This window comes from Bacillus rossius, chromosome 15 (genome assembly GCF_032445375.1).
Source record: "Bacillus rossius redtenbacheri isolate Brsri chromosome 15, Brsri_v3, whole genome shotgun sequence".
NCBI lineage: Eukaryota > Metazoa > Arthropoda > Insecta > Phasmatodea > Bacillidae > Bacillus > Bacillus rossius.
In genome coordinates this window covers 6,676,858-6,821,036 of record NC_086342.1, presented here as the reverse complement: position 1 = coordinate 6,821,036, position 144,179 = coordinate 6,676,858, and the positions used below count along the sequence as shown (strand labels likewise).

Genomic DNA, 144,179 nt, shown 5'->3' with positions numbered 1-144,179 from the left:
GGGAAAATTTGGATTTTAAGGTGTAAAATAGTGCTATTTTAGCAGTTTTCGGTACTTAAATTTAAATCTTGTAATGGTAAAATTTTTATTAATTTTAATATGAAATTTGTTTGAGTGATGAATAAGAAATTAATTAAAGATTTGGTGCTAAAGGGGGGGGGGGGGGTTGAACCCCTAAAACCCCCCCTGGCTACGCCCCTGGTGTGAAGACAATCTTACTCGGCACGCTGCCTGAAGTCTTAAACTCCTCGACGTCCTGGATGAAGGCTTCCTCGAAGATCTCCTGCCGCTCCTTCAGCACCTGCTGCTGCTTCAGCTCGTGCTGGATGACTTTCTCAGAGTGCTCCTTCGCCATCGCCACTGGCGGCACACAGACAAGACAACTGCAGCCAAGCGAGCGACCACAAGGTCAGCAGGCCGAGGGTCGGACACGCACACAGAAACTGTCGATCCGGCGGCGCTGTGGGGTTCGGCACACCCCGTAGTGCGTGATCACATTCCTTCAGGTGGATTCCAGCCGCTGGCCTTGGCCTTGACCTTGACCGCCAGGTTGAACTACTACGCCGCCTGCGTTTCTAGTTAGCTTAAGAGTTTGCTGTCGCAGTCAGTTTTCATTTCAGTACAGTGTTACCTATTTTCCAGCATTTTCACATTTGGTATTCCTGTTAAAACTACACTGACATACGCTTAGTACATCCCCGACTCATGAAAATTTTAATACGAAATGTTTTCCCGCACAATATACAGTCTGCACTGTTGTCATTTCGATCATCGCAACTTAACCAACACTAGTCAGTCTGACAAAAAAAAAATAACGAATACATTTGTTTCACAAAACTTTCAAATTGCATATATACAATCGATTGTGATCAACTACAGACAGGCCTATTGATATTTGATTCTGCTTTAAATTAATTTAGAGTATATGTATCCCTTACGCTTAATAAACTTTAGTGAAAACTGATGTGGATTACTAACAGCAAATGGATTCATGATTAAAATACATTATGTTTTTAAGATATAAAGGTACCGCGGGGTGAAAAAAATTACTGCCAGAGTTTTGTACTTAGATTTTTGGCAATTATCCCTGGGGTTTCCAGGTTTTAAAGACACTTTTTTGATTCCCTGAGTTCCCCTATTCTCCAGTTTTTTTTTTCCTGTCCGCAGGAACCCCGAATTCAATCGGAGCTCCAGGATAGTTGCAAGCAGCAGTGAACGGGCGACAACGGGCACAAACCTCTGAGGGAGTCGAGCTCGTCGAGCTTCTTCACCTTGTAGAGCGCGAACTGGAACCTGTGCTCCAGCTGCTTCTCCTGCAGGTCCTGAGTCTCGATGACGTCCTCCAGGCTGACCAGCGCGCTCTCCACGTCCTCAAACAGTTCCTGCAGGGTGCCTGCAAGCCACCGCGCGTCCCTGCCGTCAAGCACCCCCCCCCCCCCCCCCCACCGGCGCACAGGGGTGTAGCCAGGGGGGGGGGGGGGTTAGGGGTTCAAACACACACCCCTCCCCTTAGCACCAAATCTTTAATTAATTTCTTACTCATCACTCAAACAAATTTCATATTAAAATTAATAAAAATTTTCACCATTACAATATTCAAATTTAAGTACCGAAAAACTGCTAAAATAGCACTATTTTACACCTTAAAATCCAAATTTTTCCCGGGGGAGGACCCCACGGAACACCCGCTTTAATACGGAGGGGGGGGAGGGGGGGGGCCATGCTTCTTAACACCCCCCCTCCCCTACACAAACCCTGGCTACGCTACTGCCGGCGCACGACAATTGGACGCGTAGTTATGCAAAAAGGAACTAACCCACAATGAAACCTATTCTGAGTTATTTTGAAGTTAAAAGTTAATCATGAATTGTAATTCTCGTATTAATAACATAATGTCGGGATATGATTTTAATGGTCTAGTATAAAAACTGATATGATAATGGCGACGACGGTACCATCAAACCCTGTACTATTTTAATTTATTTTCAAATAAAATACAACACAACTGTGGGTTGGTTCTGTTTTGCATAACTACGTCCACATGTGCTCATCAGTAAGTCGCATGTGTTCGCGCCAGCAGGCCCCACACGCTCCTGTCAGCCAACCAACACGCACTCTCGTCAATCGTCAGCAGGGGCGCAACAACAGGGGGGAGAAAGGTTATTTTGCCAACCCCCCCCCCCCCCCTCTGAAACCTTGAAGTGGGGGCAAACGGGAGCAAAGAAAGTGCTGTGTAATCAATTTTTAGATGATAAAACTGCTTAAATAGCACCATTTTCCACCTTGAAATACAAATTTTCCCAGGGGAGGACCCCCGGACACCCCCCCCCCCTTCAATAAGGGGGATCGATGATTCTTTATAAAAACGTATATTGCCCCCCCCCCCCCCCCCCCTTTTGGAAATTTAGTTGTTACGCCCCTGATCGTCAGTAAGCACCCACGGAAGACAGGGATTCAAGGTTTGACATCTCGTCAACGATGAGGTGATCACGGATGGATGGAACGGCGAAATGGAGCAGCAATGAAACGTATCAGCAAGAGAACCGGGAGTGCAAAAGGAAGATCCATCGGACTGCGGAAGGCAATCAAAAATGAATGAACAAATTTCTGTACGTTGAAATCCAAGTACTACATATTATGTTGGCCACCATTCATTAATATGCTTAATTATTAGCTCTATTGATATTTATCATCACACATACAAGTTACACACAAGAGCCAGATGTCCACAAAGGCACGAAGCACGCACACACACACACAAACACATCATATGTAATGCACACTACCTAAGTGGTTGGAAAGATAATTATGAATGAATAACTGAATGATTGAATGGCTGGGTGAATATATATGAATGTGCGAATGAATGATTGGATGTTTGAATGAATGAAAGAATGAATGATAAATGTAGGTTTGACGTCTTGTCGACATCAGGGGCGTAACCAGGGGGGAGGAGGGGTTTAGGGGTTCAACCCCCCCCCCCCCCCCTTCACACCAAATCTTTATTTAAATTTCTTATTCATCACTCAAACAAATTTTATACTAAAAATTAATAAAATTTTTACCATTACAATATTTAAATTTAAGTACCGAAAACTGCTAAAATAGCACTATTTTACACCTTAAAATCCTAATTTTCCCGGGGGAGGACTCCCGGACCGCCCGCATTAATAAGGAGGGGGGGGGGGGGGAAGGGGGCATGCTTCTTAACACCCCCCATAAACAAATCCTGGCTACGCCACTGGTCGACATAGAAGTCATTAGAGACGCATGAAAAAATAAGTGGGGAATCAGGAAGTGGCTAGACAAAACCCACTAGTTCATGGCAATGTCCAGCATATTTTGCTCGTGCAAAAAAATTTGAACCCAGATCCCCTGCACAGGAGGCGAGCGGTCTGACCACAGGGCCGTCGCGGCCCCGGGAAGGGGGGCAACTTCCGAGTGCGGGGCTAACCTAGCTGCTCCATGAGCTGCTGCACGCTGTTGAGAGTCTGGGGGACAGCCGCCAGGCACAAGCTCAGACGGCCGACGTCCTTCCACTGCTTCTCGAACCCTTGGTGCAGCCGGCCAATCAGCGCATCCACAATCTGCAGCACGCCACCACCCGTCGCTACAGCACACGCTTCTTAAAAAAAAAAAAAATCTATCTTCCAAAAAAATGTTTCTGCTATTTCTTGGTGCCAATGGATAGTTACGAAGATACGTTCACGGACAAGGCACGACACTGTAATTCAATCCAAACTTATGGCGTGTTTCATGAACTTTATTCATTTTTTTATATTTCAGCGAAGAGATGCGCAAAGCTTTATAAAAAGTCTCGAGGAAATCCGAAACGGAATCCCCATCTACTGTAAATATTAGTGATGGGTTAGATGCCAATTTTCTAGAATAAATAAAGTAATTTGGAGTTTTGATGTTGGTATCATTCAACGTCCCGCAGCGCGTAGCATGAGCCCACGGCGCGGCCGGGAACGGAACCAGAGCGTACTTCCGCCTCCTTGGCGTTCTCCTCCGCCTGCTGGTGCAACTGGCTCCACTCCGTCTGGTAGTGGTGCAGCAGCTCTGCCCCCGCGTTGTAGTTCACCGACGGGTCGCCCGCGGGCGGCTCCTCCTGACGCTCCCTCACCGACAAGCCTCTGAAACTGGGACGCGACTCACGCTACCAACAACAAATCATCATCATCGTCATCAGGGGCGTAGCCAGGGGGGGTTTTTAGGGGTTCAAACCCACCCCGCCCCCCCTTAGCACCAAATCTTTAATTAATTTCTTATTCATCACTCAAAACAATTTCATATTAAAATTAATAAAAATTTTACCACCATTGCAATATTTAAATTTAAGTACCGAAAACTGCTAAAATAGCACTATTTTACACCTTAAAATCCAAATTTTGCCGGGAAGGACCCCCAGACCACCCCGCTTTAATACGGGGGGGCTGGAGGGGGGGGGGAGAGGCATGCTTCTTAACACCTCCCAAACACAAATCCTGGCTACGCCACTGATCATCATCATGTTGAAATTACTGAAACAATTCTCAGCAATGTCTTTTCAGAATGTTAACTACACCTTGGGACATTGAAATCAAATCGGTTGGCCAAAAAAAAATAACCACAACTTGGTAGCTGTCGCTCTGGGAAAAATAAAGCAAACAAAAAGTTCCTATATTTTTATACTCACACTGTAAAATAAGCATTACTATTTTGCACTGCTTTACCGTTTTAATGGATGGTGAGGTATTTTTTAATGTAAATAACATAACCAACCGTTTGCAACATTACTTGTAATGTACCTAGTGTAACCTAACCAACTATTAAAACTGTAAACTACCAGAAAAGCATTTAACATATCGCCTGCAGTTTTTCAGTATTAAAAAAAAAAATTACACTACTGCATTTTGAGATTTTTATTTGCTTTAATTATGACATATTTATATTGATGATGGTAATGCCTAACATATTATTACAGCTTAGCTTTGTTGCCAAAAGGCCATTTGAAACATTTTGGCACACTATTGCATTTGGTGAAAATGCAATCAAGACCCACCCATGTATTAATTGTAGTATAATTACAAAAATGTGCATCGTTTAAAAGATTAACTATTTTATACATTTAACTCATTTTCTTACCTAGCCGTAATACCTTCCTGTACAGTTTGAAATTTATCTCGAATACTTTCAAACATCGTTTCTGCATTCGTTGAAACTAAAAATGTTAAATAAGAACCAATGTGTCCGCTGTAGAAAGCGAACCGTTTACGCTCCCCGAAATACCTATGTACTACTCTTTATTCTATGCCTGTGGGTTTGTATCAACGAGCATTTGTATGCACAAGGGCAACTTTGATCCTCCCAAAAGAGCGATGGACCAAACAACAACACCACCAAAGCCAAAGTTTTTTCTGTTTGTTTATATATACAAAATAATGTAACCTCAAAATATATAAACAACTGAGAAGCCAAAGAGCAAAGACAAATGTATTTTGTATTGTCACTTCCCAAACAGCTGTAAAATATCATAGAGCACTCTTTGATTAGAAAGCTGCATATTTTTGGTAACTTCAATCCGATATGCTAAAAATTTTCTTTCTTTTTCCAAATAAATCATTATAAAAAATTTAAATAGCTAATTTAAGGGATACTTTTTAACAAATTCGGACTTTTTAACAAATTCGGTATAACAAATTATTTTTTCCAGATGAAGCATATCTCAAACTTAATGGGACCATTATGTCCCAATTTCTAATTTTACCTTTTATTTCAAGAAAATTTACTACAGTTTTGTAATAGCTACCATCAGAAAGCACTAATCAAACTACATTGTATTAGGTTTTAATACAATTACTGAACCTAGATACAAAATAATACGTTCTCTTTAGATAATATTAACTATTGAAAAAAAAAAAGGTTTTTTTTTATTTTTTAATAAAAAATATTTATAAACAATTTCCAATATTCAAATTCTTCGTGTAATTTTACAGTTTAGATGTGTAAGTTTGTTATTTCATTGTTATTTAATTATAGTTAGCTGTGATCCACATTTAAAAAAAAGTTTGGAAATTTGTTGATACATCGTTTTCTACAAATTACATACTTAAAGGAAAATATACTTAGGCAGGAACCCTTTATACATTTGTCAACTCGTTTTTAGTTGCTTGCAGATGCTACAAAGTATTCTGTTAGTTGTCATGTCAGTTATTACACATGACTTCGAGAGGTTTGCCTCAGCTCTAGCAAATGTTAGACTCCACAGCGATTGGGTATGGTGGCCGCAGAATCCAGACAGTTTCCAGAAAAGAAACATGATTTTGTTGACTAATTACAATCGGTTGTTCCCCCGAACCATAGCGGCTGCACTCTGGAAGAACGGAAATGGCACCACCACTGTTAGGGACATTATTCCGGCCAGCAGGCTCGCCAAGTACGGAAACTACCCATACCACCCAGAAGATAGTGGCATGAAGCAAGGTGTATCGTCTCCAGAAACAATCACCATCTCAGATGAAGATTTACAACCATGGGCCTGGAAGGAAGTTGATGAAATGTTTAGAAGACTCACTTGGAGAGAGGAGCACAACATGTAAGTTTGTACATGGAATGACTAAGCTCATGAACTTGGGTCCAGAACTATATCTTTGTGCAAGACATTAGAGAAAATTTGTCTTAAGTAACGACCTTATATGTGTTATGAATTGATGGCATTTATTTAGAGAGGATAATTAATAAGATCAATGGGCAAAATTTTTAAAATTTGCTGTCTAAAATATTTAGTGTGGAAACTGGGAGAGGGTTTATGTAACTATAATCAAAATTTAAAAAATGATTACTACATTTTTGTAAAAATATTTGTGTATGTAAATTAAAATTTCTGTGTTATTTTACAAAAAATGTGAACTGCTTTTACACTGAAGTAAGTGTTCGGGAACATAAATATAATAAGGAATTTAACACAAAATAAAGCTTTTATTATGCACACTGATTTCATAGCCCTTTATGCTGAAATTCTTATTCGCTCAGCATATTTAATAAACTGATCTTAAAATAATTTTGAAATATAAAAAACATTATTTAAAACTGGGAAGTTGAACCTGCAACCTTGCAATCCAAATGCTTATATATATATATATATATATATATATATATATATATATATATATATATACACACACACACACACGCGTTCCCAAAGATACAACAATGAGAAAATATAGTTTGTATGCCTATATTTGCAACACAACCCTCTTTTCTTATGTGTACTATAAGATGGTAATAAGACTCGCATACAATAATACTTTAAAAATAAGGTGATTTAAAAAAAACAAAAGGGACTATTGAAACTTCAAGACTAAGGCAAATAAAAAATATACATATAATGCCAACTATTTTGTATAGAAAAGTAATATTGAGCTCATATAATTTTTACTTTATATCCTGGGGCTGCTAAAGGCTGTCGAGAAATGGTTATTGGGTGTATGGGCTGGAAGTTGTAGATTTGTTTGTTGGGGTTTCTCTTTTCGCTCCTCGTGAATTGCGGTGGTTACGAGCTAAATTACCTTGGTCAAAAATAGTTGTAAACTACTTTATTTGATGTCACACGAACACTTTAGAGACGCTTGTATGCAAAAAAATATATCTCAATGTTTTAATATAACATTAAAAGCATAAATATAATTTAAGGCATGTTTATGTGATTATTTACAAAACTGCTTTTATTTTTTTCCTTGGAAAAATGCTTCAATATCAATATTTTCTAAATCCAACATCCTAAATGGTATGTTAAATGTGTTCGTTTCTTTGTAAAAAATAAAGATGGCCTCGGGAATATTCGATCCCTGCTACTGCTTCCGGTACATAGAATGCAAAATATACTAAATGCCATAATGATACCCCGAATCGAGCAGTAACAATATAATTATCAAACAGGGCAGTCGCTCTATCTAACCTCCAATCTTGCTAACCTAACTACCGATGCTGCTGACTACTCTGTTCCCAAATGATTGAATACCCAGTAGCCTCGGCGGTGTCAGAAGAAATGGTAAGGCGACCTATGTCCAATGTCAGTACATCCCTTTTCCATTTCAAAATTCCATTGCATGATTTTCCCTGTTAAAATCTGATTATATTTTATAAAGAGTTTCACATAGGTAGCACGATTATTCCCAAAAAAAAATGTTGAATGACACTTCTTCCGAGATTATGGTTGGTTTGTCAACCAATATATACCAAATTGGTAATCATGAGTTGATATGTACCCTGCTGGAGATTCTATAAATACTAATAATTTATATAATTAACTCCATACAATTGTTGACTACATAATTTTTAATAAACTCATGATTTTTAAGATAGCAAATGTATTCTGTTTGAAATTTTTTATTACAATTTATCGTTGAATTTTTATGATTGGCTGAAGAGAGAGTAGCATTCAATGTAGTACAGCCCTAAAATAAAATTCTTGCTACAGCACTGATGTGGTACAGAAGGTGGGGGGGGGGACACACACATGGGAACACACTCATCTATGTATATGTATGGATGTGTGTGTGTATGTGTGTATGTATGTATGTATATATATATATATATATATATATATATATATATATATATATATATATATATATATATAAAGAGAAAGAGAAGGAAAGTTGTAAGATTGTGTGTATTTCAAGAAAATTCTTAATCACTTTAAACAGAAATATCAAATTATATAGGACGTATGCATTAAAATTGGCATAGGATTTAGTATAGTAGTATAGTTGTTTTATTGTCCAAGTCGACTACATAAATATACAATTATATTGTACATGTAGTATAGGACTCGTCAAGAATATTAAACATTATGAATACACATTTAAGTACAATCATATATACACATAAACAATAATAATAGTAAAAAACAAATAATGTACATCATATAATAATGATAATAATAATAATAATACTTTTTTTTTCATAGTTTTGCTTCCATAAAATCATTAATAGAATAAAAACTGAATTCCAACAGCAAATCTTAATTATTATTTTTTAATGCACAAATTTGGTTTCCTGATTTAAAATGTGGTGGAAGTTTGTTATAAAGATAGCAGAGTATCTCGGACTATTTGCAAAACATTTTGTACGATGTTGTAATATATGAAAATTATTTTTTGTTCTAGTAGGTATAATAATATGTAAATTGAAATTCTGCAGTTCATTCGACTGTGAATGTTCTTTAGGAAAACTTTCACTTGTGGTAGAATAATTAAACGGTTTTTGTTCTCTCCTTGCCTCTTACTCTCTCACTCTCTTCTTCACTCCCTCTCGCACACTCTTTCTCACTCATCCTCCCTTTTCCTGAGCCACTCTCTCACCTCTTTCTCATTTGGTATATAAGCGCAATTGCACTAAAGAGACACTCGTATACACATAACAATTAAATGTAATGGTGTTTTCAATGGCTGTACATTTCAGTGGAATGCTTAGTGGTAAATGGTGACCCGATCATTTATTGCGAAAGAAATTAAAGGCTTATTATATGATATTAACTCAGTACCGAATAGTCAAATATTTGAAATTGAGGTGAAAAATACTAATAATTAGTCGTATTGGCTCTTGCTTTAAATTCCTTTAAAAAAAACTGGAAAACTTACAATAAGTCTGAAACTGTTGCAAACATAGTTTTAGAATTACCACTTATCTGGAAAAGAACAAAATTACCATTTTATATTTTTCCAATTTTGTTATACAGGCCTCATTTTTTCATTATATATTAATACATTCTTATAAAAATGCTCATAAGCACAAGGCTAATGAAAAAAAATATGTGTTGTTATGATTATAGGTATCTCACTACCAGCTACAACTCAAATCTGTCAGCTCAGATAACAGCCAATGCTGGTTACAGTGAAAAACTAAATCAAAATGTAGAATCTTCCTCTTACAATCACCAAAAAGGTTAGTTAATGTAATCAAAACATTGCTGCAATTTTTTATGTATATTACTCAATTACTTGCTTTATTGTCTAGATTTGTTCGTTACCTACCACTACTCATTCTTCAGAATGTTATTGTATTTCTCACTGGTAAAATGACTATGGTTGCGAAGAAATCAAAACATTGACAGCAAAATCCATAATTTGCAACAATTATTTTATGATTTTTAACTGGGCACCTAAAACATATGAAAAATTAAAAACAATTTTTTATAATTAGAAAATTAAAAATTCTAGAACTTAGTCTTAAGACATATTAGGCCAGTATTCCAAGTCACAAAAATATGGGTTTAGGTGTTGTTGTACCCTAATCGTATTCCTAGTGCCTGATAGGACAAGGTCTGTCCCTTGTTTTTAGGCAGGGGCGCAACAACTAAATTTCCAAAGGGGGGGCAATATACCTTTTCATAAAGTATCATCGATCCCCCTATTGAAGCGGGGGGTTCGGGGGTCCTCCCTCAGGAAAATTTGTAATTCAAGGTGGAAAATGGTGCTATTTAAGCAGTTTTATTATCTAAAAATTGATTACACAGCACTTTCTTTGCCCCGTTTGCCCCCACTTCAAGGTTTCAGAGGGGGGGGCAAAATACCCTTGCCCCCCTGTTGTTGCGCCCCTGTTAGGGAACAGATTTTGGTGTCTGATCCATTGACGATCTGTTGCCCAAATTCTGTGCGTGTGCAGAGCTTACTTTTTCGTTGATTTTGTACAGATGGCGGACCCGCGTCTGGTACCTTACCATTAACTCCAATATAGTAATTTTTGTGATCATCGAGGGATGTGCCAAGCATGTTGGCGTGCAAAATGAATCTTTATGAATGCAAAACTATCCTGGAATACATTTTCTGCATTTTAATGGTCAGAACAAGAAATTATCGCAACTTTAAAATTACTTGGACAATTATTAGAAAAGCAGATATAGTTTGTGTGATGGTGCTTGTATCTTTAGTATTTTTGCCATTACAATTATATCAATGGTTGCGAACCGTCCGCTAGAATGCGTTCGAACAAGTTTCTAGCCTTTGACAGGAAACCATTTATTAAAACGGTTGCTAATTTGTTTCCACCCTGGGATTCTGTTTAGATACATAATGGAATACATCCCACGAGTAAGGTTATGGTTGTGTCCCAACAAGGCAGTGCTTATTCGCTACCTTAATCGAACATCTTAGAATACCACCCTTGGAGTCACAAAAATTTTATCAGCTTCTAGGATATGCTCAATTTTTATACAATTTGAAATATAATACAGTATTTCAACAAGTATGAATATGGTTTTCGTTTCAGGAACTTGCTTATTTGATTTTATATTTTTGCATATGCAATTATATATTTTTTTAAATATTTTTTATTTGATTTTACATTTTTCAATGTTCATGTCTACAACAAATACATACAAATATAAAAGAAAAGTATTTTTATTTTATTTTGCAGAAAAAGAGGCACTTCGGTATCAAGTGAATTCTCTAGAAGAGGAACACCTTTGTACTGTGGTGGGCTCAGTTACAGTGAGGAATATTTGGGCTAATTCAGCACCACTCGGTGCGGCAGTACCAGAAATCTGTCCTGTCAGTGTATTAGCGAAACCATTCTTTCCCAGCTACCTCAGCCTAGGGAACAATAGAGAATTGTTCCCGTACTTGCAAGTGATCGCCAGTCCGAATGCACCTATTCCAAAACCTGCCAATCAGCACTCTTTTTCAAGAATTGCTGCAGATGCGAACATACAGGTTACTGGAGGGCCAGCCAGGAGCTTGGTTAAGCCCAGGATACTCCAAAACATTGGTAACCCTGGTGTGCAACTCCGACCACATAATGGCATAGCCCAAAACACACCTGCATCACAACGACCCATAGAATTATATCAAGGAGTGGTATCACCATGCTGGACTGTCCCACCCAACCGCCAAAAGAACATCTCCAATATCTCTAGCCTGGTACGTATTTCCAATGGAAACCCATTCCCGATTCAAAATAACCCTGAAGAGAGGTCACCACCAGCAGATGGGTCAAGTTCACGTGATGATGCATTCCCTAGCCTTCCATCCAGCGAAGTCTTCCAGCACCAACTGCCTGACATGCATCAGGCCAATCATCTGAGACACAGCATTGCAGGGATAAACGTGCATTCCTCTGTGGCACAGTGGCTGTACTGTGCATGCCCAGAACGCTCTTGGGATTTCGACGACATTGGCACTTTAGCACTGAACTTTCAAGCTGTATCGCCCGCCAGTGAGGGCTTCCTACCTGCTCCACAGACCAGCACACCGTCCAAAGAATCTTCTCCTCGCCGTTTGTACTGCGATGTGCTCGCCAATAGGTCAGCCACGGTGGATACAGCAGACAGTTCGTACGATGAGCTGGAGCGTCAAGCTTTGGAGCAATACCAGCATCAAGACATGCACAGCTCTTCCGATGCTAGTACAGAGGACAAATTTAAGGTATTTAAGGACAAACTTATGACTAGAGACACGAAAATTTCATGTAATAAAATGGTAGCAATGTATACATGAATCATAATTACATATGCTTTATTTTGATGACTGGCCCTTAATTTTCTACATGCTCTGGAAATCTCTGGGCCAATTATAACTGGATAGATATAGTATGAAATAATAATTTTCAACTCATTCCAAAGTATGAAAAGGGTCTGTCCATAGCAGTGGAAAATTAAATATATGTAAAGGCTTGAATACTTACAAGACAGCTGAGTCCCACCTGTATCGAAAAGAGTGCATGGAATAATTATATTTCTACTTACTGCAAATCGTAATTCAACACATATACATTTGTATTACAGTTATATTTGTAGCATTCGCATGTGGTGCATTTAGGCTTTCAGCTGTAAAAGTTAACTATATCTACCAAAATAATTAAAATATTATGGTCAGATGTACCATATACAACTAAATACCTGTTTAACATTGTTTCAAGTCTTTTTCAATTAGTAGTCACTGAATGTCTTGGATGTTTTGTGCATAACCATGTGATGTCAAACCTAGTACCTTCAAGATTATAGTGGGCAAGAAACTTCTTGAAAACCTATTTGGTGCTCATAAATATGAGCTATTTTGAGGTGTAGGAATAGAACCTATGACCCTCATCTAATGACCGCAACATATTACTGGCCATGGCCACTGAGCACTCAACTAATCAAGTAATGATACATGAGTAGATGAGAGAGAATGGGAAGGAAAAAGTAGAGAGATAATACACACAACACATCTGGAAATACAGCAGAAGTAGTTGGTGGTGACAAATGCGGAAATATAAAGGACTACCCAACAGAGAGCTACTCCTGCAACCCAGACAGTTGCTTTCTGGGAAAGGAGATTTGGACAAACTTGCTAAAATTAAGGGGGTATAGGGCAATCATCGGGTAACCCATCAAACAGTTGCTCGCTAGGAAGATTGCTTGCCACCCATTGGGTAACCTGAAAAATTGGTGCTTGCGAAAAGGAAGAAAAGTTTACAACGTGCCAGACAGACATTTGCTCGAAAATGTTCGAGGGCTCACAACCCATCTGGCAGCCTGACAGACAGTTGTTTGCAATAAAGTTAGGAGATAAAGGATGAGAGAGTAGTGAGATAGTGACTAATATAAAAAGTGAGTGAGCTAGGAGACTGAGGCACACAGAGAGAATCTAGTGTTCTATATCACACTTTAATCACGACACTGTACCTGACAATACTGTACCTTCGAGTGACTTGGTCCTATTCTGTGCACAATGACCAGATGGGAAATCATTTGATTTCACTTCAGCCTCTATCGAGGATCGTCTTGAAATAGCGCTTAATCTCCCTAACCCATACAAACAGAGCACCTCAATCGTGCTTTTCTCTGTGCCTGTCTATGGCTAGCTAAGTTTCTTGGGCTCCAGTTGTCCAGAAATTCTCTCCTGGCTGGTAAGGTTGGTACTAATAGACTGAACTATGATTTTATATCTCATTCAGTGCAGTGCTTAGCATCTTGCTGTAAGTGTTAGATGATGCGATGAGATAAGTAATGTAGCAGGACCTCATCTGGTATTTCTGATTACACAATTATATTCACTGTGTTATTTTCTTGCCAATTTAATGTAGGTATCTTATTGGAAGCTATAGATCCATCATTTGGTGAACCTCCAAAGTGTCAATTTTCTGGAATTACGGGTATATCCCTATAGTTGGAAAAGCCGGTATGCTATATCTAATTGCACACATTCACTAGATGCTACATTTCTGGTGCCACCTTTTTTTGGAGTTACTTTGGTGGTGTGTAGACCAAAATCTTGCGGGCATGACACATCTCTATCGAGTCTTCTTCATACATATATCTATTGAATGATATGAGCAGTCTCCAAGCTTACCAACGGTCTATGTTTATGTTGCTTTCGTGCAACATTGTGATAGTTGTAGATGCCCTTTGCAGGTAAATTGTTGGAATTTAAATCTTTGGCTTATTATCGCCATACAGTAGCCATTTCGGCTGCCAGTCAATTGCTCACTATTTGCGCAGAACATTTTTGTATGTATTGTTAAAAGTGCTGGTTCACCATTTGAAACTGGCTGTATGGTGGAAATAGTTAAAGTGAGAGTAAATAGGTGGTTCAAGGTAGTGATGATAGAAAAAAACAGATGACAGAAAAAGTAAAAGAAGTGGATGTAGTATTCCCAACTCAACAGACAGTTACTTGCCGAAAAGAAGGGGGTGTAGAGTGCTCACAACCAATGGGGTGATCAGACATACAGATTCTTGCATAAAAGGAGAAAGGTTCATAACTTATTGCACAGCTAAACATACAGTTGCTCGGAAAGGTAGGAGTGCTTACAGCCCTATTGGGAGCCAGATAGAGAGTTGTATGTGAAAATGGAAAAGACAGTCGAAGATAAATATGTTAAGCATTAACCCTGCCACTTCCTACTTGCATGTCTGCAAACATCTATAATGTCAGCATGCAGATGTATTTTCTTACCTGCATCTTAGTGGTACATTTGTGCATCCATAGGAGCTAGAGCAGCAGGCCATAGAACAATACCACAGCAGTACGACACTGATCGACAGCAGTGAAAGCTGCAGTTATATGGGAGAAAGCATGCCGACGTGTGTTTGCGGGAGAGGCTGTCCAACCGCATATTGCAGTACACAGCGCGCCCGTGTCCACAAGAGCATGTCGTCTGAAGGTATTTAATAACAAACCTAAAACCATGAGCTCATCTTGTCGTGATGTTGTTGAAAAATAATATTTGTTCCTTAATTTCATTATAACTAAAAATACTAGATGAGTCAGTACAGTTACTGAAGATCATATTCAAATTTTGCAACATGTATTAGGTATCATGAGCCTTAATTATTTTTAAATTTAAAGACAGTTGTTTTCAAACTTAATATGATATTAAATCATTTTTTATAATTTTTTACCTGCCATAACAGCATTCGTTTCGTGGATAATGTAGTGATCTGGTCGTTCGGCACCAACTAGTGAGTTGATACGTGCGCTAGTACACGATTCTCTAAGGAAGGGTTCCTGGTCATGTGGTAAAGAGGCAGGGTTTAAAATCCTCGGCAAAAGGCCCCCTAGTTGTCAGCCACCCAGAACGTTATGCTACGTAATGGAATAGGAAAGTATGGCCGTGAATTATGTGTATTGCACTGACGGCCCTCTTACAAGATGCTGTTCCCGTGCATAGCCCGTTCCGAATGGGAGCTGATAGCTCGTCCCGGTGCACTAGGTTCGCTTGATAAGGCCTAGTCACTGAGGACCGGTAAGGCATGTAGTAACGTTACATGTGGCGGTCCACCGTGGCAGAGTCTGTCCATTCGCAGGCGCATGAAACACTTGTTGGTTTGCGATAGACTGGCCACGATGGGTGTCATATAAACTGATAGGTACCCGAAATTACCTAACACACTAATCTTGTTAACTAAAATTTATTTGTTCACCTTTTTTCGATACCTGTAAACAATTTAAAGAAAAGTATGAGAACATACAATAACTGCCAGTAATAATTAGGTTTATTTCACTAGTGCATACATTGTTTCCTCTATTATAGTGGTAAGCAATCCTAGAGTATTAAACATATATGTTTATCTGAGGAGGCAAAGTCTGATCTTTGAATTGTTTGGAAATTTGAGCAGCTCTCATAACTAATCCACTAGTTACTAACCATATACTTGGTTATGTGGTATCTTTCATTTCGTGTAGATACATAAATTGTTTCACTCGTTAACAGCCACTGTTCTACATCCTCTGTTACAACAGATGTCTGCGCTGCCAGCTGGCAACACGACGGGAAGAGTTCGACTGCGGCACTGGGGGTGGAGCCGGCGGACCCGAGAGTTGCAGACGCGGACAACAGGTGTGCTCAAGCTCGTATGTCACTTCGGGCCATGTTCGCTGCGGGAGGTGGGGACGGCGACCATTGAGTGTCCCTCCCCGCGACAACAGCAGCCCCAGGTACAGCTGCCTTGCCTTGCAGCAATATTGATTCTACATCCCACACAGCACACAAGTTCCAAACACATTTATTTATGTGATGTCGCAGCAATATTGCAATTTCGTAGAAGGTTAAGATGGCTTACACCCATCATCTAGCATTTTAACAAATACAGAAGCGTTGTTTAATTTTATGGCTCGACAAACCATACGACTTAACTTTTGTCTGTTGTAATGTCAACTGAAACTGCTGATATAAAATATGGTATAAACGATATTCCGGTATTTACATACTACATTATGATCGCAAATGCCTGATGATAACAATGTAGAAACTTTAGAAATGATATAATTTATGTTATTGAAATAGCATGGTTTTATGTAATGCCAGGATATGGTATTCTTCGATGCCATATTGCAACATCCAAAACATTGCAGAAATGGTGCTTGATCACATCTGATGAGTAAGTGTAGTAAAACAGTCACTCACATAATTTTCTTCTATTAGAACATTTCACTTCAGTCAATGTGTTTGGTGTCTTGCAAACATGATGCAGGCCAACAGCTGGAAAAGGTGCAGTTTTTTTTTAAAGAATACATATATCAAACCACGCATGATCCAATCCCTGACAAATAGTTTGAATACATGTTTTAAAATAGAGATGATGGCAAAATCTTGTAAGTTCAATATAGTATGACATGACCCCTTAATGCTGCATTTTTTATAATGTTTATGGAATATTGTCTGCAGTACGGAATGTCCCGTGCCCAAATGAGTATCATTTTACATAATTTCACAGATCACACGGGCAAACGATACAAGAAGAAGAAGAAAAAAACATTTATTCTGAAAACAGATTAGGCCTACAAGGCTCATGTGGTTGCAGTGAGATCAAAGGGAACCAGTATAATAAAAATGTGGCTCTGCATCAGTCGTGGAGATTTACAGTGTGGATGTAATAATGAGAAGGGATTGGTCTCACTTAGGAAATTTGCCTGAGATAGGACTTGTCACCTTCTTGTTTATTTCAGGATTAATTAACCCTGACAGCAAAATAGGCTTAAATCAAGTTAACTAGTTTACACATGCAGCAAGCCTGCAGGGACAAGCTTTCCGTGGCAGGCCTGCAAGCTTGCGGCAAAGAAGACTTGATTTAAGCATGATGTGTCAAGCTCACATGACAAGTTACAATTAAGTCATGTGGCAAGCTTACCGCAAGCTTAAATGCTATGTGGGAACTGAGGCACGGGGTTCCGGGTGATGTTGCTGGCCCATCGAGATCTCTGTTAAATGGGCGGCAGCTGTACCAGTCACACGTTCACGAGTTTGAGGTTCCTCATAGTGCCCTTGCAGTATATGCCGATGTCTCTCGCATAGTTTGCGGTTATAAAATCTAGATGTGGCTGAGCTGGTAAGTTAAAATAAAAGTTTACAGCTAGTTTGAAAGTGTTCCTTAGTTTTACAGCTTTTTGGAATATATTTGTTTGCACTGCAGCCCCTGGATCTCAAACGATTAAACCATCAATTAACTCACACAAGTGTTAAAGTTAAAATCACTCAAGGTACTGGCACAAAAGAGTGGACCAAATGGTAGGGTGTACATTCTGTTGAGCCAACCAAAATAAAAAAAAGGATTTAGTGAGAAATTTAGTACAGGCACTTAAATCAATTAATAAAGCACTTGATGGACTCCGTGTCGCGCACACGAACCCATTCCAATCGAGAGAGAAAAAAAAGTTCTGCTGGTGACAAATGAATGGTGATAATAAGACGATGATAATACATAATCAAACAAAGTCCTAAATTAATTACATTAATATAACAACAAGCCCATAAATGACAGGACCTGCTTGCAAGCATAACCTTCATGGGAGTGCAATGCACCATATGAGTGTTCCATTCAGCAGGGCGAACGTGCTCACATAACTTCCAGAGCTGACCCTTAGAGGCAGTGGCGGATACAGAAAAATCTCAAGGGGGGAGGGGGGGGGGCGCAGGTCTACCTCTTCCACACACTCCCTTGTCACGTCACCTTGGTAGCTTGGATGCAGCCAGAGATCTTTTTCCAAGGTCTGTCCGTTTCATTTACGTCTCGCCCGAATATTAAAGGTAAGTGTATGAATGTGTATTGTATAACATCGGCGGCCGGGTGCGCGCCCTCCCCTTGCCAAGAACCATGTTTGGTGCTGGGCTGCCCTGGTCAAGGGCCCCCTGCGCCCCCCCCCCCCCCCCCCCCTTATGAATCCGCCACTGCTTAGAGGCCAGCTTAAGAAGTCTTGCCAACTGAGGGATTGTATAAATGATGTACAGACTCAAGTTTACAGTTTGACTGAGAAGTAACTGTGTGTAAACTCACTGTAAGGCCGGGTTTATGAGCTACGCATGAAACACAAGAACGCAATATGCAAAAATACCCACTTACAAACTATGCAAGATGCAAAAATGCATCGGAAGCATCTGCCAGCTTTCAACTTTTTGCATTTCCGCCTTCCATATCTGAAGTTAAGTTTTCCGAAAAAAATTTAAAGATGCAGATGTCAAGAGCATAGAAGGCCACAATGTTGTTTTTATTATATTTATCTATTTCACTTGTTAAACTTTCGCACAGTGAAAGAAAATAACACTTGTAAGGTGGGTTTACGATTGAAAATTGAGAATTAGGATTAAAGAATTAGTTGTGGATTTGGTCTACATTCACATACTGAGCTTGATTTTGAAGTGTGAGTTCAGGGATTTAAATAAATTATTGTCATACTTCACCAAGCCTTATGAACTAAGTCTGTATGAACATCTTTATTTGGTTTTTCAATTAATTTTGGTTTATGATAGAATAGGTATATAACGGTTCTAACAATAATTTATTTTTAATGATTGTTTATATGATGGAATGAAATGATTCAAGGAATGATACAGCATTTTTTATTATAATATTTTGATAGTTGTTTATAATGTTATTTTGTTTTTATATAGGCATTCTGGACAGCCTGCTAATCTCCGACGGTCTGCTTCAAATTTCGAATGATGGATTTTCTACAAAATAAATAGTTTTTAATTAACATAATAAACATGGTGTAGCAGTAGTATAGTATACAAAAGTATTATATTCATAAGCAATAGTTAAAAATATTGCGGTTACCATTTAGATTACATCAATTACTAAAAAAAAAATTAAAAAGTTGTGTTTCTTTATGACTTGTTAATGTATAATTTGTGTGATACCAATTTAATTATTGTTGTATTATTACTGGCAAAAAATTATAATAAATATTTTGAGTGTAGCTTTTCCAAGAAATATGTACAGTGCCAATTGAAAATGATGAATGATTTTTATAACTTTTTATAAATAATTATACAATGTAAATAATAGAACTGTGTTGTTAGTTTAGTAATCGATGGCAACCAAAAATGTTTTAGTAAATTGAAATAAATAAGCTTGATCAAAATCTGATTTTATGTTATATATTTAAAAGAAATTTGGAAATAATGTAACTTACATGTTTGTATTTTAAGAAAATTAATCTAATATTCACATTTTATTTATAGGTCTTAGGAGACAATAATCTAAAGTTATCATGCACATATAACGCCCTTATATCAAACTTTTAATCAGAGTTTAAGGTTCCTTTATCGACAGATATATCTGGTAAACAACTGCAATGATATCGTCATAACAAATAAATAGCTTTCATTTTAAACATTTGATATCTGTGTACCTACGTCATATTCTTCTCTTTTTCGACTGTCTTGTTTCTCAACATTCTCTACATGAATCAGTTTATGTGCACCAAATTGGTTACCAAGTGGTTCGATGAATTTATTTGGATTGGAATCAAATTTGATTGTTATCGAATTAAAAAATTAGTGAGTGATATAATGATGACGTCGCTAAAAATGCGGGCAGCGACCGTTTTGATATTCAAGGCATCGGATCAACAAATTTAATGCCTCAATTTGTTAAAAGACTTTCGTTTCGACACCTTATCTATACTAAGTTGAATATAATTTTTCGTCTATAATTTATAGGCTAATTTCAATACAATCTCTGAATAAGGGGTCGTCCATTAATCTCGTGATGTTTTTTTAGCAAAATTTTAACCCCCCTCCCCCCTAGTGATTTGTGGTGAGGTTTAAGTCTACCCCCCCTCCCTCAATATCACGTGTTTTTTTTTTATACAAAATATTTTTAAAATTTCAGAATATTATCTTTAAATATAGGTATAATCTAATTTAATTCTGGAAAATTAAGCACAGTGATAAAAATGTCCAGACACACAATAAGGTTGCAGGTTTATTCTCACTGGCATAAAAATAATAAAGGAAAGGCTTATATGTGAAAAAACATATAACTTAATAATTACGCATGTATTCGGCGCCAAAATCACAGTGTTACTGGCGACTGGCAAGCCGAGCCGGGTGGTTCATGTTGCGGTGGGCGGGGATATTGTTGCCTGGCTATGGCGAGTCAAGGTCACGCGTCGCTTTTCGGTTTAGTAGAAATCGCGCGAAAAAATAAATACACGTGATATCTCTCTACACCCCCCTCCCCCCTTGTGATATTTCGTGATTTTTCCCGACCCCCCCCCCCCCCCCTTTTTAGAGCCTCACGTGATTAATGGACGATCCCTAAGTGTATTCGCGCATGAATATAATGCATATAATTAAGTTATATTTTACTGAATTGAAAAGTGCGTTGAGTTAATTGAGATATTTTCAAAACTCAAATATAAATTTAATTAAAATTATTCAAATTAATGAAAAAAAAAGTGTGTAGATATTAAGGATTTAATTTATTGATAGTCTAAAGTTACTTTCTTAATAAACATTTATATTGTTTCGAAAGTTGATTCAATTTATTTGTATTTAATTAATGTAGGAGAAAACTCTTTCTGAAACCAGTGAACTTCAACTATAGACTAATGCCTCCATGGATATGACTCGCGCGCCACCATTATTTTTCGGACCATAGGAAAGGGGAACTGTCATTTTACTGGTAATTATCCGATACGACACGCGTACCGCCTATTGTAGGCCTACGTTATCTCACCTAGACAGTAGCCTTCCTCTTATTTCAAAGCTCAAGTATGCAAAATTTCATGGCGATCGGATGACCGATGCGTTAACAATGAAATTGCAAAGTATCATCAAGAATGATTGAATTCTGTTTTAAGGGTTGACTTTATCGAAATCTCACATAGACAGTGACCTTCCTTGTGTTTCAGAATTAAAGTGTGCAATGTTTCATCGCAATCGGTTGAATGGTTAAGAAGGCATAAGGGACGAACAAACAAACACACATATATAAATATAAAGTAAAAAAAAAAAAAACAGAAAAATCCTATTCAAGAAGATTTAGAATATGATGGACTAGGAACATTCAACTTCTTCAACTACAAAATGGTCGCGATCATGACACGTGTGATATTACATCACTTTCAAGGGATTGAATCCAATTGGATTCAATCACTTTCAAGGGATTGAATCCAATTGGATTCTAGACGTAATTTGAAGTAAATATGCTATCGTGTGAAACAGCATTTTACCTAGCGGAAGGTGTGTGTTTGTTTCCTTCGTTTCGGTGGGTTTGGTACAATCTTATCCGCATTCGTATCTCTCCCCCTCCTCCTATTCGCCCAAACACTTACTACCCGTTGCTACTCGATGCTGCGTGATTAGTGCCGCTTGCAGCTGACACCCCGCAGGGCTCTCTATCTCCTCCTCCCCTCCCTCACAATTCCTTTAGCATCCGTGACATTCGTCACTGAAGTGCGCAGCTGCCAGCGACCTCTACACTACTTCAAACTTCCTGCCATCGACCGGCGGCGCGTGGAACAAGAGCCGCCCAAGCGCCGGGAGAGACGTCTGTGGCGCCTTTGAATATATATACTGTATAGAAGTCGCGAGTGGATAGGATTTACTTTACGTTTTTCAAAAGCGTATGATGAGCAGCTTGGGAACTTCACCGCTGCAGTGCGCTGCCGTAACGTCCTGTATCGTCTTAGTTGTTATTTACACGTTAGAGCGCAGCTCTGTCGCCCGCTGTCATTCCCCGCACCCCTCACCAATCATTCACTGCAGCTCAAGTTCGTTCAACGGGAGGGGGAAGGGGTGTTTGAAGAGTTCGACACTTGTCCAACAGGGACCACCACGAGTCAATGCCCTAGAGATGGTGGCGATTGCGGCGGTGAATTAACCAACTACCTCAAAACCGTATTAGAAATTTTAACCTGGGCTGGCGACTTCTATACAGTATATATATTCAAAGGTGGCGCGATCTCTCCGCAGTCCACTGCCCATCCCTCGACCCAACTCCGACGAAATCTACCATTACCTAGATCTTTCCCATACCCAAGGCCCATTACCACATCAGTGCTGCCTTGGAGGGCCGGCTGTCTCGGACACTTTTTTTTTCCCCTAACCTAACCAAAAACTAAGTGTTTTTGGAAGGGGTCCGGGTTAGAGGAGGGACCTATGTGCGTTTCAGGCCAAAGCCTATACGCCTAGTCATGCTGGGATCAGCCATGCAGGGAGAGGGTCGCATGCATCGTGTGCTACTATGAGGGGATTGGCCAGCCATGGCAGAAAATGGCGCCACTGCTAACTCCCCTCACTCATAAATCTAGACTACAACTAGAGATAAGTTGGGCCCAGGTAAAAACCTGTATAGACACAGGGTAAAATCCTGGGCAATGTCTTGCGGGGCGCGAGTTTGCAAGTGCAGGAGAATACAAGAGACAGAGGATGGTCTGGATCAGGGGCGCAACAACTAAATTTCCAAAGGGGGGGCAATATACCTTCTTATAAAGAATCATCGATCCCCCCTATTGAAGCAGGGGGTCCGGGGGTCCTCCCCCGGAAAAAAATTGTATTTCAAGGTGGAAAATGGTGCTATTTAAGCAGTTTTATTATCTAAAAATTGATTACACAGCACTTTATTTGCCCCCGTTTGCCCCCACTTCAAGGTTTCAGAAGGGGGGGGGGGGGCAAAATACCCTCCCCCCCTGTTGTTGCGCCCCTGGACGGATGAAGAGTTGGACAGAGTAAAAAAAAGAGTCTACCACAAGGGGGGGGGGGGGGTGTTGGGCACTTGGACTCGTGGTCCGTTTTGGGTCTTATCCAGGGCTGGATTTAGTGACCAGGGATGCAAGCGCCCCTGGTGATGAGTGGCCACTCACTCCGCTTGCTGTCTTTGCGTGATATGGCTCTGTGTAAAAAAGCGATGAGTAGGGTAAAAGTCGCGAGACTGATTCACAAGCACGCCAGACATTAAGCTGGGTTCAAAATTAAAATTAAATTAGCGAGTGCACAGCTGGCCATGCACACATCTGTGCACTCGACCTGAGATAAATCGATTAACAATTGATATCTTACTTTTAATTTCAGCCAATGAAGATTCAAGATGTATCCGACATATTTTGGTAGTGTTGTTAAATAACTTTATTAACTACCAAAAGATTATCCCGGGAAATCTGACTAGTAATACGTGGAATCAGTTATTCAACTTTTTATATATTTTTTCGTTAACCATTCTAACCACGAAACATTTATTTTATTTTATTAATACTATCATTAATTGCTAGTGAATTTTTATAAGTAATGACATTAATTAATTTTTAAAGCAGAATTTACACCTGAGCATTGTAATAACTTGAAATTTTCTTGCCACAGTATGAGTGATAAATATAAACAATTCTCTAGTTGAGCCAAAATGGGATCACACACTACTCTCATTGACTGTTGCGTCATACGTCCGTTAAAGAAATAAAATATATTAATTTCCCTCCTATGCATACGACCTCTCTCCCATCGACAACGATGCGGTCAAATATTGTGCGCACAACCTCCTGCTAAGCCCCTATCACACGATGAAAGTTTCCTTGGAAGGTACTCCATGCCAGCAGGGATGGATGGTTCAGCAGAAGTATTAGCAGAGCGCTGGCCGTTTTCGTGGAAGTTTATATAATCGGTCGTGTTCGAATTTCTGTGGATTTCGTAGTAGAAGGTGGAAATTTTATTCAATCAGAATGAAGTGTTAAGTGTTCCTCTAGTGTTAAAAAAAATTATTTAGAGTGATAGAATTTATTTTGATTATTGATTTGAAACTCTGTTAACGTGTGGTCTGTTGGAGCAGTTACAGCACTATGCGACAATAATGACAAACATCCGTGTTAATACAATACAGTAAGTACTATCAAATAATAATAAAAAAAAACAATTATTTCAAATTGTATCCAAAAATATACATTTATAGAAAGCAGGTTTTTTTTTAATTTGGGAAACTTGTTGCTGTTTGTGCATTGTCGAACTTTCAATATCAGGGTCAATGGAACTTATAATTCTATCGCGTACCACCTTCATCCCCCGGTTGACCCAGCGGACAAAGCGTACACAGCCTAGCTCTCTGTGTTGCCTTACCTCTAGGCAGCTACACGCGTGCAGGAACTCCTCGGGGTTTTTGGACTGAGCAGTCCATACGGGTCATTACCACAACGCCGAATGCCAAATTGACCGCAACGCCGACAGCTAGAAAACTGCTGTGTACCACAACGCCGAAAAATGTACCACAACCTAACCTAACCTAGGCTAGCCTAACCTTACCTTACCTAACCTAACCTTTTTGGCAGTCCTTCAATGACATTTTTCGGCGTTAATGTATTTCGGCGTTTTGGTATACAGCAGTTTTCTAGCTGTCAGCGTTGTAGTCAATTTGGCATTCGGCGTTATGGTTTTCGGCGTTATTGTACGTTCAGCGTTGTGATATTTCGGCGTTGTGATGCGTACCTGTGGTCTGATTACGAACACTCGCGGGGACTGGCGGTATTCTCCACGTTGCAGTGCGTGGCTAGCGGCGAGCACATCCGGTAGTGTATCGGGGGTGGTCAGTGGCGCAGTTCGTTGGGATGCGCGGGGAGACTTATCCGACAGCAGTGTTGCCAGATGTACCCGAATTCGGGCACATATGCCCAAGTTACTATGTATGTGCCTGCTGCCCGAGAAGATCCGCTTGGGTACGCAAATGTACCCGAATTCAGGAAAAAGAAAAAAAAACAATATTCACTTGGAATGGAAAACCAATTAGGGCGGAAAACAGTCTTTGCCCTGACCGTAACGTACTGACATTAAACACCCCTGCCTTTTTAAAACAGCCTCCGCTACTCTATATTCCAAAGGATCTCTGGAGAACCACAGGATTAAGTTGCAGTGGGGGCGCGGAAGACTACCATAATGGAAAACTACCATAATTGAACGTAGTTATGCAAAAAGGAATCAACCCACATGAAACCTTTTATGAGTATTTTGAAGTTAAAGTTAATTATAAATTGTAATTCTCCTATTGACAATATAATGTGGGTATAATTTTAATGGTCTAGTATAAAAACTTATATGATAATAGCAACGACGGTACAATCAACATTGTACTATTTTAATTTATTTTCAAATAAAATATAATAAAATTGTGGGTTGGTTCCTTTTTGCATAACTACGTCCAAATGTGGTATTCCGCCTGGCCTCTTCGAAAAAGGCGGAAAAGTACCATAACGGAAAACTGCCATAACGAGGCGGAATTCTGCCATATCTTCTTATACACTCCATGGAATGAGTACAGCAGCATTGCTCTCGAAGAAGTGTATAGAATACTCGGTAGGTAGCGCTGTTAACCCTCTAGCTGTTTCTCAGGTTAAATTTAAAGCCTACAGATAACGCTTCTGACTGTCATAATTGCAATCAGAAATCACCGCATATATCGCGCAGTAGTAGAAACAAATGTTTCAAAAAATGTGTTATAGGGAGCTGTACTGTATTCTTATTACGACGATTTGTAAAAAAAAAAAAAAAAAAAAAAAAAAAAAAAAAAAAATTGTAGTTTTCCATTATGGTACTTTTACGTCGCCTCCGTCAAAACTTAAAAGGACAAAGGGGTTTTCTTGTGTCATGTTTTCATTATCAGGATCAGGGTGATAGAACACAAAAAAAAAAAAACTCAGACATTAAGGTTTTAAATAACCATATTAAATTATTACAGTCTACAAAATGTATTTTTAAGATGCTGAAATGCGAGGAATATATTTTTGTGTAGTATAGAAGTCACAGGTCAAGCAGCACAGGCGCTCTACGAGCGATATTGGCTCGTACATCGAATGTTGGTAGGCTTTGCACAAGCTTGCAGTCTTTCGGAAATAAAAATTATTTTTTATAATAGGAAATAAAAAATAGACAAAACACGATTGATAAAGTTCATGCTAACTAATTGGTTACTTTGGTTTTTACAAAAATCTTAAAACAGAAACTAAAATGGTGTACCTATACAAAATATATATGTAGATTACAAAAGTTTAAAATAACTTTTTGCTTAAGTTTTTTTATCAATATGAATGTTTCTAGATTATTCAAAAAGAGTTATAATGTTTTACACATTTTATAGTTACTAATGGTTTTTAAAGTGTCACTAATTCTGTAATTGCAAATTGGAATTCTTAATCCAAACCGACAAAAATGGTAATAAAATGTATATAACAAAAAGTGCATCACTGATTGAACGTCTAATAAATAGAAAATGCAAATAGTTTATATGGGAATGTAGCATATTCAAAATAATTTAAATGCCTGAAATTTTTAAATATTAATTTATGAACTTTTTTCTACATACTTTCAATTCTATTCTAATTAAAATTAGTTTATGCAGAGAATGTTATAAATGTAATCAGACCTAAAGATCTTCATGTGTTGCTAATAGTATTACCTACATACATTCAACATAACTCGAAGGTCTTAAAAAAGGACACCACGTTTAATGTCATTACTTACTATGTGAAAATTATAATTAATTGAATTAGTTTTTTTTTTTTACTAAAGGTTATACAATATATGCTATCGTAATTCAGAGACGTTTGTTAACTTGAAAATCAGATCTGGACAGCTGAAATATCTTGTTTAATTTTTTCACAAACATATTTCTCAATTATATATTTTTTTCATCAGTATCTTTACTTGATCAATTCTGATTACAGTTGGAATATCATTTAATAAATATTAAATAGTGGTTTACATAAACTACTACTTTGCGGAACACTTAATACCATGAAATTACATTTGCAAATTTGACTGAAAAGATAAGATAATTAAACATATATATACCACGCATTGCTTGACGAGGCCTTAAAATTGATAATTTTTTAATCATAAGATTGTTGGAAAGTATCAAAGGCTTTGCTCATGTTGAAATAAATAGAATATTTTATTTATATCTGGATGTTATACTGTACATATACACGTATTATATATATATATATATATAATACGCGTGTGTGTTAAAGACGATCTTCCTGATTGAAAACTATGTGGTTTTTCAATAATAATTTTTTTAGGAATAAAATTCATGTGCCTATAAATATTTTTTCCTCGAAAACTTCTAAAATACTACATAAACATCACTGCCTGATACACACTTAATTCAAATATTTTATATACAAAAGCAAATATATATATATATATATGTTGGTTTGAGCTTTATTTATAACATGGTGGAATGATAATGCCACAGTTACCAAAAACTAAAACGCTTCAAAACTAAAAAAAATATTTTTGCAAAACTCGGTTCCCCCGGAGAAACCCCCGGAATGGCCACCGCATGGGGAGCCCAAGAAAAGAAACGAGCTCCCCATTTGGAAGCCACCTGGAAGGTTATTTTCTGTTCCACCCACCGTTTCTTTGGGAGCCTGACTTGTTACAACGGATTGTATTCCTACCAAAGTAAATGCCACCATTTTGTCTGGGCAATCCGCCTTGGAGGAGCCGGGGCGCGAACCCGGGTCCTACAAGTCACAAGGCAGGCGCTCTACCCCAGAACCAGAGTGGTAGAGCGGCTACCTGCAGTCTTATTAACACTGACATGATGTTATTCCTCGAGTTTACTGTAGTTTCGTGTGTCACTAACACGTGCAGTACGTGTTGTAACATCTAACCTCGGTAATGAACAAATTTATGTGTTCTTATGTTGTTCGTTCAGCATGAATTATGTAATTTCATAACAGGAAATATAATTTGTATAACTAGTCTGGCAATTTTTTAGTTGTTTTCCTGCAAACAAACTTACAGTCCCGCTGTACAATAATTATATAGAAATTAGACTTGTAAAAAAAATATGTAAGAGCTTGCACTGTCGATAGTAAAGATATTTTGAAATAATTTTGAAAAAAATAAAAAATAAATGAAATTAAAAGACTGTATTTAGTTAAAATATGTGTGTGCTTACAAGCATGAATTTATTGTAAAAAAAATATTTATTTGGTTTTAAAGCCACAGAAAAGTTAACTTTTTTTTTATATCACTTTTGGCTTTCTTTTGTTTTGTCATGCTTAATTTGCGTAGCTAATACTGGGAAGCTATTTAAACAACAGCTTGCAAATAGGCGTTTTAAAAATCCTGATGGTATGATCCTGTTGGCTTTATCCTGTAGTACATGATGCTTGCTACTTTAGTTCAGTACGTCGAAAGATCCTGAACACATGATCCTGACGGCTTGATCATATAGTACATGATAATGACGGCTTGATCATATGGTACATGATAATTCCTGTTTTAGTTCAGTACGTTAGAAGATCCTGCTCATAAAAGAAATTGCGAAATAAGAAAGAATTGATAGCTATTGTAGGTTGAAAAAAAATCCTTTTTATTAGACACGATTTTAATTCATTATTATACTTTTTTTATGTACAGGATCTTTCGACATACTGAATTAAAACAGCAAATCAAGCCAACAGGGTCATGCCATCAGGATCAAGGGATAAACTTTAATATATGAAACTGAAGAATTAGCGTACCTATTTATAATGTAGGATAAATTTTTTTTAATTGTTTTCGCAAATTTGTAGGGATTACGAAACCGTGCCTTCGGAGTACATTTTAGGGACGTGTGTAGTGTGTGAAAATCATGTTTTCAGATTTTTTTTTCTATCCGTTCTAAAAAGCCGCGACGTCCGGTAATTACCAATACCTTTTTTTACATGTGGTTGGACCAGTAGCATTAAACGTTTACGTAATTTCCGTCCGCCCCCCCCCCCCCCTTCCCCCCACAACAGCTCAGCGACGCATTTTTTTTTTTTTTTTTTTTAAATCTACGCATGGTCAATATTGCGTTTAATCTATAAAAATGTAATGTTATCGCGCTATTATGAGATTTAACGTAACAGTGTATAAGATATTTGTATTAAATTAGACAGCAATACTTTGTGTATGTACCTGAATAGAGAACTTGTTGTACCCGAAAGTACCCGAATGCAGACGTGAGTGCACCCGACACGTGTGGACTGCGGCTGGCAACACCGTCCTGCGCAGGGTGTCCACAAGGAAAAAACTTAGGCAAGAAAAAAGTACTAGATTTGAAAAAGAAAAAAAAGTACTAAATTATAATTTGTCATTGTTTTAACCATTTAGGAAGTTATCATGACATTGCAATGCTCTAACTTAAATATCACACCACACACACATACATTCCATAGTTTTTTTTTTTTAAATAATTACGCTTAATAATAAAACATATTGGAGTTACTTAACATTATTATATCAAAGAAAAAAGTACTAGATCTGAGCGTAAATGTACTAGACCACTAAAAAATCTTATGAAAGTACTAGATCTAGTACGAAAGTACTAACTGTGGCATGGGCGTCGCAAGGATATATTTTTTTTTTTGGGGGGGGGGGGGGGAACTTCAATTGATTTAGTTGTTGAGGAATATCCATCCCCTGGAAAATAACGAGGGGTCCGGGGGTCCTCCACCGGGAAAATTTCGGGTTTGAAGGTGCAGTAAGGTAATTTTTAGGCATTTTTCTTTCCTAAATATTCTAATTATAGTTGGTTGCAATATATAATTTTTTTTTATAAAAAATATTTTCAGAGAACAAATTTGTAAAAACACAGTGCTTACATTACCACGACTGGATTAAAGGCACCATGCGCAACATATGGGTTATATCACAGAAATCATATTTTTTAATATAACTACGAAACTAAATATATTATTGGAGGGGACTAAATTGAAGACTTTTGTTATTGGGGGGGAAGTGTCCCCCCCCCCCCCCCCCCCCCGGTTTGTGACGCCCATAACTGTGGACACCCTGGTCCTGCGTGTGATGGAGTCGCTGGAGGAGGAAAAAGAAAAGGGGTTATATGGGTAAAGGAGGAGGGGGGTACATATTCCCGGTGGTCCGCGGAGTCAGCATGTCCCCTGCGCGCCGCCGGAGGTCACGTGACGCGGCATGGACCCATGCTGCGTGCCTTCGTGCGGGCGGCGCGGCGCAGACCTGCACGCCTTCCCGTCGCTGGGTCGCCGTCATCCGCCTGCTGCGTGAGTTAGTGATGGGCAGAACGGTTCTTTTGACCGAACCGGTACTTTCGGATCAGTTCCGTGAAAGATTCGTTCAGAACGATTCGTTCATCTCGGTCATTTCGTTCTTTTCTGTGAATAGGATCTGGCTCTTTTATCAGGTGTCGTAACTCGTTCATCCTTTAGAGTATTGGCTACGTGTTTGCTTCCAGCCTCCCCTCGTTATCGCGTGACCCGATAACGAGAGGAGGCTGGATCGCGTGGGTGGTTATCTTTATCTACTCTGCATGGGTAAATGAAATTTCAAACGTCTAGTTGTATACTGACTGTTATAAAATTATTGACTGTTGATCGCTGCAAATGCTTCATGCAGTGATTCTATATAATACGGGAGCATTAAATCTAAGAATGTTAGGTACGAAAGTGATCTTTCTTAACTTTAATTTGTAATCGCACTATTATAGGCATTATAGCTAGTACTTGAACATTGCTTTTCGTAGCCAGTGAATCACAGTTGCGTATATGAAACAAGATTATTTATATTGTATTACTTTTTAAGTTACAAATATTAATATACAGGCTATTTACACTCTAGAGAGAGTAAAGTGTTTACATGTAGACCAACACATTTAGAGAAAAAAAGACAAAAATTGAATACTACTACTGCGATTCAGTATGAAGAGAGAAAAATGAAGTAGGTACATTAATTAACACCTAAATGGTAAGTGTGAACATTTGTAGTTACTTTCCCTGTTATTTTTAATTCATGTTTTTTTTCCCCCCAAATTTGTGTATGTGAATGTGAAAACGCAATTTTAAACCACTACTTAACAGTTGACATTTTCAGGTATAGATACTTTTCATGTTACCCTATTTTATTTGATCAGTTATCGTTTGCTCTTATGAACATGCTCACGCTGTGATTACTAATTCTTCAGACTCCTGACGTCATGAATCATTTCACGAACGAATCAGACCGGGCGCGTGGCCGGTTCTCTCATCTCGTTCTCTCGTTCTCTCCGCGTTTTCGTTCTTCCGAATCTTTCAAGGTACCGGCTCTCAAAGAGCCGGTTGGTTCTCTCGTTCTCTCCGCATTTTCGTTCTACCGAATCTTTCAAGGTACCGGCTCTCAAAGAGCCGGTTCTTTACATCGCGAACGAATCGCAAGATTTCGTTCTCTCAAAGATTCGTTCTTTTTGAACGAATCGTTAACGAACGACCCATCACTAGCGTGAGTGCCGCGGCATAGAGATCGCAACAGGGGGCCATAGAGATCACAACAGGGGCCATAGAGATCGCAACAGGGGCCATAGAGATCGCAACAGGGGCCATAGAGATCGCAACAGGGGCCATAGAGATCGCAACAGGGGGCATAGAGATCGCAACAGGGGGCATAGAGATCGCAACAGGAGGCATAGAGATCGCAACAGGACAGCGCCACGGAGTATGAGACGGATCTCCCCGTCGTGTATCTGATCTCTGGCCTCTGCTGCTTCCACGATGCACGGAAACGTAACAAATGACAACCGATGCGATGGCATGTCAAGGTTAAGAAATGTTATAATAATTATATATATGCTTCGAGATCGTAGGTAGCACGGGCAGAACTTACATATATAACAAAAAAAAAAAAAACGACAAATAAATAATAGAACCCTAGATATTCTTGTACTTGAAACGATATTTTAACGCGGCCATTGTCTGAAGTAGCTTGGCTTCTGGGTTGTAGCCGCGTCCAAGGCGATTACATCACATGACGTTTCGGTCGACGTTGCAGTCGCCATCATCGGGGTAGGGTTAGTTACCTACTGAGTTTTTATTACAAGTTCGTCACGTCGGTGATATATACGCCTTGGACGCGGCTGCAACTCAGAAGCCAAGATACTTCGATTTTTTTTTCTAAATGTATTTAGAACATAAACATGGCTACCACCGCAGCCAAATGCTCAGCTTCTGTTGGTCGCACGGAGCCACGTAAACGGAAGAGCTCAGCATTGCCGTCTCCGTTTGCTATTGAAGAATCTCTTTTCCGTGAGATCCGTCTCCGTTTCCGTAATCATTGTAGAAAGGGCCTAAGCGCGAGATACGTTACTGCATTGTTTTCTGGCTATTTCCCACTCCACGCCGCTGGATGTCATTACTATAATTAGCCCCACGGACTTTAAACTCACATTGTACAAAAAACGTAGGTACAATCCACGTCGCTGACATCACTTGTCTCAAGTATTTCTTAACCGATCACTTGTCTCAAGTATTTCTTAACCGTTTCCCCATATTGTCGCTATTACAATGTTTGCTACCAGGAACCGGTCCAATATCATTCATATTTAATTTATTTATTAATTTGTATTCTGTCTCTGTTAAGAAAAAAAGTACATTTTTACTATTTGTTTTATTCCGTGGATCCCACGTGAAGTCAAGGCTCCGGGATATAGAACATGTCAAGTTATAGACGTTTAAAAAATACGTGACATACGTAAAAAAAAATTTTTAAAAATTACAGACATGTTAATTTTCATGTTCATGCAAAATTACTGTACAGTAGATACATGATAATGGTACTGTTAATTTTAGGTAGCTATTTTTATTACAATAAATTTATCACTTTAGACAATAAAACGAGGCAGTTACTATATCATAAGATGTCAGGGCAACAAAACAGCAGTTCTATTTCTCTATTTTCTATCAAATTAAATAATTCCTTCAGAGTGTAGGGATTTCATAACACTGTCTGCACCTACAAAAACTAATTACTTTGGCCTTAAATTTTTCGAACTAACATTTTTTGAAACACATGTACATTTATCTGGGGGGAAATTAGGTCAGTTGTTTTATTTTACTTTGATTTACGAACTTACAAGATTTAACAAACAAAATATTTTTTATGTTTGAAAAAATTAATTATTTTTATTTGTTTTATGACGAGTTTCTACCTCAGTGAATAGAAATAATATCTTAATTGGCTGTACAGTTACAGAAACATAAACTTGATTTATTTATCATTGGCGGTATAGGACTTCCAAGGACCCCCTTAAATGTTACTTTTTTGACGTGACAACGTCTAATAAATCGATGAACGCCGGCTGCACGCACGAAAAAGTGTCCCGTAAAGCACATTGCCCCGTTACGCTGTGTCCCGTTACGCTCATTGTACGCTTGCGCCGCATCTATCTCTCTTCCACTCGATTGGAACAACCATCGATTTGAATTTTTCGAGGCACATTAAACTTGAAACACTCCCATTCGTTTCCTACTTTTCCTATCATCGTCCTATCCTTAACAGAATAACACAGATTGGAAGAAGTTAAATAGCAAACATGTATAAAAGTTATAGTTAAAATAATCTCTTCGTTAAAGTAATAAACATATTTGAATTAATGAGTGCAAATAAAAGTAAATTTATCAATTAAACTGTAGATTTCATTTCACTCCTTCTTTGTATCCATACAAAATAGTGATAATTCAATAAAAATGATTCAAGTTTATTCATAAACGTATGCAATAATTTCATCAATGTTTTGTTATGACGTTGTCACGTTAAACTATCGTCCGTAAACCGACTTTACAGACAACAATTTTTTTCTAATTGATTTTTGAAGTGAAACTACTTCACAGTCGGGTTGGGTAGGTCGCGGTGTTGACTCAGAGAGAGAAATTAAAGGTGCAACGCTAAAGGTGGAGAAGTGGGAGTCATGAGTAAAGCCGGACTCAACAATGATCCGTCAAGTCTGCCTGTCAATCACGTGATTTTCAGCCAATCAGAATTCCCGGAAAATTACAACCACCCGTCCGTCAAAACCCTGCAATTGTTCTTAACTTTCGACGTAAGGAGGGATGAAATTATAACCTCAAAAATGTTTGCAAGAACTTGCATTTATATTACTTTTTTTATTCGTTTGTTTAGCCGCTTCCTTAACATGTTTTTAACTTAACATTTGTATATGTTTAAAGAATTTGTATTTAAAACGAAAATTGATTGAAACAAAGACGTCTTGTTAATAACGTATGGTAAATGGAAATATATTGTTACTAACTTATGTGGGGAGAACTAGGTTCGTAAGATATAGTCCAATTAAGTTTTATTACAGTTTTAATAATTACTAATATTTACATCTATAAATAAAAAAAATAAATTGACGTGCGTTAGTCTTGCAAAAACTCGAAAATGGCTCGACCAATTTTAATTTTTTTTTTATTCGTCTCAATACCAGAGTGGTTCAGAAAAAAAAGGAGGAAAACCCAAATGAATAGCCGAAAAATAAAAAAAGGAAAAAAAAAAAGACATTGACAATTTTTTATGAGAATTTTCACTTCGGATTACTTTCAATAAATGGCGTTCGTGGCAGGCCTATCGTTTCACAGCTGCGCCATGAATATCTGTTATTCATTCCGTGCGGTTGTGTGAAATCTATTACATAAAAAAAAATCGTAAAACAAAGGTAATGGATTTTGAGAATAGATTTGGTTAAAGCGAATTTAATTACACTTTGAGAACATTCATTTGGATCAGTGGCGGATACAGAGGTTCACCTCGGAGGGGGCACTCTAGGATTTCAGAACAGCCAGAGAAAAAATGTCTTAAAATAACTAAATTTGTATTTAATCTACTCACACTACACATATCATCCAACCACCAGATTTTATGATTCTACAAGAAATTCATTAATTATTATATTAAAATATTTTATTGGTTTCAGAAACAATCATTTTTGTCGGCAATATTAATGTAGCAGACAACTGGTTTTTCGGGTGGGGGGTGGGGGGAGGGCACTGGCCCCTAGTGCCCCCCTTGGATCCGCCACTGATTTGGATCAGCCATTCAATTAAGGTAAATTGATTTTGCCGGCTTATAAATAACCACAAATTAATTCAAATGAGTGTTTTTAGCGAGACACAAGGAATTGGTTTGAGGATTACAATATTGTAAAGTTCTCAAGGTGTAAGTTTTGACAGATTTGAGTGATTGTGAAAACAATTCCGTGTCGTTTCACAGTGTTCATTAGTTGCAAAGCCGAGGAGAGGACGAGCTGACACAGTCAAGTGCGCGGCGGGCCACTTCACGTGCGAACCGCACTGACGCGCCAGCGAGCGACGGGTACATAATGGACATAGTCGTATTGGAATGTCCGAATCACGTTCGAGAGCGACTGAAAATGAACGACGAGAGAATAGATTCAGAATGCGACGAGTTCGTGCACATCAAACATGGAACGAGCGACATTCCATAACGATTAGCTACGGTGCGGACAGATCAGTAACGATTGGATAAACGTCGGTCAGTTTGTCCGCATTGTAAGGCGTTGGAATTCAGCGGTGACTCCCGGATTGTGTTGTGCGGGTGGGAAAAGTGAAACTGCCATAATTGGCCCCGCCACCAGAGCCATTACGCTGATTAGTTTCTGGAACGGGAAGTGATTCTACACATTTCCTGGCCAGCATCAAAAAAAAATACTACAGTCGTTTCCCCAAATGTCGTTTGGCGCAACGCATATTATACGGGATAATTTCGTGCCCACTTTCAAGATTCAAGGGCAAATATATATAATTTAGTAGGAGCACTGTTACCACCACCGGACGTGGGCCATCCATGCTTACAAATTTGTTTCATGGGCAATTCGGATGCGGAAGTTAATCAGCGTTGCGCTCACAATCCGATAACGGAGCGAGCTATTGTTAGAGAAATTGCAAACGTTTCTTCATCAGAACAACGAACTGATCAAATTGTTCAAAATTGCGGTGGATCGGATGCCATCCGACGGCCGTAATACCATCATCAGGGCTGACAAAACGTCTGCGGGTGAGCACGCAGTGATTTTCGTCAGACTCTTCCAGTTATGCCACGGTCAACTGTAGCTGACGAACTAAACTCGTGGCGGCATATTTGTGACACCCTGGATATTGTATTAGATCAAAGATGAACAAAAAATAATAATATTTAAAAAAAATACTAAGGATACTGTTGAGAAAAGATCTATTCTGAAAATGTTTGTGTGGCTGTGTTTGGAGAAGCATTAGAAAAAAAAACAGTTCTAAAAGCTTGACCTCTAGAAAGAGAGAGTCAAAAAAGAAAAATGTCTAATTTTTAACGTAGTCCGAGTAGAACTTTAACATACCGCATATTTAGTGCCGGCGCAGAAACTGCAACGGTGATTTTGACAAAAGAACGATAGAGTAGCATAAGCTTGTTTGTAACAGTGTACTTATTGTTACGAACGCTGACAGGACCGTCGCGCGTGCCAGGTTCGGAGCTGGCTGGCGGCCCTGCACGGCCACTGACGTCACACGCCGTCCACTGACGTAAGTCATTCCACGCTTGCCTGGCCGGATTACAAGGGTCCTCAGTATCACCCCCCCCCCCTCCCCAACCACCGCCCCCTAGCACCATCCATCCTCAGGTCATTGTCAATTACCCTTTTTAGCGGCCTGAGAATTCTGCAGTTGTCAAGGCCGCCGCGCGGAGTGGCGCGAATAAACACAGCCTTTCTGGACTTTTCGGACGTCGGGTACGGCCCAAGGTGACGCGATACTTCCAGACTCCCTCCCCCCCCTTCCCAAACCTTCAGTCGGTTCCAGAAAGTCTGCAAAGAGTATAAAAACAGCGACGCCGGCCTCCGCGGGAGTTCCGAGGGTTTCGAGCGAAGAGCGGAGCAGCGGAGGGAGTACCCCCCTCGGGGGAGTGATACTGGCGACACCCAAGTGAAGAGGGCAGGTGGCCCCTTGCTGGGCGAACCGGACCTATCGGGAGGCGATACCTGCGGGTGAAGGCCTGGCGAGCGATAGCCGGGGACTGTGCTGCGGCGCGGCGTGGGTGAGTGTGCGGAGGAAGCTGACAGAAGAGCGAGCCACTGTCGGGCAAAGCTCCAGTGGAAAGAGTTAATGTTTCAATGACCAGTGCAAGACCAATTGTTGTGGACAGGTGTTGTTAACAGCTCACCTTGCATCACCCTTCAAAATTTCAGTTTTGTGACAACACTCATTAGAGTTATAATTTAGCTACAGGGAAAGCATGTGTTCTATTTTTTTTTTCATGTATTTTTAAGACATAGTGAATCCACCGTGTCTGCATGTACTTGTGTATTGCGTTCAACATTGCGCTATTGTGTTCGTTGTTGTTGTGTGACAACACTCATATATATATATATATATATATATATATATATATATATATATATATATAGGGGATATTCCTTCCTCTCCTATACCACCAGCACTTCTACTGGGGTCGGTCACGCATCAGCACCTGGCCGCACCCGGTGCACGTGTCGGCGGGACGCTGTTGCAGGCGGCGGGCGTGCCGCGGGGCCGGGAGCACAGGAGCCGCAGCGCGGTGTGCGCCCACCACTTCCTGGAGCGACACTTCCGCAGGAGGAGGAGGAGCAGGCGGGGGAGGGGGCGTCCCAGCCCGCGCGTCCTTCGGTGTTCGAGCCGGGCCGCCGTCACCTCGTCAGCTACCATCGGTCAGTCGTCAACCACTTCAGATAATAATCCATTACCATTCAGTAATTATCAATCAGTAATCAATAACTCATCCGTGATACTTCAATAAGTAATCCACTAATATTCACAAACCATCAATTAATCGATATATATATATATATATATAATCCAGAAATGAATCATTCTCTATACACCAACTCTCATTGTTTTCATCGCGGCCTTACCGCTCACGTAACAATATACTATTTAAAACATGAATTCTAGAAGTGGCGCCTGGACCTATATAAGCCAGGACGCCTGCCTCCGAGTGTTCAGTTGGGAGTTTATCCGGGCGATAGTGCCGCGGGTGCGGCGGAGTTCCTCGGCGAGCGAGTTTCTCGGCGATAGTTGGGGGGTGAGGGTGCCGCGGGTGCGGCGAGAGTCCCGAGCAAAGTTCCGAGCTAAGCGTCGAGCGGTGCCTCGGCGAATGGAAGTGCGACGGCGCCGACGGAGTCCCGCGGCGGAGACCCACGAGGGGTGCTGCGGCGAGAGTTGCGCCAGAGGTGCGGCCCAGCGAGTTGTGCGGTGTGTAAGGACCGAGTGACTGGGGAATAAACATTTTTAAGTGTAATTGATTATTAGGCACTTGTAGAAGATTATTTGTTAGTGATGTAAATATTGGCAATCAATTAAACTGTAGTTGTACAATCTTTAATTGGGCTATCCATTTACGAACCCAGTAGTTTTCCCAGGACGATTTATTATTTCATTTTAATAAATCGTAACAATATGTCAGATGTTGAATACAATCAGCCAGTCTAAATCGTGCTTACAGAAAACGAATCTTTAAAATGGCGAAGAACACATTAAAGTGGTTATAAAGGTAAAGTAACTAAAATTATGTTAATATGAATTTCGTATGGGAAATAAGAAAAAGAAAAGTATGTGTCACTAATTTAAAAAAAACCTAACAACTTTTAATGTGTACGAATGAGATAGATTTATAAAGGTTTTAAAAGATTAAAAATGCAAAAAAAAAAATTCAATCCAGCACTCTAATGTATTATTTCATTTCATTTGAAATGACATTAAAATCGGAAAGTTGAGGTAGTTTAGACCAAAAATAAAATATATGGCGTGACATGATGTAAAACATATTTGAGGTTATTCGTCCAACTTTATTTTATGAGAGAATTGGAAGCATTTCTAACTCTACTGTCAAATATATATAAAAAATTGACAATGTGGCAGCAGGGGCGTAACTGGAGAGTGGCGGACGGGGCTTCTGCCCCCGGGTGTCACATTTGGGGGGGGGGGGGGGGTCCGCTGCTTAACTGGCAGAGTATTTTTTTACTTTAGAAATTTACTTGAATATCTTAGTGATATGACAAAAAAAGTCGGAGGGCAGATTAACTAAATTATTGGTTTTGAATGATGCATAATGTGTATATTATTTAAAAATTGGTAATTTTTGGCTTGCCATCCAACTTGCGATGTATTAAATTATGAAATGACTGCAAGCAAATCTATTTATTTACCATCTAAGTTGAATAAAAAAAATATTTGGAACAGTGGAATCGATGTGTGGTGCCGATATGAGGTTTTGTCGGGAAAATGTTTTGGTAAGGTTGGTTTTAAAAAGGAGAAAAAAGCCGCCAAGATGAGTTCTTGCCCCGGGTGGGAACCGGTCTAGTTACGCCCCTGTGTGACAGGGCCATAAGCAGTTCCCAACAAGAAGAGACGGTAGTTTCGAAGAAACTTCTACCGGGAAAGAGATAATGTGCAAGACTTCGAAAGAAGGGAGGAAGAAGAAGGGCCAAGGTGGACTGTAGATAATGGCCAAGGAATATTGATCGAGGTGTGTTGGAAAAAAGAGGGAAAGAAGCGGGGATTGGAGGAGGAGCGGATAATGTGGCAGTATAACAAGATAATGAAACGCAGCATTAGGCTGTTCGGAGAAAAGGAGAGGTATTGATTGGAGCTTGGCGGAGAAAAGATGAAGGAATGAGACGAGACTTCCTTAGAGAGAAAATTATGCTGCACGGTCGCGCGAAGACTACGAGTAGAATACTTGCGACATGATTTAAATTAATCTCTGAACGTACGCCATTACTGATTTACAATGGTTGTCACAGAAAAAACCTCAAGGATTGGCAACAAAGATAAATGCATACACACACCAACCAGCCACTGGCACGTCATGGCACACGTTAAACGCCTAGACTATACAGATAATTACGTAGAAAAACGGTACAGCAAAGTTGTTAGTTTACGGAACGTTGCAACTGATTTTTTTTTATAGGAACTACTGTGTTCATCCGTGCTGTCGTTATTAGGTTTTCTGTATCAGCTGTTTACCTTCATAGTTGGGTTTGTCTGTGCGACGCTGTGCTGTCCGGATCTCTCCTCTTTCTGTGTTTGCTGTTCTTGTAGCTACTGTGTCGTCGTTGTGAGTACACTGCGTTCGTCTATGCTGTATTTTATTCTGACTAAATTCCTCTCACGGAATTCTCTGTGCTGTCTAGGCAAGTAACATTTGGTGCCAGCTTGTTTTCTGTGTGTTTTATGTAGCTATGCATCTTTGTTTGTATAGTCTTAAGGTTTTTCTATGACAACCAGTATAATGGTGTGTGCATGTGAAATTAATATAAATAAATCTTCCCCACTGCAGTAATCATTTAAAGAAGCTGATTGCAAATAGCAACATATTGCATCAATCTGAGGCTAACTAGTTTCCTATGGTAACGAGAGCCAGGCCGGTATCCCAAGACACAACAATAAGGGTTTGAATATGTATTTGGAATTTCTTGTCTCCGCCGGGTTTAATGAAAAGAGGAAGTGAAAGAGCATATAAAAAAAGTATTTTCGGATTTTTAACATTTTTTTTTTTTTTCGCAAATACCGCTACACAACATACTTACCAAGAATTTAAGTGTTTTCCTCAACAATGATCCGTCTTGGTCAGGGCATGTGAATAATTTATGCAAAAAAAAAATATTCTCTGTACTACATTCTATTCGTTGTTTCATGCGAAGGCGATTTTAGTGGAGTCTTTCGTACTGTCCATTTATTGACTATTGATATATGGTGTAAGGCAATTTATCAGAACATCTGGCATCAGAGTTACAAAGAGACTCAATATACATGTTAACAATAGAGGTTTAACTTGAAATCTTGTGATCATCTGTCTTATGACCAGCTTGTTTGGTTACGACTTCATGAAAGAAGGATTTTAAGTCGTTTAGCACTTGTTTATAACATTTTAAAACTTTCCAGCCCAGATTATTCTTGAAAACGACTAGTCTCGTTAAGTGATACCCACAGTTTTAATACACACTAAATCGGACCTTTAACTTTGTGTTCTCGCCCACAAGACTCAGCATTATTCTGACTCCTCCATTGTTTCTGCAGCACGCGGATGACACAGACTCCCTGCAGAAATGCGAGACTCAGAAACAACTGCCCAAAACAAACCAAAAATGACCCACAATTGCTTGAAGTTTTGGTTTTTATTCCGTTACCTACATTGTTCAATGTCGCCAGTGATTCCAAACCACAGATGCTTATGCGTTAGTGTAATGTTTGTAACCACATAATATGTATCCTTTATTCTTTTTTATTTTTAATATGATTAACTTTTTATGTTCTTTAGTAGTGCAAAAAATTTGTTTTTTAATTTTTTAAGCTATTAGTTTAGGTTAATTTAGTATTATAAGTTTATGGATTATGATTTTGTGTAGTACTGTGATTAAGTGTAAGAGAATATCTAAAGCCTCAACTTCTCCATCAAGTGAATAAATAATAAATAATATTTTATAATGTATGTAGGCATAAATTATATTTTGTTTCAAATGTTTATCTCAGCATGTTTAATCATGGTATTTTTTATGTATGTAATTTGAAAATACTACAATAATTATTCCATGTAAAACTGACTTGTTCAATAACCTTATGGTTTTTTCCATAAAAAAGGACTACGGAATCTATAGAATAAAATAATACAGAATTTTTGCACTACATTAAGTAGGGAAGATTTCAGTGTTACTCGTTTCGCTAACTCACTTTGAGCATGATGATTTAGTTATAATGGCTGATTGCATTCGCGAATATTTAGGGCCAACATGATTGAGAGACTAAAGATTTAATTAATAATGGACCTATGTTACTTTGCTGTATTATTATTACATAGTAGGTTAATGTCGATTTGGGATTTATTGTTCAAAAAATAATTATATATTGTATGTTTTTTAAAGATGTTATTACGCCATTGACTTGCTACAAAATGCTTAGTGGAAGACAAATGATTTTGAAAAAAAAAAATATCTGCCCAAGGCGAGGTTCGAATTCATGACCCCATAGGTAATAATTATTATTACACCACTGCTGCCTATTCCTCTTAATCAGCCAATTTCTTGGAAATTGAAAATTATGAAAAAACATTTATTTTTGGATAATTATGTTAATAATCGCATCCCCTATCGGCTTCTACGAGTAATTTTTGAAAGCACGGAATAAATACCTACATACGCCGATGTAAGGTTGAATAGATACGAAGAGCAGACACGTTGGCACTTGTGTAGTTCATGCACTGGCACTTCATTTCGTGTCGCTTGGCAACGGCTATCCTCTTCTCTTCCTCTCTTTCTCCTTGTAGCACTCCACGCGTCACTCAAACCTAACAACTGAAGCAGTTTGAGAAGGGGGAGGGAGTAGCGAGCGAAAGAGAGAGAAAGAGAGGGGCCAGTTCTATGAGCGCACACATACACAAATGCTGATGAAGTTGATGAGGTGGATAAGGCCGTAGGAGGGGGGGAAAGGGCATTCGAAGGAGGACAGAGAACTAATGAAATCAAAGCTTGGACGGGGAGGGGAATTCTGCGCAACGCCATCGTAGTTGCAGCACTAACTGCGCAACTCGGGGCGAATGCACGTAGGGAATTGAATATGAAGTGGGGGGCGCGTAGGAGGGGAGGACCTCCAAGATAGTTAGATAAGGTCCCCTTCTACAACGCACAACGCCCTATTTTCAGGAGATTCCCTCGAGACTTTGGAGAGGTCTTTAACTGAGCGGGAGTGTGGGTGAATATGGTGATTATGTGCGGTGTTTTGTGTATTGATGTTTTGGCGGGTGTAATGGGTAGTGGGGGAGGGGGGATCAGAGCGGGGGAATAGCTTCGCGTGGCAACCGACCTACTGGGTGTGGTTGTGGTGAATGCTGTAGCGCGGGCTGAGCATGCTACGACCTTGAAAATGCCCGGGGAGGTGAAGTGAGAAACCACTCCCCTCCCCTTCACACACACACACACACACACACACTCTCTCTCTCTCTCTCTCACTCGCCCCGCAGCTGCTAGCTCTATCGACCGAGCCTGCAGCGGCTGCTCTGCCAGCAGCCAGCAGCCAGCAGCAGCTGTGTACGTGTGTCGGAGTGTGGTTTCAGCTCCGCCAGCGTTGCCAGACGGGGCGGCGGGCGGCGTTGCCATTTGTTGCAGCCAACGGTCCCCCTCCTCCCCTCTCGTGCAAACTAGGCTGCGGGCGCCCAGGCGGCGACTCGTCGCTCAACGCATCAATGGCACAACACCACCGTGATTCAATGTTCGGAATATTTATTTTGTATTTTCAGTTCTATATTATTTAAAACCATTGCCCAGTTAATAAAACGAAAGGAAAATGGAATCCTTATGAGTTAATAATGATGCATTATAATTTTTTATATTAATGTTTTCTTGACTATTTTTTTACAAATAGCATAATATAGATAACATGTAACATAATCTGGCAATAAAATTTGTTTGCAAAACACAAAAAACATTTATATAGTATAACCTAGAATGAATTAACATAATTAAAAAAAAAGTAATAGTATGGACAGGCATGAAACACGACTTGGAAGGGCGAAGGGCGAATTATAGCTAGGAACGGTAACCAGATTCTAATCGGTGGTTTCTTCTACATCAGTTGTTTACAGTGATCAAAAATGCTCAATGTTGATCAATTCACCTAGTGCATTCTTGAGAGATCTGCATTTCGCATTATTAGAAAAGCGGTTTAAAGAATATTCCGCAAAAATAAAAAATAAATAAAGATCGAACACGTAAATAGAATATCTAGTAGAGCTGACATCCGCATAGTGCAGCACCAGCCTAAGCTTTCAGAAAATGTTATGACCAGTGTCGTCTTGGAGTTAACATTTCGTAGACTTCAGAGTCATTAAAGACGTCGAGGGGTGATAAGATATGGAAGAAGCATCTAATCAACGCTTTGAATTTGATTTGGAGTGGGAAGGCGGGGGGAGGGGAGGGAACCCTCGCCAACTCTCCACAACGTCTTCCAACCCTCGGGGAATCGAACTCTGATCTTCTTGGTGGGCCGCGCTTGGCTAGAGGGAACGGACTTGTAATAATTCTTGCTTGGGGGGGGGGGGGGTGAGTTGATTAGGGGGAGAGGAGGCAGAGTGAGAAGAAAGGATAATCCGGGTAACTCGTGTATAATATGTGTGTTTTTGATCAGTGTTTACAGCGGTTCGGTTGTCGCAGGGGGTTAGGTGGCTATACCCCCCCCCCCCCAAAAAAAAGGCATTTAAAAAATTTGCAAAATATCAGTGAAGTTACTGTGTGAGAAGCCATGTTGTCTCTCGAGTACCACTGTAGGCCCATATGTCAGTGTTTTAATGTCAATATGATTATTTTTTTTTTTAAATAGGAACACATTTTACAATATTATTGAAGTTATAGTTTTTTAGTCACGTTATGGAAAAAAAATATATGAGAGTGAATTTTTACGATGCGCGCGCACCATGGACGAAATTTTAACAGGATGAAAAAAAAAGCTACATATAAATAACAATTATATATGTGCTTTTAAATCTTACACTTTAGTGATTGACATAGAATACTGGTTCTTATCATTAAAACATTTATTTAATTTGAATATTAGTGATAGAAATTGTGTTTATAAACTTTTGCAAGTGTATTTCAAGTGCATTTATATATGTGAAGTTATGTTCCTGTATGTTTAATATATTTGTACTATAAATTATTACATTATTTATTAAATAAATAACATTAATATATTAGCATAAACATTCAGTATATATATGAATTTTTATTATTAATTAAAATTCATCTCGATTATTTTACTAAATTAAATAATTAATTTTGTACATGTGTTTATATTAATATCGAATACTAAATATTTATATATATTTTTTTAATTGAATGTATACTTTACCAACTGTATTTATAAAATAACTGCAGTCCTTTTATTATTTTATTTCTATTAATTATATGCACGCAAAATTAGTTCGTTTTTTAATTAGACAATTAAGTCTAACTTCTAACATGCCTTCATAAGTACACTCACCCATTTTGTCCCCTATTTTTTTAACCCCCCCCCCCCCCCCCCCCCCGAAAAAATTCTTGTATCCGCCAATGTTTATTTATTTTGGTCCTTGTAGGTGGCCAAGTTAAAAAGTGATGTGCCTTCGCCTATAATTAAACACATTTGTAAATTAACTAACATTCCATTAAATATTCAAAAGAAACAATTTAACATAAGTCATGATCTAATGCATAGAATACCATAACGCATATATTTCAAAGTACCTATAAGCTGATTCGTTTAAACAAATAATGCGTGAAATAACTGTAGGGCTATTTGGCGTTTGTAACGTTCTGCGTCTGAGCGTCGACGCCATCAGGCCAGCATTTCATCTAACTGCAGAATCAATGGTTATTTTCCAGTTCCTTTCGTGTAGTCTTTTGTCCCCTACTCTTCACACTCGCCAGTTCTTCGTCTCTCTCGTTCCACTATTTTGTAGGTATTATTAATGCTAGGCTTTCACAAGAAGTCACGAGCCTGAAATGAAATGCAGGGGAAACGTGGAAGCAAGAGAGGACCAATGGTGGGCTCGCTAGCTATGAGTTCGGGTCCGTTCGGCACTGAAAGGTACTGGTTCGGCTGTATTCGTGTATTGGACATTGGGTTCGCTGTTCTCATTGGGTTGTCAACGGTGTCTCGGTGTAGCGCTGATCTAAGTAAGTAGCCCTTTTGTCACTGGTCTTTTGTAGTCCGTTATAGATCTCTTCTATAGTACATCTATGTAGGCGTTATTTCCGAACGGAATTCGGTTGTGAATGGTTGTAGTTAGTTCCGAATTTCAGCTTTGGCATGAAGATTTGATTGTGTTGGTTTTTAATGTCGACCATTTTTCTGATCTCACTCTAGGATACTTAGGCGTCGCCATGTTTCTAAGTTGATCTGGACATAGAAGGGTTTTAAACTAAAATTTTTGTTGAACAATAGTTATTGGACAAAAAAAAAATGAAAACTGACATTGAAGAGTATTTATAAAAAAACTAAGCAATAATGATATTGGAATTGGGAGGTAAGTTAATTATAATATATAGAATTGTGGTTTGAGATTATTGAGAAACGGTGTTTTCCCACGACACCCGTGTTTTTATGTACTTCGTTTCTCTTTCTCATTCTTGGATTTGTTGTGTGGTTGACGCTTAATTGTTTGTGTGTGGTTGGCCTTATAATGTAAATAATGTGATGCGTGTAAAGTTTTGGTGTGATAGATGGCCTCTTGATCTTAAGCAGAAACCATTATTATGAATTATTATTGTAGTTTACCTATGATAGTTCATTTATTAACCAATTGCAATGATGGATTAATGTTGCCATTTCAATGCAAACGTCAATCGGAAATGCCAATAGATCATTGATAGGGTATTATGCGATTTTAAAAAAATGTAATACCACAGAGATGTAATATTTGGTGCGAGAGTAAGTTTATCTCGGATGTATTGGGTGCTTTTTGATCAAAAATTTTGATTCAACTCTATACGCTTTTGAAAATATTTTACGTTTGTATGAATATACAGGCCCTATTAAAGCCTACAATTAATTAAGAAATAATTATTTTTCAGGTCGGCCATGAGCGGTCCCCTTGCATCCAGTGCATCTCAACTGGGTGAGCATAATTATGCTAGGTGATTGTGGTGTATGTTGTTTACACAATAATTGCATGTTAGCTTGACTTCATATTTTTTCAACTCAATTGCACATTTAGATTTAATTCAAATTAGACTAAAAAAATATTTGAAATTAATATGAAAGACCACCTAGGTTTGAACTGTCAACACTAATTATGTAAATAATATCTACCAATTGCAGGACTCCTTGCCACCGGGCGGATGCCCAATTGCAGGTGTATTATTATTATTATTATTATTAACATTATTATTATTATTATAACTGCTCTGTATGGAGTGATACTTCCTTTTATATGCTTAGGCAAAAATGTAGCTAGGTATGTTAAATTTAAATTTATTTATCATAATTAAAGTAATTCGCACATTAAAGTAGATTTTGAAGAAACTTTGGTAAGCATAAACTCTTAAAAGTCATTCAACATATTATATGTTAAGAGTATTGCAGTTTGTTTGGTTCTTTGCAACTGTACAATTAATTGAAGAAAAGTATTAATGTATAAATAAACTTTTAAAAATTAAAAACAGTTTTAAATGAGTTCAAATTTCAATTTGACACACAATAATTAAAAACCATTGTTACTATTACAATGGCATTTCCTTAATAAGTAATAGTAAAATTTTCACTTCACATATTCAGGTTTATCCCCTAATACTTACGGCATGGTCCTGTAGGCCAATGTCCTGATTTAGTGTGCCGGAAAGATTCTTGACATAACAAAAACAATTGAGTCTAACAATAAATAATTATAAATTGAATTTGAAAGAAAAAAATATTCCTAATCCCTGACATAATTAGTTTGTATTGTATAAAGTTTTTGTTTTCCCAGGATCTTTCAACGTACTAAATTAAAACAGCACATATCATACCATTGGATCAATCTATATATGATTGTGCCATCAGGATCCAGGGATAAAATTGGATACATGATATGAAACTCTTACCTTTTAAACTATCAAAATACATGCTCTACATATATATTCTAAGATAGAATTATTTATTGAGTTATTTGATTCGTTATAACTTATTAGTGTTTTCACATTATAGTATGTAATACATCACACATCACTTTGGTACAAAAATTCTATATAAATGGTACAGATATGCAATTACATACTAAAACAGTAATATACATATAAGAGGTTCATTTTTAGGCCTAATTTGGTGGCATTTGTTAGTCCTAAAAACTATCAATCTGATTTTTATTTCCATCAGTAAATATTTATAAGATGTCATATAAAGGGGACACTCAAGTCATGCCTTAACATCATAATAGTGTTGATTTTAATTTTATTTTGGTTAATATATGACACTATTTTTCCTGAAAATAGAACAAAAATATGTACTTAGACTTAAAAAATTAAATATGCTCATTAAGAATTAGTAATAGCTATTGTTATTGTTATTGTAATAGTTATTGTTATTCCCTTAACAATGGAATGAAACATGTTGTACATATAGTATAGTCATAAATAGTAGTTTCTCCTGCTAATTTCTGATTCCTAAGCAATTTTGTCAAGCACATTTTAATATGCCATACTTTTAAGACCACTGCTACATAATTTGTACTGTCTCTATAATGTCTGATAGAAATTCGCAATACTAGTTGGTAGTATTATCTGACAAAAATACTTAAGTTTTTTAACCTTTTGTTTTAGGCTTTTACCGTAGTTATTGTGATAACCAAATAGCATTCCCCATATTTTGTAAGCTGGGAGACTGAACAACCTTCTTCTATTCGGTATTCTTGTAGACTGACAATTTATTGTTAGGATGCTGCAAGAAGGTATGCCTTACAACATCTCATCACATTGAAAGAAAGTGGCCCACTGGACTCACATTTTGGGGTACCCAGGTTTGAATCTCAGTCTGTTCTGCCCCTCCAGATTTTGGCTCTCCAAAGTCACTCCAGTGCTAGGACGGGTGATTACTACAGGTCACTGCAGTTTTTGTCCAGTGTTTTTGAGTCCATGATTCATGATGCCTCTAATGACAGTGCTGTTGACGAGACATGAAGCCAATTGCAGGGTGTCTGCAGGTCACGAAAGTCACAGAATTTACTAAATTGTAACGAAACTTGAGGGACTAGTAGCAAAGAAACCCCGAAATAAACAGTAACAGTGTTGGCAGTCACGAAAATTCATTAGTTTTACTGATGTGCATTTTTGTTTTTGATGTCTCACATAATTTTCTAATCATATGTTAGTTATAAATAGAGACTGCCCACTTAAATCATGAAAAAAATACTTCTGAAAAGGTAACATTCAAATTGGCACTTTTCTTGCGAATGGTAATGTATATGTATTTCGTACTATATTTAATTTTGCTTGTTATATGTATAAACAAATGATTTAATAAGAAGATTATATTAGAAGATCTTAATATTGGTTCATCATTCATAGATATGGCATTGTTCTCATGAATGATAAAGGTGCATTTAGGAATACAGTACATTTAATGTCTCGTTTATCTGATTTTTGCTGATCCGACATCTGTTTTATCTGAATTCCAACTACAAAGAAAATAAGTGCAGCAGTCAGCAACAAGAACTGCAAGTTGTGAGCATGAGCGTAGTCTATTTTGGTTTTTTTTTCCCCCTACTCTACCACAGCTAATTAGTTACCGCAACTGTACAGTAGTCTTACAGTTATTTTGTTGTAAAACACAATTATTAGGTTTGTAATGTGTAAAATTGTAACATAGTTTGAAATTTAATAGTCTTTCTCTAAACACCTCATCGCTTATCCGATGTTCTGTCAGCCTGTTTGTCGGATTAGCGAGACTACTATATGAAAATTGAACTTATGATTTCTTGTTTTCTGTATGTAACATTAACAATTGTTAGAATGTTTAATGATAACCAAATCCAATTTTTTTTTTAAAGATTGTGGTAATTGGAAGAGTTCTTTATATTTACTGTGAATAATTTTTGGATTTTAACTTTGTGATAATATCCTCTGCCTAATTGGTATAGTTGGTAAGTATTAGAATCATTAGGCCTTGACACTTTCTCATATCACAGAGTTTTTTTTTTTCAACCTTGCCAATTACCGTAAGTTATTTTAATCACTAAACCCTCCATATTAATTGCAAGGCAGGAAAATGATAACAGTTCTTTTTAAGTAGACAACAACAAAAAATATTATTTTATTTCATACAAAAGTCAGTATTACCTATGAATTGAATCACTGCTTTTCTGAGCTTTTAAATTACTAAACAAATGAGGCAAAGCTAGGTATTTGGCAAAAGTTATTCATAGTTAATATTTTTGTTACTAATGGTTTAATGGTTAATGCAATGTGTAGTTTAAAGTTTTTAGCTTATTAAATTACATATTTTTTAGCGTTTGTGCAACTGCTGTTCTAGCTTAGTCAGATCCTTATGTTCATCATACCCTGACCCAATTTTTTTCAGTACATAGCCTTGGAAATTAAATCCTGTTTCTTCCATTACGTATTGGTAATTATGCTGTATTTTGGCTGAAAAAATTATTGTGTGGCCATCAGATTACAATTACACAGAAGTTCAGTTAACATGTCAAACACGCATTTGTTTCAGACGAAAAACGTAGCATACACTCTGGCAACACCAAGCTCGAGGAGAAACTTCCTGAGCCTACAAGTAAGATTATCCATGTACGTACATAACCTTAATTTTTTTGTGTGTTTTGTGATGTTTTCTGATACATACAGTTTTGGCATCTGGTGCCAGCAGTTGACAGCTTTTTTCAAGGATTGCCCTTCGCTGTTTCTGGCTTTTTCTTCACCTTACCTATTAGTTTTGTGAATGAGACCAGATTTGTATTATCTCATAATTTGGAGGAAAATTTTAGAGCACAAATAAAGTAACGGTTTCCATCCCATGGTCAGGAAAGTCTTCCTTTCATTTCCTGTTCTCCTGTAAGTAGGTATTTTTTTTTACCAAAGTTACTGGTGAAATTTTTAAAATGTTTTTACGTAATATATGATTTTCTTAGTGTTGATTTTTGAAGTTCAAGAACTGTCTGTTTTTTCTCTAATAATTCAGTCAGAATTGAAGTTTTATACACCTAGCCATAGTTTATTTGGCACTGAGTAGTGGCACAGTTAGTTACATATCCTGAATCGCTTATTTTGTTTACTGTTCACACTTCAAGCGTGCAAATTCGATTTTGTTACCTGCACTGAAAACGCAACATAAGGCCTGTGGTTTTTTTTTACGTATAGTGCCTTTTCTTCATATTTACAGCTCCCACCAAAAGTTTTAATGACCAATATAATAATTCTTTTTTGTTTTGAAGTTGTTCTAGAAATTACTTCTTTACCAATTTTTTTTTAAATTGCAATTTTTGGCTTTTGATGCTGAGCCAGACGATTTTATAATTTTCTAAATAAAGGTTATCAGAAATTTTTCTCTTAACTGCTATTAATTTATACGCGCATGTTCACATGTATATTTTAACAGGAAATTTGTTGTGTGTAAATGGTTATTGCTCCAACATGCGTGCAGTATATGGAAGCAGAACTGACGAGTTCTGCCCCGTCTCACGGCGAGCTGGGTTAGCGCTGTGTGAGAGAGTGGTAAGCGTGTAGCTATAAAAAAAAAAAAAGAGAGACAACTCGATCCAGGTGGGAAGGACCAGAAGGTAAACCTGAATCCTCCAAAATGTGATACAAGTGTCTTACCACTGTGCCAGCGTGCTTCCTAGCTAAGGACTTCACTATATGTAGTAAGTCACTGATAGTGATGATAGTCAGTCTTCTTTATTAAATGACTGTCCTGGAAGTGATGTTTTTACATCAATACTTAGATATTCTTCCATTTTGAAATTACACACGTACACACATATGAAACAGTATGAATTAACTCGTTTTTATTTATTGTAATTTATTATTTTTTCATTGAGACTATAAAAGCATTGCAGTAATCACTATGAAATATTTAATTTTTTTACATGTAACAGTTGATAACTAATGCCACAGAATATGCTTTTAGGTAATTTCTTGGTTTTATTATCCTTTTGCATGAGAAGGCATTGTATGCTACATTTAAACAATTTTTTGATTTTTTTTTTTTATATGTGTGACTAGCTAGTGGTGTAGTGTGATGTATAGCTGATGTTATTAGGTGAAGACATAAAGTAACTAAACTGGCATGAAGTGCTTCTTTTTATCATATTAAGTTACAGTTTTTCCATGGTTTTTCTTCAGGAAAGCCATTGGACTTATTGAACTGGATGTTCAATATAGATTGCACTGTTGATATAGTAGGTTTAAATAAAGTCATATTAATATAAAAGTAAAGTATTACATAAAAATTGAAAGTAAAATGTTCCTGCATGTGTTAACTACCAGTGTTAGCTTTCCATGTGTACTTTTAAGTTTAAATACAAGAATGATATAATTTTGATAAATATTTTCCAATGGCTATTATTTAACGCACAGTGAAATTTTTTTGTTTTTTTCCAGAGGATTTCCGTACTAAAGTGGGCAAAGTGCGAGAGACAACTGGTTTGAAGTGTCGGCGTTGTAAAATCAGTTTCAGCAAACGAGGTGAATTCGAGACACATCTGCTTTCTCATGTTCGTGTGCCTGTCATTTTGGTTAAACGCTTGAGTGACCTTTACATTTCAAGGGTAATTGCAGCAGCATCTGACTCCATTAAGAAAGAGACAAATAATTGTGTTGCACGAAAGCGTACAAAATCGTATGTTATTCAGAAAGATTTTGCGTATGAACCTCTAAAACTGACATTAAAGCTGAAGGGTGACGATAAACGGGGCGGCCTTTCACCAGAGACGGCGCCCAAGAAAGTTTTGTTTGGTCCCGGGGACTGCACGGTGAAGAAGGAAGAGAACTGCGAACAAGCGGGAGGGCGTGTGGAAGGACCGGGGCGCAACAAAGACAGGGTGGAGGACGAGGGGAAGACGTCGGGGCCGGAAGAGGCCTCGAGTGATCATGACAGCGGGAGTGGGGAGGAGGATGGCCAGGCTGTGTTGCAAGGGGCCTCCAAGGAGACTTTAGAGACCCTAGAGACACTGCGACGACTAGGCGTCGTGCGGCTGCCAGGCCCCCGCAAACGGAGTAGCTCTATTGTCTCTACAGCTCCACCCAGTGCACCACCGAGTCCCACCCCCAGCGAACTGTTGGGGCCCGAGTTTCTAGCTCCGGAGCGACCGTCGTGCCCGCCAACCCCGGCCATGGTCGAGAAGAGCACTGCTGATGACGAGCGGTCTCGCTCGCCAGAGTTCCCTTCTAAAGATCAGAACTCTGAGTCCAGTGACGAGAACTCGGATGCTGATGAGCAACAGTATGAAGATGTGCCTTCTCCAGGAAGCAAGCAGAAGCATAATGAGGACTCCAACGATAGTAATTATTCCTGGAATGATGGCACAGCATACGATGAAGGTGTTGGGAATGAAGTCTGCGAAGATGGTGAAGAGAAGGACCCACTCTTTCTTCCAGAACAGACTGCAGATGAGGACAGAGTTTCCAATGACGAAAACAGTGCATCTGGTTACGAGTCTCTTTCTGCCAGAGGCGATGACTCTCAGTCTGACAAAGAGTCGAAACCAAAGAATCTTCCAAGTGCCGAAAGCTTAGGTTTAAGTTCGGAGTACATTTCGCTCGAGCGTCTTGCCGATAGTTCAAACAGTTGCAGCGTGTGCAATGAAAAGTTCCCAGACCGTCTCTCTCTTTCCAAGCATAAGGCCCAGGCAGGACACTTCCAGTGTGCTCACGGAGGGTGCGGGATCGTGTGCGGGTCGACCGATGAACTGAACGTGCATCAAGAGATGGCTCATGGCCAAGCAGCCGTGGACGTAAAACCTTCTCCGGTGAAGCCTCCACCCGCGACAACTCAACAGGGCCCACAGATCCACCCGAGACCATTGAGTAACTTGGTGCAGCAACCGGTGTCTCCTCGCGCCCCATGTCCTTCTTCGCTGCCCATCCAGCAGACGGGAGTGCAGAAAAGAGCTGCTCCCACGAACGAGGAGGCGACTCCGTCCAGCAAACAACGTCGACTAGACATGCTTCTTCCGGACAAACACGACGACGCAGACTGCCACGTCATAGCACTGCAGAAGCGCACGGAGAGTGGGCCGGTCATAAGCAACGTGGAGGGGCTCGTCAGCAGTCCGGACTCGATGATCCACCTGTCGGATTCCATCACTTTATCGGTCAGGCAGCCCACGAACAACACTCCCAGCACCCCTCCTGCCGCCGCCAGCAAAGGGAAGAGTGACGCCAAGGCGGTGGCCAACATCCTGGCGACCAGGGGCATCACCGTGGTCCCGTCGGGCGGAGGGGCGAAACTCGGGCAGCCGAGTCCTCAGAAGCAGGTACTCCAGCGACCCACGGGGCAGCCATCGCCCACCACAACAGCCTCCGTGGCTGCGTTGAATCTCAACTCTGCCATCTCCATCATCCCTGCGGCCTCTTCGCAGCCGGCGGCGGCACGCCAGCCGACGCAGGGCGGTCCCGGGGGCTTCGCCGTGCCCCAGGGGCGTGGCCCCACGTCTCGGCAGCAGCAGCAGGTGGTGGAGCGGCCTCCGCGGCCGCCCACGGTCGACCTGACCCAGGACACGCCCGCTCCTGCCCGGCGAGCCATGCTGCAGCAGCAGCAGCCACAGCCGCCACCGTCGCAGTTCATGGGGCGGGGCAGAGCAAGAGGCAGGCCGGTCATGAGCCGCCACACCTGCCAGATCTGCAGCAAGGTGTTCTCCACGCCAGAGAACCTCACAGCCCACATGGCCCTGCACCGCAGCCCTGGCAAGCTGCCCTTCAGGTGAGACACTCGGCACTCCTGTATGTAGTATTGAAGCTGTTTTTGTTTCACACACCAAGTAAAATATTTTGCTCACAGTACTAAGGTACTACTAAGGTATGTCTGCCTGCCACATTGTGGTGCTATGTTCATTTCTCTATCCTTTTCTAGTGCTTATAGATAAAATTTTCATAGAACTGTACTGAATTTTATTGGCAAATATAATACATTTGCCCAAAAGAAAATTCCCGCTGATTTTAAAACTCAGCCTTGCCTGTCTTGCTGCCCTATTGGGTTTCTTAATCTTCCCCCTTTCCCTTCACGTACGAAGACTAGTGGAAAGGTAGAGCAGAAAATTTTTCCCTATGATGAATTCTTTTAAGCACCATTTCTGCAATGATTTGGGCGTAAGGTAGAAAAGTGACTTGAACTCCCATGATACGTGTGTGTGTGGTCAGGTGCAACAACTGCCCCGCGCAGTACCCCACGCAGCAGGGGCTGATGATCCACCAGCAGGCGTGCCGCCGCGACCCGCCCCGCCAGCAGCCGGGCATGATGCCCCAGATCGTGGAGATGGCAGTGCCGCTCATCAACATGAAGATCCCCGGGCTGATGAACCGGCTGCGCTCGCTGGGCATCACCAACTACATCTCGTACTCGCAGTTCATCAACATGCCGGGCAACCACGTGGGGCTGCCCATCGTGACGGTGGACGGCAGCCGGCTCCCGGCGCTCAACAACATCACCCAGATCGGGGCCACCGCCGTCATATCCTTCGGCCCCATCAAGCCCCTCCCGCGATGATTCCTCCCGACGGACCGTCGCACTAGAGCATATATTTTAATGTTTTACTTTTGAAGATGTTTATGTACGGAGCTAGGTGCGCACTTGGATCCCTTAGTTTAACCGTTGTTACACGACTCATCACCGACTTCTAGTTTAGTGCAGTTGAAAAATATATATGTAGCAAAGCGTACCTCTTTGACCGCTGCATACATGCGTGATCATGATTTGTGGTGTGAAATTTTGTTGTAAATTTTAATTACGTACAAGAAAATTATAATGGATTAAAATTTATATTTTTTTAATTCAAAAGACTTTTAATGTTTTTGTTTCTTTTTTTCTCTTAAAACTGTTGTTGTTACGATAGACATAATTTTTTTTTTGTTTGGCAGTGAATTCCTATGAGAAAATTTTAGACTAGGTCTTCATGCAAAAGTTATTAGTAACAGTGTTCAGTGTTAACTTTATATCTGTTGAGTAACTATACCGTTCAGACAACAAGAATACAATTTTTTTTTTTAGTAGTGTTTGAAGAAATATTTTTCCATTCTGTGGCCTTGTGTTTTTTTGTCACATTTGTCTTCGTCAATTAATATTTACTTGTCACATGAGCGTATTACAAGAATTCTAATGGCAGACGTGTTATTAAAACTTAAGTACTTCTTAAGGACCCCTGTACTTCATCTTCACCACTATCAAGAGGTAGAAAACTATTTCTAATATCACAAAATTTCTCAAGAAAATAACAGCGTTAAATATTTAATGCAAAACCACTTCCTTAGTTAGTTAAATTCCCTTTTGTCAATAATTATCTCTGGAACGCATATCTAACCAAAGCATAGTAGCTATTTGATATTTGAAGCCCTTTTGATCACATTTAGAGGGAGGCCTTACAAATTCTCAAATGAAATTCCCTGACTTTTCCAGATTCTTCACTGTTACACTACTTTACTTTTAAAAATTAATCAGCATTATTTTTAATGTTGAGAATTCAACAGACAAATGAGTAAACAAAGATTATTGTGTGTTATGTTTTTAGGGGCTTTTCAAACTTTTAAGGTAATTTTAATTTTTATAGCCATGAATGTTACCAATATGTATTTACCTAACCAAGTATAACTCAAGAGTGTTTCGGGATAAAAAAAAATTGTTACGACATCCATTTTATCCTAAAAAAAATTACTAAGCCATTTTGATTTGTTAGAAATACTGTATTCAAAAATTTGTTTAACCTGTCCAAAGCAAAATAATTTTTGGTTAAAGGAATAATATTTAATACATCATATTTTATACAAATTGACTATGTTATGATCACAAGACATTTTTAAAATAAAAAGAAATTGTTCATGGTCAAATGTCGAGGAAGAGCAATGTGTTTTATTTGTGTGATCCAGTTGACATTCTGTATATAATACAGCAAAAGCTGTAGCTAAACAAACTTGCTTCCTTTCTGTAACAGTGTAATTTAACCTTGTACTCTCGAGACTTTGTACTATTGTATATACATGAAGATTTTTGTACTTATGTATAGTAGAAATAAAATTCATTTCATAAATCTTTTTCCATGTTTTGTTAACATAGTTGACATGTGTTTACCGTTCTGAAATGATCTCGTGCACAGTAGGGCACTGAGTTAAGTAACCTTCAACTTCCTTAATTTCAAATAATTTAGTTTTCAATCAAGATCTAGAATAAAGGGTGTCCAATTTTGGGAAAGTTGGGAAAAATCAATTAAGTCAAGATTTTATTTGAAATCCTGGAAAAGTCATGGAAATCATCAAGTAGTGATAATTTGCAGGGAAAACGTCATGCTGCAATATGCTATTAACCAGACTTGTAAACATATTTTTTTTTAAGATGGTGTATCACTGTACAGTAATACATGCTACCTATATACATAATATGGTGTACGCAAGGTTCTCTTTGAAATAAAGCAAATTGAGAAATAACTGACAGACTGTACAAGGTATTTCATTCAAAAAAATTGCAACACGGGTAAATTATTTTAAAAATAATTACACCAGGAAAATTTTTTGACAGATGTGTGGACACCCTGGAATAAGTTTTTGCAAATTTTTGAACAGCGGCAGTTCGTAAACAAGTAATGATGCTTCTGTTAAAATATAGTCAAAATTAGGAATCTTTAGACCAGCTAGAAAAAATTGAATTTTAATGAAATTATCATGCTCAAGTTTAGCCAGTATAAAGAGTCAGCAATGAATCCACGTAAAAAGGTTGTCAAATCACGCAAGCTTAGTGTTTTAATTTGCATGTGGAAATATATTTCTGTTAAGTCTACAGACTGATTGGCCCAAACTCTCCATTACTCTAGTTCTGTCCCTGCCCAAACACGCCTGAATATTCACCTTCGGCCAACCTCGGGATTATTTATATATATTTATATTTCTCTGTTTATGTTAATGTAGCTATACTAACCTAACCAACCGTCCATAGTGTTTTAATGTAGTTAACCTAACCGACCACTTTTAATATTTAAATTCATTTTTCCTGCTCAAAAATAAAACAAATCCAGAGGTTGGCCGAAGGTGAAAATTCAGGCGTGTTCGGGCAGGGACAGAACATGCTTATAAAATTGGAAAAATTGAGATACTTAGAAATAACTCATTTTACCTTTGGCTTATGATTAATTTCCAATTTTTTTTTTAAAAGACCTTGCTCAGCTATCTTGAGCAGTTTTTAATTTTATTTTTCTGAAGCTCTGCACACAGTGCACCCAGGTAGATCTTTCACGGCATATAAATATAATATAAATTGCAGTAGTCATTAAGTTCAGAGTATGTACAGCACTCAGATTTGAAACTCATGTAAATTGAACATAATGGAATGTAGACCTCACGTGGAGCCTCATCCATGACATCCGTGGACTCGGCAGCATGTGCACATGACATGACCTTCAGTTTCAAAAAACTCTCTCTCTGTGACACACGAAGAACATCCAGTAGTTCTCTGGTGTATTTCTCTGTATTTTCATAGACTTTAGTAACTACAATTAATATGCTTGTCAATTATTTTATACAGCTGACTTAATCTAAGTAACATGTTTCTTTTTTGCAGATGGTACCTAGAAATTTTAATCTTTGAAAATTATAACTAACAACCTTGAAAGCATTTAAATATAAAATGACTAAAATTTATCACATACTTTGTAAAGTACATATTTGGAACTAATACACTATATTTATTCTTGTTCAAAAATTATAGGACATCTTCCAATCAATTTTAATATATTTAAACTCATTTGAGATTTTAAATAATTTTACCCAGTCACCTGGGTAGACACATACTGTATGTAATGCCAACAAAGGTAGTCAATTACAGAGCAAAATTATTAATTACATAGTTTGACCAGTCATCAATGTTAAAAGCTTATTTGGCAGTATTTTCCCATTTACTCTGCTACTTTACCTTTATTTGCTTCCTTGTGCGTTTAAAGATGCGGAAAACATAATCCGCCTTTTCTCATTCTCCTGTAGCTTTATTTCAAATTATAGTGGCTTTAGTGCCTAAAAAAACAGTTTAACAAGTTCAATCATCTCTTAACTAACTTCAGACAATAACTGCTTGAAAAAAAAAAATTTACAATATAAGTATACTACAGAGTTCATAGAGCACAGACTTCATTACTGGCCATCTATGTGGTAGCACATGTAACTACAGCACTATACATAATGCTAAAACTTTAGTAAACCTGCAATTCCCCTGTATTCTTATTTAAATAATTTTCTAGCCATTTTATTCAGAAACATGTTGCCAGGGTTATTCTCTACACCAACGGTTCCCAAAATGGGGTTCCGGGGAACCCTAGACAGTGGCTGATCCAGGGACAAGTGCCCCCCCCCCCCCCCCCCCCCCCAAAAAAAAATCTCGTGGTTGGATGTATGTGTAGTTGAGTAGATTAAATAAAAATTTAGTAATTTTTAAGACATTTTTTTCTCTGGCTATTTTGAAATCCTAGTGCCCCCACTGAGGTGAACCTCTGGATCCGCCACTGGTCCTGGGGTTCCGTGGAAAGGTGACAGGGGTTCCGTGAGTCAGGACGAATGTCGCATACAGAAGGCACAATTATTGTCAAACAACTTTCTTTGAAGGAGTTGGGGTTCCGCCAAAAGAAAAGTCAATCGTAGGGTTCCCTGGCCGGAAAAAAAAAATTGGGAACCGCTGCTATACACAATCAAAATTTGGTTTTTGATCTCTACGTTGCATTGCAAACAAACCAAAATGAGTTTGTCGTCAAAAGCAAGAACTCTTTTTATTTTGGTTGAATTGTCAATGTAATTTAATTTTTTTTATACGTTAAAGTAACATCAATAAAAAAAAACTACAGGAATTTTTCAAAAAAATTCAAGATTTAATACAGTAAATACACGTGTATCACACCTTATAACATCACAGACGTAACTTGAATACAGCACTCCGTTCCAGTACTGGAACTGTACATAAACCTGGAAAATAAAACACATACGTAAACACACCACAACCAGAAGAACTTAAATACTACTGAAGCTGTTCTGCAGTGAAAAATATTCATGCAATTGAGTTTTATTTAAAAACTGCATTAAGAGCTTACAAAAACCCAATTTATCAGATCGCCTCAACTTAGACTGGAATTACAAGAGCCAGTCCATCACTTTTTTTCAGTCAACACCACGCATCCAGCCGAATGATGTACAACAGACTTCATTTGTCCGTCAAAATATTTTCCCAAATCAGTACTGCCAAAAATCCATGTTTTCTCTCAAAGATTTTTCTCAATGTTGTTTACTATTTATGTTGTGCTTCTGTACACATTGTTTTAGCAAATCCTCGGAACCATTTGGAGTCATAATTGTTCTGATTTTAGTTTTAACAGCTGTTACATAATTATCAAAAACCCTGAACAAACAATTACAAACTCCACAAGCCTGTTATTATGGTGACAATTGACTGGTGCAACCAAACATGTCCGTCAAAAGTATGAATTTTCCAAACTTTTGACGAACAGACAGAAACTTTTTTTTCTGCTCCTCTGATAGGCTGGAAGTCACGTAATCAATGGATGGTTGACAGACGGAGTTGACAGGCTACTGAAGTCCCGGCCTTGCCCGCCCACACACCAGAGCTTACTCTATCTCATTGGGTCGAATCAGTGGTTTTCAAATAGGTACAATTCCCAAATAATTTTCAAAAGCATAGATAAGAAAAATGGAACCGGAATGCTAAAGATTTTAGGACAAAGAAAAAAATTTGTAATATTTAGACCAGCAAGAAAAAATTTAAATTTAATAAAATTATGATGCTCAAGGTGTAGATGAAACGCCCGAGCCTGGAGTTTTAATGCTTCGTTCCCATTTTTCATAAAGAAAAAAGTTAGCCAGTATAAACAGAGTCAGCAATGACTACATGTACAACCTAACCATGCAAGCTTACAGTGTTTTAATTTGCATGTGGAATCATACTTCCGTTAAGTCTACAGACTGATTGACCCAAACTCTCCATTACTCTAGTCTAGTGTAGATGGACGTATATGTGAGCATGCACACTTGAGGACAAGGGATGTGTGAGCATGCACACTTGAGTACAAGGGTGGAGGCAACACTTTTGAAAAAAGCCACCCTCTTCACCTGCAGGCACAATAATTAAAAGTGAACCTTTTCTAACATATTCTTGAATGCCTATTTCCGTATCAGACTTCCAACAAGAACTTACGCTGTGTGTAGCTTGAAAATCAGTTTCGTCAACACAAACATCGGTTTTCACAGCCTTTCCAAATTCACATTCGTTCAAGAAAGCGTGCTACCTCCAGACAGCTAATTCAGACTTTTCAATCAAAATAGTTCTTTTTGATTGATACTTTTTCCATCGGAACCCTAGTTTCTTAAATAAGTTTCTCAAGTATTCTATGCTAGTTTAAAATGCTTTCTGTATACAATGCCTTATTTAACTTCATTAATTTCAGAACCCTTTTTTTACAGTAAATAAATTTGTGAATTTTTCTCTGCACAGCAACACATGTAAAATTATCTACTGTTATTATTTTCCTATCTGTAGATGCAGAAAATCTCTAACTGGTTGTGCTCTGTCAACAATTAGAAAAATACAGTTAGAGAAAACTTACCACCAGATTCATCGGATTAAAAGTTTCTCGCATCAAGCAAGAGAGAAATTTTCCCCAACAAATAGGAGAAAAAAATCAGATGCAAAACAATTGTGGAAACAGGAGCAACTTGTACTTACTACAGAAATTTTAGCCACTGCAGACTAGTCATCGGCTGATACACTTGTGAAAATTCCAGCTTTCCTCATTCGTTCAAATTCTTTATCTGCATCGTAGTTCCTTAAAGAGAAGTTACAAAAAAAATGTTTAGACCTTGTAATTAAACTTTTCATGTACTTTGACTCCATACCTCACTCATGAATACTCACTTGTAGAACTCTGCATATTTTTTCTTGCGTGGCTCATTTATGGTGTACTTGTACACGACACCAACAGCAATGCTAAGCACAATAGCTACAGGAAGATGGAATTTGGTTCGACTTGCCAACAAACCTCGCAACTGGGGTTTATTTAACTTAGCTACAGCATCTGCCATCTATGACAAAAAAAATTAAACAATAAAACAAAGGTGTTATTACATAGTATGTAAGTGTAAATAAGCACTTTTGGTGGAGTTAACACAGAGTCAAGTTGAGTATAGTAAACAAAATTTAAGTGCTGTGGACAAGAGTAGGTGATTTCAACCACCAATGAGGAAGTCTGTGAATAAACACAAACTATCATTCTATAAGCAAATACATTTCAGGTAGTTATAATACACAGATAAAATTTAAAACTTTAGGTCAAATTTTTAAAAATAAAAAACTTATTACCTCCTACTAACCAATTGTGAGATCACTGGAAGGAGTGGCAGAGAAAACAGAGCAAAGGATTCTAAACACATCTACGTTTTGTTACAGAAAGTAGTGGATTCTGGGAAATAAGATAAATAACTTAAGTGAGAAGTTGGTTGGCTTAACTCAACTACATTATTGATCTGTAAAATTTTGTTAGAATATACATTACGTGCTATCGTATGTAACAAGTCGACACATACTACTAAAAAAAAGTCCCTGTCAAGGTTGACGCTTGGGTTTGGACGCATAGTAGGGAGTCACGTAATTGTTAAGTTATTATTTAAGTTACATTGCGTTACAATATCCAAATCAAAAATATACATGTTCTTATTTTATTTACGTAAAAGCCGTTACGCGAGAAAATTACCCTTAACTTTGAGTCTGGGCAGACCGGCTATATGGAACCCATACCATTTGATGGAGGTGCGCGAGTTGGAGAAAATGCAGCAGAGGACATCAAGACATCAAGGGATGGTGGCACAGATTGAGAGACTGCTAACCTTAGCTGAAGCATGCTACATGAAAAGGTGAATATAAAATTTTGAAGCTATTAGATCATTGATAGAAAACAATGAGGCAAGATGGTTAAGAGGGTGCTAAGAGGGAGTACAGAAGGCGAAAGAGCATAAAAGCTCCAGAGTTAGGATTGAAAAATGCACTGTTCCTCGTCGAAATCTTGGTGGAACTGAATAGCATTGAAAGAGATTGGTACCTACTTGAAGGTAGTAGATACCAAAATATAGCGAGTTTGCGGAATATCGCATTCTCGCACCGGGTTGATGCCCAATAGTAGAAATACTATTTTATGCCAACCAATTATAAGTTGTTCATATAAAGCTTGATTACAAAAAAAAAGTTATAATTACAAATTTAACCGTTAAATACCTTCCTATGCGCTTATCAATTGCGTCTTCTGCTAGTGATGTACAGACAAGATGGCGAACCAATTCCCACGAAGATGAAACATTTTAGGATGAGTATATTAGCAGAGAGATCAAAAAGTAGAGAGCTTCAAAAAAAAATTAAAAATTTTGATAACACACCTATCTAGCAACTGGTTTACTAATCAATGCAAGGGCCTCCTCTGGCCCCTCTAATCATATTATAATAAAAAGTCGATTGGTTTCACAATTTTATTTAATACAGTATAGTATTTAAGAACACCAGCTCAGAGGCCCAGCATCGGTGTGGTACCTGGCATCATCCCGATGGGTGGTGGTGCAGGTGGCATCGAGAGCATTGGTACTGTGGCCGGTGATGCCGTTGGTAAGGATGGTGCCAGTGGCACTGCTGGCGGTGTGGCTGGTGATGCCAAGAGTGAGGTTGCAGCAGGTGGTGCCATGGCTGAGGTCATAGCAGGTGGTGCCTTAAAGGAAGTTGCGGCAGGTGATGCCGAGAAGACTGTGGCAGGTGGTGTCGAGAAGGCTGCGGCAGGTGGTCCTGAGAAGGGAGTTGCAGCAAGTGGTGCCGAGAAGGCTGTGGCAGATGGTGCCAAGAAGGGAGTAGCAAAAGGTGGTGTCGAGAAGGTTGTGGCAGATGGTGCCATTCCCGCGGGGGGTGGGCCCCTCAGTCCCACACCCCCGGTGGTCCATTTCCCGACTGTGACACTGTCTACTGCTGGCATGGTGGTGGGGGAAGTGGGCATTCACTGTGCCAGTGATATGCCCCAGTGGCACAACCCCATTGGCACTAAGATGGCCGCTCATGGTTGCGTGGCAACTGGTTGTCCCGGCTGCCTGGCTGCATGGTGCTTTGGCGTGACGCCAGTGCATCCTCGATGGCCCGCTGCCGCCTGGGTGATGGTTGCGGCTCACTCGGCCTGGCTTAATGGTTGGTCACTGGTGCGCCCGGTAATGCTAGGCTGTGGTGCCCCCAGTTTGTCGTTTATGGGTTTCGGCACCACACCATCTGGATGTTTATTTCAGTGGCCAATGCCTGTTGCACATAGTCTTCTACCGAGGTGTGTCGGTAGCAGCAGAGGAAGGGCTGAAGCTCATCACGCAGCAGTGTGGTGACGGTCGGCAGCGCTGCCATTGGTTCTGTGTTCGGCATGATCCGCCGAAACAGCTGCAGCTTGTGGGCGACAAACTGCTTCACTAGTTCCCCGTCTCGCTGCTGTCTCCTGTATAATTGGGAGGTACACTGTACCACCGCCTCTCCAGTGTCAAAATGCTGCATGAACTTGCTGGTGAACTCTGGCCACAGCATTCCGAACTGGCCCCAGAGGCTCCACGAGTGAGGTGCCACGCTCCACAGCTGCTCACTCCCACGTTCTGCCCATTCATCAGGTGGTATTCCCGCCCTCGCTAGGCACACCTCGTATTGCCGTAGAAACACGCCCGGGTTCTCCTGCGGTAGTCCACTGAACTCCAGTAGTGTTGCTCTACCCGTGTTCGTCACCATTCGCAGTGCCCCCCATGTGGCGCTCAGGTCGGTCAGTGATGTGTGTTCCCGTGCCTGCCTTTGCTTCTGCTCGTGCATGGCGCAGATTGCACACGCTGTTGTTTTTATCTTATCTAATGTGTTTCCCATGGTGGTGTGCGTGATTGGTGCTGTGGTCACTAGGGCAGGTAGTGCAGTTGGTGGTATTCCTGCTTCATTCTCCCCTTGCCACACAGGATTCCAGCGCATTTACCATGTGGGCTTTACTGTTTCCCGCTTGATCGGGAATTTTAATGTGTCGGGTACGCATCGGCATGTGTTGTGTCACGGTAGTGTCCCTGATAATAGGTCCATGCCCTTAGGTAGGTAGTAGTTTGCACAGACTGCGGTTGAAATGTGTAGTAACATTTTACCGGTGAGCAATTGTATTGTTGACGTCAATGGTAGGTGTCAGTTGAAGTGGTGTAGCTAATATAATTTAGAAGGATAAGATCGCGTAACAATTATTATCACTATGACGTCGTCCGACCGACGACCACCCCTAAGCCCAACCTGCACCCGCCAGTATACTCTCCCGCTAACGGAACGCACCCCTGGCCGTGGCCCACCCGAGTCGAGCGAGCCACCGAGCCGAACGGCCAAACCAGACATTATTATTATAAAGCACACTAAATCCGAGTGGACTAGAGACGAACCACACCCATTCCCCCTCAAACAATTAATTACGAATTTTGCGACCTTAAAGTCTCTTCCAGACGCAGTCATTTAGTTTTTAACGTAATGAGGTCAAGCTTGGCGCGGCAGGGGCCGACGCGCCACCGGACGCCATGCCAGTTCGGCACATCAACTCGACTCGCGGACCGGGACGGACCTACGTCCCACGGAGAGACCACAACCATTGTCTTCATCGCAAGTAACGTCCGGTAAATATAGTCATTTAGCATAAACCAAACCTTTTTCTATTCACCTCTCCGTGCGTGCCCGGTCCGTTTTTTACGGTTCAGGACCTAATCCGACCGCGTAAACGTAAAGACGCCCCGCACCACACCTGGTGCGCAGGGTCGCTCTTCAGCATACGGCACGGGCCGCCTCCCGCAAACCACAGAACTTTTCTTAAGGCCACGCGCCTTCGCGCTGACCACAAACCCGCAAGGGAAACTTCGCCAAGTTTAGTGGCGGTGCGTGTACCACCCCAGTGGGCACGGCACCCGCGTAGAAACAATCGCTTACGGGACTGGCCGACTCCAGTCACCCACAAACACTGTGTGCCACGTCAATTGTGCGCGCCTAATTTTCATTAAGTGTACTTTGTTAACGTAACTTTGCGCCACGTAATTTGTGCGCGCCTAATTTTCATTAAGTGTACTTTGTTAACGTAACTTTGCGCCACGTCATTTGTGCGCGCCTAATTTTCATTAAGTGTACTTTGTTAACGTAACTTTGCGCCACGTCATTTGTGCGCGCCTAATTTTCATTAAGTGTACTTTGTTAATGTAACTTTGCGCCACGTCATCTGTGCGCGCCTCTCATGCATCAAGTGTACTTTGCCTGCATACTGTTACCCGAGTAACCAGTGCCACGAAACATTGAACATGTACCGGCCTGCACCTCACAACGGACAAGTAGCCCTCAGGGGCATGTTTGTGCTCAGTAATTGTATGGTGTGACGTCAACCCCTTGAATAAAGGCACGTCGCTACTACGGCAATCCCACGCATTCTTCTTTAACGTAATTTCCCAGGCAATACCGCCGACGGTTCTAGCGGACCACGCTGGGGCAACGAACCACGACCCCCCCCCCTTACCACATTGGTTAGACACCGAGCTAGCCTGGCGCCCTCCCGGAACATAAAACGTTAACCAGACCAGCCACCCCGCTAGAACTCGCGCCCGGACTCGAACACGAGACTGCAGCCGACGGCAACTATAAAAGAAATTCACACATAATGTCTGGTGATGTTTTATGTAGTCGGGCTGAGGACTCGTGCGCGGGCATAGGAGGGAGGGTTGGCGCAGTAGGCCGCTGTCCGGACGACCACAAAAAGAGTATAGCGATAGCTCCGGCTGGTGGGAGAAGCAGGTTGGGCCGTAAAGGCATTCTCGGTGTGGGAAGCGGTGGGAGGGGTGTGGGATGTTGCTCAGACGGTCGCACAAAGATAAGAGTGTTAGCTCCGGCGGGTGGAAGGGGGAGGTCGTTCTTGCTCTGTTGGAATGTTTAGAGTGAAAGGGAGGGGACCCTTTGTCCGCTGTCCTAGTCGCGCCTGCCTGTCCAGCCCCAATTCCTTCACGCACACAAGATGGCTGTTTCACGTGCACTGGTTTCCTTGGTGTTGGCGGATCGCAGAAAAACACTGAAATTATCAAATTTTGTCACACGCATGGGTGCCAAATGCCATCACCCGGGGTCTTGAGCTTAATACCCGGGGTGAGCCTAGTAGTTGATGGTGTCTGTTGAGGTGTTAGTTCTCCGGGAGGGCGCCAGGCTAGTCTTTAAAGCATCTAGCCATTGCTGTGGTGGGTTGTCGACCCCAGCGTGCACTACTAAGCTCCTAGGCTATTGATTAGGGTATGGTGGCTGAACACAATAAATACAAACACGTAATTACCTGTCGGTTGTTACTTGAACAGATGGGAAATGCAGGGAACGGCACGTCTGTCCTAGTTGATGACCCGTTGTCGACTGCCGTTGACCGCGGCCGACAATGGGGGGGGGGGGGGGGGCAGCGTCAACATGCATAGGCTAGGCTAGGGGTGCTGTCTCACAGCGGGGTCCGGTACTGGCGCGGTGGAGACCGGACTTCACTGTCACAGGCGGTACGATGTCACCTTAAAAAGTGAGGCCGGTTTTCCAAGTAGTTTGGGTAATGTAGCGAATAAAAACTGCCTAGTTGGGATAAAATCGTAACCTAACTCGAGGGTCATATCCAAGAAGAAGAAAAAAATGGCAACAATTTCAATAAACAGAGCCCTGCGCACTTTGGTTTGGCTTCCTTAATTAACCAATAGCAGCATAAACACATTATTGTCAGTCACAACCACATGACTACTAATATCTGCCATGACTAGTTGAGACTCCAGGACTAGACAAGCTATTTCTTAGGTAGTGCATGTACAAGGGTCGTATACTAATAGACAATCTTATCTGGATACTGTGGTAATAATTAAGTAGTTTGCACTCGTCAGTACTATAGTTCTCTGTCGGGCCAACACCTGCTGTCTGCTGGCTACGTGGCGACGATATGCCCTGAAAAATTGTTACAGCTCTACCTGTGACCTAACTCGCAGGCATATAAATTAATTTATTTGGTGCCCATCATCAACATCACCATCAGTAACTTCTCGGCAGATGACAGCAGTTCTTCAACTTCATATATAACAATTGATGCTAGACACCTTCAGGTGTGCTGGATAGAGTGGATAGAGTACAATGATGCATATAATGGTGTGCGACCTGAAACTGTCTTAGAAGATACATCGTCTAAGCGGTAATCTCGAACAATGCCTCATGTGGGTACTTCTAGACCTCGAGCTTAAATTGATAAAAAATGTGCCAGAACTTGTTTTGAAGAACTTTCCGGCCCCGTGCGGACGATGGTGGGAAAGATCAAATGACCGGGTCTTTTTCAGGGAAACCTGAAACCTTATTGTGTCCTGACTAGCTTATGTAGCCTTTGATAAAATGCACAAAGTTCAACATTTTTAATTTGATTAGGTGTGCCATATGTGAAATGGGTCTTGTGCATTTGTCTGCGGGGCTAAAAATGATTGTTAAATAATTAGTTACTATTGATATTAAAAGATTTTTTATTTTCAGAATGTTGAAGGTTCCGTGGTCTTCGAGATGCATCCATACCAACGATCCATACCCACTGGCAACTGTTTACCCAAGCGGGAGTAACCACTGCTAGTGGTAATTTTTGCGGGAGATGTGCATCAACTTGTTCTAGGTCACATTTATATAAGAAAAGAAACTCTTTACATCTATTAATAATTTATTACAGTGGTGTATGTCTTGTTACCACCTTTTAATGGACATCGTTCCGGCCATGACTATCGCATGGGTGATATCCTCTCATAGTGTAGGAGGTTAATGCACAATATGTTGGTCTTCCCTTCTCCTTGCTAGTGTTCGGCGCGATGCATGGCCCTACTTCAACTAAATATGCATGGCTGAGGCTTTTTGGAGCAAAATGGTTAGCGCGACTAGAGGGAGCACCGGCTGTTGGCTTCATTGTATTTTATGATTTAAAATTTTTCTTCTTAAAATTAATGTTTTGAATTATGATTAAAACCAATTAAAAATATATGTAGTCCTTGATTTTGTGTCCTGAAAAACATACCAAATATTATTATTTTAATAAGTGTATTGAACGGCTTAAATATTATTTAAATGTAAATTTAAAATCTATTGGATTTAACATGATTTTCATTCCTTTTCTGTATATCTGTATTTCAATTTGCTCAACGGCGGGAAGTCTACCCACAATTCCACTGATTGATTTGCGCATGTCAGTTTCGGGCATTGCAAATGGCCGCTCTTGTTATTGTTCTATGGCGTTATGACTTCGTCCACATAATGCCCTATTTTTCAGCGTTTTTAGGTAAGATGTGATAAATTACGAATGAATTCTTCAAATTGGAATAACGTGAAATCTAATTGATTATCCGCAAGGTAGGTAACGTGTCTTTTGAAGCCGTATGTGGTGCATTGAAAGCGGGTTGATTGAAGTTTTTCGTCCTTATAGAAACAGTTTTGGGAAATACGGAGTATAATTTGGGAACGATATGCAATGTAATGTACCAGGAGGACGTTGTTTTTGTACTTAAATTCAACGAAGTGATGTTTTGTGTGTTTATTTTTGTTGTGTGAGGCAAATTTCATCGAGTGTTTTACATCAATTTGACGTAACTTGAGAGCATGCTGCGGAGCGTATTTCCACTCCCCCATGTCACAAAATGGTGGTCGTCGGACTCATGTCCTGTTTGTTCTGTATTTTTACGATTTGTAATATATCTCCGACCTAATTATTTTGTGTTTCACCGATTTATGTGCCCGGGCAGTTATTGCTTATGCGTGTTAAACGTATTTCATGAGTAAATGTTCATATTTTTAATGTCGTTGCGATTGACCTGTTTTTGCCTGGCGCAAGGCAACATTGCTTGTAGAATAGGTTAGGGTGTTCTGTTTATTTTAATGTTGATTTTCGACCAAGTTTCCAGCTACTTTACTGTTTTTTACCGCGCTTCTTTTCAGTTAGTATTTTATTTTTATTGAAATGTTTGTTTATATCCGTGCTTTCAGTTAGGAGATGTTTATTTGGAAGGGACTGATAGTATATGTTGACATTTTGTAAAAGTTTGAAATCATTATTCGCCATTTGGTTGAAAATTATCTTTGTAACTAATGGATTATCAATGTGAATTTTAATTTTTCTTGCAGTGTTTTATTAAAAATAATTTTATTAAGTATTAAAAATTAATAAATGGTTTAATAATAAATTTAGGTAAGGACGTTTCTCCCGCATTGTAGATTTTTTCTTGTATTAAAGGTGTCCTAATGCATATTTAGCGTTTTGGTCCGCATGTTGTTGAGTTAATGTTTTAAACCAAATTCAATGTTGTTGAAATGGGGGTTTGTATTCACCAGGTTGAATGGTTAAATTAAGTATTCATGAAGGTCTATGTTGATTGTTCATAAATTATTTTGCATTACTGTGTGTAGCATCAATTACATTACATTACTTGGTGTTAAGAAAGTATCAGTTGCATTTTTTTGGGGGATTTGAGGGCATTGTAATTTATAACTAAAAGTAGTTTAAGTGGTTAGAGTAGGTTTAGGTATTACAAATACTGTGATATCATGAAAATGGTCAGATGGATCAGGTTAGCTACATTAAAATATTGTGGGCAGTGGTTTATGTTTATTTATTTATTTATTTATTTATTAGATTTGTGACGTGCACACCAACAGCCGAAGCTTTGGAGGTGTGCACAGAACAAGTAATAAAAACACGACACATACAAGCGAATAAATACAACATAAACAGGATAATAAAAGACGACACATACAAGCGAATAAATACAACATACACAGGATAATAAAAGACGACACATACAAGCGAATAAATACAACATACACAGGATAATAAAAGACGACACAATAATAAAAAAAAACAGCAACTGAGATAATCTTAACTAAATGATCTAGAATGGGAAGAATAAACAGGATTATAAAATTTCTCAAGATATTAGGGTAATCATAAAAAATTAAAATTTAAAGTTTTTAATAAAATTTTCATATTTATTGAAATTTGAGATAAGTCTGTAAATTAAATCATTATTATTGTGTAAGGAACATAATAGGGATCAAAGGCGGCTTTTGAACTGCGGGACTCGAATACCAGAGTTATCAAGTAAGTATAAGCAATTAATTTTTGAACTATAGCACTTAAACACAAACAGGGCATCCAGATGGATGCGACGATTTGAAAGAGATTCTAATTTGGGTAATTGATGGTGTCTAGAACTAATTATTTTGAAAAATTTATTTTGTATAGATTCAATTTTGTCACTATCGGTGGTGTTAATACTGTTCCAGATAACTGAGCAATATTCGAGTTTACTTCTTACTAAGGACAAATAAAGAGTAAGAATGGATTCAATATTAGATGCATAGTAAGTTATATAATTTATTAAATATAAGGTTCTACGGGAAAAGGATACTAAAGAATTAACATGTTGATGAAAGAATAGTTTGGAGTCAAGAATAACACCAAGATCTTTTATACTAAGAGATATAGAAATTTTTGAGTTGTCAAGAAAATAATCATATTTAACTGGATTAATTTTCCTTGTGAAAGAAATAATTTTTGTTTTATCTTTGTTAAGTGAAACTAAATTCATTTTACACCAATTATCAATTTCAGTAATATCAGATTGAAGAAGCAGTCATTTAAGGAGGAAATTTCTCTGGATATTTTAAGATCGTCAGCAAACAGAAAACCAGTAGTATGATGAAGAACTTTAAAAATATCATTGATATAAATATTGAATAATAAGGGAGATAAAGTACCCCCTTGAGGCACACCAGAAGTAGCATGATATAAAGTAGAAGTATTTTTATTAAGTGAAACAAAGAAACATCTATCTTTAAGGTAATTAGTAAACCAGGTTATATAATTATTACAGAGACCGAAGTTAGAAAGTTTAGCTAGTAAAATGGAGTGATTGACAGTATCAAAGGCTTTAGCCAGATCAAAATAACATGCATCAACCTGGCCCCTTGTTGTAACTTTATTGTATATAGGATTAATAAATGAGAGAAGATTAGTAGAAGTTGTCATACTATTTCTAAAGCCATGCTGATTAGGAGCTAATCTGTTGTTTATTGGGAAGTTAATATGTTTAAATATTATTTTTTCAAAGATTTTAGTAAAGCCATTTAATAATGATATAGGCCTATAATTAAATACACTGAGTTTACTACCCTTTTTATGTATGGGAATAACCTTAGCTATTTTCCATTTAGTGGGAAATACTTGTGATTTTAGACTTGTATTATATAGATGCAACAATAGAGGCATTAGAATAAAAGAGCAGCCTTTAATAATGAAATTTAGTATACCGTCAGGACCAGTAGACATAGTTGGTTTTAATGATTTAATTCCCCATAAGACCTGGCTTTCTGATAAGAATGATAGAGGAATTGAATCGTGAATAATATCGGGATCAATGATACGAGGGTGGTTGGTGGATGGTACATATACACTAGCAAAGTACTTAGCAAAGACATTAGATGGATAATTGCAGATATCACCATTGACATTAAGAGAATGAGGTTTACTATAACCATTTTTCATAACATTGACATATCTCCAGAATTTTTTAGGGTTATTCTTAACCTTATTATTGATACTACGATTCCAATTAGTTTTATCACGCTTAATAAGATTTTTAACTAGTGCTCTATATTTAGAGAAAAGAAGGTAATACTGAGTATTATTGTTTCTTTTATAGAGTTTATGAAAGTGTTTTTTAGATTTTAAGGCATGAATTAAATCACCAGAGAACCAATAAGGATGTTTAGAGGCCTTATGTGTGGATAATGGAATGTGAGTATTGATTTTATCACAGATACAAGATGTAAGTTGATCTACAAGAGCATCTACATCAGAGGTGTTATAATATTCATCCCAATTGTGGGTTTTTAGAGAGTTATATAGGCTTAAGTAATCACCAGCTTTGTAGTTTCTGAAAATAGAATCTGGAGTAAAATTGTGTGAGGTCGCCTCAATAAGTAGTTTAATAAGTAGGGTAGGATGATAGATATCCTCTTTGACCAGAGATTCAACAGCTTTTTCAACCACACAATGGGATAGATTAGAAAGACAAAGATCTAGAAGGTTATTGGAAGATTGTATTAGGTTGTGCTGAATTAAATCCAAATTAGATATTAAATCAAGTAGGCACTGAGCCTTGGATCTGACATGTGCACGAGCAATATTGAAATAGTGATTACCTTTCCAATCTATCCCAGGTACATTGAAGTCACCTAAGATAATCACATTATCATGAGAATTAACGAGTTTTTGTTCAAGAGCTTCAAAATACAATGTGAATAGATTATGTGATGTAGTTGGAGGAAGATAAATATTACTCAATGTTAAGTACTTATTAAAAGCAATTTTAATATTAATCCATACGGCTTCTACTCCACGATAGTCATATAATTGAATTAGCTGAACAGAAGGGAATTTATGTTTATTCACCTTAATTACCTTTAAAATTCATAATAATTTAAAATGGTATGAATGGTTGTTTAAGGTAAACTACATTAAAAAATACTGTACAATTGTTTGTGTTAAGAAAGTATCAGTTGCATTTTTTGGGGGGATTTGAGGGCATTGTAATTTATAACTAAAAGTAGTTTAAGTGGTTAGAGTAGGTTTAGGTATTACAAATACTGTGATATCATGAAAATGGTCAGATGGATCAGGTTAGCTACATTAAAATATTGTGGACAGTGGTTTATGTTAATTACCTTTAAAATTCATAATAATTTAAAATGGTATGAATGGTTGTTTAAGGCAAACTACATTAAAAAATACTGTAAAATTGTTTGAACAGTTGGTTAGGAATGCCAATCTATAGTGTAGTTAACTTTAGCTAACCAACCATTGTCACTATTTATTTATAGTATTTTAATGTAGCTTACTTTACCAACGGTTTTCACATTTTTAAGCTTTTTTTTAATGTACCTAACCTAACCACTTGTTAAAAAAATAAACTACTTTAACTGCGGTTTTCACTGTCCTAAAAATACCCTCACAAGGAAGGTACTTCGGATGAATTGTCACTTGATATATACTAGCTAATCAAACATTCTTAATAAGTAAAAAAAATTGAGAGTTTATTTTTTTTGGTATTTTGGTGTTGCTTTTGTATTTACACTTTCAGGAAAGTTGTGTAATTTTAACGTGAGAGTTAATTATGAAAATGTCAAAATCAAAAAGAATATGATGCTCAATATTTCTCCAGGCGATAAAGTGAAGGTCCTGAGTTTAGTTGAGAGGTGCAAAACTCTAGTAGAAAATAAGAGGATGGATGCTGTACAAAGTAAAGAAATGGGATGGAGCATGGGAAAAGGTGGCATTAAATTTTTATATAGTGGCCTCTGTTCTGTGCTCTATTCAATTTTTTAAAGAAACTTTACGATAAGTTAAAATGTAATGGAAAAGTAGCATATTCCAATGAGAAAATTCATCTCGAACTGTTAGCAGACCAAGTTCAGGTGAAAAAATTTACCCAGATCTTTTAAAGACATCTACTCTGATGTGGAGTAGCTGTACTGTTTGCAGACTCCCTATGATGATGATGATTTTGCATGACAGAAAATGTTTTTGTTGAAGGTTAGTATAACAGTACACATTTTTGCCTCATATTTGTATCTTTTGATAGGCCTACCTGTACCATACTTCACTTTTTGGACTAATTTATCCCTAATTTTTGGTTATTCATTTGTTTGTATTCCATTTATCTTGTATGAACATAATTAACTCAAAAACGTAGAACAAGCAAAAAAAGTGGTAAATATTTACAATTGCGGTAGATGCCAAAAAAAATGCTAAAAATCTGAAAATACTTTTATTCTGTGCCCTTTCACTTCCTCTTTTCAAAACAACCGGCGGAGGTAAGAAATTCCAAATACTTTAGGAGATATCGAATTGTTTAATTTCATCATATGTAGAGTCGCGGTATATGCCAAAAAAAATGCTAAACATCTGAAAATACCTTTATTATATGCTCTTCAACTTCCTCTTTTCATTAAAAGCGGCGGAGATTAGAAATTCCAAATACTTTAGGAGATATCAAATTTTTAAATTTCAGCACAAAACCAGCGCATTCCTGTGGCGTGCGTGTACCATTGTTTCTTGTTTACGTACGAGTATCTATTTTTTTATTGGATAATGATGTCACGTGATTGTTCGTGATAGGCCAGAATTCAAATGAACTAATACGTGATTATTTAGTTCAATTATTGTTTAAAACGGTGTTTAATTACCGCCTCCAACTTACGTGAGTTTTTAACGTTTCTAATTTTAAAGTCTTATTTGTTATTTTGATATTGTTGCGCAAGTAATAAGTAACAAAAAAATTTACGTGAGTTGTTACTGTACATCCTTTGCTACGGGTTTGTTAGGTAAGGTCAGTTACATTATAAATAATTTAAAACTAAAGAATAATTAAAATTAATTCACATTATTTTTAATATCACCTTAGTTTTAAAGTATTTATAATGTAACTGACCTGACCTAATCGACCATTTTAGTTTACTGTTCACCCTCTGTCCGGGTTTGTTTGGTCAGGTCAGTTACATTATAAATATTTTAAAACTAAACATCCATTAAAATTAATTCACAAAATAATTTTTAATGTCGGCTAAGTTTGAAAGTATTAATAATGTAACTGACCTGACCTAATCAACCATTTTATTAATTACGCATTCACGATTCACGTATTCACGAACACACGGCAAAATAACAAAAATGGCGCCGCTCGAATGGTTCCACAGGTCTTGTATTGCAAAATTAAAAAATTCGATATCTCCTAAAGTATTTGGAATTTCTTATCTCCGCCGCTTTTAATGAAAAGAGGAAGTTGAAGAGCATATGATAAAGGTATTTTAGGATTTTTTACATTTTTTTGGCATCTACCACGACTCTACATATCATGAAATTAAAAAATTCGATATCTCCTAAAGTATTTGGAATTTCTTATCTCCGCCGGTTGATTTGAAAAGAGGAAGTGAAAGAGCATAGAATAAAAGTATTTTAGGATTTTTAGCATTTTTTTTTTGGCATCTACCGCGATTGTAAATATTTACCAAAAAAGTATCTTAAGTTACAATAGTACACAAACATCATACAAAATTCACGCACAGAAGAAAGTGATAGCATCAGACTAAGAGATCAATATAAATTAATTTCCTACACATACATGAAACAATTAGGAAAATAGAAACTACACAAAATTTAAAAAAAATTCAGCTGGTAATGTTTAGTACTTGTATGCTCAGCGAGTCATATTGGCAGTAATTACTATCAAAAGTATTTCCTTTATTGGAATTACCTATTGCATAAATTGTTTTTGAAGTGTCAGGTAGTGTTTTAATTTTTCTTGAACTGTTAAGTGATTATTTTGCTTTATAAAAATCTCAGGAATATTATAGTATACTGTTTAGCACCATAAGATGTTTACTAAAGAAAACTAACCTCGAAATAAGCTTATGTTCAGAAAGTGTTATACTCAGTTATAATATACTAGATTATAATTTAAAAATAAATTACAATTAGTAAAAATGTTGTAATCTGTGGGAAGGGAATTCTAAATAATATTCAGTGTGTAGCATAACCCCACAGACAACAAATTTCTTCATGCAAAATCTCGGACTTATTAAGAATTTAGGGGCTTAATTTCAGCTGTGTAAATTAAGCTCTGCTTAAGATTGCTAGGAGTTACTTAACCACTGGAAAACAATCATTATGCTGGGCAGCCCTTACATGAGCCATAAGCAGCCCGTAAACATTAAGGGAATTTGGCAACCCAGCTATAAAGTATCACAAAACCCTTTTATAGAATGGTTTAAAAGCATATCAAGTAAAATTTTGAAATTTTTGTTATTTGGTTTTGAAAAGAGAATTACCGAAAATAAGCTAATTACATTTAACCACAAAATTAGCTAAATAGCCCTTTAAACTATATAAAATTGTACAAATTATTATTATAAGCCTTCTGACCAGACCTAATCATTTGAATCTATTCATAGGGAACTACTGGTACTGTATTAACCTAAACTTACTATCAGAGGTCACTGCTAACCTGACCTTTGTGGGAGTCGTCAACCTAGCTAGCCTCACATCTTGAAGTGAAACATTGCTTCCTACCGGTGATTACAGGGAATCAAGTTTGGGGGGGGGGGGGGGGGGGGAAGTTCACTCCTGTTGAACCAGAAAAATTATAACATCAAAGAACATCTGACTGGGACTAATCACAGGAAGAGGATTCTCCATAGTATGGGTGTTTCCCAAAGAATATGGGTTTTACTGTACAGTAAGGGATTCCCCACAGAATAGCAACTAACCATTTAATATTTTTAATAATTCTAGAGTAGTATTTAGCTGGGTATAATTTACAACTTATTTCAGATAATTTAAATGATAAAGATCTTGACTAGTATATAATTTGTTATTCCTGTAAATCACAAACATTAAGGAGCATACTTTTATTTTAAGAGTGAAATTTAAAAAATTAAGATATTCTATTAAAAATACATTATTAAAAAAAAATTGTTGGGTTTAAACCAAGGTTTAAACTGACATACCCTTTTGGGAATGCATGCCAATCTATGGAGTATTCCGGAGTTAACTGTATAGCAATGTCTTCACTGAAAACATTTTCCTTATATACTAATATCTTCTGTAAAGTAACAAGATAAAAAATGTTTTTATGAGAAATGTTAACTTCATTCTTAATATGTTATAAGCACTGTGGGGAAAAAAAATTGTAACCAATTTCATACAATAGGATACCTATAATGTTTATGGATTGTGTATTTGTATACATTTTGAATGAAATTATGATGTTCATTTAATATTGTATTCTATTTAGACCTAATTTGTCCATATAATGTCAATTGTAAGGCAGGTTTTGATCTTTTGCAGTGACAAGGAAAAAATATAATTTTTGTTTCCAAATGCATTGGACTAAATTTTTTCTAAAAGATGATTTAATATTTTTTAAAAACTTCCCCCCCCCCCCGCCCCCCCTTTTTCTACCAATGTTTGTTGACAGAGGTCATTCTACTGTAGGCAGATGTGTGTTTACAGGATTTCCACATTCTGAACAGTCAGGGAAGTTGGAAGTGTTGAGGGAGTCAGGGAAATTACTTAAAATCTTTGAAAAGTCATGGAACTCCCCAGTGATATTAATTTGAAGGGGAAATGTGTAAGAAAAAATTTTCAAATTTTTTTTTAGTGCAGTATTAAATTGCACATGCAAGGTTGTTTTCGAAATAAAATAAGTGAAGAGAGAAGTAGGCCAACTATGGGGATGGTAGTGCCTGGATTTTCTTTGTTTCTTTCAGAATATTGCAAAAGAGGTGATTTGATTATATATGTATATTTGTCAGGGAAATATTATTGCAGAATTGTGGGGACACCCTGGTTTTTTTTTTTTTTTTTTCTGCCAGTGAACTACTGAAGCAAGTTGGTACAGTGGTAAGGCACTGGATTCATTCTCAAGGACATGGGTTCAAATGCTGGGGTGATTCCTTGTGTTGGTACAGGACGTAGCCAGGAGGATGGTCCGTGGGGGTGGATTTTAAAAAAAAAAGTGCTAAAATAGAATAACTTAATTATAGTGAGCCAGCTACATAAGGTTACAGAGAGATTATTTTGGAAGGTTTGTTTTTTAATCCTTAGTAAGCTACAATAATTTATATCCTCCCTATTATAGCCAGACATGTCTCACACACACAAAAGTGGCAGATATTGTGTTTCCAAGTAGTCTATATTTGATTTTGGACATGATTTGTAAACATGTTTTTGTAAGGTTTTTTTTTTTTTTATTCATACAAACTTTACATGATTGTTTCATGTATTTATGACTTCTTTGCCAGATTATTCGAATAATTGACTTTTGAACAAAGTAAACACAACTAAATAAAAACCAAAATATAAATAGTTCAATTATTTTTTCTCAAGCCAATTTCTGTGTATAAATGTCTAAGTTATAAAATACCACTATTCTGTGGGATGTGATACAATTTTCTTTTAAAATTTAACCATAAAGAAAACTTACTCAAAAAATATATACCTAATTATTTAAAATAATTTACTAAATATTAAAAATTTTGTAATTTGTTAGTACGTCATTTTATGTGTGATTCCTAGTTATAACTTATCATATGTTGTGTATGTTTCATTGTTCAGTGCAAGAGAGGTGTAAATGCCTAAACTGCACCAAACTGAAGTTAAAATATAAAAAAATAAATACTGTATTTAACAAAGTTTGATAAAATAATAAAACTAGATGGTTTTATTTTTTTGGACTGGCAGTATTATATATTTATGCAGTGTAGATGGAAATAAAGTGTTTGTGTAGGAAAACATTTAAATGTGTTTGTGATAGGAACTGGAAAATGTTAGATGTGACAGGAAGCTGTCAGGGAAAAGAACTGAAGTCAGAGTGACATTAAGTTCAACTGGATTTTTAATGTTTCCTTGGCCAACCCTTGCATTCAGTTTCTATTATATCTTAACCCAAATGCTTAGTGAAGCTTATTTCTTGAAGCTGCAAACATTTTTTTTTTCTTATTTGGAGGTGTTATGTGCAATGGATTGTAGTGAACTGGCACTAATGATGTCATGTTTACACTAAAATACAGTTGCCCATTAGTCAGGATGCTTGTTAATGGAGAAAGGTCTTTCACAAGGTGACGGGGGGGGGGTTAACTCTTTCTTCTTTCTGGTGAGTAAACAAACTCGTGATGAGATGAAGGAATGGGAGAGTGAAGTAGGAGGAGGATTCTTTGCCAACGGGCGAAAGCCTGATTGCAGATGTATTTTAATCAGTCAATCAATGTGGCTAGAACCAAAGGGGAAATAAAGTCCGCTTACGGTTGTGCATACCGTATAAAATCTGTGTTCGATCCTTGGTTGGGGGGGGGGGGGGGGGAGATAATAACCCAAAAAAGTAATCTTGGCTTTATCAGATTTTTGGCTGTAAAATTGTTTTTTTTTTTCCTTTTAACATTAAAAATTTGGCTTCATTACCTCACAGTATGTAATTTAATGGAATGCCTGAAGTTAGAAGTGATGCTGCTACAAATAGTTACCCCGTGTGAATGAAGTCACTGGCATTTTGTATTTAGTTCATTCTTTTGCATGGTTTGTACACCTTCTTAATATCCTTAAAAATGCCTTAATTTACTGTAAATTAAGTAAGGGCATTTAAAAGACCTTAAATTTCATTAAGAATTCCCAAAAACTCGTTAACAAATGTGCAAAGAATGGATAAATGCAGGTATTTTAATGTTCAATAGTTTTTGACTTGGCATCAAACAGTGCTTTGTGCATGCTTAATACAGTTAGCTAATTTAGGGCCACAGGATTATATTTTATTCATAAAAAAATTGTCATTAATCTAAAAAGTTGTGTTTTACTGTCTGTCGTTTAAATGTTATGACTATAAATTTCAGATAGACACTATGCTTGGGTTAGATATTTCTGGGATAGTTCTGGACAATAGGGGCTTATGTCTATAAATGAACCAACCCACACAAATTTTTTTTGTTTGTTGTTATTTTCTTGAAATATAGTAGAGAGAGAGATAGATAGATAGATAGATAGATAGATAGATAGATAGATAGATAGATAGATAGATAGATAGATGCTTTGTTTGTGTGTACATACTTCAAACAAATTTAAAATAATTTAATGTGGCATTGCAATGTATGTAGGGCATTAGGTAGTTTAAATAATAAAAATAAACATATGTTTAAATTTTTGATTAGTTACATATAGTGCCTTTCTTTATGCAATAAATAAATAAAAATTGGGGGGAGGAAACATTTTTATTTATCATAACATTTATAAACAACAAACATAAAATGAGTTTTTTTATACAGTCAGTAGAAAAAATATATATTTATACTTTGTTCACTTTTTTTTTTTTTCAAATTGTGGCGGGCAGAAATTATTTAGCTGAAACACAGAATTTTTCTAAGAAAAATTTTCCATTTTAAACCTTTTGTCACTGTTGTTATATAATTATTATAAAAGTATTTATTCAATATTCATTTTGTGTATATAAAATATACGGTGTGACATATAACAGTTTTGCATAGAGGCTTAAATTGTGATTGAACCCAAGACCTTTGCCTCTTGAGTGCAAAGTGCTAGTTAGTGATCATAGCTACTAAGTAAGGTTGAAAAGAAACAAGGTTTTTTTTTATAGGTAGGTTTGTGATTTTATATGCGCTTGTGAATGAAATGTGGAAAGTATACATAAGTATATTAGATTTTACTATGCATCCAATTTTTAAAAAAAGATATTTTGTATTTTAATTATTTTTTTTTGGTTGTTTTTATCAGAATGTTTTCCATTTCAAACGTTAAATTAACATTACCTACCTTATGTCAAGTAACAACTAACAAAACAAATATTCATTCTTGATTTATTCTTTCCACAGATACACTTCCTGCCTATTTCATCCAGTATCCAAATTTAATGTGTATTTATGCTGAGTCACAATATTATTCAGGAGATGCCCAAAAACATTTAAACATTAGATTTGTATAAGGTAGGTGAATAATGATTAGTTTAAGATTTGTTGGGATTTGTAGTATTAGGTGTGTGTACATGCTTATTTTTAATTTTAATTTGGTTCTGTCTTTTCCTAAACAAATTCCAGTAACTTTGGTTGAAGGTCATCTGCTACCGGAGTACTCCAACTATGTCATTTATCATTTTCTGTTTCAGTCTTAAGTCAAATTGAGACAGTCCATGCCATGTTTGAACTAAACATATTTTCACTTAACAGTTAGTAATTTGCAGTCAGTCAGTAGCCACTTGATCAAACCAATGGAAACCAAGCATCATAGTCTTTGCTTGATTTTTTTTTTACTATTTGAATGTTTTTGAAGATGATGATCAATGTTATTTTTTATGCTTGACTAATTTTTTCTTTATAATTAATAATTATCAAAGATAAAGTTCAGTGCTGTAAGTAAAGTATTCAATTAAGATTAGTAGAAAAATAAGTAGATATAAAGAATTTCAGAAAATAAATAGTATGTAATTTTATGTTTTTAAAGACCAATGGTTAGAGTTTTTAAAGATTGGTTGTAAAAAAATTTCAAAATTCAGAGTACATATGTAAAAAATAACCACAAGGATGAAATGGAGAATTTTTGAATGCCTGATGTGGGTTTTCATATGTCGATTTGGTGTTTTGCTGATTATTCAATTAAAAGAATTCTGTTATTTATACTATATTATCTTAGTTTGGTAAGATTTAGTAAATGTGTTACATTTTGGGTTATAAGTTTAATTTTTTACCCCTAAAAATAACTGGTCTTGCAAAGATAAAAAACATTATACAATTATGAAACCGTCCATAGTTTAAAAGAACTGCCGATAGTTTATGTGAGAAAAAAAGGGCTATTTATTATATTATTTTTCATTAATTTTTAAAAAATAAAATTAGTAAAAATCTTTTATTAATACACTGCATTATTTTATGATACAAAATAATCTTCTGTTGCTTTAAATGTTTGAGTAGTAAGTTTAAATTGATACAACTATTTAACTCATTCAATTTAGCGACATTTCACAATCCTTTATAAACGCAAACTAATGTTACTTGTGTCTCGGACCTTGTGAGATAGTGCAATGGTAAAACGTAGGTAGTAATCGCATTCGGAATAACCTGGGCTCAATTCTTTGTCCATCCATTCTGATTTTGTTTTCCTGTGATTGATTTCCTACAATCAATTCAGTCAGATGCTGGGATGGCTCCTTAGAATAGGCCATGGACAAATATTTTATTTATTTTCCAGACTTCAATAGTGTTTCTCTAATGAACTCCCAGTCAATGAAAGACGCAAAACATAACTTCATCACTGAGAGGCCAATTACAGGAATGAAAAAAGACGTGATGTGCTCGGTTCTAGTCGCTACATTAAATAAATTATAACATAGACCATTGGTACACATTTTGATAATTGTCTTATTTTAAGACAAGTTACATGACGCAGAAGACTTAAATAGCTGTTAAGATTTTGTTTCAAAGCAAAATATTGACCTGATCTCACCTCGTATCTAGGCCTTACATTATTGGAAAATGATGCTGAATATTAATTAGTTTTCTGTTTATGATTATTTTTTGGTTATTTTTTTGTTTTAGTTTTTGTAAGCTACACAATGAGCACCCATTTGGGACAAACCACTTCTCTATATGATTCGCACTACTCCGAGTGACTGACAAAATTACTCTGGAAAACTGGAAAATACTAGAAAACTGACAAAATGTTGTTCTGAAATCTTTTGAAATGTCAGACATTATGTGCATAGAAAACTATGATGTATTTTTATTACAAGCATAATGTTTACATTTTGATAAATGTTTGCACAGTGAAAGAAATTAAAACACTGCATAATTTTTTTGAAAGAATTCTATGTTAAAATTTTTGAGGGGTTACGTATTATAAGTGTATTTGCAACATGAGAACACATGAATTTGTTCTTTACCGAGGTTAGATGTGTACACATCTCTAGCGAGAACTGAAAGACTAACTTTTTTTTGTTGAAAAATTGGCATTCCAGTGAAAACCGATCTAACTAACTATAAAGAATGTGAATTTGTGTAAAGGATCTCATTTTTTGGTAACTATTCAATTAAAAACACTTTTAAATAATCACATTGTATCTTAATTTATTAACCAACAAATTTAAACAAATGTCACCAGGGTTTAACAAGAGCTGTGAATTCTTGAAGGCTTTCCTTTCGCTACAAAGTGTGCCACACTCATGGCCATTGCAGCAAAAATTAATGTTTAGCTTGCAAGTAACATCCAGAAAATGCTCCCCAAGTGGGATGCATTAGGTTCTGTTATACCTACTTGAACCCACTTTATATCATTCTGGACTCTTTCTTGACAGCTGACGTTCAGCAAGTTAAATGACCAGCAATAACGACGTGATCTGATTAGTTGTGATCATTTACAGTAAGATTGCTTTGAGATGTTTCACTTAGGCTATGTGTATAATATACTAAACAAACATTGAAAAAAAAATTGTAAATTGTTGTAGTATTTAATTATTGTTTAGGATTTTTTTGTACAGTCCTAATGGATAGATGTTCTGTTTGCTTTTCAGAGTTCATTGATACGTTTTCCAAAAGTGACATCTTAATGTGATTGGAAGATAACTGGTCTGGGAGTATGGGAGTGTAATTGGTACGTAAAAGACATACAATGGCACTTATATTTGAAATTAATATGACATAAAAGTGTTTTTCACAGAGTACACTGTTATGGTCCATGCCTAGTAAGTTACAAAAAATACGCTAGAAGCCAATACCAGACAGCTCTGTGCTATCAAATAAAGGTGAAAATATGACACATAACCTACCTGTAAAGATAGGGCACAGCAATTTATTTTATAAATAAATAGCCAAGTTACTTACTTTATGTTCTGGTGGCAAACATTTTTCACTTCTAAACTACAAGTTTTTTATTACCATAAATTTGCATAGTGATAGAATAAATATATGTTTTTTTTTAATGAGAAGAGAAAGTTTGGTTTTCTGACATAATGTTGAGATCAAAAATTTTTACCAATATAATTAGAATACTGCACAATGTTGTGTCATCTTTTGGACTATCATGACAATGCCAGGTTTGCATCATGTAGATGTCCAGTTTATTATCATCTAGTGTATGTGGGTACAAGTTTGGCAGCTGTGCTACAGTGGTGGTGGGTTCCTGGTGTCTTGCAGAGATGGCTGCGGATAGCGATGGAGACGTTGTCGAGACTGTAGTGACGTGTCAGGGCGACCTCAAAGATCCTGCGTTTCAAGAGCGCTTCAAATACATAGTGGGACAGCTGCGTGCCTTGCTGTGCACAGGTATGACTATAGAGGTTTTTTTTTTTTTAATTTTACTGTTGTGGAAAGGTTCTCTGAATTTATATTTTTATAAATTAAAATATTTATGTACGTAGTACTTTATGGCTGAGTAAATGGTTTGTTATACTTTTAACAGCAGTTATATAATCAGTGTTTTGATTAGTGAACAAGTACAGTATCAATTTCAGTGTTGATGTAAGTTGCGAGTTTTTTTTGTCTCCCAACTTGTGTCGTCACACATCCTGTCGGAGATGGCTCCCGCACGAATGTGGTTGTGACGTCGGCAGGCAAAGGAGAGAGCCTCCGCGTGCAGAAGGTGGAACCATGGAACTCTGTGAGAGTGACGTTCACCATCCCACGAGAAGCTGCGCTGAGGCTGCGACAGCTGGCCCAGGAAGGTGACCAGGCGCTGACCCAGCTGGGAATCCTCTCGGTGCAAGTGGAGGGCGACCAGGTAATTGTGATTGAGAGAGACTCGCCACCTTCGTGACGGTTGTACGCTTTTTTTTTGTATTGTAGCCTAATAAGAAATATGTTTTATTTTTTCTGTAGGTGATCTCGCTGAGGATAGCTGGTAGATTTGGCAGTGAATCACAGGAAATAGTGCTGAGAACAGCTCCCGCGGACGATGGTGCGAGCACGTCGGCCTTGACTCCCGCGTCCAGGAGCTCGGCGTCGCCGTCGCAGAGCACCGATGATCCCGCTGCGAGCAGCGCCGCTCTGGGCCTCGTCCACAATGTCACCAAGATCCTCGCCGCCGGCGTGGAGCAGCCTCGGTTCCGGAGCCCCAACGTCGTTGCGCCCACCGGCGGGGACCCGATCCCCCCGTTCCCGAACGCTGCTTCCTCGTCGTCGCCGGCCCTGCCCCCGGGCGGAGCGAGTGGATCGAGCAGCTCCCAGGCACCACGGCCGACCCCGCACCACAATTACCATGGCCCCTTCCCATTCGCCAGCATGACTCACGCTGCACACGCCATGCAGAACCGAGAGTCGCAGCACAACTCCACCACGGGTTCATCTTTCAACCATAATTTTGCTACGCCTCCCCCTCCTCCATATCCTGGCTCAAGTAACAATAGTACTAATAGTAATAATAATAACACTAATGCCTTACAACCAGTACAGCCTTCAAAACAGCCTCTGCCTAGTGGCCAGCCTTACAATAAACAAGTTACGTCAACTCTTAGGCATCCTTTGCAGTCCCCTAGTCCCCAAGCTCAGCCGTTGGCGATCCCGGTCGGGAATCCTGCGAACGTGGCTTTGTCGAGTCCACTGCTCGTCAACTTATTACAGAATGATGGCAACGGTGCGCCGACTCCCAGTTCGAGCAAGATGCCTCCCCCTCTCGGTGCTCTGGAAAAGCCTAGGGTTCGCATTCAGCAGTTGAAGAAACCACCCATGAGGCGGAAGCCAGAAGATGGGCTCACACTGTCGCTGTCTCCTTCGACCTCTCCAACTCTGATCGATGCCCCAGCTCCCGTAAAACTTCAGCAGCATCAGTCGCCCCCTTTTTCTCTTTCAGGGGTTCCGCCTAGTTTCCATGCTTCCCCTTCGCCCCCCTTGTCGAGCAGTTCCCCCAGTCACCACCCACAATCAGGGATTCTTGAAAACAGGAATGTATCCCCGAGCCTGAGATTGTGTCCCACTCCAAATCTACAGTCTGCCCAAGTCGCCTCAGCGAGCTCGGGAGCCGTTGTTTTGACACCACTCCAGAAAATTTCCACCCATCCTTCCTCTCACCAGAGACTGCATACATCACAGGCACCAAATGCTTCTCAGATGCAGCCGAAGCTGTACGGTGATCAAGAGCGTGCTTCTCCTGTTTACATCGCTGGACGGTCACCTCACCATTTCCCTCAGCACGGCCAAGGCATTCCCACGTCTGCCGTAGGGAAGCACCATGATGCCATGCACGCTGTAGCTGGTGTGGCACCTTCATTGAGAGTGCAGCAGCAATCATCGCAGCAGGCTCACGGTTCCATGGTGAACCAGCATGACAGATTGCTGATAGGGCCCGCGAGCTCCGGTCCAGTTACCAGTGGCTACGGGAACATGGTGGCGATCAGGGGCACCTCCCCACAGTCCCATCAGCAGACCTTCTCGCAGCAGAGCCCCAATGTGCAGCAGAGGATAACAACGCCTCCTCCGTACCAGAGAGTTCAGAGCCAGCAGCAGCTGCAGGTGAGAGCCCATCTCCAGCAACAGAGGACGCCACAGAATGTCGCCATGATCCAGCATCAGCAAGTCAAAGTACCTTACTCTCCAAACAGCGGAGACTACGCCAGGTTTGGAGCACCTCCCGTGGCGGACGCAAGGCTCGTGCCTAACCTCGTGAGTAAGGCTGGCATGCTGCCGAGGCCGGGTGCTCAGACGCCCGTGCAGAACATCTCAGCGGCAGGGAGTCAGCATCAGGGGCCGTGGTCGAGGCTTGGACAGCAGCCTCAGCAGCTGCCTCAGCAGCAACCTCAACAGCAACAGCAGCAGCAGCAGCAGAACCACATGCAGCAGAGAGTGTTTCAGCCTCACTTCCAGCAGCAGCCTCAGCCACCACCCACCCCCACACCAACCCCTCCCTCCCCGCAAGCCCCTACGTTAGTACCTGGCCCCATGGCAGTGATAGAGCAACAAACTAGTCAAGAGAACTCTTCGGAGTCTCAACCCCCACCTGCTCCCTCACCACCTGTCACCAGCTTGCTTCCCACCTCCCCTCCTCTCACTTCGGCGGGCAAGAAATGTCAGTTTCTCATCAATCCCCTTACCGGTCTCCTTGAGCCGATGCCTATCGACAGCAGTTCAGACAGTGAGCCAGATATGGTGATGGGGTCTACCACAGGGACGACTCAGGAAGACCCCTTCTCTTGCTCACCTTCATCGTTCAACGAGCGTTCAAACTCTCTGTCCTCTGATGATGATGTCAGCAGCATGGTGTCTCGACGAGTGGACACCTCGGATGAATCAGATTCTGAGGAAACCGTGCGGTCCACTGCTAGTGAAGCATCCTCGTCCACCAGGCATCATCGTCTGAAGATGACAAGGGAATCCATGCATAGCCCAGCTCCGTTGGCTAGCTCCGGTGGTCCTGGAGAAAAGATCAAGCTACGGCTTAAGTTGGAGAAGAACGAACCTATCACACCAGCGTATAAAGTCGACGTTTCGTTTGTGAATGTACCCACTGCTAGGAAAGTGGACAACAGAGGAGTTTTACCGAGTGGGCGATTGTTTGGGGGATCGGCAGGAGGCCAGACGGGTAGTGCGAACATTGGGTCTACGGTTGGTTCATCAGGCGAAGAGCCGAGGGTTCCACCTTTGCACATTTCGCTTCGCGGGCGTAATGCTGCGGTAGTTGTGAGCTCGCGAAAAGTTGGTAGGAAGTGGCCGAACAAAGATGTTTATGGTAGTGGTGATTCGCTTGACAATAAGCCGTATCCTTCCAAGCGCTCTTCTTCATCCTCCGGAAAAATTAATCGTATGAAAGTTCGCGATAGCGGGGGCGTGTGTACGGAACGATCAAACTCTCCGTTACCGTCGCCCATCATGAGGATCAAGAAACCGGTGGTAGGAGGTTCGAGCGGTAGTTCGTTTGTGCCGACGAACATCCCGCTCACCACAAACAAGACTAAAATGGTAGTGAAAAGTGAAATAAAAAGTGAGCCGCCTTTCGTGTCTGTGGCGGAACGGACGGCCATGAGCGACAACGTATTGAAAGTGAGGACAAAGTGTAAAGGAGAGCGTCGCAACCACGACCTCGATGACGTCCCTCTCAAATCTCGAATCCGCGAAGGTGGGGCTTCCAGTCTACCTCCATCTCGAAGCAAGTTCTCTTTTTCGGCATCAGCCAAGAAGTTTGCGAGTGACCACGAGTTCAAAGTGATGCGGCACTTGGAAGGTGGTTTGAAAAGGACCGAGTCGGGCTTGTCGAAGAGACCGGACGGTGCCTCGCCTTCGGAGCCGGACGGTTGCCACAAAATGTCCGTCGGTAGCAACAAAGCAAAACGGCGAGATTCTAAGAAAAAAGTGGTGACCTACGATATGGACATTTCTCAGTACAGAGAGCGAGAACAATCTTCCCTGATGAGTGGACACGGTGTAGATGATAACACCGTCAAGTGGCGCAGTGGTAGTGTTTCGGGCAAGAATGATTTCAGTGTCGGTACAAAACTGCACGGTCGTGATTTGTCGCCAAACAGCATGCTTAATAAAAGGACGAAGTCTCTGGAAAGGACAGAAGGTAGAACCGGGAAAGTGTCGGGACTAAGTAGCAGTGTGTGTAGGAGAGGGAGTGAGGGGGAGATGAAGAGATTCGCAGGTAGTTCGGGTGGTGCTAGCTCTGCGTTGCAGAAAGCAGGGAGCAGACTTATTGAAAACAGCTCGGCAGACGACAAGCTGAGACGGCCGAATGCTGATACAAAGGAATACGAGTTCACAGGTATAGTATTTATCCAAGTTAACTGTCTGGGTCCTTAATGATTAAATATTTTACAAATATTCCATAAAAATTAATGTTAAATTCTGAGGGAAAATGTTTAAATGAAAACTTTAGCAGGCTGTAAAATTTAATTTTAAATTAAATTATAATTTTTTTTTTTACCAAAATATTAGGCTAAGTGGGAGGTATAATTTTTAGGCCTGCTTGCATAGTCAGGTAAGGAAAATCTAAGCTAAAACTTTGAAGGTTAATGAAGTGCTTCCATTTACCTTGTCAGGACTGTGTAAGATGGCTTAAGTGCTATTTATTTTAAGTTTATAAGTGTTTATATTGAAGACATTTTCATAACTTATTGACAAGGGCATTTTCCTTTTTGTGCCTTACAAAAATTTAAGTGTCATATTCTGAACTATTATGTGTAAAATAGTGCTGTGTTTGGTGAAAGTTGTGATGTAAAATGTTATTACAATACGTAGAACCACCCATCTGTAATATTACAGTTAGTTAGCTAGTAAAAGTATTTATTTTCTTGTTAAAATTAAAAAAAAAAATATGTAGGTAATGAAAAAAATATAGATATGTTAGGGCTACTGAGGGGAGGTACAGATTTTTCATCACTCAAATCTCCTTGTGCAGCACTTTTTTTAAGCTAGAACATGCCTGCATTGCTAGATATTAATAGTTTATTTCTAAACATCACTTTTTTGTGAACAGTATGAGTAACATCTTGCCTCTCGGTATACAACATTTAGTGGGAGTAATTTTGTGAAGGTGACTGACATCAAGGAACGGAAATGTGTAACAACCATGGTGCTGCCATCTGTGGCGGATGGCGCAAACCTTTTTCACAAAAAAACAAAGGGAAATGTTATAGTATTAACTGTTTAGTGAATTTTAACAAGATGGACAGTTTTTTTTTATAAAATTCCTTGACGATAGTTGGGGTTTAGTAATTTTTTAAAGTCTTTTTTTTTTCTTCTTTTACCAGAGCAGTTTCATTATATAGTTAACAATTTCGCTCTGCAAATCGAATGATTTTGTAGTCAGCGTAGCTGCTCCGGCAGCAAATTCTAGCTGCAGGTGCGAAAAGTATGTGAGGTTCGCATCCATAAATGTAGTTTAAAACACAATTTGCGTATATATTTATCACGCTCAGCATTATTTTAAAGAATGCTATGTTAAATTTTGTGTCCAAGCTTTGCATTTTAAGTGTGTTTACAACATTAGAACACATGAATTTGCTGGTTACTTAGGTTAGATTTACTGGCGAGTACTGAAACAGTCTCACTCACATTTTTGTTAGGCATGACATGTTTTACAGAATAGTGTTTATGAACTTTTATTACATTACTCTTGCATGCATTTATGGGATATCTTTTTAACTGCTAAAAATATTTACGCTTCTTTACAGAACATCTTATTTGCTCAAATCGTTACCTGATGTTGATGTAATGTCGAACCCTAATACGTAGGTACATTCATAATTTTCTCGAAAACAGTTGACAACACTACCGTGGTCGAGTTATAGTGCAGGTTTTCTGTAATTTTGACTTCCTCAATGGCAGTATCCGCTGAGGTGATTACCGTATTACACATATCAACCTATTAATTAAAAATTTATTTCATTAATAAATTGTTTCATTATGCACATATATTTTGCATAACTTAGTGGCTAGGATAAATAATCTTCATGCAATATTCTCTGCTGTACCTAAAGTTGCACCTGCAGTATGGTTATTGTGTCATTTTTCTATTGTAAATTGTACATTATGTTTAACAAAGCACAAATGCCAGAAATTTGTAATATGTGTGACTAGATGCGTTGACTATAAAAATTTGTACCACAGAACAATACATATTAGGCTTAACTATTGATTTGAGCAGGTTGGGCGACAGTAAATTTAAAATTTGAATCATTTGACTAGGGTAGAGCACAGTTTTTAATTTTATATATTAAAACCAAACAAATTTAAAGTGGTTGAATTTTTGGCTTTTGCTTGGTTTGTGATTGTTAATTAACATTTTTTCTGGTAGTACAAAATATTTTTTCTTCCCATTAGAACAATATTATATCACTACCATAATCTATATATGTGTAATAAGCACCATTCTCACCCTAAACATTGTTGTACGAAAATGCAAGTGTTAATAAATGGTCAAAAAAATTTCCATGACCACTCAATTCAATCAATTAAAAAATCCTTTAAGTGAATCCTTTAAATACAAGCAAAAGTAAAGACATGTTGATGCTTAGTTTTTCTATGCTTCTAATGGCCCAATAATTTACCCTTTCAACAATTTTCCCAATTTTTATTTATTTTTTTATTAATTGTAATGGAGATACTGGTACTGTGGTAATTCCTGGTACTCACATTCAGGAGACTTGGTTTTAAATGGAAGCTTCTTTTCTGCTGGCTGTGGTTGACTGCTTCCCAAGATTCCTGTTGTGTCTTTTATGCGTCTCTAATGATCTTGCTGTTGAGAGGACAAGACATTAAGCCCGATAATGGAAAATAATTCTACACTATAAAAGAGTTTATTCTTTATGGAGTTTCCTGTACTTATTTCTTTCACGTATTCTCTTCTTCTGTGGTCAGCAGACCATGCTTAGATAGGTTATAGCTTTTTCCCTGGGTATTACAATTTCTTTATAATTGTATGTAATAATTTTTGCAGAGTCTTTAGGTGCCCTGTCATCGCCTGTAAAATTGAAGAGCCGTCCTACAGCTTCGGTGGATTCCCACCATCGCTCTTCAGAACTGCTGAAAAGCAGTTCGGTGAAACATCTCCACGTCCCGTCGAGTGTCGCCACGTCATCTGGAAGCCATCAGACTGGGGAGTCGTTGAAGAAACAGGCGTCGTGCTTGAAGAAGGTGGACCTAGCCTCTGCCAAGTCTGTTAAGAAAGGCGATGGCGTGGCACTGCAAAGCACCGGTCGTTGCGGACAGGATAAGCTCGTTTCTGCTCATAAATCCATGAACGTTGTCTCAAAAATCTCGAACAATTTGAGCTCCAGCCACGTCAAGTCCAGCACTTCTTTGAACTGCTTGAAGCACGACAAAGTGAGTTTACTGGAATCCTATACTCAAAAGTCTATGGGTGGAAATTGTTTGAAAAAGCAACATCATAGAGAGTTCTCAAACCACGAATCAAAAAGGAATCTCGTGAGCAAGAAACCTGATAAATCTGACGATCACAAACCTCTGCGTAATGTAATCACTGTAGGAAGAGTACAAATGGTATCGGAGGTTACGGGTGTGAAATCTGAGTTTTTGTCAACGGTTTCAAAGTCTGCGCCTTCTTTGCTCCCCGTTGGAGATTTGGATATCACGGAGGCAAAAGTGAAGCAAAGATTACTGGATGAGGATGTGGCACCAATGTGCAAAACCAGCAGTGCAGGGGGTTTGTGCGTGCCAGAAAAAAAGGAAATTGAAGATTTCAACACGTCTGCAATGGCTTCGAATTCTTCTCCGAGAGTACTGTTGGTGGCACCTGCAGGGCAAGTAGAGGCGCAGCAAGGCAACAGCCCGACCGGAGCCCCACCAGAACAAACCAACACGCAGGGAGAAGACTCCGGTATAGAGTCCATGGATGCTCTCTCGGAGAAGAGCCCGAACCAAGGAGAAAGTCCTTGCCGCAAAGATGACAAAGATAACGATTGTTGTCAGCTCGACTCAAAGAAAACAGCAGTGCCTTTAACAGCGTTACCTTCAAGTAGTGATAATTTGTCTTTACATTCAGATGAAGATGCTAAACTTAAAACTGTGGAGGAGGTTTCTGCAGATTTAAAGTTGGAAGCAGATGCCTGCCAAGATGCTAAAAATGATGAAATCTGTAAAGATCAAGATACAGGAAGGTTTCTTGAAGTTCAAGATGTCCAAGCTGGCACTGGAAATTTTGAATCGGCTGCATCAAAAACTGAATGCGCGGAAAGTGCCGAGCATAATACACCGCAGCCAGCTGAAGACAACTCTGGTACGCCTGTGAATGGTAAAGTAACGGTCTCCGAGAGCACAGTTACATCTGAGAACATACAGCTCGTGTACTCGTCTGCTAGTCTGCCCGCGGATCCTTTGACGACTTCTTCGTTCCGCAGTGCGACGCCTCCACCTTCTTCTGTGAGCAGTGAGTGCGTGCTGTCTACTTCTCTGTACATCACCACAGCAGAACCATCTAGTTCCGAGGTAGTAGTCACCACAAGTTTGTGTGCTAGCTCAGACTCAAACAAGCTTGTATCGGTTGCAGTCGAGTTGGAGCAAGGTTCGGCGAGGTGCAAATATTCAGACGATCCCGAGCAACGGAACTCCCCGACACCGTTGCCCCTGTCATCGATAGTTTCCCCGACGCTGGAAGACCCCCAGCCCATCCGGATCACGCCCGCTCTGTACACGTATTCGAACCCAGAGAAGCACCGGGATGACACCCCGTCGCCCCCAATCCTGGACGAGGACGAAGCGGAAGACGCGGACGGCCAGGAGGCGATGCGGAGAGAGGACACGCGGCAGAGGAGGAAGATCAAACAGCTGGACGGCGGGCTGGACAACGTGGACGAGATATGTCTGGGGTTGGCCCGGGAGCTGAGCAGCGAGCGCTACCTGGAGAGGCTGGATGCGACCCAGGATGACCACGCGTACATCTCCAGAAGCCTCGGCAGCGGCAGCCGCTCGCAGTCCGGGAAGTCCCTGCTGGAGCAGCTGCTCATCGAGATCCCCTCGGACGCGGAGGTTAAGAGGAGCTCGGGAGCCAGGAACACGAGGTCTGCGTCGGCGAGCGCGCGGTCCACCAACAGCCCGGACGTGAAGGCCCTGAGGCTGAGCCCCCTGGGGACGGGGAAGGAGGACGCCGCAGCCAAGTCCAGCCCGCGGACGGCCGGCAAGCTGAGCCCCACGGCGAGGGCGGCTGGCAAGCGCAAGAGGCAGGAGTCGGAGAGCAGCGCTGCGTCCAGCGTCGCGGCGGAGGAGCCCGCGGTCCCCCGGCCGGGCAAGAGGAAGTGCTCGGAGAACGCCGCGGAGCTGATCAAGGCCTGCATGGGGCTGGAAGACATCCCCATGAAGAGGGTGATGCTGGCCAGCCGGAGGTCGGTGGAGGAAGCCGACCGCAGGCACGCCAAGTCCAAGAGAGGTGAGTTTCATAGGTTGGTAGCATGTCATTATGTACCGTATGAACCTGAACGTAGACCGACCCCTACTTTTGGATGTCCTCCCATCAAAATATAAGTATATTTTTTCCTTCTACATTAGAATCACTTTCTCCAATTCCGTTTTATACATCTGCTCGATTTTGTACATTCTTCACTACCGATTATTATTCTCCCATAACCTATGTTGGCATACTGTTGCACAGTTGTTTGCTTATTAGTAGTCATAGTGTACAACTCTGAGGTTGTGATTACTATCAGAAGAGTTTCTTTCTTGTTTTGGAATGTGAGATGCAGGTATGCCACATTTTTTTTAACACAACCACAATTAAGAGGTAGATAATTAACAATTTTACAAAATAAAACTGAAACGTAAAATTCCTTTTTGCATCACGTGTCTATATCATACAATTGAGTTATTACATTTAAGAAGGAAAATATTTTGAAATGTAAATAATACGTAAACAAATGTAAAAAATAAATTTTCATAGATGTGTTCCTTTAACTTTTTTTTTCAGACTTGGGCAGTAAGATGTAATAGTTTACATCTGATTCAATCTCAGTATTATTTTCTTTGTAAGTTGGTTATCTTGCAACAAAATTTTCTACTTACATTTTTCTCCCATTAGTTGTCAGAAGAAAAAATTGGACAGAGGGAAATTGATTTTACTGCAATTTATTAAATAAAAGTGATCAAGACATATAGTACCTCAATGCAAGAAATTATTTTAATGCTGTCTTATAGACTGTCAAGAATATTAATCTGATTTTGCTCTTCGTTATGTTAGTCTGATTGAATTTTTCTTGGAGCGTGTGAAATCAGGCCAACCTATGTTTATATGAAATAACCTAGGCCTCTGTTCAGGTTTATACAGTATCAACGAGGAATGGATTGGTTTTCTTCAGACATTTTGGGTGATAAACACCCAATACACGTACTGTTTTTAAAGTGAAGTGTGATTTGGGTTCGAGAGTGTAATAAGTATCCAAATATATATAGGTACACCCCGATGTGCGACTCACTCACTCGCTTACCTATACAAATTCTAACCCACTTCCAGGCGAGCTAGAAACTCTAAATTTTCACAGGAGGTAGATCTTGTCCCGTAACACATAGAACAGTTCTGAAAAGTTGACATTTTTAATGTTAAAATCCCCCAAAAAATAAAAAATAAAAATTAGCAAATCAGGCCATTGTAGTATTGTTTTAGAAGAGTCATCATTACATCATTGCTTGAGATGATGGAAAATCGTCTAATAATTGCCATAATTGCAACTAAACGCTATAATAATATCAACAAAACATTATAAACATCTTGTTTGTAACAAAATGGTATTATATGACTAACCAGCTAATTTTGGCGACACCATTTTTCATGCTTGTTTTCACGTTGGGACCAATGTTTGTTTAATTGTAAGCCATGGCCATAGACAACAAAAACACCTGAAGACAGAAAAAAACTTTGCTCTCTTTTGTGAGCTATATATTGTTTGCTGCGGATGGGTATTAAATACACGGCATCCTCAACTATGTCTTGAAAATCCAACATGCATTTTTCTATGTTATTTATGTTGCTGAATTTTACGTTAGGAATGATAATGTTGGAAGTTTGGCACATTAAAATAAAATAAAATTGTAGTAGGACAATATAAGAAATTTGTAAAATAATGCAGCACATTCTTGTGGCAGCGCCTAGTTCTACTGCATCAGCGCATTTGTGAAAAAAAGAGTAGTGTTTGGTCTATTTAGAATGTACATCTTTCCCAATTTTTCTGCAGTTGTAATTATCAATTATGATTAGAAATTACGATATTGCTATATTCTCAAAGTTGTTTTTGTATTTTAATTTATTTAGGCGCGCTGTTGCCGAAGTCGTCTGCATGTAGCAGCATGAACGTATTAAATTCACTTACATGAACTTGGAGGGGGGCAATAATTTTAATGTAACTAAATTAGGGCCCTAACAAAATTAGAGTATTTTCAATTTAAGATGCATTAAATTTTGTAATCATATTAGTTAATGTAAAACTTTTTCAAATTATTTATTAAAGAATAACAAATCTCCACGTTCGCCGGACGTAACACCATGCAATTTTTTCTTTGGGAATTTATAAAAGAACTTGTCTACAAAGTTGAGACACAGAATTGAAGGGGCTATTACTTCCATTACTCCAGATGTGTTTAACAAAGTGTGAGAAGAAATGGATTTTAGGTTGGATGTGTGCCGTATAACTAAATGTGCACATATTGAACATTTGTAAAAAAAAAAATAACTATGTTAGTTTACCTTCAATTTGATGTGTGATTTGTTGTAAATAGTCTAAATTAAACTGTTGTAATATGACGTTGAAACTGGGACATTCCTTTATGGACAGACTGTATATTGTCATACGTAGGCAACACTAGATGTGTGAGTTTACATGCATGTGTGTGCAATGTGTTGCAATTGTGTGCAGCCAACGCCATGATGGTCGTCGACGTAGAGTCGTCGGACGACGAGCCCCTCATAGAGATCGCTGGCAAGAGCAGGAGTGGGAGCATCTCTGAAGACAGGACCTCTCCGTACCTCAAAAATAAAATCAACAACAGAACAAAGGAAGAAGACGCGGCACGGTGAGAAAAAGAGTACTAAAATTATAATTCTGTTCTTATTCAGTTACTACAAGTTTTTATTTACATTATTGGATACTTGTAGGCAGCTAGATATTTTTTTTCGCCAAGGTACAGATCATTTAGTACTCTAAGGCATTAGGATTCCCAGGCAATGTGGAATGTTTGACGTGATTGACATAGGATAAACATTGCAAATTGCAATAAAACTGCATTTTTTCTTTTAACTGACAATGTTTAAATTTAAAAAAAATTAATATTAATGTTATTATTTTACCACAATTTTGTACCAAAATGACTGAAAAATAAAATACACATGCTTCTCGAAGTGACGTCCTAATTTGTTTCAGGGAAACAGAGCACTAATCAAATACATTTTTCCTATAAGAGTGTATACTAATCAAAATAATTAATTTTCTGATCAGGTAAGTGTGCTTGCTGACTTAATATTTTTATCAGACAGTACTCCCATTAAAATTTACTTGCTGTATTAACATATGTCTAGATACATTTGACGTACTTTTAAATAAATATAATGTTTTGAATATATTTTGAGATTAAACAAATTAAACACGGACCACATTGTTTACATAATAGGGCTTTGGCATAATATTTATGAATTTTCAAAATAATAATTGTATTAACATAGATATATTTCAATTCTAATAAGATTTAAAAAATCATAAACTAACTGTTTTCTGTTTCAGACACTGTTGTTTACTAGATGTGTTTATGCTTTGATGTGCTACTAGCACATTCTAGTAGGCATGAAGTAAACTAGCCCTGAAACCTTCTGGCTTTTATCTCCAGAGCTGTTGATGACATACGGGATAGCATAATATAAACTTTGGCTGAACACTCCTTCCGCTGTCTGAAATGAATATCCAATGAAGGGAGCGTATAGCTATTAAGGATAAAACATTATATTGTTTGTAGATTCGTTACATCGTATTTAATACTACACAAGTGCTGTTGCCATTTGGGTGTGCACGGAAATAAAAATTTATGTAAAAAACATTGCTTCAAATCCCGGAGTGATTTATTGCTGTCGTTACTTCAAAACCGTGCAAGTTGAACACCATTCCTTTAAGGGTTGGGTGTTTATTCGTTGTGCTTCTCGTCATAAATTGTGTATACATTAATTTTAAAAAAATTATAATGTTAGGTGATTTCCCAGTAAATACTTCCTAGGCATGCTTAAATTAAATTATTTTATTGTAAATTTGCATAATGTATTACTGTCAAAGTAGTACTAATTTGGTGAAATGTTACAAAACATTTAGGTGGCGTATTTGTTGAATAATACTCGTATTTTTGTAAAACATCTGGATAATTAGCTTTGTGCGGATGAATTGACTCATTATATTAATATATGTATAATGTAACATTTATTTACTGTTTTTATAGTCAAATTAACTTCTGTGACATACATATTATGTTTACTATTGCGTGTATTTTATTATTTAAATTAGCATAGTAAAAAAAATTCTGTATTTGAGACTGGGTAGATCAATTTCTCGCTCCCTAATCAGCTATTCAGTAAACTTTATTAACATGAATAAGAGCAGTTTGGAGATTAACAGTACATAGGGAATTGCCTATTTAAGATATAACAGTATGGGATCACAGGAATTCATAAAGATAGCAACAGAAAGTCTTATCTGTCGCGACGGCTCATGAACTGGAGTGGGTTTGACGGCCAGTTTTGCCCGCGCAGGAACCCGAGTCGCGGCGGCAACCACCGCGTGAGCGTCGCCGGCGGCACCAGCGGTGGCGCGGCGAAGCTGCCTGCGATGAGGCGGTCCGTGCGCCAGTCGCCCAAGTTCCCGGTCGCCATGCTTGCCACCAAGAACAACAACAACAACAACAACGTCGGTGCGCGAGGGCGCGTCGAGGATCTCGGCCCGCGGCCGGAGGATCCCAACACGCGTCGCAAGACGCGCAGTAGGGCCGTGACTGGCGGTGAGTTTCTGCAGCTTTAATGATCGCGTTCGGGAGCGACGACGCTCGAGTGTCTCCGATCATTTCGAACGGCGCGGGCTTAACTGTTTTTCGAAACGGTGTGTCGATACACAACACGCTGGCGAGTGAGCTGGCAGGCCCGAGCTGGTTCATTTGCAATTCGTCGGTGTCGAGGCGTCGGCCGGGTGGCGGATTCAGACGATGGGACGGTGCGCGAGTCGAGACACTTGCCCGACACCGAGATCGCGTGCGACGTGCGCGCTCTGGTCAGTCCCGACTCACGGCACGGTGGAGGGTGGAACTACGCTAGATGTGTATCGACACACTTGGACACGCGAACCCGGGGGTCACATCTGTCGCACTGGGCCAGAGTGAGCGAGCTACCTGCCGGCAGAGTTGGACCAGTGGGCAACAGAAGTACCTCAAAAAACACCTGTCATGTTTTTGTACTTTTAATGAGCCAATATCTACTCTGATACAAACCTGGATTGTCTTTGGTCAGAGGGAAGGATTTTGACAATTACCGTATTTTCCGGCATGTAAGACGATAAAATTTTATTCAATTTTGGGGATCTTACACCTTCTACTCGTCTTATACGACAGTACTTATGATGCTGTTGCACAGAAGAGGATGGGGAAGATATATTATTTATAAACTGAATGAAGTAACTTAAGCCTGTTTCTTGTATTCATACTTACAACCTTCGTCTAGGTGTTCTATTGATATGGTGTCTCTTTCTATGCTGCAGAATTCTAAATCAAGGTACATATTTAACTGAATTCCCTTTTGTTTTTAAAATAAAAAAAAACACTGTTGATTGACTTTTTTCTGGCACGACACTTTTTCCTCAGATTTTTGCTTGGGTTCAGCGAGGAAAAAAAATCTCCGTTCTCTTATGTCCCCCCCCCCCCCCCCCCCCTGCTATCCTGTATGATTCTTACTGAGAGTTAGCTCGACGAAATAGAACCTTTTTATTTTATATCTACTCCTTACTCACACAATTTTCTTATATATCACCACACTAAAGTGTTTTTGTGGCACAAGTGGACAAGTGGACTCACGCCTAATATGAAGGTGCAAATTTCAAATTCACGTTCAGTTTTTCACTACCGAAAAGCTGACCTCGTCTTACTTATTTGCCGGAAACTACGGGGTATCTTGCCAGAATTGCATGTCTGTGCAATAGCGACTTAATAATTGTTTCAGTGGCAGAGAACGATGTGTCTGTGACGAAGAGGCGCAGGGCGTCGCGTGACGGCAAATGACCGCTGCTGTGCGCTAGCAAGCCCGTCAACGTGCTGTGAATAACAAGACAGTTTTGTTATTTCTGGGGTTTCTTTTGTAAACTCTTGAACTGTTGAGAATGTATCTCCTCTTAATTAGCGATTTGTTTGTTGTTTGTGTGGTGAACGAGCACCGTGAGTGAAGCTTCACGTTTTGTTACTTCATATTGGAGTATAGTGACCAGTTCTCACAAATCACTGTTTATTTTTATTTGTAACCAAGTGCCGCATAATAGGTTGAAGTAAGTTCCTTATAGTCACTTATTTTACTAATGTGTTTTTTTTATTTGTTGGCTACTAGAGAATAGATTTTTTTCTGTACAAATTGCTGCAAGTGTTTTCATTTTTATTTTTTTATTTTAGACATTTTTTTTTTCATTTATCTGTTTGCAATAATTGAATACAACAAGTTTCTTTTGTTCAGTAGTAGTACGATTTTTGTTCTTGATAGCCTAAATAATATTTGTTTTATAAAATAATATTGCTTTAAGTCTGAGGTAATTATAGCTACAATTCCAATATTCTTACCATTCAGTAATATAAATAATTGAAAAAAATTATGTTTAGTTATTTGTTTAAATTAAAATTAAGGATGTTAATTTGTATAAAACTGTCATATGAAAGGCTGCTATATTACTATATTAGGTTAGAATTTTTTTATCTAAAGTGTTTTAATTGATTTGTAGCAGAAGGTAGTAGTTTGACATTTTCAGCTCTCTTTATTTTGTAGGTATGCTGCTATGCATTCTTTCTATTTTAGTTCATTCTCAGATTTTCTTGAGTTTAATTTTCACATTATGGTGTTTCTTAATGCCAAGAAACCTGCTCTTCGAAAGAAATGAGTAAAAGCAAGGTACAGTGATTTTTTTTTGTTTTATTTTTTATTACGCTGTACACTTTGTTCGGACATTTTGTTCTATGGCAGTTTTGGTATATTGTAAGCCACAACACATAATACTTGCAGTACTTTGTACAAAGTTGACCTGTTGTAATTATGCTGTTGCACATTTACATTGTAGTTTTTGTTACATAACATTTACGTTTTCCTTATTCAAAAAGCAACCAAATTATAAATACCTACATTGTTTTGTGATTGAATTAGATTAGTATAAAAATTTTACTTCTTGAATTTTTTTTTGATGGAATTTTCTTTAATGTATGTTCTGAAGGATGATATTACATTTGCAGTTTTGTAGTGTAGATGAGAATTTATTTCAATTAATTATAAAATATTCTTTTCTAGGCTGACAAGTTAATTTTTATACACAAAATTATTTTTGGTTGTATAATGAACATGTAATATCTAATACACTTTACTTCTTAAAAGTTACATGAATACAGAACGTACTTTAAAAAATTTAATATTTTCATCATTTATTCAAGCATGAACGTAGTGGTCAGATATCTTGAAATTGAAAGTTAATAATTAAAGAAACATTAAGTTTTTAGTGATTTTTGAGTTACATAATTTTGTGAGAAAGCTAATGACTCATTAATATTTTTAAAACCCATTTCTAACAGGAGTTGTTTATTGCTATTGTGCTGATAAAAATTCCCCACTCCTTTTTTTTTTTTTTAAATTTAATTTAATTTTTAACTTTTGAAATGTGGTATTGCAGACAAATGCTTAAATTTCTGGTGGTTAGGTGGTGTAATGGATGACAAACACTTGGAATGTATTGATGAAGATAGAAGTTTAAAATGATGTTTGATGAAAATAAATTTGTTTTTTTAATTTTTTTAGTTTTACATATTCAAGATATTCAGGTTAGACTTGAAAAAGTGTAGAGTGAATGCACTGCAGAGGAAGACAGAGGCCAGAAGGTGAGAGGTGACCAGTGTTCTGTATACCAGATGCAGGTGATGATAGGAACAAATGAGAAGAGTTGCATCACAACCGAACTGAGAACAAGCATCATTGTCATGGATCATTAATTTTTGTGAGTTTAAAATAAAACTGTTAATCGTAACTCATATTTGCTGTGTTTTATCACATAATCATGCACTTTATTTTAGAATGTCAAAATTTGGAGGGGAAAAAAATTTTCTGAAATAAAAATTGAAATTATGTTTTTGGTCTCGCTGTTATATACCGAGCGTTTTGTGTAGGTAGTAAAGTTGACCTTGCCCAAAGATCATAGGATGAAGTACAGTGCATCAGCAATCAGTTTTCAAATTGCATTCAAGTATTCTGAAGAAAAAAAATTGCAAATTATTGTAATTCACATGTAAAATTAAATTTTTTTAAGTAGTCACATACTTGGAGACTGCACATAAGATTGATGAACTTGTTTTACTGTGTGCTATTTCTTATAGAAATTTTTAAAAAATGTGTAATTTTAAAGAAATGCGAGTAATAAATGCCAATGAGCTTCACCTTGGCCACCAGAAATCCGGAAAAGTGAAATTACCCTGTTTTTTTTGTGATATTAAATTGCAAGTTCACAACCTGACAGCAAAAAAAATCCAGATGGACTCATCACCGGAAATATTTTTCTTCTAGAACATAGCAGTAAATGTCAACTGATTTTATTAAATACAGTTTTTTTTTGTGATAAATTGCTATGTGCTGAAACTGAAGTTAAAATAATTTTTATTTTCTGACTACGGAACATTTTCTGTGTACGTAAATAAATGAGCGTGCAAATTATCATTTTATAGTGCTTTTCTTTCTCTTCGATAAAAGGATTTATTTGAAACATAATAGTGTGACGAAAGCGACTCGACAGCAAAATGCTGTGTTATTACGAATATGAGGTTTTCACCTGAGTTATAAGCAAAAATTAATAATTATAAAATGTTTCTGACCAAGTTTTATGCACTACACATAGAAAGCTATCACTCAAGTTTTTTTTTAGTCCACGTTTGAGAAAAAATTTTTATTTCATTGTAAACACACCTCAAGATTTCACATATAAAGTAAGTAATCATAGCTTTCAAAAATGTTTTAATGGTAATAATAGTACCAATGCACCATCTCGCCATCATTTAAAAACTAAATTTCGACACACGTTTCAGTAACATTGCACCCGTGACGTGATGAAAAATATTTTAAATAGGAAAGTCTTGTCATCTGCACATTTTGTCACACTGTTGTTACAGATGTGTCAAATGTGATTCTAGAAAATTTATTTTATTTACTTTGCACACTATATTTTCAGCATAATACTTTGTTATTAACAAGTTTCCGTTATTAAACCCTTTTGGTTGACATAAACAGTAATGGCACTATTAGAAATGTGCCAAGAAAATTAAAAGTACTAATTACTTATTACTTCAAGTCTGCTGTTACAGTCTTAATATAGGTGTGTTAATTTTACACCTCGCTATGTGTACAGACTGCTTAATCATCCTTTATTGCATACAAAATATCTATCTTTCTCTCTGTCATTGATTGTAAAATACAAGTGACTTACCATTGTGAATTTGTGTGCGTATCAAGTATTTGTGAGAACGGACATGTTCTTTGTGAAACCTTTAGTACTCATATTTATTTGTTAATTTTGTTGTTAAATAATTTATTAGATGTTTTATGTCAATGTAAATGCTCGGTGGTCCTGTTTTATCATAGTTTCTGTAGCAGAAGTTTTGTTGATATTGGCCAGTACAAGTTTTACGAGTATTTTTATTGTTAATGCATAATGTTTCAATTTGATTGAGTGTTTGCCCAACGGAAAGTTCTTTTGCGTTGGACTGATTTTTTGATGTTTCTGAATTATGTATGTAGAATTTATTGTATGACCTGCTAAATGATTTTTATTTATGTTTGATTGGTGGAATGACTGAACCTTCTGTATTCTGTCAGTTAGTGTAAAATCTGAAGTGGTACTCCATTTTAATTTTTTTTTTTATCATCCGAGCAGAGGAATTAAATTGATAAGTTCTGTATTTTATTTTATTTGTTTTGGGTGGATTTTTTGACATGGTAGACTTAAGTGAAATCAGCCTACTTCATACATTTCTCTCGTTTGTGTTTTAGTTTCAATAGCTGGCGGCAGTTTTGGTCGATTCTACTTAACGCTAAGTAGTTCATTTACCAGTAGTTTGAAGTAGTGCGAGATGTTGACCATCTCATCGTTAACGTCTTATAGCAGTCAGTCGTTTCGAAACGCTGTGGTGATAGCTGCATGTTTCTGTTCCTGTGTATGCATTACGTGATCTCGACAAGAAAAAAAACTTGAATTTATAATAAGCTGCAGTTGTATGTACATGCGGAAAGACAGGACACTAGTTGAAATGTCTTCTTTCTGCAAGTCACATTGTTTATAATCGTAAATATATATATTTTGCCTTTTTCTAGGAATTGATGCCACAATTTTTGATTGGATAAGTCTTATTTTGTACAGTGTCAGAAGAGTGATATAAAACACTTAGTGTTCGCTTGTTTTTTTGTTAATTATACTAGTATGTGTTTGAAGTGTATATGTATATATATAGATATGAATATATTGTATCATAAATATTGTGACGTAATTAAGCTGCAAATAAACTTTGTACAAAGTACGCAAATTTTCTGCTATCTGCGACGTTTAGCAAATAGTATGTAAAAAGATTTGTTACATAAGTACGTGAAGAAGAGTACGTATGTAGTTATTATTCTATATGATTGGTAACCCAGCAAAGTTTTGTGAAGTTCTACTACACAAACATTAATAACATGTATTTACTTGGGGTGAGGTGTGCACATGATAGTGTATAATTTATATCTTATCTCTTCTAATTATTTTTATTACTGTTATTTGTTAGTGGTATTTCTTATCCCCACCAATACTGCATATTTGTTTAGCGTGCCTGTACATTGTGGGTGTAATGTGTGTTGAATAATGTGACTTTTTCACTTTTTTTGTGACAATGGCATTGGGAATATGTGCATTTTAAACTTTTTAATAAATATATATATATATATGCATATAACTTTTCATGACACTGTTAGATCAGCGTGAAAATCACCATAAAGTGCACGTGTCAACAATATTGAATCTTTTTTTATTACATATATTATTGAGCTATTATAATTATTATATATGTAACTATGAAATGCTATGTAAATAAATGTAAATATTTCGTGAAAAGTTAGTTTCTAAAGAAAAACAAAATGTATATTGTACAGAACTCTCAGCTAAATAGGTTTATTTGTATTTTAGTACGTACTGTGTCATTACAGTTGTAGCTTTGAAAGTCAAAAATGAAGTAATTTAAAGAAAACTTTTTGTGGTTGTTAGTTTTTCTTTATCTCCTTGTAGTCATTTATCAAGAATATTGTGTGCTGGAGAAGTGTTTGCTGTGAATCTGTGCAAATAAGGTTACATATTATCATTTAGTATATCTTTCTTTGTAATTCATCAATGAGAATAATTGTTAAATTGTTGCATGCTCTATAAATAGGGCCTGGAATTTTTCGCGATCGCGAATTTTGCGAAAATTCGCGCGAATTTCGCATGAAAACGCGAAAAGTAAGTACATTCGCGAAAACCACAACATTTCTATATTACACTGCGAATATATCCCCGAAAAGTACCATTACAGTAGAATCCCGCCGATGCGAGCCCCCTCTGATGCGTCCATTCCGTTTATATGACCGTTTTTTGAGAAAACATGAAAAATTTGAGCAGAGAAAGTCGAAAATTTGAGTAAAATCGGCTGAAAAACAAGTCTGTTACACTTTTTTGGGCTCTATGTGTTCACGTTTATCTTGGCGAGAGCTGTACTGTAAGCAGCCAGGCATACAAAAGACGTCTAAAAATAGATACCACCCCTCTAGACTGGCCACGCGGCAATGTCTAGACGAGCTCGGCGCCTCCACTATCGCACGAAAAGCCGTCTCAGCTGTCATGTTATCTTACCCGCCCGGCGGCTTGACTTAATACGTGACGTGACGCGACGCTTACCTCTCCCATCCCCTGCTAATTCTTCAAGGCTCATCCCTCCCAGAGCCACAAACCATGTAAAAACAATTCCCCCCCCCCCCCCTTCCTTATCCAACTAACATTTCAACACATTCCCTCCCTTATTTCAACCTTCTGCGTGAGAAACTGTCAGCGTGTTTTTTCTTCTCTTTTTTTTTACGCTGCGAAGGGACGTGGAAAAGATAATTGCTTGAGCTGTCAAAATAAACATCGCTGACGGCAAGGGCAGGAGCGCATCCTGTCGGTCTGTCGCTGTGATTATCTACTCCAAAAACATGTCACAGCATTTCAGGATAGCATTGTTATTTCTTTCGTTTATAGCCGAATGTTTTCTACTTGATCCACACAAGGTTAAAGTATCCTTTAACCAAAGTCTTGTGTTTCAGCATAATTACCTTATTTTTACATAAGCCGTGTTCGTGTATGGTTTTGATGCTCAAAATTGATCTGGGGTATAGTTCACACTAAGTTTCTTCTCATTTGTGCGCTGGGGTTTGTTCAAGTGGCAACCCCGTGTTCCTCCACTCCATTAAATACGAGCATATCAGTATCAGAAACATGGGTTTTATTGTACTGACAATAGCACAGTGATGTGCAAATTTTGCAACTGTAAAGTTTCATGGGATAGAAAAGATTTCATTGACAAACACCTAAAGTCGGCTAAGCATGTGGCATTGGCAGCCAAAAAAAAAAAAAAAAAAAAAAATTTGTAGTTGCAAACATCTATAGCAACGTGTCTGTTTTGTGTTACTGTTTTGGATTTAATTGGCTGTTATTATGCATATTAGCCTATTCCTAGTATACATGGATTGTTTATTAAATATGTAAACTATTATATTCAATAACTGCACAATTTAGTCAACATTTAAAATACCGGTAAAATTTCCATTGCATAACGAAAATACCGACTTTAAACCACCGCTTTTCTAATTTGAAAGTACCGCTTTTTGCATACTGAAAACACCGAAATTTTCCAGGCCCTATCTATAAAGCACACTTAAGTTGTGCTGGGTGTCAGCCTTAATTGGACTACTACATATGTTGTCTGGGAAACCCCACCACATTCTCTCAAAAGTTCTTAAAAACTATTTTCACTCCCAACAAGTGACAAAGCGAAGGTTGTCAAATGATTATTTGATGTGTTTCCTTGAGTCTCTGTTGCACTCATAGTCGTGCCAATTTTTTTGTTAACACTTATTCCACTTCAAGAAACACCAGCCTAACAAAGCTGTATATGCACATAACAAGGATAGTATTTGCCTACAAATACATGCATACATTGACACCATTTTTTTTACTGTAGAGTTGTTTTCCTGTTCAATAAGCATGAGTAATTTGTCTACATAATCTATAAATTCATATCACTTAATTTTTTTAAAAGTAATTATATAGTTAAAAAAACAAATATTTTTGTAATATCAGAATTTTAACCTGTTTTCATCATTCAAACAGAATATATCCGAGACGTCTCTGCTGGCCATAATGTCACAGCCATGTACTCTGTTTTATTTCTGGTGTTGGCCAAACCTATAACCTACTTTTAATTTAATGGTATAACATTACAAAATCACAGTATAGTCAGTGCTGTAATGCTGTAATTCAACCAATTATTATTTCAAATTTTTTTTGTTGAATTAATGTTTTCTAGTGAGTTATCACATTTTTCTTATGTTAGAACTTCCATAACTTACCACTTTCATTCGTCAAACACATCTGTGTCAAGTACCTTTTATACTAAATTGTAGTCCCAAGTAACTTACCTTAATTTTGCAGTGTAATCTTTAGGATGTGGCATGTTAACAGGCCCCGAACAGGTGAGCAAGTTGGTTGTTGTTTCTGTTTTCCATCATTGCTGTTCTGAGCGCAAAGGAGATCGCCAGTGAAACACATCTGCTGTACAGTCCATCCACCTGTCTTTACACGGGAGTCTGCTCTCCTGCAGGACTAGCACGGGACAATCAGAATCAACAGCCATTTTCCACAAGTCCTGGAAACAAATTTCTCCAGCTCTCTCGCGCAACTTCCCCATGTCACTCCTTCCAGGCTTTCAGCCTTTTTGTTAGTGAAGAAGACTTCAATATGAACTTATAATACGTAGCTCTTTCTTTGCATGCTTGGGAAAGATACAATTGTCCCTTCCCCTTAGTAGCTACTGACTAGGCTTGAAATGCAGATCAACTTAATGCTGGCCTTAGCGGGTGTTTGAAAAGTGTATCCGTCAATGATCAACTAGAGAGCATTGTCTCTAGAAAACAGTGTTTGAACAATGCAAGACAAACTGGGATTCTTTTCTGAAGTACTTTTGTGTATTTAGCGAATTACAAGGACCAGGGACGAAAAACTGTCCAGTTTTGCTAACCATTTTCTTATGGTTCATTTTTGTCTAGTTTTTCTGTGAAAAGAAAGGACTGATGGGGAAAGGAAAATTTTCATTTTAAATATAATTAAATTTAAAGTGCAGATCATTACCTTTAGATTACAATTGAGTTTTAATGATTTAAACCTCCAAAGATTTTCTTGCCTCATAGTAATGATATTTTATATATATGTATGTATTATAAAACAGCTTTGCAAAGGGCACTGGAAGATTTTAAAGTTGAGAAGAGTTACAGAGGTTTTTCAAACAGTGTGGAAAAAGACTGATCAAGTGCATTGCATGTAATGGAGAGAACTTTGAAGGTAACTAAAGGAATTTGGTAAAAAAAAAGTAATACATTTTTATGACAATTTTTTTTGTCCCTCGTTTGGACGAACACACACACACACACACACACACACACACTTTACAGTCGTTTATAGATTAATGGGTGCACCACACATCACTGCACTGCATTGCTTCACGGGCACTTATGTCAGGTCCACACATCTCGACCTCTGCTAGTGCTTCCAAATGCTAGGGAAGGACCTACGAACTATGTGTTATCGCGACCTCCATGGAAAAGTTAGTGCCTCCATTCGCCCACAAATCTGTGATTTAATCATGTTATGTAGGATAAAAAAAACAAACCACTGAGTGTACATTATGTACAAGACATTTTCAGAAAATAAGTTTACTGTGACCATAACAGGCTGTTATTTTTTTAATGTTGGAAACAAATTGTGATATAGGGTGACGACCTGATAAGAGCGAGCATCAAAGGAACATTTTAGAACCAGTGGCATAGCCAGGGAGGGGGGGGGGGGGTTTAGGGGTTCAAACGCCCACTTTAGCACCAAATCTTTAATCAATTTCTTATTCATCACTCAAACAAATTTCATATTAAAATTAATTAAATTTTTACCATTACAATGTTTAAATTTAAGAACCGAAATCTGCTAAAATAGCACTATTTTACACCTTAAAATCCAAATTTTCCCGGGGGAGGACCCCCGGACCCTCCATTTTAATACGGGGGGGGCATGCTTCTTAACACCCCCCATACACAAATCCTGGCTACACCACTGGGTAGAACGTGATCTCATGTTCTAGCGTCCAATTGCATGAAAGATGTCAATAAGGAAACCTGCTAAAAGTGTGAGCCTCATTCTGTGATCTGCCTCTTGTAGAAGGTATAACACTTCTTACCATACCATATTTTTTTTAGCGAATCCAAATTGTTTATGCAAAGGATTTATGGATAGAACGAGTGTTTTTAATCGGTGTAGGGAGTTTAGTGAGGGCAGAACAAATGTTCACGACTAACAGAGGTGGAAGACCTTCCATTTTGACTGATGAGTTGGTGCATAAAATCGAGAAGACCGCCGATTGACAGTGGATGAAATTTCTGCCATGTTTCCACAACTTTCCAGAACTCTCTTATACGAGACACTCAAAGAAATGCTGGGTTACTATAAATTGTGCACAAGATGGGTACTAAAACAACTCTGACAGAGCAGTAGAAGAAAAATTGGGTCGGTAGTGCCCATGAGTTTCTGGAGCAACTTGAATTGGAAGGTGAGGATTTTCTGACCTCTATTGTGACTGCAAATGAAAATTGGGTAGCTCATTACCCTCCCGAGACAAAAAAGACAGTTTTCACAGTGGCATCACACCAATTGCGTATCTTCCAAAAAAATTCAAAACAACAAATTTAGGGCAAAAAACATGGCCTCAGTGTTTTGGGACCGAAAAAGCATTATTTTTGGTCGAATTTCACAACGATATTGTGAGACCCAAAAAAAAAAAAAAATTAAAAGCAGCATTCAAAAAATAGGAGGGTAATGCTGACGAGAGAAGTGTGCTTGCACGAAATGCTCATCCTCACACAGCTGTAGCCATGAAGGCACTTTTGGACTAATTTTGAACAATCCCATGTATTCCCCTGACTTCGTGCTTTCAGAATTATACATTTTTCACTTCCCTGAAAGAAAAAAAAAAAGTATGAAACTGAATTTTCAACCAACAAACAGATGCAGAAAGAGGTTCTGAGAATGCACGTGAATTTTTTTGGCATGTCAGTTGGACCACATACCCTTTTATTCATTTTTATTTACTTATATAATCTGCAAGAATTAAATATTTTTCGAATCGACCCCCTGAGTAGTTTTTCTTTGAAGCATTTAAGTGGGAATGTTTTATTCAGTTCTTCATAAACACTATCCCATTAATAACTATCCAATTCTTAAACTTCATAACCACCCGACCAGCTAAACTTTCTGCAAATCTCATGTATCTGAGCACGAACCCCAGATTGATAACTAGGAATTCATAATAATCTTGAGAGCGAGATGCTGAGAAAGTGGTTGTTCGACCTTCCTGAGTCCAAACTGCTTTTAGGGTCAACATGATCTTAAAAATAAAACGTTACAAATTTTAAAGTGGACAATACACTTGTAGTGCCGAAAAATGCGGTCCAAGTTAGTGGTAAAAATACGGCATCATGAAATTTAGTTTAATGTCGTGACATAATTTTTATAATTGTTTCTGGAATTTAATTTTTTGTCTTAACCGGAACAGTTTTTAGCAATACAACATTTACTCTATGAGCAGTACTCTTACTTACTTTGTGCTCTGTGCAGCAGCAATGTAAATTGCTGATGGATTGCGAAAGTCCATTGTTTCGTGGGGTTTATTTAGGAAAACAAATGTAAAATTAATTAAGCATTTTAGGGCAGAGAAGTCAGCGAGTTCTTTAACTCATTGCGAAGTAAACGGTGGTAAGTTATTAGTTAGTAATAATCGTTACAATTTCTCTTACAAATGGGCATGTTTTGTTCATTTTGTTATGATGTAGGTACTCAAAACAATGGTGACATTTTTCATTGTTTAATTTTAGCTCTTGGTAATGATTTTTACGATTTTTGAAAGTTAATAAAATAACCATATTAAATATTTTATTTAATTTTGCGTGGTTTAATTTATCAGGGTAATATCAAACAAACAGAAGTGGCATGTTTGTTTATATGTCGTGCTATTTGTTTATTTTTTATGAACTTTGGCCTGAAGATTACTTATTAGAGATGAGATATTTGTGCAGTATTTTCTTCTCTTTAGTTAAACGCACTTGATGAAAATTCGTTTTAATTATTTATTTCATTATGGTGAGCATATGTTTTAACATTAACATATATATATATATATATATATATATTTCATGATTATAATAAGAAATGTGTGTGTGATTCTGGTTTTAAATAAAACGTACCCAACTGGAACGTGATGGTTACAGGTGATATTGAAACGTAATTTTAATATAATAAGACATAAGTATTTCTTTGTAGCGAATTTTGTTTACTCCTTCAGTTACTGTACTGTTACTTCACAATTATCAGATTTGTAAATTTCTAACTTATAATAATTTATAACTTAATCAGGGCGAACGAATAAATGCCTGGGAACAATGAACAGAGTTAATTGCAACACTGTTTGCTTGTGGGTTTTTGATTTGCTGCCATTCAGCCAATGATGGTATGCAGTTGTGGACAATTTATGATTGCGGGTGGGTTGTAATAACAATTGGTGCCTTCCGCTGTGAATTTGCTGCTTTTTTTTTTTTTAAGAATTTCATATATCTACTATTATATGTTACTTATTGTTATATTGCCAGTGAGTTTGTAAACTTTTTAATTTTATTTTAGAATGGTGCTTTACTGCAATTTTTGGTAATATTCTTATAGCACGGCTTTCCTGTGAAATAATAAAATTCTGAAAATACTTTTTTCGGGCATTAAAAATGTTCCATAATTCTTATAACAGCGTTTCTATATTCCTACTGGTTTCTAAGAAATCATTGCCAATGATTACATTACAATATCTGTGCATTGACACTGCTACCACCAATTTTTCCTTTTCCACGTGGGTCTGTGTGTAGGTATATGATTCATAAAACTTGAGTTAAATTGTCGTGCGTTTGTAATTGTTATAACTTGGGTTACTTTTTTCAGCAGTTACTATATAATACTTGGTAAATATCTTTTGAAATTATGTGTTACAGATCAACAAATGCAAAAGAAAGTAGGCATACCTATAGCGTTAAATTTACAGAAATAGTCCTCAACTGTTAGTAATGATGAGAAAATGAAAAGAAAAAAAATGTGGTGCGTGAGACCCTACCTTAAATCACGTGAAAATTATATTTGGGAAGTTTTTAGCTTTCTAATATAAAAATCTACATTTCTGTAAATAGTATATATTTTTCATATTATGTTTAATTTTGGTTATGTATGAAATGAAACTACACAGTTCGTGCAGACAGGAAAATTCGGAGAATTGAAAGCATGTCTACAAAATTTGGAAAACACAGGGACATTGACACAATGTTAACCATCAAACTGGATTAGTAATTTTTTTAATACTAGTGTATTTCTTTAATGTCTTTAAACTAGTCTGTACTTTCATCACAAATTTATGAGTACTGGTAGTTCCAAAAACTTATTTGTTTTCATCATTAATTATTCTTAAGAATAACCACTAATTTATCAAAATATTGATTTAATTATTCAGAGCACTGTTAAATGTTGATAGTCATTCATAGGGACAGGAAAATTTCACGGGTTCAATGACCTGTAGGATGAACTCCATAGTTCTACGTACACTTGGTCAAATGCCACCCACTCATTGGCTGCTGTCTTGTGAGACGTTCCAGCGTAGCAGCCTGTGATTCGATAAAGCTTTGGTTGGGTGTTTCTCATTGGCCCAGAGTCATTCAGGTGAGTTGTGAACCAATAGCAGAGGCAGCACTGAGGTATAACAATTTGTATTTTAGCCTATCGCGAAATGAATTCGCGCATTTTTCCGGTCTCTAGTCATTCATCTGGTCAATGTCAGTAATGCATTGTTTCAAAGATTGAAAAATATAGTGGTTTTATATCACAGACTGGCAGTGGTAGTTGCATAGTCATTGATGGAAGCGACATCATTGCAAACTTAATTTGACGTGCTAAATGTTATTGAAACATTTTTTATTAGTATTTTTAGTGTAATATATTAAGTTATCCTGCAGAATTGCTTAATGAAAGAGGAAAAACCCAGGGAAATGGTCTAGAGCATGAGTATGGAAACCTGGCATGGACATGAAAAAGTTGTAAGAAAATTTTATTTAAAGGTTCTGAGTGGGTATTTGTAGGCACTCTGATCTCGTGTGATTGTTACATTATTCATCAATAATTCGTCAGCTCAACTCTTTGTTTCCTTGTTGCTTCTTTCCCACCATTAAGCACGTGTTCATCGCAACTGCATGCCCTGTCACCGCACCATCCAGGGGTTCCAACACGCAAACACAAATAAAACTGTGATAATAGCAGGATGTTGAAGTTTTGGTCAGTTGGCTGAGGGACAGATTACAAGAAGAAATAACAGAACTGTGTACCTTCAAACCATTGAACAATCATTCTGGAATGACCAGTTTGAGGAGTTAGTCTTTACAAGTATGTACAATTTGTACGTAAGAAGTCTGTTATAGCATCTGCCCCTTAAAGAAATAAGGCACCTGGAGTGTTTATGAAATGTAAGTCAAGTTTACAAATATCTCACACATGTTAAAAATACTAGCCTCAGGCTGTAAGTATATCAGTATTTGGTTTTATATGTAGTAATTAGCAAATTTTGCACTAAGATGTTATTTTTAAAAAGATTCCATATAACTTTTGTCTTTTAAAAAAACATTTTATATAAGCTATCAAACTTACTCATGTGTTAGGAAGTTGATAAAAGATTTTGTTTTCAGAGTTTAAGCAATGGCAGTTTTATATTCTATAGTACTGAATATTGGGATCGGTAATCAAGGGTTACTTTGGTCGAGTGGTATGTATTAGGTGATGTTTTGAACATTTGGAGTGATGTTTTGAACATGGAGTGATGTTTTCAACTAGTGTGTAGATGGAAATGCATAGTTTTGTTTTTAGGTTGTGTGTGCACCCACATGTATCCTGCCCTGCTGTGCATCTGGAGTTTGTGTTGAATGAAATTTTTTTTAAATGTTAATTATTTGACTTGATAGGTGTCTTGCATTATGATGTTATGAGATTTTTTTTTTGGCTGTGATAATGAGTCCAAACTTATGCCATTTTAGCCTCCAAAACATTAAGAAAATTTGACTCGACTGAAAATGCAATTTGAATATGGTTCTAATCTTAACCTCTTTTTTTTTCATCAGCAAATCGTTCCAAGCCAAATACTTCCATAAAATGCTGTATAGAATGCGCTAAAAACGGTGTAGAAGAGAAAAAGAACATGCTCTCAGCCCATGCATTTTCTTTTTTTCACTGATTTTTGTAGGTTTTCAGCCCACTGTCGGACAATACCATGAACATGAACGTTATTCATTAAAAGTTCTTCACTGAACTCGTCTATTCTTAAATATTCACCAACATTCAATAACATTGTCCGTAAACACGATGATATTCGTTTATATAAATAGATGAAGGTAAGCTACAAATATAAAAGTGTGTGCATGTAAAACAAAATTTCATTTACCAGTATAAAAATTTATCAGTTAGGTGAACATTTTTGAGGTTAGTTCTGTTAAGGTTTCCGTTTTACTTTCTGTCGGACAGCAAGGCACTACAAAATATAAATAGAATCTATTCCTTGCAGGCCGTTGGGGTGCTTATTTTGTCGGGGTGACATCACTGCAACCTTGTATTTCACTGGCTATTGAGTGTGTTGGACCTGTTGTGTTGTGTCGCGTCCATCGTGACATTGTGACTCCAGCTTAACACCTCAAAAAAATGGTACAACATGGAATATCAAAAAATTTGGTTCATTTATATTTTCCCGAAATTAAGTTTTTTTCATGGTATGCATGGAGTTTAACAGGAATAAAATGTATATCAAAATGAGAATACAGTTTCAATGGCCTACATTCAGTAGTTATAGGTGAATCAATAATAGTTATTTACAAACATGTGTCTAGAACAGTAGGTATTAGTTTGACTGTCTACAACAGCAACTTTAATTCAGGTCTAAACTTAACTCTTTTTTTCATTTTGAGTTTGCTTTAACTTCCTTTGGTTTTAACCTATATCACAATGTTTTATTTATTTTTAAATATTTAATAAGAGTAATGTTGGCATTATTAGCTCATTACCTGTACGTAATGTGTTTGTGTTGTGCTAGTGACCACCTCTGAGAGGCCAAATAGCGGTTCACTCATGTCCGTGTGTGCGGGGGCGTTGTCTTGTACATGTGTGATCAGGTGAACCAGTCACTTGATCGCTAAAGTTCCGGGCGTTTTCTCCGCTCATCCTCTTGCAAACTTCTTGAAACTTCCAAATAAAAGTGCTGGTTAACAGTCTGGCCAGAGGGAATGAATCCGGGCGCACAATTCCAAGAACATAAAAAAAAAAATCATGGTCTTAAAATTCAACCTTACATGTCTTGCTTTTTTCTGTCTGGGGGAGTTGGGAGTCTTCCACTGGCTTGAAGCTTGCCTGGTTTCTGGGTCATACCCGTAACAGCAACTCTTCATCAGCTTTAATGACTAGGTCAAAAAGTTTGGATCACTTTCAGTCTCTTTTGTCAAGCCAGGGCTCAAATTCAATCAAATTTTTTTTTGATCCTGTTTGAGAAGGCGAGGAAAAACTTTAGTAGCAACATGTCTCATTTCCAAATTCTTAGACAAAATCCGCTGGCACAAGCTCCAACTCAACCTCTGTTTCTTTTGAAATTTCGTCGATCGTGAAATGATGATCCTGATTGATTTTTGATGGATTTTTTCAATGTTTTTTATTGTTTCGAGATGTTGGAGGGCACCCAGGACGAGCATGGTCTTCAACACTCATCTCACCATGCTTAAAGCACCCAAACCACTCGAAAACGTGTGTGCAACTCACAGTATCTTCCATGAAAGACTTTTGAAGCATTTGGTAATTTACCGTTGCTGATTTTTCAAGCAGGAAACAAAATTTCAAACACACACTTTGTTCTTTAAAATCTGCCATAATGACTTCGTAGGCGGAACACAAGAACAGTAAGAGAAAATTAGTACTACGATCAAACTTTAACCTACAAACTGATGACATCTGTGCAGCTGTTTAATGAAGGTATCTACTAACACCACCTAGCGGGAGAACTCTCTACTACCTCTACGCAAAATGGCAGCGCACTCTCACTCAGGTTAAAAAAATCTATAGCAGTTTGTGTGTTATTTGCATGATTTGACTTCCCTTTTATATTCCGTTTGTGCATATTGATCATTTTCTGTAACAAAATTAATCTTTTTTTTGTTTCAACTTACAATTCACTAAATGATGTCATGTTTAATATATGTTGTATAAATATTTCTTTTGCTTATTAATAATAATTTGCTTCAATTTTGAGTGGAGGTTTTTTTTTACTTTAATTAGGTCACCCTTAAATCTGTGTCCTTTTTATTAATTTCACTTCTGAGGAACTATCATCATTATTGTTATAAATACTTGGTCAGCTAACAATAATTTCTTAAAAAAAATGTAAAATTTATATTACTTGAAGTTATATAGCTAGCTTTTTCTGGCAACCTTTATCTTAAAATTAATTTTGCATAGGTACCTGTAAAAACTTCTAAAATAGGTTAGTTAAACTATGTACCGGTATTATGTTTATATTATGAAAAAATTTAATCTTTTTAAGCTAATGACTATAATTTGTATTCAAATGCTGGTTTTAATGGTAACTGATAAAATAATGTTTACAATTTTAATTGAACTGTGGTTCAAGTTTTTCGCTGTGACATGATTGAAGATTTGCTACAGCTAACTGTGGTCTCGTTTCCTGGAGAAAGTGTCAGAAAACTCTGCCAACGTATCTCCAAAACAGTTGAGCCTGCAGCTTCTAGTAACCTTTATCAGCAGATAAGGTGGGGTTTGCTTGTCGCAACTGTGCTGCGGTGCATCTGTACACAGATGGTCTGCATGTAGTGCCACAAGACTAAGTGAGCTGTCTGATGCAAACACTGAGCTGTTGTGCTAGTGGTTTTCTTTTGCGGTGTTGCTGTGAGATGAATATAATTTAAGTCAGTTACAGATTATATTAAAGTGTAGATCTCTGTAGTACATATTACCATCAAAATACTAAATTTATAAAAATAATATTTTTCTACATCATTTTGAAATAGCTATAATTAACAATTTTGCTGCATATTGTATCAGTCAATTAAAGTAAAAGATAATCAATTATTTTTTTTAAGCTAAAATATTTTTCTGCAATTTAAGGATTGCAGTTAAGATTTTTTTGAAATGTGGTGTGCAGCTTCATCATCATTATTGGAGCAGTCACTTTATCCTGGTTTCCGGAAATTGTTTATGGTATAAATAATATTTCTGAAGTATCGAGTAGCTGTTGGAGTGAAACACTGAATTCAAAATGGATTGTGTCGAACGGCCTCGGTAAACATGTTGCATGCCGTGCTGGACGAGAAAACTGCTAACAGTAACGTGCAGTTTTGTACGTCAGCTTGTGACGTTGACCGCTCGTTTTAGACTACCCATATCGTCCCTGGAAACTCAAATAACACCACTGAATCGTGTTTTCAGGTGGCAGCCATAAGCGTCAGCTATGGAGGAAGTCATAAGACTGACTTCGGAAAATCCCCTGACGCTGCTGGTCAAGTTTGGCTTGATGGGTAGATGGAACATGACGTGCGCGGAGAACTGTTCCGGCCACGGGGAGTGCCACAACGGCACTTGCGTGTGCGAGGTCAGTGTGTCCGTGTTTGTACCCCACTTCGTTTAATTTCCAAAACTTGTTCATTCACGCAAAGTTGGGCAGGGCAGAATAATCACAGTCCGTAAGCCAGGCGACTACGGCACCTTGGAATGTGTTCATGCCAAAAAAAAAAATATTTTGTGAGAAAATGTTTGTCAAAATATGTGGTTTTTAGAGTTTCGTAGTGTGTGTAATAGTGCATTGATCCATAGAAATGTTTACATTCACAAACATTATAAAACAGGAGTCCTAGATGTTTTTACAATGTCCTTTAGTTTTAATTTTTTTTAAAGGGTTTTCAACTGAAAGTCCTATTCTTATTTAGGTCCTTTAAAGTCCATAATTTGATAGAAAATTGCTAAAAATCTCAATTGTTGCGGGATTACAAATGTACGGAACCAATCACGTATGTACGGAACCATGCACTATGTATGTTATGCAAGTGTATGTGTTCATCATTGATATGTTTATTTTTTCATGTTACAGTATCATATTTTTCTGTAAGCCTATGAGTTCCCATAGCTACGCTGATCTACTGATCCCGTTCCTTGAGTATTTAGCTGTCCCTCGCAAGATGCTCCGGGTGGGTGTTTGAGTGTGTTGGCGACCGCTCTAGCTGGTCGCTTGAAGGCCAAGGCTAGCGAGCCTTGAACCCACGCACTTCCGTACGGGATCATTGCTAATTGCGACTAACTCAAGTGGCTTCAGTTCCTCAGGGATTGCGCTTGTTTGGGGCGTAGGATGATGTGCGAGTCTGAATCCCTGGCCCTAACTGCAGGGAGATGGTCTCCTAGTGTAGGGGCAGTTTGGCCGTTGCCTCCTGCAGGTTGACGTAACCCCTGGACTTAGGCAATCCCTTCATATGAAAAATCTCGCACTCTATTAAGAATGGTACGTGGAACCTTAGAAATCACCAGATAGAGGAGCCTTTATCTATGCAATTAACAGCGCACACAAATTTGTTGAAAGTGTAGAACTCAAGTGTGAATGTGAGTCGAGTGATTTAGGAGGAAAAAAAAAAATAGTTTTGTTTAACAGGATGTTCACATTCTGGAAAGTCAGGTTGTAGCCAGGAAAAATGAAACCCTGGAAAAGTCGTAGGAGTTTCCAGATGGTAGTAATATGAGGGAAATATTTAATTACCCAGACTGTGAAAGAATTTTTTTTTTTCAAATAGTATATAGTGCATATTCATATACAACTATAAAATAGAGTATGTGGGGATATGTTTGAACTTTAATTTTTTAAAATTATTTTTCTTGGCCAGCTGTGTAAATGGTAAAGGCTGTATTTTCATTATTTCTTTCAGGTAAATTAAAAATTGATATATATATTCAAAAGAATTTAAAATTTTTGTTAATGAAAATTCAGGGAAATATCATTGCAGATTTGTGTCGCCACCCTATTTAACTTTTTAAGTTACTGCTATATAGTGATACCTCTCTTATTTCTTCCCTTCATGTCTATAAAACTCTACTGTTTCTATCATGCTTTCCATTCTAGCCAGCATCTGCTTCTGCCCAACTACCTTCCTATTGTAATTATATGTATAACTAAATTAACCAATTTTAAGTGCTCTATGATGTTACCAATTTTTTTTTAACATGTATTATGATTTATAATGTGTCAAAGAGGTCAGCACGGGTCATGTCTCTCACCTCCTACCAAGGTTCTATTCCCAGCAGGGTTGAATCGAGATTTTACCGTAAGTGGAAAATGTGACGGGCATTGGGTTTTCTTGGGGTACTCCCGTTTCCTTCTTCCCATTCTATTTCATCAGTGATCCATTCTCACTTTTTCACTCCTCATAGTCTCTTTGATGTCCCCTGTTTCCATGAGATGTTAAGCCGAAATTGCAGGGTGGATAGCAGCAGGGAAAACCTGGAAAAGTCAAGAGATTTAGCTTGCGAATTCATGGGAATGATAAATATTATCCCCCCCCCCCCCTCTGGGAATTGTACAGATTTTCGCGCTTGTTTGCATGTTGCAATAGTGAAGTGTTGTGTGCCTACGAGTTGTGATTTTCTGTGTGAATTTTTGATATTTTTTTGGGGAAAAAAACTCATTTAGTGGTCAGGGCGAATAATTTTTTCCAAGCCTTGAAAATTCAGTGAATTACTTATCACTTTGAAATTCATTCATTGATGGTGGGTGCTTGAAATTCATTCATTGATGGTGGGTGCTTGAAATTCATTCATTGATGTTGTGTGCTTGAAATTCATTCATTGATGGTGGGTGCTTGAAATTCATTCATTGATGGTGGGTGCTTGAAATTCATTCAATGATGGTGGGTGCTTGAAATTCATTCATTGATGGCGGGTGCTTGAAATTCATTCATTGATGGTGGGTGGACCGTGATGGGGTTGTGTGCAGATCCAGTTCGACGGGGACGAGTGCCACTCGCCCAACATCTCGTACTACGTGGCGTTCGCCACCGTCTTCTTCCTGCTGGCGCTGGTCTGCCTGGTGCAGCTGGTGATGTGCGTGGTGTCGGAGTACCAGCGCATGAAGGCGCCGTCCTTCCTGCGCGCCTGCCGCGTCACCACCCAGAAGCTGCTGTACTTCCTGGTCTTCCTGGCCGCCGCCATCCGCGGCGCCTACTTCACCTCCCCGGTGAGCCGCAGCCCGAGCGTGTCTCCAAACATGCGGCCCGAGTGTCGCCCCACGCGTCCCGACCCATGTTCGAAGGGAAGGAGTCTCGGGAACTTTGAAAAATGCGGACCTAATCCGTAGAGACCCGTAAAAAAATTCGCGGGTTCATTTCGTGTTATGCTAAAATTCAAATAATTATACCTTAGTTGCTGCTTCTGTCATTGGTTCACTGGTTAATCTGGAGGACTGAGGGCCGATTAGAGAGACCCTCACTCGTAGAAGTGTCAGAATCACAGGCCACCCGGTCGACACGACTCCACGTCAGCAGCCAATGATCAGTTGGCATTTGCCCAAGTGTGTGGAGGATATTGGAGTCTTATCCTGGTGGTCGTTGAACCCGCGAATTTTCCGGGTCTCTACTAATGCGTAAGGAAGGCTACGATTTTCGTTCTATCACACAAATCTCATTTCTATCACACAAATCTCATTTTCACTTATTAAACTATTGTAAGGAAAGCGAATGATGCTATCAAATCAATAAGATTTTTAACTTTTTTTTGCGAATAACATTAATTATCTAAAGATGTCTGTTGGAAAATGTTTTTTTGTTTTTACATTTTTTTTTTATATTTTAAAGTTGAAGGCTAGGCTGTATCTTGTGACGTGCGTGTTTTATATACTACCCTTGATTTCTAATGTTTTAGGCATCCTTGCGCTCTTGTGAAGTTTACAAATTCAGTTTAATGGCATCTCGGACATATATTTGTCTTCTGTATGGCCGGAGAAGTGGTTTACAGTTCTTCAGTGGAACTGTCGTAGTCCTGGGATGTAAACAAAGACACGAACGACAGGGGTATATCCAAGGGAGTGGCACATAAGACACACCCTCCCCCTATTTTCCTCTAAAAAAAATCAATGCTGAAATTTTAGCAAACTGAGCAGGAAATAATTATTTCTTCTAATTGGTTCAAAATTCATTAGGGTACTAGCGTGCAGTAAGAATCGTAAGTAGGCAATTACCATGAAGATGGTGACTGCGATGTTTTCTGGAAATTTCCGTGAGTACTGGGTGTCGGGCCTGCGCGCTGCGTTAAAATGTTTTTGCAAGTGTTTTAGTGTGCCTGTCAAGCTGTTGGCAGCAGCTTTTCTCTCTCTGCTGCAGGCTGCCTTCCAAGAGGGCTGGTCCAGCAGCCTCATGTCGGCCTACTACCCCCTCCTTCTGTCGGGGTCGTCGCTGGTGGTGTGCTTCTGGGCCGAGGTGGGTTGCACCGGGGTTCCTGCGGGGATCGGGGGAAAATTCGGGAATTGGAAAAGATGTCTTAAGAGGCCACTCCAGTGTTTCAGGGGCACTACGCAACCCGTGTTAACCTCATAAGATTCAATGCTATTTTCATTTTGCTTATAACTTATTAACTAATATAGATTTTGAAATGATGCTTGCTTGATATGTAAGACAACGATACTCTTATCAAAGCCCCTTTCTTCAAAAATGTGCATAAATTATGATTTTATACTAATCTTTACTAATATGCATAAGTGTATTGTCTAGGTTTGAACCATAATTTATGCACATTTTTGAAGAAATGGGCTTTGATAAGAGCATCGTTGTCTTACATATCAAGCAAGCATCATTTCGAAATCTATATTAATTAATAAGTTATAAGCAAAATGAAAATAGCATTGAATCTTATGAGGTTAACGCGGGTTGCGTAGTGTCCCTGAAACACTGGAGTGGCCTCTTAAGAACCTGGGAAAACACTGGGACTCTCATTATCCTAGTTCCAAAACGACGAAAGTAATTTTTCATCACATAATATGTATTTTAATCGCAAATTTGTGGGCTGTTAAAAATCTATATCTGATTTTTTAATAGCATTAATTAAATTTTGGGGATAGAAACCATTTTGCACTTATCTGAAACTCGACCAAGTATCAATACCTAGTATTTTGCCTGTGGAACGGTGTGTACCTCTCCGTGTTTTCCTCCGGTCAGTAAGCGAGGGCTTATATTCAAGGGGCGGCAAATGTGGTACAAGCAAGGACTATGCTGTAACAGTTTCATCTGTTAAAAGCATTAATTTTTTTTACATGACTATCAAAACAGATTAACATGCGAACCTACAAAATTGGTAAATGTAATATTGTCTGTAGGTAGGTAATTTGATTAATATGATTTATTAATAGCCCAATAATTGTAGAGAAGAGAAAGGGGACTACCACTTTCTCCCCTATCTTCCCTTTTTTTTCCCCTTCCTCTTACCTAAATGACCCCCCTGTATGCACCACTGTCAAAAAGTGGTTAAAAAATGTGAAAATACTCCTCCCTTCATGTTGCCAACTGTCTCTGGCTGAGGCCCAAGTAAAAAAAAAAGTGTGGTAGAAAGAGAAGAATTTTTCAAAAATTATTTCCAGGTGTTCAGCTTACCTTGAGTGTACTGAGATCGACCACAGTTGCTGAATTGACACTTTAGGCCATTCTTGGTGTTTGTTTTCCATGAGAATGGCGAAGCAGAGAGTAAAAATAACAATTCATAAAACACTTGAAAAGTAAATGTGGCCAAGGGAAGATCAAAAGATGGTGTAGGCTGAAGGGTTCGGAAGACTGGACCTTAGTGAAGGGTGAAAAGTAGTAGTTGATAAACAAATCGCAAACAGGTAATGGAAGTGAACCGCCGTGAACTGATTATGCTTACCCATAATGCAATTAATGCAGTGCCATAAAAAATTTTTATGAGGAAGGAAGATACCATGCATAGCGTAGTGATAAATGCTATGGGATGATTTTTTTATTCTTCTATTTTTATCTTGTGTTAGGTGCAAAGTGCCGTGCTTTGTAAACAGCCTCTTGTGATTTGCTGATGTTGCTCGGCAACTATCTCTTTAGTGCCTTATCAGACTGCTGTTGTTTGTTTTTGTTACTTTTGTGCATCTAATTCAAGTGCTATAGCCATCGCAACCTTTTTGCACTTGAGATTTTGGCAAGCGGTTCGTACACCGAGAGACGTAAGTAAGTTAACACGTTCTTTGAATTAGTCTTGCAATGGGGAAATTTTATTAAAAACAACTTCATAGAAATAAGTGCCCAAAAATCAGCAATTTACGTATTTCCATGAAGTGGTTGTAAATCTGTAGTTAACGACTATGCAGTTAGTAGGGTTTTTTGTATTGTCTGTTCTGGACTGTAAAAATTAAAATTTTTTTTAAAGAGTACAATAATTAGCAGTTATGTTTGTTCTATGCTTGACATGCTACTAAAATTAATATGTTAAAAATTATTTGGCAGATTGAATAATTATTTAATTTTAATTAATGTAATTTTTAATTTATTTTCATTATCTTCAAAATTTGGTTTATTGCTAAACTGCATAATAAACATTTATTAATATTTTAAAATAAATTTTAATGATTAATTGTATATGTAGTCCACTGCATGTAGATGGAAAACACTAGTGATAAAATTGAAAAAAAAAAAAAAAAAAATTATCATGGGAAGTTGGATTTCTCTCTCCGACTAGTGGTATCCAATTGAGATGTTGTAGAACACGGAAACTGGCTATAGACTTACCTTGAAGGTCAAACCAACAGATCGACAACAGTATTGGTTTTCATTCATTCACCGTCTGTTAAGGATAAAACTGATCTGCAGTTCAAATGCCAGATGTTACTTTTGTTTGGTAAAAGAAAATACAAGTATTTAAAGGGAACATGACGTTAAATAAGTTAGATAGTGGTTAGAAATGAATTCATAGCAAATCTCACCATATTTGAAAAAAAAAAATCCAATGAACTTTTCACATGGAAGCTTTCCTGAGACACTTCAGTTTTGTTGCCCTGTTCCTGTGTATGATTCACAGCACTGTGTGTTGCAAAGCCAGTTACTTTTTTTAATGATGTAGTTTGTGTGCTACGCAGAGATTAGTTTGTAAACATGGCCACCTGCCATGTAGGGCGTTGATAGGCCCATTGTTCTCGTGTGTTGATGGTAATGAGCGAGCGAAGCCAACCTCAGTGGTGGAGCTTCGAGCTGGGCTGGGCTTACAGGCATGAGCTTAGTGGCATTGTGAATTCTTTCTTCAACTAACTTGCATTACATCTTCACGCAATTTGGATTCTTATTTGAAGGTATCTATGTTCAACAGTTTATATACCAGACAAATGAAATGAGATCTGGGTGATTGATGTTTGTGTTTCTGTTATATTGTAGCCCAGCTAATCCAAATTTTTTATAATTGGCTTCTGACTGTCATTCCTGATGACACCTGCGTACAATTAAACTTAAAAATAGCTGCTCTTGCGCTTATTCCAGCTGCCAAAAAATTATTACCAGTACGTAGTTTTGTATTTCAGTGCAATTTTGACTGAAAGTAAAAGGTAAGAAATTCCTTGGCCAGTATTGTAAATCTTTTGGATTAATTGTGACGCTCTTTAAATTGCTCATTTAATTTTCAAGTATAGTTTTGCGTGAAGGGTAATTTTTTTATGGTTCTTACTCCATTTGGAAATAAGTGTTGAGTACATAATTGGTCTGTGTAACAAAATAAATCTTTAGGTGATAATAAAAGATGAATATTAAAGTTATAATTGGCAACGTGATTGCTAGTTTATTTTCATTTGGGGATTGGTTAAATGGTCATTGAATGCAGAACAGCTTGACGTGGGAAAATACATAGATTTTTTTTTATCTTAAAAAAAAAATGGGGGAGAAATGAGGAAAGCGGGCGAACTGTGTGCTGTTCGTGGCCAGCGTATGTGCCTAACAGTTTTCCTAACCAGCCACGTCAATGTGTCGGAAGGTGTTCCACCTGCGCGACATCCGGTGGGAGAAGCCGCAGTTCCTGTCGAAGTCGTTCCTCGCGTTCATCATCTTCAACATCATCACGTACTCGCTCCTGCTCGCCGAGTTCATCCTCACGCACTTCTCGTACAAGAGCGCCGAGGAGAAGGTGCGGGCTCAAATAAAACATCACAAAAGACTTAAATTTTATCACGGTTAATTTATTGAATGGAATTTATTTAGCATGAATTTTGTACTGAAACGAATTGAAAAAAAAAAATATTGTTATATTGTTTGACCTACCTTGCTTTTCCTAAGTTAGTAACACATTCTTACATTCTATGTTAATGAATAAAGATAATTTGTAATAAAAACAATTGCACAGAAATATTCTGTTTTAAAAATAAAATAGTCCTCGAAATGAAACCATTAAATCTTATCCCTACCTATCAGCCGTCAAACACTAGATTTGTACAACATAAAAACTTTCTCCAGCAGAAGTAAGGTAAAAATTTTTTTTTGGTTGGGAAAACTAGGTGATGTCAGAGATTAAAAAATGCCCTTCCACTTGATATTCTTTAGTTAAATTTAAATAAATATATTACTTTTGGCAGGCTATTGTATAATTTTTTTATTATATTATAGTTAATGTCAATACACCCTATTCTCCTTTTTGTAAGTTGGCTATTCCTATTGTTCTAGAATTTCTACACCCATGTCTTCAATGGTTGCTATGCTGGACTTCTCTTCATTGTAGTGATTTTCTTCCTGATATATGGTGTTGAGGTATTTTTCAAGGTCAGTATTGGACTCATTAACATTTTTTGAGTTATGAGCACAAAATGACATTTTTATTTTAAACTTATTTATTTGTTCTAGGTAAAAAAAAAATATTGTTTTTGAACTACATGTAATTTATTTTAAGAGATATTGGTATTAAAAATCCAGATGTTGGAAAAATATTGGCAAAAAAAAAAAAGTACAAAGGTTTGCTATGAAAAAAAATGCATTTTTCAGATGGAGTTTTCTGTTATCCTTACTAACAGAATTTTCCAGTATTTGTCTTTTTAAAGTTATCATATTTTATTTGAATGCACTTTAGGTTTTCAATAAGTGTCAGTAGCTAAATTTTCAGGAAGGTAGTAGTTAATGTTTTTGCTTTTCCCATGTTGATCTCTTAATTCATGTATCAGTCCATATAAAAGTTTGATTAAAATAATTTTTCCTCGATAACTAACAGCAAATGTTATGCTTTTAAGTTTTATTTACAGTTTTCGCATAAGTTTTATCGGGGATTGTCAATGCAGTGATAATATTTTTAGTAGCAGTGAAAGTTACAATATTGGTTAGGTTTTTAAATATTTTTATTTAGTTTTTAGTATAATTTTATACTAGTATATTAAAACACGACACCTGTAGTTTGCGAGTGTCTTCATGGAGAGGCAAGCAGCAGCCAGGAATAGATAAGTTGGTTCCGGCGTAGCGGATCCAGTGGAGTTTATTTGCGAAAAGGCTTACACTAAGGCACAAAGCCATTTAACCCTTCTGCAGTAGAAATTAACCTGTCTTCTTACTTTTCAAACAACCAGAACATGAAATCTACTACTGTCTGTTATTAATGTCAATGTGTACACAAAATTTACCTGAAACAAAGTCTCTCTTACACGTTTCACATTTCAACACCTGGCCTGAAAGAAGAAAACAGAAAAAAATGAGAAAATACAGCAATTTAGCTAGAATTTACTCAATTTCCTGCATTTTTGTGGTTTTAAGCTGGAATGCAATGAATTAAGAGTAAGGTACCTTGTTATATCACATAATCGTCTTACATTTTATGCTAAAATCAAGTTTGAGTTTATAAGTTTTTTTCCCCCTCCAATTTACACTGAATAAAGCAATGGCATCAGTATTACTTCACATGATTTCTGTACATTATTCTGGGATATTTGTGTTATCTATCCTTTAATTCGTGTAATTGTTTACCCTTGAAACAAAGATGACTTTGTGTTACATTATTTTATTTTTATTTTATTTTATTTATTTGTATTTGTGACATGCCCACCGACAGCTAAAACACTTTTATGGTGGGCATACTTTTATATTAAACAAAATGTGATTTATAGAAATTGTGGAAACCTTTTGTATTAATTAGAGTTTTGTTATGACAAGGTTTTTCATTACCGAGGTTTCTCCGCATCCCCGTTGTGTGTCGTCGTGAGTGACGGTCTGTAATGAGCAGTGCTGGGCGACAGGTGCGCGGGGGGTTTCTGAACGAGTCGCCGGTGACGAACATAGCGGCGGGCAGCCGCACGCCCGCAGCGGAGCGGGTGGCGGAGAGCGCGGCGACGGCCTCGCTGTTCGCGCCGGAAGGCCCGGCCCCCGCCGGCCGCCCCTTGCCCGAGCAGAAGATAGACGTCTCCCAGCTGCACCAGTCGCGGCTGGGGCTGCTCTCCCAGGCGCTCATGCTCATGATGATCGTCGGCTTCCTCTTCAGCGAGACGCTCAGCGAGTTCTGGAAGAAGAAGTGAGTGGCTCTTGTGGTCGCACGAGTGGTCCAGCGCTGCTGCGGTCGTGAAGGTCTCATTGCCTTGTCATGCCACGTTTTCCTTCTTCGTTACTTGATTCAAGGGTTATTTCTAAAATTTCATCTCTATACCTCCCTTGAATTTGTTGTTTTGGTGCGGACATTTTCAACAAATGTTCACTTTGTGTAATCTAATACCATGGGTTTAAAAATTTGCGCAAGTGATATTTCACTAATTGAATACCTGTTTGAAATAATTACACTAATTGTATGTCTGTTGAAAATATTTGTGGCAGAACAACAAATGCAAGGGAGGTATCCAGTTCAATGGTAGAAGTAGACCATAGATGAATGTAATGACTAGGGACCCTTTTATTTCGCGAATGGTTTATTCACGAAATTTTTATACAAGCATATAGGGTCAACATACCAACAATTTATGTTATTTTTATTGTGTTACAAACCGTTTATGCGTCGCGAAATTCCGCGAAATTTCACGAAATTTGCCATTTTTCTCGTTTTGCGCGAAATAGGGCTAAATTCCTCTATTTCACGAAATTTCGCACGAAATAGTCCATTTAAAATCACTATTTTTAAGATTTGCACAAGAATATGTTTACAAGTCAAAGATAAAACTCCACACTACACGAAAATATTTTACAGAACGACGCCTAGGCAAATCATTTTTTCACTTTATAATTTGATAATATAAGTAACTTCATATTTTAACGCCCTCGGGTTCAAGAAACGGTTTATTACGTTTATTAACCTAACAATAACATAACTGTTTTGTTTTCTTTCGTTGGCCAACGGGTTTCCTAACGGCCATAACAAGCCATAGAAAAGAAAGTACATAAACACTTTATCGTTGCGACGCCATGTTGAATTTTTTAATTTTTCGCTGTGAATCTTTACTTTTTTCTTTCAAACCCCATTTATACGGAAAAAAGTCTTAATTTTCTAAAACATTCACAATATATCTGAATTCAATACCGAATTACGGTAATTTACAAAAAAATAATAATTTTACCAACATGGCGTCCTTCCATACAAAATGACGTCCTTGATGTATTGTGAACAAAACTTACACACTTTATCTCGTCTTCTCTGAGACGTTCGGAGAAACATTTATCTTTGGCTTAGAAACTCCGGGCTTGTTTGTTGTTATGCTGCTTATTGTTGAATACACACTTTTTATATATTTTTTTAGATTGGAAAGTGGATTTAAGTGTTATTCTTGAATTTATATATTCATGCATTTATCTGAAACAGTAATTTATCTAGTACTTTGCCCTCGAATGAAGCATGTAATTTAAACAACAGTTATACAATTGCAATTCGCAATATCTAAACGTGTTAAAAGCATTTAAATCATGCCGAAAATTGTATCAATTTGCAACTGACGAATTTTATGTATTTGATGCAAAGAAAAAATATTGATGTGCAAATTTTGCAACTTCCCATCAAGGGTTTATATTAATATTACAATTTTAAATGTGTAAATGTTCAAGTGTTTAAAATAGCAAGATGTTTTCAATATTATCTCATAATGAAAGTTAAAATTTAACAGTTAAGTTATTTTCACTTTTCCTGTATTCTCTCCCCCCCCCTCCCCCCTCCTTCATAAATGTACTACATGTTAAGTGAAACAAATTTTATTTACCGCTTTATTAAAAATTTTGACTTTTTACACCGCTTCTACTGTTTTTTTTACACCGCTCTAACCAGGTTTTTTACACCGCTTTCACTAGTTTTTTTGCACCGCTATTGGTAGTTTTTATTTACCATTTTTCAGGGTCCCTAGTAATGACGAAATAAAAAAGAATGGCGCATGAGACCAAGCCTTAACCATTTTTTACATAACCCTGAGACCTTTATCTAATTTTCCATTTTTTTTCCTTCAGTAACTGTAGGTTATTTGTATTACAAAATCAGTTTTTTTTTTTGAAATGCATTTTGAAATCTGTGAAAGTCAGGGAAGTAAAAATGGTCTGGGTATACCAGAAAAAGTTAAGGAAAAAACCCAAATGTATCTGGAGTTTTATCTTGTGATAACATAATTGGAGCTTTGTAAACACTACTTTCGCCAAAGACTAAGATCTCAAAGAGCAGTGAAACACACAATGGCAGAAAATGTATTTTTTTCCCTTAAATTGCGGACATGCTACTGTAAACACATGCAGTTCAACACGAGTAAAACTTATTTCTGAATGTTTACATGGTGATTCAGTAGCATATGTTGAAAAAAAAAAGGAAAATAAAGTAAATTTAAGAATTCAACACTAATACCTCTGAAGTTTACTATGTCAATTTTTTCTCCATACCTATCGTGTTACCACATTCCAATATAATGTACTTTAACATGTAATTATATGAATAATTATGATATGTATTTATTCTGGAAACTTAGTTAATGGATATAACAGTTAAAAGGTAAAATGTTTCAAGACCATAGTTAATATTTCTCATTTCTTGTACATTCCTTTATTTTGAACCCTTGAGGCCTTGAGACCTAGATTTGGATTCGAGGGGTATATTTGAAGTACTCTTTGGGATTCAAATTCAAGGTTTGGATTTGAGAAAATTGGGATTCGACCCATCACTAGTTTCAAGGCTTTAGTTTGATCTACTTTCTTTTTTTTTTTTTTTCCCCAGAGTTCCGCTGCACAGTCGTAACTGGCACGACATAGTGTTCCGCGTGGCAGAGATCGGCGTGGCCCTTTGGTTCCCGTGTGTTCTCTGGAACTGCATGAGGTGGGCAAGTGTGTTAAACACTTTCAAAACATTTCAATTCTACATCATTACTATTAATCTTAATGTGTTCTGAAAATAATTCTCCACCTTAAAGAGCGTGTGACTTTTCTTCACTAGCTAGTTTGTTTTTAAAACCTTTTATTTTTAAATAAGAAAATAATTGATTAATCTATTTGGGTTTCCCTGGTGGTTTTCTAAGTATGTGCGAGGAATGTGATAAATTTGGGTTGTTTTGAAAGTCAATCAAAAGTAGTAAAAGTAATAAAGTATAGATTAACAAACATGATTAGTTTCCATAGTAGTATTGTCCGCACTAGCATTGTGGGATAGTTTTGCAATGAAGTAATTACTGGTTATAAATATTTTATTCCTAAATTTTAATTTGAATAGTAATTTGAGATTCATTTATTGAACCTGTATGTTTAAATCACTATGTTAAAATTTCTTAGTGGTATTTGTGCAGTTTTGACTTCTGTCAAAACTAAAACTAAATTGTGGTAGTTGGATTTAAAAAACACATTTAATTGCCACTTTTTTCATTACATGCTGTGAATTATGTAGATTTTTACGATGCATGGTTTTGTAACGTGTGTGGTATTCCATTACAGCCCAGAGCAGTTATGGATACTGAACCCAAAGCGCATCTTGAAGAAACTTGATTTGGATTCGACTGTGCCGTCTAGTCTAGATGGTAAATCTGACCCAACGTCGGAAAAAGTTCCACGAATTGATGGTTAGTACTTGGTTTGTTTGTCAGAATATGCATTGAAGTACGTAGTAGTGTGCAGAATTAAATGCAGTAGCCATATTTATGAATTGTGTGGGGAGGAAAAATGAAATTTTACAGTGAAAGGTCTTACCTCCTGCATTCTGTGGTTTGGCTCATGTTCTATATTCCAGCACCAATTGAACCGCTACCGTTCACATTTTTACGGGTGTATTCCGGCAATGAATTTGGGGAGAGATGGGTACTGAAAGATGCCCTTTTAGTTACAAAATTTTTTAAGCCATATTTTTGTTGGTAAAATTTTGTCTTTGTTAACATAGTATATTTAAAAATAATTGCTAAAGTTCATAGTGACTGGCTGTTTCAAATATTTTTATGTATGATCTCAGCTTTAATATAGAAGAAATTTCAAATAATAACGAAAACTGTTATGGCAAAAACACAGTTGAAACAACATGGTGTCTTTTCCTTTCATAAATTGGTGGTACCGTTGAGTTGGAATGTTTTGCAAATTAAAGGTCAATTCCAATACAAACAAACCATGCAAATGAAACATATTGTGTCATAAGAATAAGGAACATTAAAACTGTAGACTATAAATAACAAATTACATTTGAATTGCAAGAAAATATGTAGATGAATGCCGAAAATGCTGTACCAGAAAATTAGATTTTATCTTCGCTGTCAGGATTTTTATGCCAGCGACGATCGGCCTACCTATTACCTATTTTGATGTTATAGGCTAGCGTATAAATACTTGTAAAAAATAAAGTTTCAGGGTAATGCAACGAGTGTACGCCTCTTTTCTGTGTTTTTGCGTTGTCTTTTATAACCGAATAATGACCCAGTTAACCTTATTCATATTTAATGTAGCATTAAGATTTTTTTTTGATGTGAGAACAGGAATAGAGAATGTAGGTTCTTGATGTAAAACTTAACCAAAACAGTACTGCCCAATACAAAACCAGAACCGCATTGTCCTAAATTTAAACATTTCATATTCAATTGCATAATTCGAAAAAGTTTATTTCATAACGTCTTATTAATGTAATTGATCGAAATCTTATAAGAATACCAATTTTTTAAAATTTGATTCTGAGTGTTTATGACAGCCATATTGAAGTGGGAAATTGTTGAGTGAGTGAGATTGTGTTTTGTGTTTGTGGAGACGACGACACGAGCAGCTCCAAGGACTGCTGGATCTGCTACGACAGCGAGCGGCAGGACATGGGGCCGCTCATCGAGCCGTGCCAGTGCCGTGGCGACGTGAGCAACGTGCACCACGACTGTCTGCGCCGGTGGCTTGTCGAAGTGAGCACACGCCTCTCGGCTCTACACCTTAAACATCAATTTCTTTTTAGATACAGTAGGAAAACTGCATTTTCCCTAACTTCGCTTTACCTACCAAGGTGTGTGCAGGTCATGAAAGTCGCGTGAAAGTCTTGGAATAAGTAGCCAGAGATGTTATTACCAGCTGTGTTCTTTCCTGACGTAATAAAAAACTAAATTTAATTTTGCATGCGAATAATTAATATGAATAAAATAATAGAATGACTGTAGTGATATTATAAATATAGTTGGTAAAGCATCCTTTCAGTTTAATTTAAAAAATTCAAATAACTACTTGGTATTCAATATTAATTTAAATGCATGTATAAAATTCGTTACTTAATTTATTAAAATAATTAGGATAAATGTTTATTCTAAATTTATTCAGATTCAAATATTTTTAAAATTTAATAGTTTATAATTTATATAAATACACTAAAAAATTTTACAAACACAATTTCTGTCACTAAAATTCACAATAAAGAAATGTTTTTTAGTTGTATGGACCAGTATTCAATATCAATCACTAAAGTATAAGATTTATAATTTTTATTTGTATGTAGCCTTTTATCCCATCCTGTAAATATTTTGTTGCATGGTGTGTGCACATCTTAAAAATCCACTTTTTTTTTTTTTCATGACGTGTCTAAAGAGGTGTAACTTGAGAGAAAACAACCTGGGGGTAAGTGATGAGCGTTGCGCGAACGTGTGGCCGCAGAGCGCGTCGAACCCGGACTCTCTGCGCTGCAAGGTGTGCGACACGGCGTACCGCGTGGAGCGCGGCGACCGCCTGGACTGGCAGCACGGCTTCACGGCGCAGCACTGGCTGCAGACGGCGGCCATCGCGACGTGCATGTGCGTGTCGGCGGCGGGAGCCTGGGTCACCATCCAGGTGTTCGACGACGTGGTGATCCGCTGTCTGGCGGCGGGCAGCGCCCTGCTCATCCAGTACGTCTGCGTCAGGTCGGTCGCCTCGCCGGCTCTCCCCGCGACACGGGAACATGTTGTAGCAGTAAGGAAACTGAAGGACCGGTTACAAAAGTCACGAAAAAGCCACACTTCTGGAAGACTGGGAACTTTATTATACTAAATTTATTGGTATTGTTCTTTAACCTTTTTAAGGCACGCAGAAATATAAACAAAAATAAATTAGAATCCATTGTGCAACTTTTAGCGGACGTGGCGGAAGGAAAAAAATTTAAAGCAGCCCGATGTTGCTTCTTCCTTGTCAGGATCGCCAGATAGCAGCAGAACAAGGCTTACTCACGCGAGGTATTTCTGGCAATACCACTGAAGCATTGCGAATAGTTAACATTTTTTTCAAAGTGGTATCATAGAACTACCACTACAAAACAAAGGGTTAAAAGTAATGTTACTTGTTTGCATAATTTCATCTAATGAGATTTTACATTACATGTACGATTTGTCGCTCACGTAGTTGTCACGTTATGATGGCTCATATTTTGATTATTTTGAAGATATGTACTGGTTATATATGGACAAATAGGACTGCATTTTTTTTTTTAATTAACAAATTGTTTTTTGTTCGCTTTTGTATCATCTGTTGGATACAACAATACTACCAACTTGAAATAAGTCCAATGCAATTAGACATAAACTGCATTCTCTGTGGCATACATGTTTCGCGAGTTTTTACATCCTAGGATGTTGGTGTCAGTAAAGGAATGTTTTTTTTTACCTATTCTACAGGATAACCTTTACATAAATAATACAAATCGCAAAGTAACAGAAACGGAATTTTTAAAAAAATCAGGGAACCACACAAGCCTACTGACAAGGCTATTTCAGCCCTTCGGAATGAAAGCCTGTCTAAAGTGGTACACCTCTGAAGTACACACACAGTGTGCAGAGGGTGTGTGTGAGAAGGGGGACCATGCCGCAGGTTCCTGGGACTGCACACCGTGGTGGCATACCAGCGAGCGAAGGTGTCTGCCGTCAGCATCCTGGGGGGACACGTCTCCACCATCAGCGAAACTGTTGCCGTCGACATCCCGAAAGGAACCCAGCAGACCCACATTTGAAACTGTGAGTGTGAGCTGCCCCACGGAGGTGTTGATCACGTGGGCATCCCACAGACAGGGCAAACTCGTGGAATTGAAAAGGGAGGCTGATAACCTGGTGAACGCAGGGACATTGACTTATCTAAATACAAAACTACAAAAACATTAGGCTAGCAGCAATTTCTCCTACAAAATAAAATCTTGGATGTTTTGAAACTGAATGTATTTTATCCATAATTTTGTGTACTTTTAGTAGTCAGTACTTGATTTTTTCTAAAATTAATTGAATGTAAGGTATACAAACACTACAGTGGAATCTCAGTACTAAGTACTTACAGGGACCTCAAGTTTTTGTACTTAGTACTGAAAGTACTTAGTACTGAAACATACATACATATCATCTTTACAAAGAGAAAAAAAAAAAATTAAAAAATACAAAAATAGCGATATTGTAAGATACATTATTTTTTAGCCAACATCTGACCTCAGTTTAAACATTGGTGTGTATGTATAATTTAAGTTTAGTTACTTTTAAAAAATGTGTTATTTCAGTTTGTTTTTGAGCTTGAATGATGCTCTGTTGAACTAAATGTTCTATCTCATATTATGTCTTCGCAACTGCGACTTGCTTTTTTCCTTTGTCTAGTTCTCTGAGTATTTCCACTTTTTCCTTAAGCGTGAATTGCTTTCGTTTCTTTTTATCTCCATTTATCTCATTTTGCAGCACAAATACAATGCGGTGTCTAAATAACGTAACCTGAAAATAAACTCAACAATAACAATAAAATATCCCGGCACAGACGTCAAACAGTATATTAGCGTAGCATAACACTATTGTCTAAATAATTAATACTACTCTCAAAATTCCATGTTTCGATGTATCGAATGGTGTTGTGTTGCTCACGTCGCATACTACGTATGGTATAATCTATGGTAGTGCGCGCAACTGTTTGTAACTTTGTTTTCAGGGTTTAGAGGTTAGATAATACGTTGTGGTGGTATTTGTGTATGTTTGTTCTACAACATTAATCATTTAGCTGGAAATTTATTTACCAGTTTAAGTAAATTTTGGTGTAGTAATGCCACGCTACGAGTAGAATTTATACGTTATAGTGAAAATATGATACTTTAAACTGAAACCATTTTGCATGGTGAAGATACAATTTTTGGCGGGGACTTAAAAAAAATACGTTAAAGTGAAATATACTTTATAATGAGGTACGTTGTACCGGTATTCTACTGTATGTATTAATTTGAAGCACAGAGGGATCGCAATCATTACTGTATGTTTCAAAGTTTTATTTAAAAAAAAAAAAATAAATAAATAAATAAAAAAAAACATGCAGTTTGTTGTATAGGAAGATATTTCACATCATTATTATGCATGTTTGTTGAAATTATTATTATGTTTTGATAGTAATTTGTATTTTAGTACATACAGTATTTACTCGAAATTAATGTGACTTGAATTTTAATGCGACCCCAAACTTTTTTAATTGTGAGTTTATGAAAGTGACTTTATGGATTGGAAATTGAAATTCAAGTACATAGCATTTGAAAATTATTTAATTTTGTCAGTAGAGTGATTTGCGTGGTCTCTTTTTAAAACGCCAAGCCACAGTTGGAAAAAAAAAAAAAAATTATGACTGTAGTTCAAAAGTGGCAGCTATTCAGAAAGCAAAGAATGTGGTGATGTATGGTGATCTAGGTGGCAGGTAGTCTGGGCGGGTGGCTTCCCCAGCAGCCACAGGGGAGAGAAGTAGAAGGAATCCAGTTATACTCCATTTGCACCTTCTTTGGTGTCTTATGTGTAGAGACCGGAAAAATTCGCGAATTCATTTCGCGATAGGCTAAAATACAAATAGTTATACTACCTCAGTGCTGCCTCTGCTATTGGCTCACAACTCACCTGGATGACTCTGGGCCAATGAGAAACACCCCAACCAACGCTTTATCGAATCACAGGCTGCTACGTTGGGGCGTCTCACAAGACAGCAGCCAATGGGTGGGTGACATTTGACCGAGAGTACGTATAACTATGGAGTTCATCCTGGAGGTCATTGAACCCCAAATTTTTCCGGACCCTACTTATGTGTTATCATCATCATCATCATCATCAATAATATCAACAACAACAACAACAACTTCTTCCAGCCTGTGGTGGGGTTAGCCAAGTAAAATGCCTCCATCTTTCTCTGTCCCTCGACCATTCTTCAGCATAGCTGGCAACATGCTCCTCATGAACTTCATTCCTATTGCTCTGATCTTACCAAGATATGTGTGTACTAAATTTATATGGTTTCAGAATCCAATTTTTTTTATATTACTGATTTTGGAATGTATTTTTATTCTTGTTTCAGGATCTTCGTTTTTGAGGTTCAATACGAAGACCTTCAGAAAATTTTTAAAAAAGAGCTGAGAGCTCTTACATATTGCTTTTGCGTAATGCAAAATACATTTGTCTTTCCAGTAGATAAGAGACTTTAATTGGATAATGATCATTTAAGAAGATGGTTATTATTTATTATTCTATAAAGACATTCAAAAGAGTACGGTAACTTGATCCACTGTAAATAGTAACAGTTAATAATATGTATATTATTCACTGTATAAAAGTACCGAGCCAGCTGTAAATTTATGGGCTTTGAAGTTGTTGGTCAGTCATGTACTTTGAAATTATAACTAAGAGATGTATTAACAGAGTATAAGTTATAAGTAAGTGAACACACTTCAAACATTATGACTATAGGTTAATGTAAGACATGCTTAGCATGTCTGTATTGTAGTGTATGATTGTAGCGAATGCCAAAGCTGTTTTTTTAGTGTGTTTCATACTAAAACATATGGTGCACTATGCTATGTTAGAAATTTTTGGAAATTTCTTTTCATTTTGATAGTTGATAAATAGCATCACTTTTTAAAATCAGTGTCTTGTGTCAAATTTGTTTTCATATTTATGTGTTTATGAAATGTTTACCTTTGTTTTCGTATTTATGAAATCTTTGATCCAGATTTTTGCAAATAAGAAATAAATAATTTTGTTTCTTTATATAGAGACTTCTGCAGTGTTGGTTAGAAGAAACGTGTGTTTCATGTTAACCTGAACATTACGTTTCCACTGTGACAAAATTTGTCCATCTTGCAGTGATATATGCTTAATAGGTAGAGGTTGGTTAGAGTCGAACCAATAAAAATGATCTGATAATATTTCTTAAGCTATGTCTTGGTGTGGAATGCAAAATTGTTGTTATTTTAGGAAAATAAACTTGTCAGTGAACTCCTGATTGTTTATAATAAAAAAAAGTGTGTGTGTGTGTGTTTTTGTGTGTCCTAATTGTCCATGTGTTTTAAACTAAGAAATTATGTAGAGAAACTCATGTGTGCTAAATACTGCAGGTACTTACTGTAAAATATAAGACCAGTGAGCAAGTTCAGCCAGATGTTCTTTGGGAAATGTAGCGAGGAAGATAAAACCATTCTTTTGGTTTAACTTTGCTGTTAAGAGGCTCAATTGTGTGCAAATAAACAAGATACAGTTGTGTGCCAGCCAAAAATATATCACAAGTTTGTAATGGCATGTAGGTTGTTCATCATTATACAAAATTGTGTGTGTCAAAAATTGGGGGGGAGGGGGGGGGGAAATATATATATTTAAAAAACTATATTGATTGAAAACTGTATTCTGTATTGTATAACTTTTTTTATTTTTATTACCATTTTAGAAAGCTTAAACAAATAATAAACATTCAGTAACATCATTTCTGTTTCCATGGCAACCTAGGGTGATTATTAATGACACATTTTATTGCTTTGTCCTTACATGTTACAGTGGAAAATTTTGAGTTATTATTTAGAATGTGGCGTGAGTATTGGTTGTATTGCGATAAGATAATATAACTTCCCTGGTACAACAGAATCTGGGAAAGACTGCGATACAAGTTACACGTTCAGTTTTTTTTTTCTCTCTCCCTTCCTCTACTTGCAGTTTCTTGCTGATTTTACAAGAATGAAATTTAGTGGGGATACAGTTGCATGTAGGTGCAAGTTTGAACCGTAGGAATGTTTTGTATGTCTAGCCAAGTGAAGCATCAGTGTTAGATTAAACGTGAAGCGTGAACACTAAAAGACCCAGAAGCAGGAGTAAGTGAGATGTTTTAAAAACAAATTTAGTCTGTTTCGAGTGAAAATACTGGCATTTGCCGAGTATTCAGGCATAACAAATAGTTGGGGTTCCTTCAAAGGCATAAATTTTCTGGAATTTTTATCCACTTTGGTAGCATGTTGTGGTTCACTTTAGACTGAGTGGTGTTTGTAAAAAAAATGTAAGTTTTAGTTTAACTTTTTTTGTCAGAAATTATGAAGTTTAGTTTTTTTCCCAGATGAATTAGTGAGGCAGGCCAAGTAGGAACGAAGAGAAAAGCAGGAAGGCTAATGAAATGGGGAGTGTTGCTTACATTCTGTACCTTCTGTATCCGACTGTTGCAGCCTAAGGTTGCCCAGGGCCGCAAATCTGTAGGATTCGCAAGGCTCAAGATTTTTGCGCATAATTTTAACTGACACAAGTTATCTCTGGATAGAGTGCTTGTATGTTGTATTCTGCCCATATTTTAGCCTACATGGAAAAAAAAAAAAATTACACATTTGCAAGCGCAAGCCAGCCACCTCAGTGAAGGTCTTCTTAATTCCCATGTGTGTGTGGGGGGGGGGGGTTTGCCCCCATTCCCCTCCCCTCCAGGATCTACGCCCATGAGGTTAAGTGAGAAGTCCGAAATTACGAAAATAATAGTCTCTTAAAAGGCTATTTTAACACATTTATGACGCATTAAAAATTAATTATCAACGATGTGAAGGTTATTGTTGCTAACTACAATGTTGCAGTGAAGGATGTGGTTGGTGGGGGGGGGGCTGTCACACCTATCGCTGCTCTAATAGGACCACCACTGGTTTCACATAATGTACATTGTGTACGGCGAGACAGAAATCGTAGACACCACTTTTCAAGGGTTCTAGTGCCGACCACTACCACGGGCAGTGATGGATATTAAAAGTGTTTCAGTATTAGTTCCTTGTGTTCTTAAGAGGAATTCATAATTTATGTATTGTTGCTTCTAAGTGTGTGTTGGTTCCATTTACAGTTTTAGATTCTCAAATTTATGTTACATTAATGTGCTTTGATTTTGATATCACATGTTAACATCAAGCAAAATACAGTTATTCAATAAAATATATAAAGTTGAAATTTTATAGAATTATATTATCTATTTATATGTTAAAATAATGTCAATTAACCCTTTAGATTTTGAGCAGTATTTTACAGTTCGTTATTAACCTTCATGACAACTTGAATGATATTAGCTGGTACTTAATTTTTAAATCCATAGATGCTAGCTAGTATTATGACATAATTTAGTAATTTTATTTCAAACAATCATCTATTAAAACCAAAGGTAGGCAAAATATTATTTTGATATTATATTTACAGTAAGTACAGATTATTCTTCAGTGCTGTGATGAAAGTATTTGGCGAACTTGCTTACTCAAACATGGAACTCTACTGGTAAAATCTTGGTTTTCGGTGTAGTGCAAAAATATATTCTAATCTAAAAATAAAGAATTTTGAACTTTTGAGTTGTAGTTGTACAGTTAATCGCTGAAATGAAATCACTACAAGCATTGTAAATAATTTGATGTAATCCTTCCCTCGCCTAGTGGATGTAAGCATGCATAGTCTCTATCCAAAAGAACACTTTGGTCCTAACCAGCATTGGAACTGTTTTGTGTTGGATGAAGGGTGCATTGACAAATGCCCAGCCCAAACGACGATAAGAATCTGTAGATCCTCAAAATGGAAATACAAGTAGAGGCGTTCTGTAGCAAATTAGACTGTAAGCACCTTTATATATAATTCTACAATTGGCTCTTAGCAGGGGTGTCAAGGGTCAAACTTAAGACGACAAAATATTGCTTAACTGGGGACAAGATTATTTGGCGAATTGCGTTAAAACCATTATAATACAGAATAGCGCCGTGTAAATCAGTGGCGTAGCCAGGATTTGTGTTTGGGGGGTGTTAAGAAGCATGGCCCCCTCCCCCCTGTATTAAAGCGGTGGGTCGGGGGAGTTCTCTCCCGGGAAAATTTGGATTTTAAGGTGTAAAATAGTGCTATTTTAGCAGTTTTCGGTACTTAAATTTCAATATTGTAATGGTAAAAATTTTATTAATTTTAATATGAAATTTGTTTGAGTGATGAATAAGAAATTAAGTAAAGATTTGGGGCAATTGGGGGGGGGGGGGGGTTGAATCCCTAAACCCCTTCCCCCTCCCCCACGGCTACGCCCCTGGTGTAAATACACCACATACCGCCGAAATGAAAGTTAATACATATAGCACCAAATGCAGGTTATATCATGGAGTTAAGTGGCATTTAACCAAAACTTATTTAAAATCATGAAAAAAGTAATCTTTTATTATTTGAAATTCAAAAAATGTCATTATTTCCAAATGAAAATTGTACCAAAGTGCATAGATCAGAAAAAATTAATTCCATTTTTTTTTGTCCATTTCTTATTAAATCACGTTTAAACTACAAATGCTTGGTTTTTTATTTTTATTCTGAATTATTTCTTCATAAAAGTGGAGCATATAAATACATTATTTTAGTGGTGGAAAAGTATTACAAAACAGTATGTATTTACAAAAAAAAAAAAAACCAAAAACAATAACAAAATCTTCTGTTTTAAAAATGAAGTTGGGCTACAAATAAAACCAGAAAATATTGTCTCTATACATAAATGTTTAAAATGTTTTTAAAATTAAAATACATAACCCTCATGACAATGTTTGGTAACAAGTATAAAATTTAAGTTTGTGTTCTACTCAAACTTTTTATTTTAATGTAAAAACATATAAACTTTTAAACATATTATGGATTGTAGAAAATTAGAATTTTTTGAGTTACTGCCGAGATGGTTTTTTTTTTTAAATCCTGCTTAGAGTGTGACCCTTAAGCAAAACTTTAGGGGGTCATGTGACTCCGCCAAACATCTAACCTACTGGTTCCTCACGCTTATTCTCGGTCATTTTGACACAACATGGCCAATCATAAGTCTGTAATAAACACACAAGCAGTGTGACCAAGTCCTGTGCAAGCTAGTTTGAAGAACGAAGAGCCTATGACCTAGGTTATTGTACAAAAAGCATGATAAAATCTGAATTAACTCAATGTTTGGGACAGTTTTCCAACCTGGGGTGAAATGGATTTGCGGAATATTTACGTCTGGAATGTTAAGGATTTTGATTAAACAAACTTTTTCTTCTTCTTTTTTTTTTTTTTTTACCAAATTACCAGTTTCATGGTGTTTTGCAGGTAGGTGCATGTCGACAGTATGTTCTCAGGAAGATTGCTTCGTTTTTCCTTGTGGGTACATCAAGAGCAGTTTGTTCTGAGCACCAGTAGACAAGATTGACATAAGACTCGTATTCAAATTTTTTGGGACCTGTTCTATCGGAAATAGATAGGATATTGCTGGGATGTTTGCAATGCTATCAGTTTTACCAAGATCAGAGTTTTAGTGTTAAATGTTCTTCACCCTAAATGTAGCTTCCTCAGTCCGAAGTATTGAACCAGTTAATTTGTTCATATCTCAGGAATTGGTTGGTACTTAGACATTAAAATGTTGAATAAAAGCCTTGCTTCAATATTGATTGGCATTATTGATTCCTGAATAAAAAAAAATATTGTTTTTAGGGTACCTAAGCTAAATTTTTTATTGCATTTTAAGTCTGCAGAAGTTCATATTGCTTTCACATCAATACACAGCAATAGTGAGTAATTAAATTTCAAGGCCACTATTTTGCATTGCATTGACATGTCAAAAACACTAAGTACTGACATGTTGGAATTGAGAATGCCTCAAATTCTTGTAAATAATAAACTGTCTTATTGGAAAAAGCCCTTACTGTGTGTTCTGAGTAGATTTATGGCCATCAGGTCAACTTGTGAAACTCAATAGTGCTGCAGATTTGAAATTTGGTCCACTTTGTTCTACAGTGTAAGAAATTTAAATGTCTCTTCTAGAAATTTTATGAATGAGATCAGTGTGTATGCATAAAATAAAATAGTTGTTAGGAGCTAGTTTGAGCAATCGGTGTCACGCGTGTGTGCAGAATTTTATTTTATTTTATTGTGGGAGGGGGGGGGAGGAATGATCCTCTGCCTGCTGTTAGCATTAAAATTCTTTTCTTTTCTTGGTTGAAATGACAGATTTATTTAGAATTTGGGGGGGGGGGGGGGGAGATAATATATACCCCCCCTCCCTCCTCGAATACACCACGGATCAGGGTTCAACGATGTAGTCTCGGAATTGCCATGTTTGCCGAAGTACAAATTGATGAAATGTACACAATCGAGTCACAACTCATGGTTTATTTTGCTAAGTGCAGCACTTGTATATTTTCACACTTTACTATGTTTTGCAAAATAATGTATTTAAAAAATGTTTTTTTTGTATATATATTTAGCTAGTGCCACACATGATGTAACTGTTTCAATTTGTTGCTTACCCTTGGAAAAACCTTTGGTGAAGTAAGATTATTATGCTGTTAAAAAATTGAATTCATTTCTTGCTGAGATCTTGATTCTCATTTATTCTATAGTTCCCAACACATTGTGTGTGTGTGGGTACTGAAAAATAATTTATAACAAAAATGTTTAACATGGAGTGCCTTTTTACTTTGCTAGTTTTAGCATGTAAATATTGAGTCTAATTAAGTACTTTTTACTATTTTTATGTTTTTAAAGTTTGCTACATCAACATTGTAGTTGATTGCTTTTTTAATTGATTCCATTCCTCCCCTCTTAAGTTCAGACCAGACATTATTATAAAGTCAGTAACTTTGTGTTGTCTTTGTGCTGTCCGTGTTA

The 144,179-nt window shown here is 37.6% G+C and overlaps 5 protein-coding genes across 17 annotated transcripts in view; 4 read left to right on the top strand and 1 right to left on the bottom strand.

Moving 5' to 3' along the window:
* The window catches only part of LOC134539321 (dysbindin), a 7,780-nt gene extending 2,273 nt beyond the window's left edge, over positions 1 to 5,507 (bottom strand). The window contains exons 1-5 of the mRNA XM_063381242.1: positions 5,128 to 5,507; positions 3,989 to 4,142; positions 3,455 to 3,587; positions 1,238 to 1,393; positions 220 to 360 (exon numbers count right to left, since the gene is read on the bottom strand). Coding sequence (XP_063237312.1) covers positions 220 to 360; positions 1,238 to 1,393; positions 3,455 to 3,587; positions 3,989 to 4,142; positions 5,128 to 5,183 — 640 coding nt within the window. The 5' untranslated portion in view covers positions 5,184 to 5,507. The remainder of the gene's footprint in view (positions 1 to 219; positions 361 to 1,237; positions 1,394 to 3,454; positions 3,588 to 3,988; positions 4,143 to 5,127) is intronic.
* Positions 5,508 to 6,003: 496 nt separating this feature from the next.
* On the top strand, positions 6,004 to 19,829 carry LOC134539312 (uncharacterized). 2 transcript variants are annotated; one of them, XR_010076288.1, is made up of 6 exons: positions 6,004 to 6,577; positions 9,818 to 9,930; positions 11,401 to 12,407; positions 14,955 to 15,129; positions 16,209 to 16,403; positions 19,354 to 19,829. XR_010076288.1 is itself a non-coding variant. In XM_063381230.1 (6 exons), exons 1-6 carry the CDS (start codon positions 6,159 to 6,161, stop codon positions 19,403 to 19,405), a joined length of 1,863 nt encoding a protein of 620 aa, XP_063237300.1. In that variant the 5' UTR covers positions 6,018 to 6,158; the 3' UTR covers positions 19,406 to 19,829. The 2 variants fall into 2 exon arrangements, 1 of the variants encoding a protein (XP_063237300.1); XM_063381230.1 differs by having other exon boundaries at positions 6,018 to 6,577; positions 16,209 to 16,305.
* A 10,769-nt stretch (positions 19,830 to 30,598) lies between these two features.
* LOC134539627 (uncharacterized) lies at positions 30,599 to 57,205 on the top strand. Its single transcript, XM_063381812.1, has 6 exons — positions 30,599 to 30,725; positions 37,987 to 38,161; positions 47,054 to 47,097; positions 50,676 to 50,738; positions 52,565 to 54,884; positions 55,322 to 57,205. Exons 1-6 carry the CDS (start codon positions 30,599 to 30,601, stop codon positions 55,665 to 55,667), a joined length of 3,075 nt encoding a protein of 1,024 aa, XP_063237882.1. The 3' UTR covers positions 55,668 to 57,205.
* Positions 57,206 to 69,427: 12,222 nt separating this feature from the next.
* Positions 69,428 to 107,992, top strand: LOC134539723 (uncharacterized). 7 transcript variants are annotated; one of them, XM_063381966.1, is made up of 11 exons: positions 69,447 to 69,590; positions 71,517 to 71,593; positions 81,669 to 81,779; positions 84,356 to 84,435; positions 84,978 to 85,106; positions 85,394 to 85,560; positions 85,659 to 89,532; positions 92,209 to 94,653; positions 97,127 to 97,283; positions 98,998 to 99,242; positions 100,450 to 107,992. In XM_063381966.1, exons 5-11 carry the CDS (start codon positions 84,980 to 84,982, stop codon positions 100,506 to 100,508), a joined length of 7,074 nt encoding a protein of 2,357 aa, XP_063238036.1. In that variant the 5' UTR covers positions 69,447 to 69,590; positions 71,517 to 71,593; positions 81,669 to 81,779; positions 84,356 to 84,435; positions 84,978 to 84,979; the 3' UTR covers positions 100,509 to 107,992. The 7 variants fall into 7 exon arrangements, with proteins under 7 accessions (XP_063238041.1, XP_063238038.1, XP_063238039.1 ...); XM_063381971.1 differs by lacking the exon at positions 71,517 to 71,593 and having other exon boundaries at positions 69,428 to 69,519; XM_063381968.1 differs by lacking the exon at positions 71,517 to 71,593 and having other exon boundaries at positions 69,430 to 69,590.
* Positions 107,993 to 111,408: 3,416 nt separating this feature from the next.
* LOC134539731 (uncharacterized) lies at positions 111,409 to 140,884 on the top strand. 6 transcript variants are annotated; one of them, XM_063381987.1, is made up of 14 exons: positions 111,426 to 111,568; positions 114,577 to 114,653; positions 118,364 to 118,526; positions 120,909 to 121,148; positions 122,290 to 122,385; positions 125,921 to 126,070; positions 126,604 to 126,699; positions 128,154 to 128,425; positions 131,081 to 131,179; positions 131,788 to 131,912; positions 133,075 to 133,217; positions 133,954 to 134,198; positions 135,139 to 135,281; positions 137,617 to 140,884. In XM_063381987.1, the coding sequence occupies exons 3-13, from the start codon at positions 118,386 to 118,388 to the stop codon at positions 135,275 to 135,277; spliced, it is 1,746 nt and encodes a 581-aa protein (XP_063238057.1). In that variant the 5' UTR covers positions 111,426 to 111,568; positions 114,577 to 114,653; positions 118,364 to 118,385; the 3' UTR covers positions 135,278 to 135,281; positions 137,617 to 140,884. The 6 variants fall into 6 exon arrangements, with proteins under 6 accessions (XP_063238055.1, XP_063238057.1, XP_063238059.1 ...); XM_063381985.1 differs by lacking the exon at positions 114,577 to 114,653 and having other exon boundaries at positions 111,409 to 111,568; XM_063381989.1 differs by lacking the exon at positions 114,577 to 114,653 and having other exon boundaries at positions 133,954 to 134,183.
* Positions 140,885 to 144,179: the final 3,295 nt, after the last annotated feature.

Excerpts from the sequence above, each read along its gene's own strand:
- LOC134539312 (XM_063381230.1), top strand. The coding sequence starts at position 6,159 with ATGCTACAAAGTATTCTGTTAGTTGTCATGTCAGTTATTACACATGAC. Across the intron at positions 6,578-9,817 it reads TGGAGAGAGGAGCACAACAT|GTATCTCACTACCAGCTACA; the intron begins GTAAGTTTGTAC and ends TTATGATTATAG. Across the intron at positions 12,408-14,954 it reads GTACAGAGGACAAATTTAAG|GAGCTAGAGCAGCAGGCCAT; the intron begins GTATTTAAGGAC and ends GTGCATCCATAG.
- LOC134539627 (XM_063381812.1), top strand. The coding sequence starts at position 30,599 with ATGTCCCCTGCGCGCCGCCGGAGGTCACGTGACGCGGCATGGACCCAT. Across the intron at positions 30,726-37,986 it reads CGCCGTCATCCGCCTGCTGC|GCGGCGGGCGTGCCGCGGGG; the intron begins GTGAGTTAGTGA and ends ACGCTGTTGCAG. Across the intron at positions 54,885-55,321 it reads CCTGGCAAGCTGCCCTTCAG|GTGCAACAACTGCCCCGCGC; the intron begins GTGAGACACTCG and ends GTGTGTGGTCAG.
- LOC134539723 (XM_063381971.1), top strand. The coding sequence starts at position 84,980 with ATGGCTGCGGATAGCGATGGAGACGTTGTCGAGACTGTAGTGACGTGT. Across the intron at positions 85,561-85,658 it reads TGCAAGTGGAGGGCGACCAG|GTGATCTCGCTGAGGATAGC; the intron begins GTAATTGTGATT and ends TTTTTTCTGTAG. Across the intron at positions 94,654-97,126 it reads GCACGCCAAGTCCAAGAGAG|CCAACGCCATGATGGTCGTC; the intron begins GTGAGTTTCATA and ends AATTGTGTGCAG.
- LOC134539731 (XM_063381985.1), top strand. The coding sequence starts at position 118,386 with ATGGAGGAAGTCATAAGACTGACTTCGGAAAATCCCCTGACGCTGCTG. Across the intron at positions 128,426-131,080 it reads AGCGAGTTCTGGAAGAAGAA|AGTTCCGCTGCACAGTCGTA; the intron begins GTGAGTGGCTCT and ends TTTTTTCCCCAG. Across the intron at positions 131,913-133,074 it reads AAAAGTTCCACGAATTGATG|ACGACGACACGAGCAGCTCC; the intron begins GTTAGTACTTGG and ends GTGTTTGTGGAG.